Raw genomic sequence first — 133,469 nt, 5'->3', positions numbered from 1 at the left:
GTCTCCATACCCTGTGGCGTAGCAGCACCCTCGTCAGGGCTTCCCCTGCATCCCGACCGCTGGCCCTATAGCCCAGGGGTGCCACACCGCCAGGCTAGTAGTGGATGACAGCCTTCGTACTGAGTCTGCAGGGCGACTGAGGTGAGGCTGGCCAGCCTTCCGCTGCCTCAGCTTTTCCTTGGCCTGCTTGGAGCTGTGCTTTCACTTTTCTTGGTGCTTTTGCTGCGGATCAGGTGACTGTGGCTCTGCTGTTTTGCTTATCCTGGTAGGGCACAACCATAGCAGATAGCATACAGGTGCATACAGATGGCTGTAAAAACTCATTATTCAGTATAGAGAACATATTTAGGACACTACCACAAAGCTGATACCAAGAGCAAAGGACAATGCAGACCTCAGGAAAGCAGAAGCCCAAGAAGTGAGGGCAGACAGTACAGTGAAGAGAAGGCCAAGCCAGCAATAGGGTGCAGGCTGGCCCTGAAAACAAGGGCTAGAAACATCTCACTACGGATTAGTTATAGAACTGCAGGCCTGCTCTAGGCAAAATCAACTTCTGTGTGGGTGGACAAACAAACAAACAGACAGACAAATAGCATCTGACAGAAGTAAGAAGAAACCACATCCAATGTGGATATAAGGAGGAGCTGCTTTTCAAGGGAAAAGGTTGTCTCATCTCAATTTGGTGAAAATCAAGCAGAATTGTATATCGTATTCTCACCAAAAGCAGAAAATAATCTACTCCACTGTCTACTGTGAGAATGAATACAAAATGAAGGAGTGCTTCCGTCATTTGCTTTTCTGGAAGCAGTGGTTCTGTTTTTTTCAGCTGCAGATTCCAGTGTTCAGAAATAACTACCCACTGTGTATGTGGGATCCAGCCCTTTCTGCTTGCTAAGCTGTTAAGTGTGAGTGTGGCCAAGAGTCCTGTATGACACCCAGCCTCAGGTGCTGAGCTTCAGGGCACTGTGCATGCTTCTCACAGGACCTCAGCCTTAAGAGTTTGGCATTATTATCTTTCAGACTTTTTCAGTGGCAGCACAGGATAGAGTAGAAGCAACAAGAGGGAGGAGCAGCAATGCAGGACGAGCTCCCTCCCTTTATTTCTTTCCTTGTTAGCAGCCTGTGAGCAGGGAACCCCTTATCCAGGCCCTGCTCTGATGACCAAGCCCGTGTGAGGAATGAGCCCAGCAAGGAACCAGACTCTGTCGAAGAAGTGAAATAAGACACTTGCACTTTGTAGCACCAGTACCTTGCCTGGGTTTTAAAAGAGAAAGCTGGGTTGTGGTTTATCCTTAGTCCCTGGGTGCCTGGCCTACCAGGATCCCTGTGCTGAAGCTGGTCATCACGGCCCACAGCCTGACTTGGTGGCACCAGGCCTAGTCACCAGATTGCCTCTCCCCAGGCACGTGATACAAAAATCCCCCATACATACCTGTCCACCATTGCATCCCACAACCAGGATCTGAAACTGTGATTTTCAGTAAGGTTTCTAGCTCCAGGGTGTGTATTTGGTAAGAAGACACGCTCACTTCTGCCACCTGATATTCATAGAATCACAGGACCACAGAACTGCTTTGGGTTGGACGGGATCTTAAAGACCATCCAGTTCCAACCCCCCTGCCATGGGCAGGGACACCTCCCACTAGACCAGCTCAAGGCCCCATCCAGCCTGGCCTTGAACACCTCCAGAGATAAAGCATCCACAGCTTCTCTGGGCAACCTGTGCCAGTGCCTCACCACCTTCTGAGCAAAGAATTTCTTTCTAACATCTAATCTAAATCTTCCTTCTTTTAGTTTAAAAGCATTCCCCCTTAGAATCATAGAAGGGACCCACAAGGATCATCAAGTCCAACTCCCTTTGTTCAGTCATTGTCTGCCAGAGCATAAAGTTGCTCTCAATCTTTTTTACAAGCCCCCTTTAAGAACTGAAAAGCTGCAATGAGGTCACCCCTGAGACTTCTCCAGGCTGAACATCCCCAGCTCCCTCAGCCTGTCTTCACAGGAGAGGTGCTCCAGCCCTTTGATCATCTTCATGAATCTCATCTGGACACACTCTAACAGGTCCATGTACCTCTTGTGCTAGGGGCCCCAGACCTGGACACAGCACTCCAGGTGGGGCCTCACAAGGGCAGAGAAGAGGGGGACAATCTCCTCCCTCCCCTGCTGGCCACCCCTCTGTTGATACAGCCCAGGATGCAGTTGGCCTTCTGGGCTGCAAGCACACACTGCTGGCTCTTGTCGAGCTTCTCATCCACCGGAACCCCCAAGACCTTCTCTGCAGGGATGCTCTCACTGAGCTCTTCTGCCTGCCTGTCCTCATGTCTGGGATTGCTCCGACCCAGGTGCAGCACCTTGCACTTGGACTTGTTGAACCTGGGTACCCCTCGGCTGCAAACCTCTCCCTGGGAGCAGCTGCAGAGCTGCAGGCCTGCAGCTGGGCAGCACACGCTTTCAGGGGGAGCACGGCAGTGGTGCCGGGCACCTGGGGAGGGAAGCACCCAGACGAACACCCCAGCCCTCCTGGCAAAGGGCGGCCTCGCCGCGCCCCAATCCCCCCAGACCTCACTGCGGGCATGCGACGACGCGGTGGGCACAGCAGCAGGAAGAGGGGGAGACGGCAGCAGGGGTGGGGATGGCGACACCAAATAAATTGTTAGCTACACTGAGACTTTTTATATTTATAAAATGGCTTTATTTCCTACATTGTATGGATTTATTTCCTGAGGGCCTTCCGGTGCTCCTAGGTGCCGGCGTGTGCCCCGTCTGCTGGCCGGGCCCTGTTTTTGCCAGCTCCTGGGGCACTGCCCTAGCGTTGGCGGCGGGGTGGCCTCTTCTTGGATGGCGATGCAGAGGCCTGGGAGGTGGGGGCCGTCCTCTTCGGGGCTCGCCGGGGCCCCCTTTGTGGATGGTCCCTGCTCTGCTCTGCTGTGGAGGGTCCCGCCACAGCCTCCGGTGGCTCCTCGTGGGGCTCTTCTTGGTTCCTGGGGACAGGAACCGGGCTGGATGCGGGGTGGCCGGGACCCCCTTGAAGGGCAGCAGTGGAGGGGCCCGGGAGGTCCTCCGCGCTGGTTCCACTGGGGCTGCTGGAGGGCTCTGGGCTGTGGGCAGGAGTCCCTGCTGGGGAGGCCGCAGGGCCTGGGGCTGCTGCGGGGTTGCCCTCCTGTTCCCCAGCAGCACGGGAGCTCCCCAGGCCCAGCAGGCGGTGGGCCTCCCTGCTGCATCGCTGCACGGTGACGGCAATGAGACGCTGCACAAAGCTGGGTGCGTGGCTTTGCAGGGAGGTGCGCATGAGCAGGGTCAGGGCCCCCTGGTCGAGGCCAAGGAAGCACAGGCTGGAGATGACCAAGTTCAGCGCTGCAGAGGCTTCCCTGCCGTCAGCCCCCAAGAGTTGTCCCAGCTCCTGGCACACCCAGGGCAGCAGGGGCTGCAGCATCTCTGGGTGCAGGCGGAAGAGGGAGGCCCAGATGTAGGGGTGGAGGTCGCCCGCAGGAGCTGTAGACACCGGTCCTGCCGCCTGTGGTCGGGAGGCTGCTGGGCGACGGAGTCTGTGGGTGGCTGGGCGGCCGTGAACTCTCTCTGCCTGCTGGGCGATGAGCGGTGCCTCTGCAGGTGGTGGGATGACGAGCTCCTCGAAGCTGTCATCGGCCCGCACCGAGTGCACGATGGAGCTGACTCTCCTCTTGCAGAGGGGGCACTCGGGCTTGTTGTCCACCCACTGCTGGATGCATCGGAAGCAAAACTGGTGGAGACATGGCATCACATAGCTGGCGTTGTCCCAGGTGTCAAGACAAATGGTGCAGTGACTGTCCAGCGCCGTGGCCATGCTCTCCAGCTGCGGCAGCGGGCTGGGTGGAGCAGGGGATGAGGGGCTGCTCCTCCTCACTGGCGCTGCAGCAGCAGGTGTCACGCTGCAAAAGGCAGAGAAGAGGCCATGGTCATGGGCTGATGTGGGGGCTGCTGGAAGAGCTGTGCAGGTCCCTCAGGGAGGAAACCCTTGCAGCTGCCCAGGGGGAGGTGTCCCTGCAGTGCTCACCTCTGCTGCTGCGAGCGCTCCTCTTGGGTCTCCCGACGGCCCGAACGAGGCAGGGCCGCGGAAGAAGCTCTGATGGCTCTGGGAAGGGCACTGAGAGCTGCTTCAGCAACTCCCTGGGCACGACACCAGCACCAAGGCCAACCTTGCTCCTCACTCCAGACCTCACGTAAACGCTCAGCCGGAGTGCGGGCACTAGCCAGCGGGGTGGGACTCGGCGCCTGCATATAAGCAGTGAGGGCCACGCAGTCACAATCCATTGCACACAGACATCACAGTCCATCGCTCGGAGACGCCACCAGCCACCCGTAGGAGATATCATAATGGGCCATCCTCACCCCGGCAGCTCTCTGGCCCCACATTCTGAGGCCTCCTGTAATGTTCGTGTCCACTCCATGCCCCCCAGCTTTTGTCTTGTCCTTGGCATCGGTGTTCCCCAGCAGTCAGGGGGGCCTTGGCTGTGCCTTCCCAGGGCCCCATCCAGGTCACCTTGGCTACGGCATACATCTTCAAGCACATACAGCAAGAGCGTCCATTCGATAAAAGCTCGGGCCTGCCTTCGAGGCTGCACCACACGGTCCCTCCAGTCGTCCTCACGCTCCAGCACTGCTGGCCAGCCCTCTGGGCTCCCATGCTTCCTCCCACGCTGGCTGGAAGTCAGCCCTCTGCTTGCTCCCAGGGATTTTCTCTGGTCTGTCTTTACTCGCTGGGGAGAGCAGGGGTGATGCTGCCCTCTGCTCAGCACCCATCATGCCTCATCCAGGCACTGCATCCTTTGTAGGGTCCCGGGCAGGAGACACACGGGGAAGCTGGAGGGGCCCTGTGGGGAAGCTCTGTGCAGCCAGGGCTGGGTCAGCGTGGGTCAGAAGAGGTTTAGGGGCACCTAACAGCACGCTCTGGTGCCTTTGGGGAAGGGGCCTAGGAAACGGGGCCTGGCTCTTCCCAGCAGTGCCTGGTGAGAGGGGGGGGGGGCAGTGGCATCAGATGAAACTGGACAGGTTCAGGCTGGACATCAGGGAAACAAAATCGCAAGGATCATTAACCATGGAATCATTGAACGGCTTGGGTTGGAAGGGACCTTAAAGTTCACCTTGTTCCAACCCCCCTGACATAGGCAGGGATGCCACCCACTAGATCGCATTTGCCAGAGTCCCATCCAGCCTGTCGTTGAACACCTCCAGGGATGGGGCATCCACAACCTCTCTTGTCAATCTGTTCCAGTGCCTCACCACCCTCTGAGTGAAGAATATCCTCCTAACATCTAATCTAAATCTCCCCTCTTTCAGTTTAAAACCAATACCCCTTGTCCTATCATTATGTACACAAGTAAAGAGTCCCTCTCCACCCCTTTTATAAGAAAATTATAATTTATATTGTCCTTTGTGAAGCCGTGCTGGCTGTCTTAGATCACCTCTGTGTCCTGCATGTGCCTTGACATTGCTTCCAGGAGGATCTGTTCCATGATCTTGCCAGGCACAGAGCTGAGACTCACCGGTCTGTAGTTCCCCCAGGTCCTCCTTTCTACCCTTTTTAAAAATGGGAGTGGTGTTTTGCTTTTTCCAGTCACCAGGGACTTCACCTGACTGCCAGGACTTTCCAAATACGATGGAAAGAGGCTTGGCAGCTCCACCAGCCAGTTCCCTCAGGACCCTGGGATGCATGGCACCGGCCCCACAGACCTGTACCTGTCCAGTTTCATCAGGGGGTCTCCAACCTGCTCTTCACTTACAGTGGGAGGGACTTTGCTCCCCCAGCCCTCGCCTAGAGGGTCAGGGACTGGAGACGTGGGAAATGAATGGCAGTGAAGGCTGAGGCAGAGAAGTTGTTGAGTACCTCAGCCTTCTCCATGTCTGTCATTACCAGTTCTCCCTCCTCATCCATCAGAGGAGGTATGCTCTCCTTGGCCTTTCTTTTTTGAGCAATGTACCTGTGGAATCCCTCCTTGTTATTCTTTGCATCCCTTGCCAGGCTCAGTTCCATCTGTGCCTTGGCTTCCTGATCCCATCCCTGCACATCCAAACAGCATCTCTGTCCTCTTCAGCCATCCTGTTTTTCTGCCCTCCCTTCTTGCTTTCTTACACAGCGGGAGGGAGAGCTCTAGTGCTCTAAGAAAAACATCCTGAAGAGTTGCCAGCTCTGTTCAGCTCCTTTGTCCCTAAGGCAGTGGTCCAGGGAATCTCATCCACTAAGTCTTTAAATGGTTCCAAGTTTGAGTATTGTTAAATGGCGGAGCAGAAAAGCAATCCAGATATTCCCAGGGATTCACTTTTAGGCTAATTTTGTAAATTGAGGAGATGAGGAGCACAGAAAGCAGCTGGACCATAACGCCCCAGGATCCTGGCTGCCTCCGTGTGTGCCCAGCAGCACCCTGCACCCTCCCTACCCTCACCAAGCTGCCTGTCTTTGCTGCCCACCTCTCCATGCAGTCCCTGGGGCTCATCACCTCCCTGCCCACCCCAGAGACCAGAAGCCTGTATTTGCAGCTCCTCTAACACACAGAGGGTCATTCCTGCCCCCTCAGAGCCCACAAGCAGGTGACAACCCCACTCTCTCATTTTCAGGATTTTCAGGCAGCTGTGCCTGGATCACAGGGTGAAGATGTCATATGTGGTGGCTCTAAATGTGGAAGGGATGTGATGCTCCACAGCTGTGTTTTTATGTCTTCTTGTGGCTTGAGGGTACCTAGCCCAGGGTCAGGATGATGCTGAGGCTGTCCTCTTTGAGCCAGAGGGAGCTGCCTTTTCTGCTTCTGCTTTTCTTCCAAGCTCTGGGAGCCCCCAGGGACCTGAGTTAATGCAGGGCCTGCCTGCTTGCCCCCTCCAGCCACAGCATGAGACGTCTTAGGGGTCAAGTAGTACAAGTTGATTGGCAGGTAATTGCAGGTAATTAATAAAACAGTAAATGACTTTGATTCTAGTTGTTTGTAAGCCATGTGAGTTGAGCACTGTTACCGTGAGAGAGCAGAGGAATCAGAATTAGGGACCAGCCCTGGGGAGGGGTGACAGCTCAGTTAGCATCTTCTCGTGGAGCAGCATGAGAGATTAGAGTTACCCCAGGGAGAACACGTGCCCTGGTCTGTAACCATGATTCTGTGAATTTTGGCTTGGCTTAGGCGGCACTTTACCCTGTCACTACTACAGTGACAGTCCTGGTAAAGGAGGGGCTTTGAAGGGTTGTGTTTGTGACCAGGCATGTGTCAGTTTACAACATCTCCAAGTGATCAACACCCAAGGACCAGGTTGGTATCTTTATGCACAAGGCAGACCTCTCATTCCACAGTGGTTGTCCCCAAAATGTGTATTGTCTAAGGCTGCTTGTTAAATGCATGGTTTTCTGTCCTGAGATATGGAGTTACTGAAAAAGGAATATACGAGGAAGCCCAGGATGAAAACAGGTGAAATCAATCATCTAAGAGTACCTGATAGCATAGCTTTTGGCCAACTTATTGCTCAGCTTCAAGTGCTAAAATAAGCCACAGATTCATGACACCATCAGGAAACACCTCCCAGCCTCTTTGGGAGGCGATATGCTGCACATTTGCACCATTCACCCCATTCAGCAACTCAAAGGTTAGTTACAAAGTTGTGAGGAAGGAAATTTGGCTTTGTCCAAAGTACTAGTTAGAAGCCAAATATGCTTCTGGAGTCCCAGCTAGATCAACAGTGCCGGTTGTCTCTCTTTGAGTAGCAAAAATCCTTTTTCTTCCACCTGCATGAGCTGAATTGGGATTGCTCAGTGTGTTGCATTGCAAAGGAATGCCTTCCCTCTAGTTGCTGACGCAGGGAAAAATGCACTGTGATCCATTCAGCATTCAGACTTTTTTTTTTTTTTTATGTCATGGTTCAAAAAACTGTCTTGTTACTCAGCAGTCTGATGGAAATGGAATTTGGTTTTCAACTCTCTCTGGATTTGACCCCTACACATGCTGTTTTTTTCCCCTTTTGAGGGGTTGCTGTAAACAACCACACAAGAGCATTGTCCAGAGTGCATGGTTACTCCTGCTGTGGCACTATTGTGTAACTGGAAAGTCCGTTACATGCTGAAACTTGGTTTTAAATAGTCTTACGAAAAATCAAGGCTGCCCATCTGGTACATTTGCCTGCAGGCAGAGCGAATGTCCTCCTCTGTCATGACTCTCGCAATTTATAGGCATTTTGAGTTCAGCTGGTGCTGGATGTACATAAAAGTAGTGACTTAAACTAAATAGGGTCTGTCAAAGCAAGTGATTATTCTTCAAAGGAGGCAAGTAAACCACAGGAATCAGTCAAATTACAATTTTCTAATTAAGACTTCTGAGAACGTTTGTATGGAAAACTGCCTTTCAGTGGCTCCATCAGCCCTTCGTTTTTATTTGTCTTCCACCTTGCAGTTCACAGATGATCCAGATTGGTATAGCTTCTTAGAACCAAGAAGTGGGACACTCTAAAATGTCTTGCAGAGTAAAGGGGAAATGACAGGATGTCTCTGAACTAGACTCAGAGGAAGAAGAGGAAGAAGTTTCTGAAGTTTCTGGTCATAAGGTGTTTTACAACAAATAATACAATTATTTAATTACAACGATATTAATATTTATAATTAATAATTATTAATATTAATAATACAATACAATAATTATAAACAAACAATAATCCTCATTGTGTTTACAAGAAAAATCTCCATAGGAAGTAGAACGTGAATCTACAATGGGTAAAATACCTAAGGCTGAGCTAAGAAGCAATTAGTGACACCCAGTTTTACTGATGTGGCTTCTTGGGTTTGCTTTACATGGAATGTGAGAGGATCAGCAGTGACTTTAGTGTCAATGGGTATTGCCTTCACCTTTTTTATTTTCATTTTTTTCCTTTTTATGACAGCATTCTGCATGGTTTACCAAACTGCTAATATTGCAATTGGCCTACTGGATAAAACTAGATAAAGCTGTTTATCAACACAGTGCATTTAGTTTTAAAAATAGACATTATGAATATCCTTGTGGCAAGGTCTTCCTTTTCTAGGGGAGTTTACTAGTAAGTTTGGATGTGATTCCCTGCAATCTTTTGTCTCTCCTTCACACAGACTCTGCACTGACAGCCGGCCCAGTGGTGTGGCTGTGGATGGTCTCAGCATGCTTGGAGCAAACACACAGCCAGGTGCTGGGCTAGTGATGGTCCCACTGAGTGTCTATTGCCGTACAAAGCTGTGCTCAGGGCAAAGAAAACTTACAGAAATATACAAAACATATATATAATTCTTCAATGTATGCAATGTACAACACTCTTCAGTGCAGAATGTCAGGCATATCCCCTTTACAGAACGGGTCCCCCCTCTGGGGCAGCCTGCTCATCCTGAATGCCGAATGAGTTTCGGGGAGCACAGCCTGGCAGCAGAGAGCTCTGCCTGCGAGCAGTGGTAGCACTCAGGGCCTGAGCAGCGGCGGCACTCACGGCCTGCTCGCTGCTGGCACGGCTGGCCCTGCCATGGGCACTGGCACCCATGGGTGCACAGTTGCCAGTGCACCACAGAAGTCACGGCTCTGAGCAGCAGCGGGTGGTGAAACGCTGTGGTTTCTTCTTTCTCTGAGATTGTATTGCTACACAGTCTCATTTAAAGCACCTCATACGTGGGGAAAGAGGGGGTGGTTTTCCTAGGCTGAAGACATGCACAGGCCTGGGGTCTCATATGGAGCAGTAGCAGCACACCGTGAGCTCAGTTCAGCCCTGTGGCTGCTCCCGTGTGGGTCCTCTCCATGGAGTACAGTCCTTCAGGAACAGACTGCTCCAGTGTGGGACCCCACAGGCCACAGTTCCTGCCACGAGCCTGCTCCTGGCAGGGCTCTCCGTGGGCTGCGGCTTTCTTCAGACCACATCCGCCTGCACCAGTGAGGGGGTTCTTCATGGGCTGCAGCATGATCTGCTCAAAGAGTGTCCTCCGCGGCCCACAAGGGGGAGATCTGCTCAAAGACAGTCCTCCATGGCTCACAAGGGCTTAACCTGCTCAGCCATGGTCCTCTCCACAGGCTACAGGCTAATCTTTGCTCTGATGCCTGGAGCACTTCCTGCCCTCCTTCTTCACTGACCTTGGTGTCTGCAAGGTTGTTTCTCTCATATTTTTCTCACTCCTCTATCACAGAAGCTGTGCAGTGTTCTTTTCCCTTTCTTAACTCTGTTATCACATAGTTAATATAAGGGACACGATTTAGTGGGTGATGGTGGTGGTAGGGCGATGGTTGGACCAGATGATCTTGGAGTTCTTTTCAAACATTAATGATTCTATGATTCTATGGTCACAGAGGTGCCACCAGTGCCGCTGATGCACTTGACTTTGGCCAGTGGCAGGTCCATTTTGGAGCTGGGTGGAACTGGCTCTTGTCCAACACAGGGGCAGACACGTCTCTTGTCACAGAGGCCACCTCTTTAGCTCCCCATGCTATCAAAATTTTGCCACATAAACCCATTACAGCATGTTGGCTTTGCTGCACACGAAGAGCCACTTGTGCCAACTCCAAAATCTCATACTTCTAACGTAGCATCTTGTTAGAAGTCCTGATGCATCAGAGTCTCCTGCAGTCACTCGTAGTTGTCTGAAACAGGGACAACGACACATTTAAATGTAAGAATATCCATTGCCAGGACCCTGGTGTCTCTGGGCTAAGAGGGACAAACATGCATGTGGATTAAGAAAACACAGGACCTTTGAGGAAATCTTACATGTCTTCAGGTAGGGCAGAAGTTTGTGTCAGAACAGAGATGGGGACGAGAGCAGTGGAGCGATGTGATGAACTGGAACAGCTAGAACTAAAGTGTCTACCCAGCTATTCTGCTTTCTAATATATATATATATATATATATGTATACATATATATTTCCTCCTGCACAGTAGGAATCTCAAGTCATTTTAAAGTGCATAAATAAGTGCAGCCAGAGAAGAAACAGCAATGAGGTGTGTGTCCAGATAGACAACCTGAGAAAGGATCAAGATCTACCCTAACTGTGCACCCTTGAGGTGAAAAAGGAACAGAGCACATCTAAATCTGCCCTTGTCTTGCTGTCAGGGCCTGCCTGTATATTTTCCTCTCTTTTCCAAAGATGCTTGTCCTCAGGCAAGCATTCAAGGATGCTTTCATTATTACCTGAAAGACTGCAGGGTGTACTTTGCCAAACCTGTGTCTCAGCAGCACTGCCAATGTAAGCAGCCCTTTGTCTTCATCCTACAACTACTCTGTCTTCCTCCTCAGAAGAATTCTCCTGCTAATCAATTTGAATAAATAAATAAATAAATACATACATACATACATACATAAAAAGCAACTATGTGTGTTTCAGCCAGTCTCCCCACAACCATTGCTTCTCTTATGAACAGGACCAAGAAGGCAGGGGTGTTACCTAAGGTAAGGTGTAAGGGGTGTTAGGTAAGGATGAGGCAGAAAGCTTCTTTCCTCTCCTCCCCACTAACTCCTGTGCTGCGGTGTGCAGCTGAACATTCCTGGCACCACAATGACACCTCTTCTGTCCTCCTCCTTCTCTAGACCCAGAGATGTTCAAGGGACATGCAGTGAGCCATTTCTCCCCACAGGTCTGCAGAGAGAGCAAGTGCCAGTATTTGAGCTTTAGGTGCTCCCAGGCTGCTCTCCGCAGTGTGTGCCTGCCCATGCAGGTGGGAGTACACCGTGGGCTGGCTCCGCATGTCACACTCCATCTGGCAGGGAGCTTCAGGGCAGGAGCTTCAGGATGGGGAGGCTGCTTCATCAGGGTAGAGGGTGCAATCCCATAGGCTCCACTTCTGGCACTGCCAAATGACATGACTGCTTCTCTCTTTACTGCTTTCCTTCCCCGCCATCACAAAGGTTCATGCTTCTTTCCTACTTATTTTCAAGCTGACTCCTTGTTTGTGTCAAAAGTGTTTTTGTGAATCCTCTGTTACTGTTTAATCCAGCTAATGGTCACCTGCCTCTTTAGCACAGTCACTCTGGGGCCTCTCAGCACCTGGGGCTTCTCAGCACAGTTTTGTATATCCCATTCACGCACACACTGTTCAAATTACATGCCTTTCTAATCAGGTGCTATTTTCCATGCCATTTTGCAAAAATATATGCATATGCATCCTCACACCTCTCTGTTCCTCTTGCAGAGCATCTAAACCTCAATGGCACCTTCTCCAGTACTGACATATGTTTCCTCCCCACGCACTCCTCGAAGTGCATGCCATCAGCTTCCCCACTTGTAGCACTAAAAGTCTACAAGACTCACACTTCATGCTGTTTCTTTACCAGTTGTAATCTGTTAGACTTCTTTGATTTGAAGTTTATCTCCTAACAGCAGCAGCAACTTTTTTGCAGACTGCATTGCATTACTTGATACGATGCATTTGAAGACGCCTTGTTCACAACACTACGAAATTTTATTTACCTTTTCTTTACCCTATTTTAGTTCTCTAACTGGATTGCCAGTTTAATCCCTGCCTTAGAACAAAATGTGCTCTCTCATTCCCCCCTCCCCCTTTTTTTTTAAATTATTATTATTATATTATTATTATTTATTTATTTTTTAATTTTAGTACAGTTTTGAGTCTGTAAAAAAATGTCTGAGTTTTGTCTTCTCGGTCTGGGAAAAGTGTACTCTGTTCTGGGAATGTGTGCTTTGATTCATTTCAGAAGAATTTCTCAGCAAATGTTGAAGGTTATTATTAGGAACATACCAGATTATTTTGTTTAATCTATTTTATCTCCTTTTCAGAGCACAGTTCATTATCTTTGAACTATCAATTGTTTGCCCCCTCAATTTTCTGTCCATATTAAAATGTGAAGGTTGCAGTTTTTTGTAATTCTCTGCATCAAGTTTCCTCATGTGAAAGGTCTTTCCTACAACACCAGTCAGCATTATGGAATTACCGGCTCATCCATCCCCACACATGACTTTTAGCTTCAGCCTTATCTGTGGCATTACAAAAGTGATTGGAATGACCAAAAAGCAGCTGTTCTGATTCCTGAGGCCTGGCAGGAGCTGTCCTATCCCCTGCAAAATTCTGGCTTTAGCCTGGGTCTTGCCAGGTCATACATGGTGCCAGTTGCATTAGGGTTCACCAGTGGGGACATCTCAGAGGCTCAGATTTTAAGAACAGCTCAGATGATGAACTCAAATCAACCTAAATCCAATATACTTTGGATTCTCTAAAATGTGGTGGAGGCAATACCTTCCTTACCTGTGAGGCTGCTCAGAAGAAGAGGATCTCAGCACCAACTGCACTGAGAAAGAAGAACATTACATCTTCAGAATTTCCTCTCCTTTAGTTAAACAACAGCTTTGGTTCTTGTTCCGCAAGACTCTTTACAATGCCACTGCCAAAAATGCAACCTCTTTCACACTGACCCAGCATTATTGTCGGGCTGTTAGACAAGCACTGCCAAGGACCAGACATCCTGCCCAGGGCTTTCTACAGATGCTCAACAACTTTTTCTAGATATAGGAGACAATCCCACATGTTAGCTCTATCCATGCATGAAAATGGCCTGGATTTACAGACTGAGATCTTTTGCTGATTGCTAACTCCATCAACGTAAGAGTTAAGAGTGTAGCTATGACTGTACCATCAGACATTGGTCCATTTTTCCTCTTGGGTAAACGCAAAGACGACTGTCCATGGAGAGAAAGCATCCTTTCAAACACAAGGAAGCTATTTGCATCCTCAGGCTCTTCACTGTCCTTTCTCTTTCTCTTCATTTCTCATCCCTGGCTGCATGAGAGCTTTTTCCAGGGAGGACGCAGTCATACTTTTCCTTTGACATTGTAGTGTCAAAAGTTGCTGCCGGAAACATCACTGTGATGGCCTGAATGTGTTTTGAACACAATCCTTAGCCCCACCTTCAGGAGACCTCTTGCCTGGGTGTGTTGTTCTCAGGATATTTTCCTGCTACAGGTGTCTCTGTTTGCACACTTACTTGCAGGCTTAGGAAAGTCTGGGCTGGCTAGCTTTGGGCCTCGCTAGTGGACAGGCGTGATCAGACAGCCTGTTCTTCACTCTGACATTTGGCAAGCCCCAGAGCATTAGGCAATAACAGTGAGAGGAATTTTTGTAAATAAAGAGCTGAAGTCTGACTTTACGGAGAAATTACATGACCTGGAGAGCATGCTGATGACAGCCAATGATATATCTCTGTGGTTAGTGCAGGCTGCACAAAGATGTACAGGCACTGACAGAATGAGAGCAGGATGCATACATCGCCCAGGCCATAAAGTCACAGCGTCCTGCTGGCTGGTAGGGACCTCTGAAGGTCAACCAATCCAATGCTTTGCTCCGAGTGCCCACGTAACTGTTGTGTTGTGAAGAATGACCTCTTTTCAAAACTATTTCTCAGGGCAGTGAAAAGTCCTACATCATGGGAGGAAAAACCACACGAACTAGTATTTGCCAGGGCCACCAAGCTGAAAGATGTCTTTGCAGAAAAGGATGCAGATATCCTGCTGGATAAGAAGCTGTACATGAACCAGCAATGTGACCTTGCTCTAATGAAGACTAATGGTATTCTGGGCTGCACTAGTAAGCATGTTGACAGCAGGTTGAAGGAGGTGATCCTTCCCCTCTCCTCAGCACTGCTGAAGCCATACCTGGAATTCTGTGTCCAGTTCTGGGGTGCCCAGTACAAGAGAGACCTACACGTACTGGAAAGAGTCCAATGTGGGGATATCAAGATGGTCAAGGGACTGGAGCACCTCTACTGTGAGGAGAGGCTGAGGGAGTTGGGACTGTTCAGCCTGGAGAAGAGGAGGCTCCAGGGGCATCTCATCAATGGCAATAAATGCCTGAGGGGATGGTGCAAAGATAATGCAGCCAGACGCTTTTCAGTGATGCTCAGTGACAGAACAAGAGGCAATGGGCATGAACTGAAACACAGGCTGGCCACATTCCCCACAATGTCCTGTTGGGTCCCACAGAACACTTGGTAGAGAGCAGGCTACGGGTCTCTGAGGGTTTTGCAGGGACAGGAGTGTCTCTCTTAGGTTTCTGAACCAAGGCCAGGTCCTGGCCAGGTGTGCCCAGCACACATGAAAGACATGAAACCTCTCAGTGCTACCAACAGTCCTGGATGGAGAGACTGCTTCGGAGCTGTTCTGCAGAGCAGCAGCAGCAATGGAGCATGTGCAGGCCCTGAAAGCCCCTGGGGAAGCCTGGAAGAGGAGAGGTTTGGCCAGCAGCCATGGAAGGTGAGGAGGTGAAGCTGGTGCTGCTGTCCATGGAGCCAGAAGCATGGGCAGTGCTCAGCCTGGGGTCTGTATTTCTGTGGGCTAACAAACACTGTTGGAGGAATTGGGCAATAGAGTGCATCCTCTTTCCTGTCCCAAAAAGGCACTGCCTTGGTCTCCCAGACCAAACAAGTTGGATAGGGAAAAGGCGCCACCTTCTTCCTAAGTGCTGCTCTGATTGCTCAGGGCAGGCAGAGACCCTGGGGCTGAGCAGCACTGTGTGACCCCATCACCCTGCAGACACTGACCAGGGGATGCTGGGCCCCACTCAGCTCACATCTGAGCTGGGACACGAGCATTACATCCATCCCAGCCCAAGGGACAGCAGGAACTGAACACAAAATGTTCAGGAAAAGTGACCGTGTCCTGTGGTGTCTCCATGGTGGTTTCTGGGTGCAACCCCTTTCAGCAAATGGAGACCCAAAGCTTGGGTCAGGAAGCAGCCATGTGGCTTTGCCCTGTGGGTAGCACAAAACCCCTAAGAGCAAACCAAGTGTTGCTTTTGAGCTCACCTGGAGGAGAGTTCAGAGACAATACCAAATTTGGTGGAGCTGTTGACTCCACTGAGGATGGGGAGGCCCTGCAGAGAGATCTTGACAAATGGGAGAGCTGTGCTACCACCGACAATATGAAGTTTAACAAGAGTAAGTGCCAGATTCTGCACTTGGGAAGCGGCAACCCTGGCTATACGTACAGTCTGGGGGACAAGATGCTAGAGAGCAGCCCCAAAGAAAGGGATCTGGGGGTTTTGATCGACAACAAGCTGTTAACCCAGGGCAGTGGTCATGGCACCGAGCCTGACAGAGTTCAAGAAGCGTTAGGACAACACTCTCAGACACACAGTCTGATTTTATTTTATCTTTTTTTGGGGTAGTCCTTTGGGGACTAGGAGTCGCACTCAATGATCCTTGTGGGTCCCTTCCACCTCAGACATTCTATGATACAAACAGCTGGAGGCCACTCTCTTCTTTCAGACTCACTGCAGCACAATGTTTTCTTTTAGAAAGGCAACGTCAGCTAACCCCTGAATACCAATCTGCCTCTAAAACTCCTATGGAAAAGGGCCACACAATCCAATAACTAATTTATTCTTTAATCATTTAGATCACCTTCATAGAATCATAGAATCTTGGGTTGGAAGGGATATTAAAGATCATCTAATTCCCCTCCTTTGTCTTACCACAATCAGGGACACCTCCCACCAGACCAGGTTGCTCAAAGGCCCATCCAACCTGGCCTTGAACACTTCCAGAGACGGGGCATCCGCAGCTTCTTTGGGCAACTTGTGCCAGTGCCTCACCACCCTCAGACTGAAGAATGTATTCCTTACATCTATTGTAAATCTACCCTCTGTTATGAAGTCTGCCCGGAGCCTTCTCTTCTCCAGGCTGAACATCCCCAACTCCCTCAGCCTGTCTTCGTAGGAAGGGTGCTCCAGACCCTTCATCATCTCTGTGGCCTCCTCTGGACTCATTCTAATACATCCATGTCCTTCTTGTGCTGGGGGCCTCAGAGCTGAACACAGTGCTCCTGGTGGGGTCTCACGAGAGCAGAGCAGAGGGGGACAATCACCTCCCTCCAACTGCTGGCCGTGCTGCTTTTGATGCAGCCAGGATACGGTGGCTTTCTGGGCTGCAAGTGCACAGCGCTGGCTCACGTTGAGCTCCTTGCCAACCAACACCCCCAGGTCCTTCTCCTCAGGGCTGCTCACAATCCATTCTCTGCCCAAGCTCTCTTTATCCTTGGCATTGCCTTGGCTCAGATGCAGGACCTTGCACTTGGCCTTGTTGAACACAATGATGTTCACACAGGCCACCCTCTCACCACTATCCAGGTATTTCTGGATGGCATCCCTTCCATCCAGTGTGTCATCCCTTCCCACACAGCTTGTTGTCATCAGCAAACTTACTGAGGGTGCACTCAATGCCACTGTTCATGTCACCGACAAAGATGTTAAACGGCACCGGTGCCATATTTGCAAGCAGCACAAAGTGTATTTCCTCCTGGTCTGGACAGAATCACGTAAGGCCAAGAGGCCTAAGCTTTGGAGGTCTCTTCAGATCTCCTGGATCTTAGGTGGAAGTCTGAGCTGGTTGACAGATGTGCCTTTTGTACACTTGACAACCTGCCAGTGGTTGTGGTCATCAGACAACATTTCTGCTTCACTGGCAGTTTTTCCATCTCCTTGGCTGGCTCACCGGTTGCTCCAGCATGTAGCTTCTAGTCAGCAACAGGCCTCAGTTTCCCCTTGCTTTAGTCACACTCTTTTCTGCCTTTGTGTTCGTCTGTGCTTTTATTTCCCTGATCGGGCGTCCTGAGAAGCTGCACACAGGTGTGCTGTGATCTCGATGAAGTTGCAGTGTGGGCGCCACCAATACCTGCCGTCCTCATGGGGCTTTCTCTGCCAGTCCTTCCAGAGGCTTCCACACACAGCTGTTACCTTTCATGTTTCATAGCAATCACCAAAGCCCAGAACCGCTCCCACTGCAAGAGGCTTGAGGAGGTCTCTACTCCACCCCACTGGCTCGGCACATGGTCGGCACTGAAGTTAGACCTGGAGGCTCGGGCTCGTGCTCACTCCGGTCTTGAAATCCTCTGAGCCCAGGGGTCCCGCAGCCTTGCTGGACAGCCACTCCCTCCAGTGCTTAATGATCCTTGCGATTTTGTTTCCCTGATGTCCAGCCTGAACCTGTCCAGTTTCATCTGATGCCACTGCCCCCCCCTCTCTCACCAGGCACTGCTGGGAAGAGGCAGGCCCCGTTTCCTAGGCCCCTTCCCCAAAGGCACCAGAGCGTGCTGTGAGGTGCCCCTAAACCTCTTCTGACCCACGCTGAACCAGCCCTGGCTGCACAGAGCTTCCCCACAGGGCCCCTCCAGCTTCCCCGTGTGTCTCCTGCCCGGGACCCTACAAAGGATGCAGTGCCTGGATGAGGCATGACGGGTGCTGAGCAGAGGGCAGCATCACCCCTGCTCTCCCCAGCGAGTAAAGACAGACCGGAGAAAATCCCTGGGAGCAAGCAGAGGGCTGACTTCCAGCCAGCGTGGGAGGAAGCATGGGAGCCCAGAGGGCTGGCCAGCAGTGCTGGAGCGTGAGGACGACTGGAGGGACCGTGTGGTGCAGCCTCGAAGGCAGGCCCGAGCTTTTATCGAATGGACGCTCTTGCTGTATGTGCTTGAAGATGTATGCTGTAGCCAAGGTGACCTGGATGGGGCCCTGGGAAGGCACAGCCAAGGCCCCCCTGACTGCTGGGGAACACCGATGCCAAGGACAAGACAAAAGCTGGGGGGCATGGAGTGGACACGAACATTACAGGAGGCCTCAGAATGTGGGGCCAGAGAGCTGCCGGGGTGAGGATGGCCCATTATGATATCTCCTACGGGTGGCTGGTGGCGTCTCCGAGCGATGGACTGTGATGTCTGTGTGCAATGGATTGTGACTGCGTGGCCCTCACTGCTTATATGCAGGCACCGAGTCCCACCCCGCCGGCTAGTGCCCGCACTCCGGCTGAGCGTTTACGTGAGGTCTGGAGTGAGGAGCAAGGTTGGCCTTGGTGCTGGTGTCGTGCCCTGGGAGTTGCTGAAGCAGCTCTCAGTGCCCTTCCCAGAGCCATCAGAGCTTCTTCCGCGGCCCTGCCTCGTTCGGGCCGTCGGGAGACCCAAGAGGAGCGCTCGCAGCAGCAGAGGTGAGCACTGCAGGGACACCTCCCCCTGGGCAGCTGCAAGGGTTTCCTACCTGAGGGACCTGCACAGCTCTTCCAGCAGCCCCCACATCAGCCGATGACCATGGCCTCTTCTCTGCCTTTTGCAGCGTGACACCTGCTGCTGCAGCGCCAGTGAGGAGGAGCAGCCCCTCATCCCCTGCTCCACCCAGCCCGCTGCCGCAGCTGGAGAGCATGGCCACGGCACTGGACAGTCGCTGCACCATTTGTCTTGACACCTGGGACAACGCCAGCTATGTGATGCCATGTCTCCACCAGTTTTGCTTCCAATGCATCCAGCAGTGGGTGGACAACAAGCCCGAGTGCCCCCTCTGCAAGAGGAGAGTCAGCTCCATCGTGCACTCGGTGCGGGCCGATGACAGCTTCGAGGAGCTCGTCATCCCACCGCCTGCAGAGGCACCACTCATCGCCCAACAGGCAGAGACAGTTCATGGCTGCCCAGCCACCCGCAGACTCCGTCGCCCAGCAGCCTCCCGACCACAGGCTGCAGGACCGGTGTCTACAGCTCCTGCGGGCGACCTCCACCCCTACATCTGGGCCTCCCTCTTCCGCCTGCACCCAGAGATGCTGCAGCCCCTGCTGCCCTGGGTGCGCCAGGAGCTGAGACAACTCTTGGGGGCTGACGGCAGGGAAGCCTCTGCAGCGCTGAACTTGGTCATCTCCAGCCTGTGCTTCCTTGGCCTCGACCAGGGGGCCCTGACCCTGCTCATGCGCACCTCCCTGCAAAGCCACGCACCCAGCTTTGTGCAGCGTCTCATTGCCGTCACCGTGCAGCGATGCAGCAGGGAGGCCCACCGCCTGCTGGGCCTGGGGAGCTCCCGTGCTGCTGGGGAACAGGAGGGCAACCCCGCAGCAGCCCCGGGCCCTGCGGCCTCCCCAGCAGGGACTCCTGCCCACAGCCCAGAGCCCTCCAGCAGCCCCAGTGGAACCAGCGCGGAGGACCTCCCGGGCCCCTCCACTGCTGCCCTTCAAGGGGGTCCCGGCCACCCCGCATCCAGCCCGGTTCCTGTCCCCAGGAACCAAGAAGAGCCCCACGAGGAGCCACCGGAGGCTGTGGCGGGACCCTCCACAGCAGAGCAGAGCAGGGACCATCCACAAAGGGGGCCCCGGCGAGCCCCGAAGAGGACGGCCCCCACCTCCCAGGCCTCTGCATCGCCATCCAAGAAGAGGCCACCCCGCTGGCAACACTAGGGCAGTGCCCCAGGAGCTGGCAAAAGCAGGGCCCGGCCAGCAGACGGGGCACACGCCGGCACCTAGGAGCACCGGAAGGCCCTCAGGAAATAAATCCATACAATGTAGGAAATAAAGCCATTTTATAAATATAAAAAGTCTCAGTGTAGCTAACAATTTATTTGGTGTCGCCATCCCCACCCCTGCTGCCGTCTCCCCCTCTTCCTGCTGCTGTGCCCACCGTGTCGTCGCATGCCCGCAGTGAGGTCTGGGGGGATTGGGGCACGGCGAGGCCGCCCTTTGCCAGGAAGGCTGGGGTGTTCGTCTGGGTGCTTCCCTCCCCAGGTGCCCGGCACCACTGCCGTGCTCCCCCTGAAAGCGCATGCTCTGCCGCTGCTCCCAGGGAGAGGTTTGGTGCCAGGGAGTGCCCGGGGCCAGCCCGTGCCCACGCCCATCGCCCCAGGCCTGGCCTCCTGCTCAGCACCCCTGTGCCCCTGCGCCTCGGGGCTGTGCCCTCCTGCCAGCCTGCCCTGCTGGGCATGGCCTGGCCATGGTGGCGCCCAGATACCCGGTGTGCAGAGTCACGGCCTGGTGCTGCTGCGGGCTGCAGGAAGCCGGGCTGTGCCCTGCCCACACAGGAACCCCAAGCACTTCAACAGGGGGAAAGGCAAATCTCTGCACCTGGGCAGGAACAGCCCCAGGCACCAGGAGCTGCTGGGGCTGCCCAGCCAGAAAATAGCTTTGCAAAGAAGGTACTGGATTACTAGTGGACCCCACATCGAATGTGAGCCACAAATCCGCCCTTGCTACAGGGAATGCTAATGGTGTCCTGGGTTGCATTACGCCTGGGTTGCATTGCCAACAGGGAGGGTATCGTTCCCGTCTGCCCAGCACTCCACACCTGAAGTACTGTGTCCAGGACTAGTCTTCCCAGTGTGAGAGATGGGCACACTGGGGGGTGTCAACATAGGGCCACCAAGGTGATGAAGGGCCTGGAGCACCCCTCCTCTGAGGAAAGGCTGAGAGAGCTGGGACTGTTCAGCCTGCAGAAAACAAAACTCGGGGCGATCTGATCAACATCAGTAAATACCTGAAAATAATGTGCAAAATGGGTGGAGCCAGGTTCTTTTTAGTGGTGCCCAGTGCCAGGACAGGAGGCAATGGGTGAAAACAGGAACACAAGAGGTTCCTCTTGCATGTCAGCGAGAACTTGATGATCTTTAAGGTCTTTTTCCAGACTTGATTATTCTATGAACTTCTTTACTGTGCCAGTGTCCAAGCACTTGCACAGGTTGCCCAGAGAGGCTGTGGAGTCTCCCTCCTTCAAAAGTCATCTGGATATGATACTCAGCAACATGGTCTGGGTGGCCCTGATTGGGCAGGGAGTTTTTACCTGATGATCTCTAGAGATCCCTTCCAACCTCAACCATTGTTTGATCCTTTGACTCTCTGACAAATCCCATCTTATTTACAGGTGTAGCACTAAGGGGTAGGCTGTGTTTTGTGTAAGTCATTCAGTACCAGCAGAGAGCTTAGTGAATAGGTGAAGTCTTTAATTAAGGCAGGCCCTGGAGGCTCCTGTTATCTGTCTTTATGGGTAGTCCAAATCTGCCCAATGGAAATCTCTACATCTGCATATCCCTGCCATGCCTTACTCTAGGATATGACAGAGCTGTATTGCTTTGAGGTGTCAGTGTGGGATTTTCTTAGGAGGTCTGCTGGACAGAAGAAAAGGGGACAGAGTGCTAACAGACAGCAACATATGTGGGTGCAACTGCTCTTTTCGTCTAGGCAACACAGAGCATGGAAGATGTAACCCTCTTCCTTTCCATCTGCGTCCCAAACCTAATACAATTCAGAGGTGGGCAGAGACAAGCAGGGACTGGGTGTGCATTCAGGAGAGACTCGTCACCCAAGAGTAGAATTGAGGACAGGGGGAGGGGGCACAAATCTCAATCTCAGCCACAACGCCCAGCTGGTATTGGTTAAAATGGACAGAAAAGTGCAAGACAACCTTCCTACCCCCAAGCAAGCCAGGATGAAGGTAGTGACTGCTGAAATCCAGCGCAGACCACAGGCTGGCAAAATTGCCCGAGAACTACTAGATGCTTCTCTGTCCTGCCCAAGTGAAGTGGAGAAGTAGAGAAACTGTCCCAGGGGAGCCACGATATGTGCAAAACTCCCCAGTGCAGAGCCAGAAGCAGTGGGCAGCTGGGCAAGGGCACTGAGGGCAGCTGCCTGCCTTCAGTGGATGTGCTCATAGGAAAGGGGAAAATTGAAAAGGGCATGAGACAGTCCAGGGTCACTATCTCCAGCTTCTGCACCTGGACTATTTCTCCTGTGAGATAGGGCAGGTGGATTGCAGGAACACCATGCCACAGGTGCATGCTGCAAGTCACACTGGCAGCTGAGAGAGAGCAGAGAGGGACACAAACTCATTTTTCTGGGAAGCAGCTCTAGAGGCACTCGAGTGCAAGCACTGGAAGTGCTGCAGACGTGCTGTCTCGAGTTAGGTACAATCTGGGGATATGGAAAGCAACTCCCAGGCAGCACTGCTCCCCCTCCTTGCAACACACACACAGCTGTGTGCAGGGATTGCTGGCATTTGCTTCTGATCAAGGAAAGGCTCAGAGTGCCTGGGAATGTGAGTCCCAAGCAAAGTAGCCAGCTCCTTTGTGTTTGGATTTACTGACCCAGCACTGAGCTGATTTGGCTCCTGGGGACTGGAGAAGCACACAGGCAAATACTCTTCTCTCTCCTGGTAGGAAGCTGGTTTGGTGCCTTATTACTGTAATTGCCAAATCCATCAGTCATTGCAGGCTCTCGCCAAGACTTGATCCTATTTCACCTTCTGCTCAGGAGCGATAGCCAGCCAGTTTTGACAATGCTCACAGAAAAGTGCTTGGGATTTTTTTACTCTGGACTATGTCTCTGGGCATCCTTCTTCCTGTCTTTCTTTAAAGGTAAGTTCATCTGTGGTTGTTCCGTTCCACCCCCCCCCCCTTTTTTTTTCTTTTTATTTCTTTCATAAGCACCAGTCACACTCACCCCAGCTCTTTTTCAGGACTTGTATCTGCATGTAGTTTAAACTTCATCAGAATGCAGTACTGACGTTAAGAAAAGTTTTGTAATAAGTTTGATTAAGTCTGTGTATCTTATACTACTGTGCACCTTTTCTTAAGAAAGGAAAGGTATGCTTTTTTAATGAAAGCTGAGCCATTTTCACTTTCAGAAATGAATAGAAATGATTGCATTTGGAGAGGAAAATATTCTTTCTCTCCTTTATAATTTTATTCTATCAGCATTTATTTTGGGAATGAGAAATTATAACTCCAGACTGGACAGGATGGCTGTGAGAACCCTGTAGGTGTGATGCTGAAATTATGTTGTTCTACAAAGAAAATATGACCAGAAGAAAATTAGTAACTGTTTACTTTCTGTGCATTATTTGGTAAGATATGCAGGTGCATAAACATATGACTTTACTATTTGTGGTTTAAGGTTTTTCTCTTCTACCTTTGAGTTTGTTTAGAAAGAGTCCTTCCAGGCAGTGACAGGTGTAAGCTGGAAATATCTAATAAAAATATTAATGGGCTGCTGTAGTCTAAGCTGTCATATGTGACCAAGCTGTCTTCTGAAGTTTTGTCATGTTACAAACAAAACTAGTACCTGTGTGACTCTTTCGAAACATGGAGGAATGCAAGGCTAATGACAAAGATTTTTTAAATGAGAAGGGAGATTGAAATAGCCATAGTCCTGAAAGATGTCCTGGGTTTTACACAAAATACACTGTTATTGCTCCCTAACAGCTTTTTATGTGAAACTTTCCTGCCTGCAGCAAATACGAATTTTAAAATGGAGTATTGCAGGTGTGTTGGACCATGTTATGTTACCCATGGTTTCTACATAGAGAAAGGAGGATTGCCTTTTAAAACAGAGAATGTAGTCCACATACTTCAGACATGCAGGTGCACTGGAAAGTTACATATTTGTGTTGTTGCACTGGACTATACAAGTCACCCTGATAATTCCTCATTAGTTTATCTGAACCCTCAAAACAACTATGCATGCCATTATTACAGCTCCACATTTCAGTTGCCTGATGTAGCAGTGGTATTGCAGAAAATTTTGCCCCCCCCCCCCCCCCCCCCCCCCCATTTTAATTAAGAACCTTGTTATCTTTGTTGGTAAGACATTTCTGTGCTACTTCAGAGCTGAACTAACATCGAAGTGATGGCCGCTAGTTATTGATATAACTCAGCTTACGTGCAGTCCTATTTCAAACACTTAAAATATGGCCTTTTGAATACTGAGTAATCACTAATTCACCAAGGAGGATGTTCAGTTTCTCTGAGTAGCACATGAAGACTCAAACAGCTTTTATAAATAATTCAGAGGATTTTTTGTTAGGTGCTTTTACCAGAAGTTTACAAGTATATGCTTTTATAGACAACAGCTAATACAGAATAAAATGAACCTGTAATGAAGGTGCTCCATATTTACCCTCTGCTCTATGGGTATATACATATTTTTATTTCTAGAAAAGAGAAAATCCACAGAAATTGGGCAGTTGGGGCAGAACAGAAGAAAAACCAAGATGATCTTAACATGTTGTCAATAGTGGAGCCTTCTTAGTAGTAAGCTTCAAATGGACTCCCACAAGACTACTCGTGGAATTCACAGCAAGCCTGTCATAACTAACATCACTCTCAGGTGGTGCTGAGTTGTTTCAACAGAATTCATAGCAGTTTCTCAACTACTGAAAATTCCTGTAGGGCTGATTGACAGGGAAGTTGTTAAAAGGACTAGAAAAAGAAATACAAAATGCAAAACAACCAAAAAACCACAAGAAGTCTTTTTTTTTTCCCATGAATTTTCATTTCAGCAACCTCGTCCTGGCTCTGCTTGTGCTACTGCTGGGAGCTGTGCCCTTATTGTTAGGTCACTGCATCCCTCCTTCCCAAAGCACCTGGAGCTAGTGATGCTTCCTTGGGATATATGCCCTAGTGAAATTAGGCAAAATGGTCATCAGCTTCCTGAAGGAGCATCCAGAGGATGGAAGTCCCCTGTGAGTCCATCAGATTCGTAGTAATCTCAAGCAGAGTGACTAGAAAACGTTGTTCTAGAGAAGGATGGGAAGGGAGGGATCAGACCTTTCTGCTTTCCTCAGGCATGGCACAGTTTGGGAGCCAGGCTGTAAATGACTTTGTAAGGGAGTTCTCCTCCCAAGAAATGTACCTCACTGACCATACAGGCACCTAGCCTCCCCAAAGAGCATTACCTTCAGCGCAGTGCTTGGGCACCTGCTGGCTTTGAACAACCCAGGAGTTAAACACACGCTTTGCTACACATTGAGCCGAAAGTCTCCAGCTAACCCATGTATTTTAACTACTGTACTTTTATGTACATTTTTTTAAAGTGAAGGCATAAAAGTGCCACACACACCACACAGAGCAGAGTCAGACCTCTTAGTTTCTTTGCTCCGTGCAGGCTGACATCAGGGCCCTACTCTGGCTGTGTGTTTTGAAAAGCTCAGCCAAGGCAAAGGCAAAGTAAGGGTTGAGCTCATACCCTGCAATCCAGTGGGAATGGAGGGCTAAGCTGGGTTGGACAAAACCTATGGCAGAGGATGCTGCAAACAAGATTACCACCTAGAAGATGTAAATGATGAAGTAATTTAACCTGACTTGGCTTACTGAGCTGGTGCAAAAAAAAACAGCTTTTCTTTGTCTCACTTACAGTGCAGAGTTGAATTCTTACGCTGTACCCCTTTTTTGGTTTTTCATGGCTCTGCTGATTTAGATGAGCTCTGGTGATCACATCAGAAAACAGCTGGTGATCTCTAGGAGCAAATCCTCACTAGGATACTGGTTTTGGTTCACTTCCATGTAAGCAGGTGCTGTTTCTGCAGCAGCAAAATCATTGGCAAGACAGTCTCAAAAGGCCAGATTCTGCTGCCAAGCTACAATTTCGTTAATGTGAACTAGTTAAATGGAAGCGAAAGGAGTTTAGAGATCTCTGTAGCAGGAGGAATCAAGTCTGGTATTTAAATGTTTATATATGAAGTCTAAACTTTGGGCCTCAGTTGCATAGGACTGATGAAGAGTTGTCAGCTGTGAAGATCAAACTGGTTTAGCCCAAGGAGGCATTTTTGAATAGATGCTAGAAGTCCTGAGCCTTAACAGAATATGGTGTATTTTCATGGTAGTTTGGGTGGTCAGTGGAAGATCTTCAACTTTAGATCTCATAGTTTACCCAACTAGAACCAGGTATGAAAATCAGATTATTTAGAGTTTTTCATGCTCTTAATTTGAGATCTGAATGTCACATTCAGCCCAGTTCCCCAGGTCTTCTGAGCTGATCCTCTCTGAGTTGCATCATTCCAGCAGTTAGTACAGTGCACAAGAAAGTGTCTTCCAAGTGTTCTTTGGGAGAATGACCGATGGTGCCTCAAGAGCATTCAGCCTTGCTCCAGCACAGGAGGACATCTGATGACCTCAGAGCAGAAATTCCCATTTCAGGCAAAAGATTCAGGTTCTAAAGAGAGATCCAGAACCCTTTTTTTCTCCCTCTGGTTTGTTCTCCAAAGAGAGATGGAGGAGAGGATGAGTTAGTGATGGCAGTAATGTACTGGATGTTGTATGTGGTAATCAAGGAGGGAGAGAGAAAGTTTCCCCAGCTCTAGGGTGTGATTAAAGTAGATCAAAATCTTTGCATCACTCCTGGCATGGTTGTTCAAGGACACCTACTGCCTGCGTAATCTAATAAAGGAAGAGAGCAGAGCTGCCTTAGACAGGTAGAGCTAGCAGTGGCAATCAGCAGCACCCAAGGGAGTGAAACAGGTAGGCAGGAGTTTATTGCTGAGCAAATATAGCTTGAAGAAAATGTGTTGCTTATCAAGTACTTCCTGTGTTGAGCAAAGCTGCTGGTAACAAGGCAGAGACCTGAACCAGATGATGTAAGTGGAAATAACAGTCTTCCTGCCTATGGCTCACAATTAAGTCAGTGAATTGCAATAGAAAAATAACATAATGAGCATGAGTACTTATGCTTGTCAACAGCGAGATGCAGGTGGCCCTGTCCTGCCTTGCTATCTACTGGCCTTTCTCAGCTAAGAGAAACTGTGGTTACCAGAGAACTAAAATGGATGTCTGCAGTACTCACTGACTTCCAGAAATAGATGTCTACATTCCTTATTGTCTTCCAGGATGTTGCATGAGGACAGGTTAGTTAACAGAGAAAGCCAAAGTCCCTATTTATCTCTTTAACGCAGCATGGATTTGGACAAACAAAGGACTTGGAGGGAAGGTGTAGGCTTGAGATCTCATTTCACATTGAGGATAGGGAGGAGTTCATCCTTCCTCCTTCCCTCTTAGAGACACATTAAGCCTTCTGTCTTACACCACCACTTAGGACAAGAGGGACTGTGTTCCCCTCCCTTTGACCAAAGACAGGGAACCATGATATTCTTATTAGCAGGTAATTTGAAGACCATATAATGGTAGGTGGGAAGTCTGTTGTTGCTTAAACAACCTAAAGCCATAATTTGCAGGTTGGTTTGACAAAACTGTGCCCTGTGTTCCCTGAACTTCAGCTGTGACTAGGTAAAAAAGTTTCTAGGTCACTTTGATCTCCACAATGGCAAGAGAAAAAATATAATCTGTAAATTGGAAAAGATATATTTGTGGCTGTTGGGGTAAGAGGATTTGATCTATAGAGTAATAGACTTGTAGATTACAGACTTATAGAATAATTCAGCTGAAAAGGACCTCCAAAGGTTGCCCAATCCAATACCCCTTCTCAGAGGAGCTCAATTAAGTTGATCCTAGTGCAGTCAGTCTGGGAAGATTTTCAGGGATGGTGGCCTCCTTTATGGTGAGCATCTTTCAGAGAAAAAAAGCTGCACTGGTCTCCTGGAAAAGCCCCATGATGTGACTTTTGTCTGACTGATGCTGTGCCTGAGCACCTCACAGGAGAGTCTGACTCCATCATCATACAGCCCTCCCCTGCAAGAGATGGGGGCAGCCAGAAGAGCTCCCTGTTGATTTCTCATCACAAAGCCAATTTCACTCCACCTCTCACTGGATGTGCTGTGCTCCAGCAGCCCTTCCTCTCAGTGACACCCACTGGACTCACTCCATAGGGTCAGTGTCTTCAGTTGCGCTAGGGAGGCTTCGTTAGGCACAAAGCTAACTGTGTCATACAGTGGGCCTCACTGATGATGAATATAGGCTGGCTGTAGAGTAGGATGCTACTTATTGTTTTCATCTCTGAGTAGGTTTAGGGAAAGAAAAAGAAAAAGCTTTTTTTTGTTGTTGGTGTATAATGATGTGGAAAACACATTCTACAGTTCTTACCCATCCTTCGCTCTTTTTGAAGAACTTTCTTGCCCTGGGCCTGCAAAGTGGCAGAGCAGGTCATGACACAGGAAGGGGTATATCTTCTGAATATTGTTCCACTTTAGAAAAGTCATCAGCGCACTGATATCTAGCTTGAGAAGGAGCAGCTGTAAGAACAGCAAGAAGAGAGAAAAAATAAAAAAACTATTTGTTAGATGGTTTTCTGTTGTCAGTGCTTCAGCTTTCACCCAGGCAGTGACTTTGAATTGTATCCATTCTTGTTTAGGCTTCATCCCCAAATTATAGAAGGGACCAAGAATTTAGTAGGTCAGACACTCCACAGGCAACCCCATGCTGGAGAGGAAGAATCCCCTCACACAAGCATTGCTTAGACAGACATGAATGATACGGGGCAAATCACTGGATGTCTGTCTTTGTAATAATTGTAATAATAATTTGTTACAATGGCTTGTTTCCACAGCTGTCAGCTAGAAAGCTAATTAAAAAACGCTCTCCAAAGTCAACCTACTTATGGATTCCCAACAAAACAAAAGCCTGGTTTGCTCATGCATTCCAGTAAACAGGGATTGTCAAACCACAGAGCTAAAGTCATCTCTCAGAGCTACAGATTCTCTCCACCTCAGCAGGCCCTGGGTTGAAGGAACCACAGGTTATCAATGAAATTTTAACTAGCCCACCCCAAGCTAAAAGGAAAAGCATTAGCCATGCTTGAAAGCTGCAAGATCCTTGCAAACTAACTGTGAAGCAGATTTTTTCCCTCCTCTCCAGACCAGGTTACCTTCCCAGCCTTCTAACAGATGTGATATTGGTGCTTACATTCATGATTACATATTCAGTTTCCCTCTCACCTCTTGCCCATTTTAGTATATAGCACCTTCTCACCAAGTGTCTGTTCAAAGTCTACTCCAGTAGAGGTGTCTGACCTCCATGGGGACCTTCTAGCTGATATTGCAATAGGAAGTTGAAGTACTTCATATATGCTAAAAATGCCAATGAGAGATCAGGCTAATGGAAAGGATGGATTAACTGGGAACATTTTTATGGGTAAGGAGAGGAGCCATCCTTCCCCAGAGGAAGCCTCCTTCCAACTGGGAAAAGTTTTCCCTTTAGGTCAAAATGCTCTAACAGACTCAGGAAGTCTTTATGCTGGGGCATGAAAGAGGTCAGGCAAGGCAGCATACATAGGCTCACTTTCTGCTTTTCAAGTTAGTTGTGGTCTCTCAGAGATCGAGCATCCCAACATCTTCAGGTGTCTGCTACTGTATCACAAGATGACTGCCTTGCTCCACCTGGACACGCGATTGCACTGACATAACTCAGGAACAATACATTGAGGTTACCAAGCCTTTAAAATCGGCACATAAAATCATGTCAAAATCAGGCTCCCAGACCAACATTGCCTGGGAGTACCTCGTTTTCACTGTAGTTCATTCCTCTTAGTCAGAATCAGAGTTAGTCAGCTGAAGCACTTTTGATTGGCAGAAGGCAGCAATGAAAACATTTCATCTCCCTGTTGATCCCCTAAAAAACAGGACATGAGAGAAAGCCAAAAGTATTTACCATCCTGGAAATGGAGACAGATCAAAGCTAATAAACATACATGTGCCACTGAGACCTTGTGACACTCAGAGTATGGAAGAAAACAGCTGTATCCTTCGTGATACAGCCTGAGTTCAGCCACTTGATATAAGCAAAAGCAAATCTGTGCTGAAATGAGCCAAATCAAAGCACATCTTACAATTTCAAGTGTCCTAGGCCAGATCTCCACAGACCCTTTGTTTGATTGCTCACAAGTCTAATTTGCTAAGAATCAGCCACTTCCCTCACCAAGACACTCCTAGAGGCAGCTTTTGTCTTCAGCGCAAAATAGATTCAGACTCCCTGCTAGGAATATTCATGCCTGTATTTACAGCTCCATTTGCCTTTGAAGACCTGGACCACTAAAGACTTAGGCTTCTTTCCCTCAGCAAAGCTGCTTGACTGCAGCCACTGTGGCTGCCCAAACTTCCAAACTACAACCAGCTATCTAGCAATACAGCATCATTCACATAGATGGGCAGCAAGTTTAGCCTGGCCTAGTGAAACCTGAGCAGTGCAGCTTAAAACAGGGGCGATTCTCATCCACAGATGTTTTATGTGAGTTTTGGTTCCCTCACAGTAAACTATTTTGGATCTTGAAAAGATGTATATTCATATTTCCTGGTTCAGGTGTGCAGCACTGAAAAGGATGAAAAATGAGCATCTGTCCAAGGTGCTGTCAAAATTCCCAGCAGGGAAGCCCACATCCCTTTCACGGGGCCCTGGCATCATGTTTCTTGTCATCCGCCATTTGAGTTTCTGACACAGGGTCCTAACACATGCTTGCAACTTTCTCTACATTCCCACGTCCATGTTGACTTCAACTATTAGTGCCCTTGCCCATGGCAGTGCAGCCCTCCCACTGTGCTCCAAGGCCACAGCTGAGTCTTGAGCGACGCAGGAAGAAGGCAGAAGAAGCCATCACTGAATTTGCCTTTTGCATCCTCAGTACCTTTGCTGGTTAGAATTGCTATGCAAGTGCAGTTTGCAGGCTGAAAGGGCAAAAGTTCATCGTTTGTTGCTCAGATCTGGGAAAACCTCGGTGGACAGGCAGGTGTAATATGATTTCAGAAAAGGAAACAAATAAGTAAATCTGCTGAGGGCTGAGGAGATGATAGTTAGGAAGAGATTTTTTTTCTAAACCCATTGTAGATAATAACAGTGCTGGAGGCTGCAATGACATATTCAGCTTATTGTGCAAACCAGTTGTTCAGTCTCCACTTCCTACACTAAAAATATCACAATGTAAATAGAATAAGCCCAATCCAGGATCAGCAGGACCCTGGAAGAAGAAGAAGAGAAAAATGAGTTGATCTCCCAGGACGACAAAAAGTTCCCAAGATGTGAAGAAAGCAAAGATGAAAATCAGGCATCACTCTCCCAGGTGTTATTCCTTAGTCACAAACTTACCTCTACTAGGCAGAGAAAGCTGTTCCTTTTTTTTTTTTTCACAGCTCAGGGGTGACAGAGGGACCTTGCCTCAAAACCATTGCCTTGACGTGATGTTGCTGAAGCAACAGTGACAATCTAACTTCTCTGGATGATGCAGAGGACAAGTCAGAGTGAAAAATGTTGCACACAACCATCGTGTTGTGAAAATGAACCACTCTGTGTGCCCAAACATGTTGCAGTGGTTATGGTCAGTAGCAATGGTATTTTGTGGGCTTGAGTGGGCTCCTTTTTAGATACATCTGTGAATGTGGTGCAGATTGCCATGTCTACCTTATTAGCAGCACTCGATTAGTGAGGTACATAGTGCTTTCCTGAAGAGGGCTTTCCCTTCATTTACTGGCTTGGGTACTGAACTGTGTTGAGGTGAAGGGATGTGGAAGAATGCTGCTCTGCGAGCCAGTGTGAGTGGGGAATTCAGAAGCCTGCTCCAGCATGCTGATGGCTGTGTCCCCAGTGCCTCACTTTTATTGTATGATTTTATTTGTTTCCATTGGCGTCCACCACCGCTCGACCCCAGTGATCTCTGGAAGGCCATCAGGAGTCACCTTTGCACAACCACAGCTCTCTGTAATATGTCTTGGCAAGGGAGTCCCAGTCCTCACCCCTGCTCCAACTCCCTCTTCCTGTGCTCCTCCACATGTATGATTGTAATAACTACACTTATGTTGCACGGAGCTGACGTAAACTAGCATAACACTAAGAATACAGCTTTTTTTTTCCTTTCTGGCTGCAGCCAGTTATGTTTCTGATCTGGAGCAAGGAGGTAGTTTAGATAACTGCCATGAATTTGAGAGGTATCCCACTGTTAATATCCTAACGCATGTCTCTTCACCTTACACACATATCTCAGCCTTTAAAACATCTGCACCAAGCCACCAGGACCACTGAAAAAAAATAATCCCGTCCTTTCATTATATAATGGCCTATATACTCTTTTTAGCATGTTGTCATGTGCCTAAAGTCTTTGAGTTGAAACCTTTCCTCACATACCCTTTAATACCCATCTCTGCTGGGAGCTCTTTATCTGGTATAAAAGAGCAGAAATGACCAGTATCAGGAAGATTAGGTCCTTTTTTTTTTTTTTTTTTTTTTTTTTTTGCATAGGAGAACCAGGCATTTCTCACATTCCTCTGGATATCTAATGAGTTTTGAGTGTAAGATGCAAAAACAATCTGCGTAGCGAGAGCTGAAGATAAGAGTCAAACATTACCCAGAAGGGAAGCAGATTAAAAAGAGATTTTAAATGACAGACGTATTCAAATACACAGTACTCTCTCACACAAACACACAGAGGGTTGAGGCAGCTGATATGATTCCATTGTCTAGCATGTGAGTACTCTTCCCTGAAGGTGTGATGGTGTGCATTTTAAATCAAAAGACATTGAAAGAAATAATGCTTTTGCAGCCACAGACAAAAGTGAAAATGCTGCACATAAGAACAAAAGCGGATGGGACACATCTGTGTCTCTGGGGATTAAGTGACATATGGCAGTGGGATGCTTTACATTCTCAGAAATCTGCAAAATATACAAAATTAGGCAGATGCTTTTTTATAGCTACCAAAGCAGTAGAACATATCACATTTTAACAAGTGCTGTTGTCATTCTAATTATTTATATCAGTGAAGTTGCATGTTGTTTTTTCTCTGATACTACTTCTGTTACTTCCCCCATAATTCATAACTGTGTACAGTATGCATCTTCATGTGATCATTCTATTTGTGTTCACTCAGAAATAGCTAAAACCCCTGCAACCATGCCACGATAAACTAAAGAGAAAATAACTAGTAGAAGATGAGGTACTCCAGAAGAGTTTGCAGGTTGTTAGGAAAGTATGTGAAAGTTCTGGGAGTTAGGTCTGCTGCACGAATGTTTTCCTAATGTCTTTTGCTGTGTAAATGTTCCAATTACACCGACATTGTAGGCAATGAACAATGAAATATAAAAATACCTACCAGTATAATGACACTGATTTTCAAAAAAGGCCAGAACTCCACGCAATTTCTTTTGCAAAACAGTACAAATCAAACCAAACATAAACACCCAAAAACCAAACAAGGAATGTGGCAAAAAAATCAATCAATCAATCAAACGAACAACAAAAAAACACAGTATACAAAGAAACAAAGAGGAAAAAAAAATGCAAAAATTAGTGTTAAATACCTGCAGAAAGTGCAAGGATGTTGAATAAACACCACAGCCACAATATTGCTGCAGTTTTGGACCCTTTCTGAAAGTAGCAGGGGACGAAATATGTGAAAGCAATAGTGATGAATGAGGAACACGCAGTTGACTTTAACTTACTGTGCTGTTTATATGCAAATACTTCTATGAACTGTTTTTGAAAAAGGAAGAAATAAAGGCATATTTTGTAATTCAGAAACATATTAGCATGCATATGTGTCAAGAAAAGTGATGTAGGAAAAATATGACATTTGAACTGAAATTATTTAGGTACAAATAACTACTATAAACTTCTATGAATAAAGTAGTAGCTTGTGTGTAAGACTCAGGCCTGTGCCAAAAGAAATGAGCAACAACTAGAAAGCATTTAGCTAGAAGCTGGCACAATATAGACAAAAAAGTCAAGAAATTATCAAAATAAATCCAGGGAACAACATTAAAAATAGGAGGAGTGATCAATAAACACAAATAATATGTCTCAGACCAGCTTTGAAATCTCTGTTAGTCCACTTACTCTCTTGTTAATATTTACGCTTCAATATTTATTCTTTACTGTACATAGCAAGCCAACCTATCGCCCACACCAGGGATGCTTGGTCAAGAAGCTGACCCCTTTTGGAGCAAACCTGGGAAGCTGGCAAGGCTGGGCTCTTGCCTTGGAGCTCAGGGAGCTCTGCATGCAAAGCAGAGCAGTAGGATCTATGAGCCAAGATATGACAGCACTACTCTTAGGAAAGGAGGGAGCATCTGGTCTTCCTGGGGATAGCATATGGACAGTCTGGCCAGAGATAGCTGCAATTTTGACAGCCATTCTTACCAGACAACACTGAACAGCCTCCAGACCCAACAAACTCTTAACCAGATCTGAACCCAAACCCACAGAAGGTGCAAGGACACACTGGGGACTTCAGGCTGCCACTCAAACATAGAAGAGACAAGTCAAGCCCAGAGGAACCCAAGCAGACAGAAAGTGGAAGAGGTCTGTGGTCAGCCCACAGCCACATGTCAGGAGCTCTGTTTCTTCAGCAGGCCAAGCAAAATGTTAAGTGAGGAAACCAGTGCAACCCAACAAACCACATGCAGCACACAGGTCAGGGGAAATGGCTTCACTAGTTTTAGTCAGGTTTATGTCTTTTTCTTTCTTTATTTTTTAATTGTTATTTTTTAATTTATTTTTTCCTCTCTTTGCAGTGGTTTGGGGTTGTTTAAACATTTATCTTTAGTTTTGCAGCACTCACAGATATCTGAGACACAGTAAGATCAGCGTGTCTTAAGTTACCACAAAGCATGCATGCCAACTGAGGCAGCTCTCTTTGCCATCATTGGCAACAAGACATGAGGAGTTCATTCTGAACTTGAGCTTAAGCATACACAGTTGCTGACTTGGAGCTGACATCATCCAGCACCAGCTTGATCTAATTTAATTGCAACGTCTCAGAGAATTCAAAACCCTTTATAGATACCATACAGTCAGTATCAGACACCATCTGTGCTGGCCACATCAAACATGCCTCTCCCCCTGTAGCTATTAAGCCACACGTTATCCAAATACCTGGATGTTCTTGCTTCTAGATTTGCCCTGAAGAGATCTCTGCTGTTTAGCTACTAAAGCTCTGCAGATGTTTATTTGATATCCAATTATCCCATGTTTCACCCTTAGTGTCTCTGCCTAACCTATCTGGGGCATTACAACATGTCTGCACTTAACAATGATGAAATCTTACATGCAGACTCTGTGTGCAAAGAAAGACAGAGCCCAGACTGTGAAATAACACCAAGGCGTCCTGCTTTATCTCCGGCAGAAATAATTCAAGGCGAGCATGTTGTAAGGGAATGAAGGAGGAGAAAGACAGCTGTTCAGAGGCATTTCAGAAATGAGCCCATAGGGAGGCTGCCATCTTCTGTTTCCTTGGTACAGGCTCTTCCTTCACATCACAGGACTCACTGATCCAGCAGAGAGGACACCATACCTCCACAGGGGTTTTCCCCGATCTCTTGGTAATGCATTTAGAGAGACCCATATTTTCTCACACCTCCTGCGGGAGGAGATGGTAGCATGCTGCAATAGAGAAATAGTTCCTGGGCAGGTTACCTTGCAGTGCAGTTCTCAGCAACTCTGTCCTAGAAAGAAAGATGCAATCCCATTATAACATGTATTCCCAAGAGATTTGGTAGCAGTTTATAGATCGTGTTGATCAATCAGTGAACATCACAGTACGGGCTTTTTGCAGACTTCTTTCCACATGCAGCTGTATAGGAGGAGATTCAGAGAGGTACTGAAGAGATGAACATAGTCCATGAATACCCCTGCTATCCATAAAGCTTTTCACAAAACCATAAAGGGACTCTATCTCTTCCATGGATTAATTGTCTTGTGCTTTCCAAATGTCTGCAAATTGCAGGAACAGTTTAGAGAACCAATTTAAGTTACTCAGAGAGTAAAACTTAGGCAATAACCCACTTCAAAATTCTGCCTACCTCAAATATTGCATTTCACTTCATAATCCCATAACCCTTTATTCCCCTTCCCTCCCCTCCCCCTTCCCCTTTTTTCTTCCCCTTCCCCTTTTTTCTTCCCCTTCCCCTTCCCCTTCCCCTTCCCCTTCCCCTTCCCCTTCCCCTTCCCCTTCCCCTTCCCCTTCCCCTTCCCCTTCCCCTTCCCCTTCCCCTTCCCCTTCCCCTTTCCCTTCCCCTTCCCCTTCCCCTTCCCCTTCTTACCCTTACCCTTCCCCTTCCCTTTCCCCTTCCCCTTCCGCTTCCGCTTCCCCTTCCCCTTCCCCTATTCTCTTTTCTTTACTTCTGCCCATCAGGTAGCCATTGATAAGATCCTGAGTCTTCTCTTCTCTAGGCTGAACAGAAGAACACTGTCTCAGCTTTTCCTCACTGGAGAGGTGTTCCAGTCCCTTCATCACCTTTATGGCCTTTTGGTGGATTTGTTCTAGAAAGCCCACATCTCCTTTGTACCGGGGAGGCCAGAACCAGACCCACCACTCCAGGCTTATCTCACCAGTGCTGAGTAGAGAGCGAGGACAACCTCCCTTGACCTGCTGGTGAGACTTTGCTTGATACAGCTCAAGGTGCTGGTGGCCTTCTTTGTTGCAAGGGTGGATTTCTGGCTCATGGTCACCTGGTGTCCACAAAGCCCACCAAGGTTTTTCTGCCAACCTGCTTTCCAAACAATGGGCTGCCAGCCTGAGGTTGTTCATCTGCAGATGCAGAACTTTGCACCTCCTTTAACTGAACTTCATGAAGTTTCTGAAGTTTCTGTCAGCCAGTTCTCTAATCTGTCCCTGTGAAAGGCAGCACAAATATGTGGTGCATCAGCCATTCAGTTTTGTGTCACCTGGAAACTCGCTGAGTGTGCAGACATTAACATCAATGATGTTAACTAGCTAGTATCCCTAGTATCCAACCCTGGGGTACTCTGATGCTGACTGGCCTTCAGCTGGACTTCATGTTGCTGATTACAGCCCTCTGAACCTGACAGTCTACCTCACTGTTCACTTATCTAGCCTGAAAAGCATCTGCTTGTCTCTGAGGATGATCTGAGAAATAGTGTCAAAAGCCTTGCTAAGTTCAAGATAAACATCATCCGCTGGGCATGCTTCCCTCAAATTTTAGTGAAGACAGCATGTTTTGCTACTACTTCAAAGATAATTCAGCAACACGGGGGACACTGGCTGAGGCAGTGTGACACACAAAGCTCTCTTTTATTCAAAGTTGTTGCATCTAGCAAGCATCATCCTTAATGACCATTGCTTGTACTTTCCCTGTAACATACATAGCCAAGCAAGTCTGGCATTTGGGAGACTGACCTTGTAACCTGAAGTTTTGACGCTCAACTTCCAGCCTAGTTTAAAAGATGAAACTTTGTGTTAGGGACCAGTGAGCTCACAGTGACACTGCTTTTGGCGAGATTTCTGCAGCTGAGGGGTAGGCAGTGGTAAAGCTTATTCTACCATTATTCCTGAGAGATGCAGATTTCCCCATCTCCAGCAAACACTCCATTTAGCACTCAGATTTGTAGTGCCACAATGCATTAGCACAAGCATCACAGGGAAAAAAAGCAGCAATCTCTCTGGAGTAGGAAACATTTAGTATTTGAAAATTACAATTTCAAGAAAAAATATATGAAAACACAAGTCTGACTTCTCAGCCTGCTCAGTTTCTTCTCCAAAATATAGCAGAGAGAAGGTGGTTTGATTAGACTTACCAGGTCTTTGTGATACCAATAGCCGCCAAGATAACATGCTGGGAGAACCCAAAAGCTCTTCTGCTTCTGAATCTGTGTAATTTTGTAAACATAACCAGACAGCACACAAACATGAGGCTACTCTTGCTGACTCAGCAGGCTAAGTATAGATCAGCTAAGGTTATGTTAACAACTTTGGATACAAGAGGTTGCAAAGCGGTAGGACCCCATTGCAGAGGGGAGAGTTGAAGATCGGGTGAAAAACCAGGTATGAAAAGTGCACTGCCGGGTTACTTCAGCTCACAGTACAAAGACATTTTCATGGAGCAAACCGCAAAGGGTTGTGCTGAGATCTCTCCAAGTCAGACCTCCCTCGGTGAACTGTTTTAATGCACCATGACAGTGATGGTACCAGGGCACTCCTGCAGCCCAGCCAACTTCCCGAGCCTGGTTGAAGGGCACTTCTCTGCTGCAAAAAGCTGAGGTAGACAGTTTAAAAGGGATGTTAAAGGCAACCATTACATAAGCACTCAGAATGAGGGCAACAGTGCAGGCAGTCATTCCTTCCCTAAAGCACAGGAACAGGAGAGGGGAGCAGGCGGAGTGTGTTAGGTGAGTCAAAGGACAGCAGATTTGCTGAAAACACAGAGCCTCTTTGCATAGAACAATGTCTTGTGATTTTCACTGGTTTCCTTCCCACAGAAGAATCTTAAAAGGGAATTGGGGCCCGCTGAGGCACTGGAAATCAATATATTAAGAGAACTTTAATCACTGACTTGTAATGAAGCTTGCTTAAGCTGTTTAATTGAGAAACTGTGGCCAGAGCTTGTCATTGCAAATGATAAAGCATAGTGTCCAGCGTGTCAGCAAGGGCTACTGGAGCAGCCCTACAGCATCTGCTCCCCTGGACCCCCATGAACATGCTATGTTTTGTTCAAGAGAAGAGAGGGTCCATGAAGATAATGAGTCAGTGTAACTCACCAAAATAAACAAAAATACTCTTTCTCCTTGTTCACGAGGCACTGCCATACTGGTAAGCCACAAAACTCCCCTCAACATCAGGAAAATGGAAACAAACGTGAATGAAACAGATTTTTTAACTGAGCAACATTATCAGCTTTAAAAGGCATGGCTGCTGTGTTGGAGATACCTGTTCCAGGCTTGCAGGGCTTGCTGAGCACAGTAAAATGCTGGGGAAAGGAGAATTAGTTGTTAGAGTTTGCTTGGACTGTCAAAAAGGTGTTCATCACAACCACTGTGAGAGGATTCCTGGTCTCAGTGTGAAGACCTCTGCCCAAGAGTTAAAAAGAGTCACACAGAGCAGGAGCTGCAGTGGATTAAAAATGCCTCAGCCCCAAGTAATAACAATTTAGTGTGGAGATTCCCTGCCAGGCGTTGCATTTCTACAGCGTAGGGGTTGTGCACTGGTGTAGACAGGACTGGTTTGGCCTGAGGGAACCTGCAGCCCGTGGCCCACACTCTGTTTGATGCCACTCTGGGTCGAGCTCAGGCTGCCACCGGGCAGAGCACCAACACCTGTATGGTCCTAGGGGACCCAAGCTCCTGGGCAGAAAATCCCAGTGAGGTGCTGGCGTTACCATAGGAAGAAACTGGGGAAATCACTGCCACAGGGCCTCAACCATGCTTGCTGTGGCCTGGAAACACTGCAACACCAGGTACACGAACATGCTCCATGCCCATCACAAAGCCAGGGTGACAGGACACAGGAGCATGGTTCAGTTTAAGCACAGACAGAAGTCCCGCTAGTCTTTCACAAGCTTTTGTGTCTGCGTGGCAGCCACTGTGTTGGGACCATTCCCCAGGAAAACAAGTTAAGCATCTGACACCATGAGCTCAGTTTCACTGTTACACATACCTGCCAAACATTCTGGCCTTCAAACCACCACCTCATTTGGCGCCAGCAAAGCGTGCTGCCATCTGAAGGTAAAATGTCAACCCAAAGCCTGTACAGGCTTCCACACAAAACCAAAGAGGGTATTTAGAAGGCTTTTTCCTGCTTCCTGAGCACACTCAGAGAAGGGCTGATGCATCAGCCCTGAGTTATGAGGCTACCTGTTACTCATGCTGAGTAAACACTCAATGTGTCCAAGTAATACCAGCACTGGCACACAGCAGCCTGTCTCTAGGGGATAAGCACAAGCAAATGAAAGTGCTCTGACTGCCTTCCAGCAAGCTGTCTGGCACTTCTGGAGTCCTGATCATCATCAGGAGGGGGCCGAGCAGTGGGGAACTTTTACTCTGAGTCCAAAAGGCAGTTTGGTAGTTTCTGAGTGTTAGTAACCAGTTAAAGTGTTAATAGTCTTTTTTTTTTCCTTTTTTTTTTCTTTTTCTTTTCTTTTTCTTTAGGAGCTCATCAGTCACATACGTAGAAAAACTGTGTCTGTCACACCTACACGCAGAGTTTGGGGGAAGTTAGTTTTTGGAAAACTGCTTTCAAATTACCAACATATTAAGAGGGATTTTTCAGCTAAACAGACAACTGATGAGGACAATGGGACCAGCCTCAGTGACAGCTGCCTTCTTTCTTTTCCCCTAGTCTCTCTGCAGGGTGAAAGCCAGAGGCGCTTGTACAGAGAGCTGCTGAGAAACTACAATCGTCTTGAGCGACCGGTCATGAACGACTCCCAGCCCCTTGTAGTTGAGCTTCAGCTTTCTTTGCTGCAGATAATCGACGTGGTAAGTCACTGGCTGCTCTGTTCTCTATGGCACTCGTTCAGCATAACTAATCTTATCTCTCATGTAGGTACCACACATTTCCTCTTAATCAGGCTATCAGAGATGAAAGTGTACTGTCTTTGGATGAGCACCCTCAAAAAATGCTTGAGTACATGCTTTTACACTTTGAAAGAGTGAATGTCATTCTAGAATCACAGTCATCTCTGATACAATATGAGCTGCAAGATTACGTAGTTTTTCCATTTGTTTTAAACAGAGAAAATAATTCTGTTTTAAACAGAAAAAAATAATTAAGTAGTTCAGAAGCTATGTGTCACTACAAATTATTAATGATTTCTTCTTCTCAGTGTCATGCAGGATGCAATAACTGAAGAGAATGTGAAGCATTAAGAGCTAGCATCACTGCATTTACACTTTTTCTTTAGACATTATAATGGTGTTGACCTCTTCTCCAACCACGTCTTTACCAGACAGTTGAAGGAGCCTGTCTTGAGACGAGGTTAGATATACATAAAAACAAAACCTGGAAGCACGGCACTCTAATTGTCTTTACCAATCTCTCTACAACATACTTTTCCAGAACTGGAGATTTGAGCCATGGAATATTTTAATACTATAATCTAAACCTGAATCTCTTTTTCATCCTGAGGATGATTCTCTATGATAAGCTATGCTGTATGGGGAGAATTTCTTTCACGTGCATGGAAGACAAACAAACAAACAAACAAACAAAAAAACAGACTAGAAAAAATTATTGACCACCTTCACTTAGGTCAGTGCAACAAACAGCTGAATACATCAGTGCTTCTCCCTTCATCCTACTATTTCCAGTAATATGGGCTGGTTTCCAACACACTGTCATTGTGAGGAGGGAATGAAGAGGAGAGAGAGAAACTTGCAAACATTGGTGTAACTGCAGACCAATTTGATAGAGGTCTCAAATATTTAAAATTCCTATAGTACCCATAATATTTGTGGAAATGTGTGGTGCACCACGTGCTCCTTCTGGAGGGACAAGCGAGCCCCTGGAGGCCTAGCCCCCCAGCACAGTGCAGCACCAGTGGCAGGACCAGCCAGTTGTGGTTCCCCCAGGTCAGGCAGCAACCACTCAGGCAGGATAAGCAGCTTTCTCCTTTGACACATTAGTGACTGCACTGAGCTGGAAGAGAGAGGAGATCAGTACCCTTAGCTGAAGTCACTCATTCACAGCAGGAGCGCACAGTCCTCTTCATGAACGAAAGAGCAGAGAAATCCTCCAGCTACTTTCAAGTAAATTTCAGCGAGCAGTTCCAGGTTTAGCAGAGGAATCTTAGCTCCAAAGATCTTGCTTCAAACCTTCTTTTTCCGCTGGTATTTCATGCAGTAGTTTGAAGGTTGAGGGTAGAAGAGAGGACTTTTTAGCCTTCTGGCTGTGACTGTACATTTTCAAAGTCACTCAGTCAGGAGGAGGGAAGAGTTACATAAAACCTTTTTTCAGCTGGGTTTCACATTTGCAAGTGAAATATATCTTTTCAGCAGACATTTCTTTAAGTGCTCTATCTACCTTATGTATATGTCCATTGCAACACATTTAATTCCTCTGTTTCTTTTTGGTGTTCTGCAATAAGAAAGAGGTCATCTAAATGGTCATGCCTACATATAAACACAGCTTTGCTTCCCTCTGTCTCAGCACACACTACAGATGCTAGAAGCTAAGCTCAGAGAATTATTGACTTGTCCCAGGCTCATGGTCTTGCAACCTTCAGTAATGGTGTTTTCAAAAAACATCTGTACTGACCCGAAATGTGTATCTTACACAACGTAAAAAAGGTGCCTGTCTCCCTCAGGGAAGAACAGAAAATCCTTTGTAGAGGGGCTAAAATTTCTTCATTCACACCATACAGTAGCAGTCTGTATGAAGACTCCGTGCCAGGGACAGTGCCAGTGAAGTACTGTCACCACTGTCGAGGTAGTGTGCACGAGACTGGTTTCCATATGAGAGAAAGCAATGTAAAGAAGAAGAGATAAAGTTCCATGTTTTATATTTGCATGGAAGGAGTAAGGGCGTGTCACTGGTACAAAAATTCACTCTTCACCCTTGCCAAGGCCTGGCATCTTATCTACCACATGTTTACAGGGATTGCCTCCCAAAGTCTGTTCCCTACACAAACTGTACAGTAATACAATCAAATCTAAATTCATCTTTTGCCGCCAGGCTTCTAAGAACAGCATTGATGACAATTTGCTATGCAGAGAGGAAAGACAGCTCTGAGATCCCTGTAGTTTGCCAAATAGTGATGACTTAAAGTATCACCTTCTCTTCTCTCATCCATTCAGAGAATTTCATAGCATGACTCGCTTGGACTGAATTTTCTGCAGCCACCAACATTTATTTACCCTTTTTTTTTTTTTTTTTTTTTTTAACACTCAAAGCCCAAAGCCAGTTGCCATACTCAAAGCCTTGAAGAACATGTTCTTTGCTTTTCACAGTTGTACAAATAGACAACAAATAGACCAGTAGACAAATGCATGATTTGAAGAACATCCTGTCATTAGGGTTAGGATTTTTCCAAAGTGGTCTTAATTCACATCTACAGCCAAGCCAGACCTCTCACATCCAGGAAATGAATGAGTAGGAAGGGGAGCTGTTGCACACCCTGTTTAGCATCAGGACTCAGTTTAAATTGCCATGTCCTAAATGTATAAGGACAACATCCTGGGGTCACTTTTGCCTGGGGCCTGTCCCCCACTCTTTCCCAGAGGAGCTGGGCACTTCCCTGGCACAACCAGTGGGGAAATTGAGTGGTGAACTCTCCCAGGAGCACAGGCAGACCCTGACAGCCCAAGCAAGTGTATAGCACATCCAAGAGTACCTGGAATGAGATTCCTCTTCTTAATTTGCCTAAAAGCCCAGCTTGTCAGCCAGGCTAGACAAATTAAGAAATAAGGCGTTTTCACAGCAAAGGAAGTGCTGGCATTTTCCCTTTGGCTCACTGTGATAGGAGCCTGCTAAGTAGAAAATATTTGTCATCGTGAATAGTGGTTTTGATTGCTCCTGCTGGCATCTGCAGGAGACCTTACCTGAGGGGATCTACATCCTTTATGATGAAGCCCTGGTGAGACATTTTAAAAAAATGCAGTATTTTTTTTTAGCTTTCTTTCTGCTAATGATACTATTTATCGTTATCTCTGGGTCAGTGCATCAATGCCACTGCAACAATAGACACACTGCTTTTGGTTGTCCACAGGAAAACCTTGTTTGATTAGCTTTCTAGGCCACATGTTTCTCCAAACTGTGAGGTTAAATGTATAAAGAGAAAAAGAAACCAGACAGACAACCAATAGAAGTATATCATGACTAAAACTGCAGCAATTCTCACAGACTTGATAAAAAAAATGATTTAAAGAGCCACATTCTAAGAAGAGTGCTGCAAGGTGGCATAAAGCTGCAGAAGTAATAAATAACTCAAAAGTCCTTTCTAAAAGCAAACACAGCTCTGAGGTTTCCAGTAAGTGCATTGTTTCCTTTCAGAGGCTGCACACTGCTAAGCACGCTCATTAGCCTCGTGCAAGAAGGAAGGGAGGGCCCTGCCATCACTCTGTCTCTGACATTGTCGTCTTCTTCAGAGCCACCCTGAAGGTCTGGCTGCACAGCTCCCCGTGTGTGGCAAAGTCCTGTAGTGCTTTTCTCCTCTGTGTTCACTCTTCCTGCTGCTATTGATCCAGAAAACCACACCAGGAGTAGCAAGGTTGCCCAAGTTTGTAACACCACAGTCTTGTTACTGCTTTTGTGGCAATAGCCTCCTGTTTCAGAGGAAGTACAATAAGAAAAATAATAAGACAAAGGGATTGCAAGCCCCCACTAGGAAGGAACAAAAATATTAAAACAAAACCAATCTTGCCACCCAAGAGCAACTTCTGGAAGCAAAAAAATCCATCATTTTGCTGTAGCTATAAACCCCAAACAAACATTATATATGGAAAATTTACTGTAAGATGTTTTGATTTGATTGAACAGTGTGTAGAATGATTGTCTATTCTACAGATTGCAGGATCATCCCAAACCGGATCACATGCTTGCAAACAATCCCACTTAAACTGCAGATTTGGGTGCTTCTCAAAGCTCTTGATTGGTGTGTAAAGTAGCAAGACAAGTTCACAGAAGAGTTTAATGGGGCAGTAAAGAGCCAATATGCAGTTTGTATCCTGAAAACTGGAACTGTGCATATAGTGCGTTGCTGGGCAGGGAAATTATGGTGAAAATATGTGCATGTTTTCCCTGAGTACTCAGATGCATTTATTACTGCTATAAGCAGTGTGCTAGCTTGGCAACACAGCAGTTTTAGCTTTATCTATCAGAAACTTATCAGACTTCCAGATTCAAGCTTTAGTTCACGTTGTTTTCCCTCTAAATCTGATTGCAGCCCCGAAAAGTCTTTATTTTTTTATTTTTTTATTTTTTTTAAGGAAGTGCTCGGTGGGATAACAATTTTGCCTTGCAGGCAGCTTTTATAGGAAGGATGTCCTCAACTGCTGGCTCAGTTCCTTGGTGATCTGTTCTTCAGTTAGCAGGACCCTCAAATTCTGCCCCCAAGAGCTGGTATAGGATGAACTCTTTGCTGATGCTTGCTCCATTCACCTGAAAATTGCTGAAGTGCAAGGCTGCCTGTAAGTAGACTGTGCCACAAGGTGAAGGTAAAAAGGCAGGAGGAAGGTGATGAAGGCCAGCTGTGTGGCACCTGCCATCTGACGCAGACCTCCTAGTGGCAGTGTACTTGCAAACCCTCTGTCAGATCTGAACGTCTTTAGCAGTCATCCCCTTGTTTTTAAGTGCTTGTGTTTCATAAGCTGTAAACTCGGATGATTTATGAAAGAAGCTCTGCTTTCTAATCTGAAAATGTGTTTATTCCCTCCTGAAAACATTAACGCGGCGAAGGTGCTGTTTTCCCCTTTTCCAAAGTTGGCTGAGGACAAGAGCTGCTGGTGGTACTGGTGTTGCTGGTGTTGCTGGTGGTGGTGCTGGTCCTGCCAGCAGTGCTGAGCAGGGTGGCAGCCCGGCACACTGGTTCTGCAAGTGAACCAAACAATCAGAAAATTCAAATATTATCTTTCTAGCTCTAATTCTCCTCTCCATTCCTAAATTTACTTTATAGTGGCTAAGTCATTCCCTCCCACCCTACCTCCTGGCACTGCCATGTGTCCACATATCTGCACAGCAAACTCAGGTCAATTCACAAATGATTCAATGAAATAAATATAAATACGTCAAACATATAAGCACCCATTCACATATTATTCCCAATATAGCATCAGTATTCACTAGATTAAACCGTAATCCTGATAGTACATCCTGTACAAATCTTTTCAGAATAGATAACTTGAAAAGTGTAAGCTTGACTACTCAAGATTGAAACACCGAGTATATAAAAGAAAGAGATACCATAAGGAAATATTTATTAAGCAGATATTTTGTATTTTATTTATTTACAAAACATTGAAAAAAGGTAGGAAGAAAAACTCTTTCAGCCTTTCAGTTCTTCTGCATTTAAATATTTTTATTTTTATTTTTGTTATTGTTCCCTATTCAAGCCTTTGCATTTATTATTTATCTTTGGGCTTCCTACATAGTCTTTGTGAGCTATATCTGCTCCATTTCTCCTTGTACAGTCCTACTCTCCAAAAACCCATCTCCTTCTAGAAAGATTTTTCTCCACCAAAAGCTGCATTCTCATCTTGCAAGAGCAAATTCATGGAGACCAGTGCAGTAAGACTGATTCAAAACTGTGTAACTGAGAAGGAAATCAGAGTGGACATCATTATAAAAGCTGAAAATCAGTAATTAGTGATCATGAAAAGTAGTCATTAAAATTCCAAGCAGAAAATTATGGAAAGGTTGATAGACCAATAGATTCATTAAAGTTAAATCCCAACAACTCTCTCCTGGTCATAAAGCTCACTTACTGTGACCAATTTTGAACTCTGGGAAGAAAAATTAAATAAATTGGCCTCTTCATTAGCATGGTTGAAGCTTCAACAGTGGGAATGGCAGGGCTAACTGAGTCATGAATTAGTATTTTGGCTTCCTTATAAGTGTCAGGCATTATCAAAATGTCAGTCTTACTAAGCCAATTAAACACGCAACGCTTGAGTTTGCTAGCACAATGAAGTCAGGCACCATGGGAATTATGGCTTCCTGTCTGATACATCTTTGCCCACACACTTGCATTAACCATTGTCATGAAGTCTTAATTACCCGCCTCCTAACCTAAAGCTTTTCTTCATTGACTTCTGCATGGCTCAGGGTAAGGAGTGGATGGGGTTCACCTAGTAAGAAGCAATCCAACAGCTTGTTTGCTCTCTGTTATTTGGCATGGGTCTCCAAGCTGTGCTTGGTGGCTGTGGTTTTAACAAGAAATACACTGATTTTCCTTTTATTTTATTTTATTTTATTTTATTTTATTTTATTTTATTTTTATTTTTATTTTTCCTGTGATGTTGATCCAGATTGGGCATTTCACAATAACTACCCAGTCTTCTGCATGTGTAGCAAAAAGGCCTGTACTATCCCATTTGAGGACAGGGGAATTTAGATTTTGAACCCATGGATACTCCTTAATCTTATTTGAGTCATCTAGGATTTTTAGGAGTCCCTATCACTTGTTACTTCAGCTCGACAAGGTGCAAAGGAGCAAAAATTATTTAAGGTGAGATTTGCCTGATTATCACTCAGGAGCCTGGTAGCAGTGGCAGGGAAAGAAACTTGTCCTTTGGAGAAGCACTCAACTGCTTGAAATGCATGACACTTTCCTCCGGTAAAGGCAGCAGAGTCCTCACAAATCAGACTTCTGGCCATGCCTCACCATTGCCCAGGGGCTGTGGAAACTAGCACAGGACAGGGGTACTGCAAATGGTCACGTTTCTAAATCCACAAGTTGCAATAAAGCATTTAAACCAAAGCTGTCAGCGTGTCCCTGTCCATTTCTTAGTTTGTTGGTGTTTGGAAGGTTAGTATCTTAGTGCTGTATCCTTGAGTGTAACTCCTGAGAGTCACTTCAGTTCTTAAGTGAAATCCTCTTCCCCCATTTCCCATCCCTCACAAAAGGCTTTAAGTGCTTGCTTGTGTTTCAGAACAGACTTATGTCCTGTCACGACAGCATGTAGATAGAGGAGGAAATGCAAAGGCACCCTTGCAGGTGTCCTGGGAGTGAGACTTTGGTGAGTTCTCAGGGCTGGCCTGTTTGTGACCTTTCTCTGCCCCCCTCCCACCGCTTTTCCTGTGATTTCAAATTCTGACAAAGGCAATGAATAACGAATACGCTGGAATAACATTATTTTTGTCAAGTCCTGATTATCAGAACACCTGCCAACTGTGCACAAAACACACAGAGGGCTATTTCAGGATGAGGAACCCACCCTGGAGATTACACAAACCACCTACATGCTGCGTGTGGATGGCTTGGTATTTCAGCGGAGGGCTGGCTGATTTTAGGCTATGACATAACATCCTTTCCCTCAGGAACTGGGCAGGCATGTCAGTTCATCCAAGCAGTCATGAGAGAGCAGCCCTGTGCTGGAAAGCCACGTGAGGCCTGTTGTCCCAGCTCCTGGGGCTTCCCAGGGAAATGTCTGTGAAGTGGCAGGACAAAGCAGGAACCCTCACTCTTCCCAGCACCCTGCCACAGTGTGGGGATGGAGTACCTTGAATGTGCAGGTCTCTGCTGAAGGGCTTGAGGCCAAATAGCCATCAAACCAGCTCTGGAGTCTCTAATATGGGACTCTTCCCAGAAGTCCAAGTCTTCAGGCACTGGTGAGTGGCTGCATTGTAGCAAAAAATTAAAGATATTCACCAGCGAGGCACCTACAGCCACAGTCTGTCGTTGAATGCCATGCACTATGAAAGGTGTGAGACTAAGTCTGCATCCCATGGGTGTTAAAGAAAACACCTTTAACTGTACATAGGAGTAAAGGCCCAAGGTGGTAAAATGAGAAAAGCATGAGGGAGTGGATATTCAGCTATGAGCTCTTAACTATATCTTTGGCTTGACAAACTTCACCATGTCTCCATCTTGATGTGCACAGAAATGCTCAGCAGACATCAGTAGATGTTTGTTCATCTTTGTTGTTCCAGTGTATATTTGTGTCCCTCATCATCCCTTCCTCTTGACCCCAGGATATCACCCCATTCCCATTTCCTCTTGAAAGTGCCTTCTTGAAAGTACGGAGATGAAGTACTTAAACATCAGTTATCTCCTCAATTTTGATGTTACTATGGCAACGTTCATTCCAACGTTTTAAATGCTCTTTCAGAAGGCAAATTGTAGATGTACGAGTACTTATAGTTAACAAACACTGAAAAAAAGTATAAAGGCTCTCCAGCTATGCTTAATGACTGTTACCAGGGCAACCCAGGCTTTCCCCAAGCCGTCTGGTTTTGTGGGGCTTCATTCATACAATGCATTAAAGCTCTTTTACTTAATCATCCCAAGGTAGTGGGTAGTAGCGTTTTTCGGCAGTGGAAAGGACTGCCTGCTGCAGACAGAGAGAGAGCCTAAGAGCATTTGAAAGCTTTACTGTTTCCTTTTGATTCTCTTGATCAAAATCCAGTGTGGAGAATGATGCCTCTGCTAACAAAGCTGAGTCTCAAGGTCAATGGTGTTCTCTCTTGACCATTACCCTCCTACATATTCAGACACAAAAGCAGCATTAAAGAAAAAAGAAAAGAAATTAACCAAAGTAGCCCCATATGGCCTTTGGTCACTGCTAAGAGTTACCTGTGCAATTTAGGACTTTTCTGCTCAGTATCTTGTGATAATTCAATGGCAGAATTAACTCCCTCTGCAAAAGTGCAAAGATTAATGAGGTCAGTCAGTCACCTGTTAGTAAATGCCTCGTTACAGAGGTGACACATCACCATAGGATGTGGCTACTAAACCAGGAAGGCCTTTGGATTTTTCCATCCATGTGTAATGACCCATATAATTATGTAGTTGAAGGCAGGCATAGTTTGCCTGGATGTTGGCCTGGCAAGGGAGAGTCTACTGATAGGCACTGGTGCAAAAGAAAGGCAGACCTACGCATATTGTGAGCTTTGAGTTGGCAGCAGGGAAAAATAAATAAATAAAAATAAAACTCACACATGTCCTAGCACGTGAACTGGAGGAAACATCAATGGGTCAAAGGCTAAAAGAATAATCAGATGTCCAAGAGAGAGGATTAACTGGGGTGAGTCTGAAGATAGAAAGGGGAGAATGTGACCCAGATAAAGAAATAAAGGATTTAGAGGGCAACCGTTGTACTGGCTACTGACCACAGAAATAGCTTTCCCAGCATTTTTAAATAACCAGAAGCAAACTGATTTGTTTGAGCTGAACATTTGCAGCCCAGGGGAACAACCTGAGGAGTGCTGAAAAAGCATCTCTGGGTGCTTGTCTTCTCCAGTCTCACCTGGGATCTTGGCTGGGCTGCTTTGGTTGCTTTGCTATAGGGAGAGCTGAGAGTGAAAAGCAGAGGGAAGGTCATCCCCAGGGCTGACAGTGCCAAGCAAGGTATAGACCATGCACAGGCAAAGCAAAGGGCTGGGTTATTCAAGCTTTCTCCTGAAGGAAAGGCACCTTCACAACTGATCCCTCTGCACAAATTCACAACATGCAATGAGGAAACTGTTTCCAGTGCTTCCCAAGTGGGAGAATTGTCTTTCATCTAGGCAAAACAGTGCCTGCCATTGACCTCCTGGGACTAGGTAAGGCATACATACTCTTGGTTACCTGTAAGTACCTTTGTAGCAGACAAATATGGTCCCTCCCATGCCCAGGTATCTCAGCGATGACTTCAGTCCACAGTTCCTGATCCCTCCTGGGCTCTGGAAAGGCCAGGCAACCAGCCCACTCCAAAGGCCAAACTATTTCCTTACAGGTTACAAAGCTGCACAGCCCAGTAAAACAACAAACTTGCAAAGATGGAAAGCTCCATAAACATCTCAGGACTTAAAAGCCCCTTGCACTAACATGGTATGATAGATTCAGACTTCCAGACTTCCACAGCCCTCACCTCCTGGGCAGCCTCAGGATGCATTCTTGGAAGGCCTGGCTCCTCGGGGTCCTTCTGAGGAGGGGTCTTCTGAGGGATGCCATCCAAAGGGACCTGGACAGGCTGGAGAAGTGGGCCCATGTGAACCTAATGAGGTTCAACAAGTCGAAGTGCAAGGTGCTGCACCTGGGTCAGGGCAATCCCAGACATGAGGACAGGCAGGCAGAAGAGCTCAGTGAGAGCATCCCTGCAGAGAAGGACTGGGGGGGGGGGGGGGGTGCTGGTGGATGAAAATCTCAACCTGAGCCAGCAGTGTGTGCTTGCAGCCCAGAAGGCCAACTGCGTCCTGGGCTGCATCAACAGAGGGGTGGCCAGCAGGTGGAGGGAGGCGATTGTCCTCCTCTGCTCCCCCAGAACAGGCTTTTTTTTTTTCTTTTTTTTTTTGTTTCCAAACTCAGATCCTTGTTTAGAAAACTTTCTGTTCCATCCTGTGATAAGAAGGACCCATCAGGTTGCTTCTTTTGATCAGTGCTAAATACGGAAATAGCATTTGCTGTCTATAAAGCCTTTGAAAGCTTAGCAGCCTGGAGGCAAGGATGAGAATAGACAGACTCTGAATGGCCATGAAAAGAGCGCGAAGTGACATTTTTTCCCCCAAGGCTGAACGAGTCATAAGCAGCCCAAAGCTCTTAACCAGAGACTTTGTGCTCTCTCTGACTGTGGTTATCAAAAAGCAAGGCAGGAAGACCATGCAGGGCGTGCTTACGCTCCAGATGAATGTGTGACAACTCTAATAGAAAAGTTCAACTTTGACTGCAAAACAAAACTGAGAAGCAGAACAAACACATTGAACACTGTGGCCTTGTGACAAGGAGGCAAATTGTACCCACGGTAATGTGTTTAATGCTACATGAAATATCCACATGCTGTGCGGTGGCTGATGAATTGCTTGAAGACAAAGCTGATTGCCAAGGTCATTAGCACCTCACTCTGAATAAGGACCTCATAAAGGGTGAGCAGCTAAGCGCCACAGGCAGTTCTGTGAAGTACAGAGGTCTGCCCTAGGTGTTTTTCTTTGCAATCATGGAGTTTATTGAGAATAAACTTACTAGGTCAAGTGAAAGGAAGTTTGCTTGTCAAGAGTTAAAGGCTTCTGAGCAGAGACATCTCCACATGGAGAAACTTACAGGCCTTCCAGATCCACACTACCCTTTACTGCATCCCCCTGTGGCTTTCGGGTAGCCAACAAAAAGTGTAAGGTACTTTCCTCCCTTTCCCCATGAGGTAAAATGAGCAGACTGGTATTTTTTCCAAAGTGATTAAGGCAGTTCTGTTTTCACTACCTATGTTAACCAGTAAGTGTAATTATGGATCAGGGCTAACCAAAAAGCCCAGGCTACTTCAGAACAGTGGTTTACCTTGTAATTTTGGAGACCAAGCATTTTTGGATGCTGACTGCCAATGAGAAGTACAAGTGGCATGGACTTGAGGGGAGCAGGAGAGGCAGTGGTGTGACAGACAATTTTGCATGGAGAACTATGACAGACACACGCTCACTTATCTTCAACATTAAGAACATGATCAGGGAATGCTCTGTAGGGTTTTAATGCCTGCTGGAGCAGTCTGCAATTGCAGTGTGTCCCTCTCCAAACACTACAGAAGCACAGATGCTTCGTAGGGCGTGCACACACACACAGACACATGAATTGGTAGCTCAGGAGTCCAGAGCACTGGCACCACATGGTTGTCACCATGAGCCTGGGAAGTAACTTGATTAGGTGACAGCCAGGACTAATGGGTGTTTCTCCTCAGAAATTTGCTAGGACAACACATCATCTTGCATCTTGGTGAAGTTCTCTGTCTGTCTGCTCTTACTGCATACTGTCCATGAGTATTTGCTGCTCTGCTGGGCCCTGAGGTTTGATCACTGCAGTGAAGTCACAGGGTTTTCTGCAGAGTTTCACAGCAGCTTTGTCTGATGATAAAACATCTAGCTCTCCTTCAGAGATCTCCACATCTTCCTTGTAATATCGCTAATCGCTCTAGTCTCTGCATGAGTTCTGTCTGATGTTTCTCTTTGGCTATGGAAGAATAGGAGAAAACACAATCAATCATAAAAACTGTCTCTAATTAAAGAAGAGTCGTGTCTCAGGAGCCCAAGTTGTACTTTATATTAACTTACCTGTAGGAAGGGTAGGCAAGTCAATGCAGTATGGGGTGTGACAGGTTGAAAGCATTCCCACTTTGCTGCGGAAAAGTGAGTCACATTGGCCAGGCCATGGCTGTTCCTTCCAAGAGATCTGAGCTGAAGCAGAGAGGACAAGTGCTGGCTTCTGGCATGCCTTTTGGCCAAGAACGTAATTTACTTGGAAAGTGGCTATGTTGGTCAGACCTGCCCCCAGGCACAGCATCAAACCCAAGCCTAAGGATCCACCTCAGTTCAAGCTGGACAGGACTGTGCATACAGTGAGCCAGCACCACTGAGTACCCAGCCTTAGCTCCCCATAAGTGCAGGGCACACCTGTGGCAGTATCTGAAGCTATGCAAAGCATGGACGTGGATCTGGGGTTCTGCAGACTCCAAAAGAAGAGTGCTTCCAGTGCCGTTTCACTACGGTTTTGCAGTGGCAGCAGAGAAGACATAAACCTGCTCCAATTACCACATGCTTCATGGTATTAGAAATAACTTGTTCTGCCCAGCTAGCCAAAAGGAAAAGCTTGTGCATTTGGTAAGCTCTTCAATTGTCTCCAGCAAAATAACAGCTGTTGTCTATTATTTTCACTTTTGATAGTGATTTGTTATGATAAATTCAGGAGGTCTGTAGTTTTAAAGGGTAGAAAGAGCCATTATTGTCTGAGCCATGCAAAGCAGCTGGGTGGTTCTGTGCTGAGCTCACAGTCTACTCCATACCATTTGTGCTTGTTTACCCCAAGAGCATGGGTTTTCAAAGAAACAGAACAAGAACTCTTCCACTTGTAATTTATCTGTAATTTGTGGCTCATCTGTTTTTCTCCTCCCTTTCCCTTTCCCCTTTCATTCAAAGGATGAGAAGAACCAGGTGTTGATCACAAACGCTTGGCTGCAGATGGTGAGTAACCTGGGTCAATAAAGAACAACCCCCCCTTCCTAATAGCAAACTACTGGATGCATTTTCTTACCTGGAAAGCAAGATTGCTGCCTTTTAATTTGTCTGCAGTGTGAAATTAGTGCATGTTCTGAGTCCTCTGAAATTTTTCTGATGTTCCTTTTAGCATTTGAAACAAAGCGAAGGAGACTGAGTTAATCTATTGGGCAGACCTGTTGGCTTCAGGAGGTAATACCAACCTATATAGTTAGACCACTGGGCATAGGGGTCTTGCAATGGAGCGCCCAAAGCTAGACTCCCACCACAAGTGAAGGAGAGACTCTTTAAGGGGCTCAGGGCCCCTCCAAGGGCAGAGATGAGGACCTGTGGTGAAGTAAGGCACAGTAAGACCTGGGTGCCCTGCTCTCATGGCTTGTACAAGAACCCCCCAGCACGCACTCCCAAATGCAGAGGACCACGTGCAGTCCTGTGCTGCACTGCTGTCAGCAGTGCCCAGGCTCATTGGTGGGACAGCTTCCTAGGAGCACTGCCTTCCCTCCCGATTGAACAACCTCATCCCTAAATGCACCTCCTCCCTTTCCTGCAAACCTCTCCAGCTGAGCAGTGACCAGTGCTGGCCATGCAGGATAAGCAAAACTGATCTTCACTTAGGGCTGCGGTGGAGAGAGCTTCCCACCAAGTCTGCTGCTGGTGGCATATGGTGAGAGATATGATCTATTCTTATGGATCATAAACCAGTCTCCTTAATGGTTTGTGCTCGGCAAAGATGCAGCTCTGCAGAGGAAAGCCTGCGGGAGACTTGAATGATTGAGCTAATTCTGATTTGACTTAAGCAGCTGAACACTATGTCAAGTTAATGGGTGCAACTAAACAGGCTGCTTCTTCTGCAGCTACCTGCTGCTATTTGCAGAAAGAATGGGTTTAAGTCTATCGGAAAAACTAACACAAACCAACCCACGGGACTACAGGACTGTCAGGGCACAGCCTATGTGTATCCTGTCCTTTGCAGAGGGTGTGTCTTCAGCTATAGCACACGTAACACCCTTTTAGCCATATTATCATACTATCATACTACTGCTATTGCTATTGACAACATCCATTCTGTTCCCTAAATATTCCAGATACCTTAAAAGTCTTTTGACAGCTTGTATAATGTAATGTATGTATTTTCCAACAGTACTGGGTTGATATTTACTTGTCTTGGGATCAGTACGAATACCCAGGAGTGCAGAACTTACGATTTCCAGCTGACCAGATTTGGGTACCAGACATTCTTCTGTATAACAGGTAAGCAAGGTGCGCAATATCCAGTGAGAGCCTAACACTAGAGCACTAGGTGATGGAAAACAACATTGCTTCACTGATATTTCAGGGCTTTTTCCATCCAGGACTTCTCCTAGACTTTAAAAAAAAAAAAAATGAAAAAAGAAAACAAGCAACAGCTAACAGATTTTTCTAATAGCCAGTTTAAATCTTGCTGTTGTTTTGCAGGTGCCTTATTTCCCTTATCCCAGTGAATGTGCAGAGCAAACAATCCATACTCTCCTCATAATTAACACACCTGTGCTAGAAAATTACCACTGCCACAGTCTTCCTGCCTGAACTGAACAATCTGTGTTTCTTTGCACATTACCCATCACCCACATTTTCTAAATTCCTTTTTGTCACTCCTTGTCTCCTCTTAACACTCTAGATTATTTTTTTTCTTTTCCATGAGAGTCCAGTACTCTGGACAGTACTTCTGCAGTTTTGGTTGGAGTGAAAGTTCTCTAGACACTTTTCTTTAATTCTTTCCAGGATGGAGAGATTTTATTTTTGCTCTAACATCTTACTTTTGGACTAATTTTGTTCTCCAGTCTTGCTGTCTGGCTAGATTTTTACTGATCTGTCTTTTTCTGTCAGTTTTATGCATAATATTTTCTAATTATCTGGGTTGAATTTCATTCTGTTCTTTTTCACTGTCTACCAAGATCCATTTTCCATTCCAAGTCCCCACTATATCTGAAGGAGACTTGGAGTGACCTGGAAATTTTAAAAGTATAATTCTTTACTCCAGCTTTACTACTTACAGTCTCTCTACTCATTTTCAGTCACCAAAAATGAAGCATACAGTATGGTCAATATCACTCTAGTTTATTTATAAGAGCATGACATGGAAAAGGCTTTCTGAAGTTCAGATATATCTCCTACCTCCTCTTATTCATTTAGTCAGTAAGAAAATTAGATTGATTTGATCCAGTTGGCCCTTGACAAATCTGTGCCAGCTGTTTTCACCTCATTATCTTTGAAGTTAGGCTGATGTGTCTGTAATTTCACCTTTTTACAAAAAAAAAAGAAAAAAAAAAGTCAGAATTCTGTTTGATCTTCTCTAATTCACTGAGCCCTTCCCTGTTCTCCCCGAGCTCTCACAGATAATTGTTAATGCTTCAGAGGGTATTTCGGCCAGTCCCTTCAGTACTTGAGAGTAAATTTCATCAGTGCTGCCAACTGGAATCTCTCTTATCTACACTTCTTTAACCTATTCCTCCCCTCTCCTGCCCTGGACTCCTGGCACTGTGTGAGAATTAATTGGGGTGAGCCACAATTTGTGAAGAGTGAAGTGCAGAGGGTACAGGACACTGCAGCTCTCTGTACCACAGCAAGCAGTGGGTCTATCCTGTCTGACTTGTCCTGTTTGACTTTTCCTTGTTTTCTTCTATTAATGAAAGCCTTTTTTATGTCATCACTTGTCCTGCACCTTGGTCTTTTCAATTTCATCCCCATTGGTTTGTTCTGTTTCATTAATCTTATCCTGAGGCATATGATCTTGCTCCCATGTTTTCAATGCTCATGCCTTGATTTCCAAGCCCCGATGCAGAGGATCCTGAAGCAGCAGACACTGTGATTTACTTTTTCCCATCAGAGTAGGCTGTCTGTGTGTCCTGTATGTAGTCTCCTCCAGCATGTCTTGCCTGAGGACTCCTCAGACCAGAACAGAGAGCAGGTCATAAGAGGAACGGGGGATGTGAATTTTACTTGTTTGGTTGTATGACAGGGTGTGTAAGATGGTGGAGTCATGCAACAAAGACCTGCATGTAGCCATGACAGGCAAGGGTTTGTAGCACCAGCATGGGGAACCTTCTGTATTTAACCTGGAGCAGGTCCCCATGCCTGCTCCCTTGGAGAATGCTCGCCTTTGCTCAGCACGCTATCATAGAATGTGATATTCCCAATACCTTTCTTAGTGATATTCACTATTCCCTTCTTTTTCTCAGAACTTCTGGAATCTTAAATAAATTCTCTTTTCTTGGTCCCTTTTGCATGGTTTCTGCTCTTACAGTCTCAATCAGTACTGTCCTATGAACCCCAGATCTGAAACAGCTTCTCTCCAGTGTCTTCTTCTATTGCCTGAAGCAAACCTTTGGCCCCCACGTATCCTAAGAGACTGCAGAATTATAGCCTCAGGAAACCTTTTCTCTTATAACAGATATCTAGGTAAAAAATAACTTGATTTACACCATGAGCTGCCTGATTCTGACAGCAGCCCCAGAAAACAAAACAAAACAAAAACATCCTGCCTACAGTCCAGTCTTTGAAAACCACTTAGAAACGTCAAAAACTATGATACTTCTGCTCCTTTCCCTTCTGCCTTTGCCCTGTGACATCCGGTGTTGAGGCTGAAGAAGAAAAGTCTTTGGGGAGACCTCATTGCAGCTTTTCACTACTCAAAGGGGATTTATTAAAAAAGATGGAGAGCATCTTTTTGCTTGGGTAGATAATGATAGGAAAACGGGGAATGGTTTTAAACTAAAAGAGGGGAGATTTACATTAGAGGTTAGGAGGAAATTCTTTATCCAGAGGGTGGTGAGGCACTGGCACAGGTTGCCCAGAGAAGCTGTGGATGCCCCATCCCTGGAAGTGTTCAAGGCCAGGCTGGATGGGGCTTTGAGCAACCTGGTCTGGTGGGAGGTGTCCCTGCCCATGGCAGGGGGTTGGAACTGGATGATCTTTTAGGTCCCTTCCAACCCAAACCATTCTATGATATGATTCTCTGATTCTCTGAGGACTTTAAGAAAGTCACCAGCATGTCTGGGAGCAGGCCAATAATGTCTATCAGAAGGCAAGATACTAATGAAGGGTGTGCTCTTAACTTAGGTGTAAGCCAGACCTTGATTCTGTGCACTGAATTCTCACAAAAGATTATTTTTTCTGTAGGAAGTTGCTACATCTTAACTCAAACATCAGCCTACATTTTCTTTCTTTTCTTTTGTTTTCTTTATATCGTGTTATAGTGCGGATGAAAGATTTGATGCAACATTTCACACAAATGTGCTGGTGAATTACTCTGGATCCTGCCAATATATTCCTCCAGGTAGGATGCAGTGTGTTTGTTTGTTTTAAGTGAATGTGTAGCTTCGAATAACTACAAGCAGTTTTCCTTCATAAACGAATTCAAAGTGTTTAGAAGCAGTCTGCAGAAATTTTGCAAGCTGTGTAATTTAATTATTAGACAGACCCACTGAAGTAATTTAGGTCCATTATTAGTAGCATATTTCCACTTCATAAATCAGTAAGTCTCTCTCCTGAACAGTTTGATCATTCAGAGGCCCAGCTGAGGTATTGCTCAAAGCAAGGTGATACGCACCACAGGTCACATTACCACAGAGGGAAGTTTCTCATGTCAACCAACTAGCTCTTTCCTAAGAGTGAGAAGAGCTGTGACCAGAGGAGGCACCCAGAAGCAGCAGTCCTTCTGCAGCCAAGTCCATCTCGTGAGGCTGAACCTCCAGATTCAGGTGAAAAGTTGAACTGAGGCCAGTGCTGGCCAGCCAGACCCAGAACACATCCCGCTTTCTGTCTGTATTGCTGATTCTGTGCCCAGAGGGCTGAGCAGCCAGGACCTGCCAGAAGACACACAGGCTAGCTCCGCAGTCACTCCCTTTGGTGGGCAAGAAAAGTCCAAACCTTGTGCCACAGCTGCTGGCCTGTTGATGCCAGCGCATCCACAGGGGACACCAGGAAACAAATGGGTCTTCCCTGGTGGCTGATCCCCAACTGATCCCTACCTCTGAGACCTCTTTAAAAACACACAAAACAAAACAAACAAGCAAATGAAAAAACAAACAAACAAACAAAAATCTTTATGAACTTTATGTTTTTTTCTGCGGCAGACCATGGGAATGGTTGCTCTCCAGGGAGAAACAGATGATAGGAATTAAATCAGGATGCACCAGAGCAGAGCCTTCTTCATTCCTCAATGGTCTGCACAAGTAGGTGATGGAAAAGGTGTCTGTGTGGGCAGATCTGGTGCTCTGCCAGTCTCTTTTCACCTAACAGAGGAGAAGACATACCACACAAGCAGAGTACATCTATGGTGAGCTACAAACTCCGTGGTGAAGAATTGGTTACTTAAGACTCCAAGGAAATTGAAAAGAGAGAATAAGGAGTAATAGAAATGTCTCATGCAAAGCACAGGAAATAATTTCTTAAATGAATTTAACTGCTGCTAAACTGCTTTGCCCAACCCAATTTAGAAGGTAAATGTTGATAATCAGCCTACTTAATGCAACAAGTGCTCACAGAAACAGCTAGATTAATCAAGAGACTGGAAAACATGGAAAGGAGGAAAAGATGTTGTTTCCAAGGCTTCATGAAAGTTTTATTTCCCATGACTGAGAGCAGGCTGTACCCGCTACTGCTCTCCATTAGAGAAACAAGCTTTGTTACATATGGCTTGGTGGAGGAGTGGAGAGAGGGGACAAGCAGGAGCCAGCTGTCTGTTGAGAAGGAAGAGAGCAGAGCCAAGATTCGGGAGAAGCCAGGAGAAAACGCCCATGAAACCAACCCCACAATGGCTGTGGCAGTGGGAGGCAGACCTGCCAGAAGGTGACGGAGCAAAAGGAGGGAGTCTAGCCTCTGCAGAGCATCAGTGTTTGTGCAGGGAAATAAGTAATCGTGCACATACTACACAGTTATGCCATAATGCCCTCAGCCTCTGCAACAGCAGGCAGAAACAGCAACACAGTAACTCTGTTTTGGGGATTTTAATCTTGAAAAGTCACAGCCTGAGTACTTACAGCAAAGCATCAGACTGTTTAGATGAATCAGAGGTAGGATTCGTGTTAGCTGGTGTTTTAGGGAGCACACAGAAACAATTACTGCAAACAGGTCACCTCGGCACAGCATTGGAGATAACTTTCTAATGAAGCAGGAGCTGCTTCTCCATCGCACGGCACCTCTGAGATGGCTGCTGGCCCAGGGGAGGTGGGGAGGTAAGGTGAGGGCTGAAGAGCCACAGGCCTGCAGGGGTGAGGGTTTGCAGGGATGACATCTGTGCTTTGCCACCAGCTGCTGGTGGCACGGGCTGCACAGGTCATCTTCTCTGCTCTTCCTTGGTGCCCCAGGAGGGGATGATATTCCACACATGCCAACATCTTCCACCTGTGCTAGTTGTTTGGTTACCCCACGACTACATCACACAGGCTTTTGCAGAAGAAAGGTGCTCACAATCAACTGGACAGATAAGGGTGGAGGTGAACTGCACCCTGCACACGATTGATTCTGGTTGATTTCTATCCACAGGCATCTTGAAGAGCACCTGCTACATTGATGTCCGCTGGTTCCCCTTCGATGTGCAGAAGTGTGATTTGAAGTTTGGCTCCTGGACTCACAGCGGCTGGTTGATTGACCTACAGATGCTTGATGCTGATATTTCCAACTACATCTCAAATGGAGAGTGGGATTTAGTGGGTAAATTGTCTGGCCTAAAATTTTTTTTTTTCAGTAGTCTAATTTTCAAAGGCAAAACCCAAATATATAGAAATGATCAATCCTGTTGAGACATTTGAAATGCAGATATTAAAAGTTTCCATGAAAACAACAGCATTAAAAAAAAAAAAAGTTCAGAAACAACTTTTCAAATGCATTCTTTGAAATGTGTCTGAAAACACTGTGTTCTGAAGCAATTGCCTAAATCTAAGTGCATAGATAAAATCTACTGGTGCTGATGCATCTGAGCAGTGTGCCAGTACTATACTTAGATGTGCCTCATGTAGACACACTGAGCACTACTGTCACATCTACTCTAACACATCAGCCAAAAAATGATTGGTGCAAAAAACACTATTTCAGCAAAACTGAAATGAGCTTTTGCAAAGAATCCCTCTCACCCAGAAAACCATGAAAGTGTTCTCCAGTCAGTAATATCTGCAAATAACTGCAGCTCACTATGTCTCTCTCCTTTTCTGTGCTTCAGAAGGTACCTGCATTTTTAAAAGAAGAACCCATGTCCAGAATTGGTTATTCATAGCTTGATCTCACTGAGATATTTTGAACTCATTTAAGTAGGGGTAAATCAGAAGTAATGCTGTAGAAATGGACAGGTTTTAGACCACTTTAATGAGAACTTGCAAGCAGGACATTTTGTCTTCTAATCCAGATATGTAGCCAAGGAAAAACTGACCCAGAACAACTGATCACAGTATTTCTGCCAGCCAGGGCATCTGAGAAACGATAAAATAAGAAACATGAAATAAGAAACATTTTTCTGCACAGAAAGCTGGATCTGCTTGTGGCTGGGGGACAGACTAGAGGGTCTCTGGAGAACCTTTTTGTGCCAGTGAGAGGCCCTTATGAGCCACACACTGGCTCATAAGACATCTGTTCTTGGCCCCTTCCAAGGGGATGGATGCTGGGCAGTCCTGCACCTCTCCCCACTGCTCTGACCTCCCTTTCTGTAGGTGTCCCAGGAAAAAGGAATGAGATGTACTATGAGTGCTGTAAAGAACCCTACCCAGATGTGACGTACACCATCACCATGCGCCGACGCACCCTCTACTACGGCTTGAACCTACTGATTCCCTGTGTCCTCATATCTGGCTTGGCTCTGCTTGTTTTCCTCTTGCCAGCTGATTCAGGAGAGAAGATTTCTTTAGGTAAGTGCTCAAGAATTCATTTACTTCATTAGGGATTCCCATAAAATGGCAAATAATGCCTCATGGTGCTTGATAAATAAAGATTTCCCTGGAGGAACAACAGAAGCACTTGTTTGGTTGCAGAAACTTGTGTGACAGCTTTCTGTACAGCATTCACACACGCTGTGCTAAGTACTTCTACTTGCATTTACCCTGGGATGAGGCAGAACTCATCTCTGGCAGAGGCAGCAGTGATAGTACTCTGTCTTCCCTGTCGTCCTGTTCCTTAGCAAGTCTCACTGGATTTCACGGCCGATTAACTCTCTCTTTCAGATAGAACATGCTGACATACAGAGAGTGAAGAGTCATGAGCAGCAGCAGCTGGGCACTTTATTTTTGCCTTCCAAGTACAGCTCCCAAACCTCCAAACCATGAGTTCCCAAGCAATGCAAAGTAGCAACAGCCAAGGAATAGCTAAACAAGATTTACTGTCATGTGTACCAATAAAGACAGGAGGGGCGCTTCCAAGAAAAGACAGGGAAAATAAAATGTAAAATAAATAAAAGTAAAGTAAATATGTAAGAGTGACCCAACTGAGACCTTTAGAGTCAATTGTGCACAGATGCAATCAGGATAGAAACCTTTAAATTATGCAAATGCACTTGGTTGGTAGAACCATCAGGGTTCTACTGAGCAGCCAGTCTTACAAGAAGCAAAACACTGGCTGTGAGGGATATGACTGCTGCCTGTGAAAAACAGGCATGGAAAAGGATTATCTGAGCTAAAGTACAATATTGTCACAAAAATGGGATGTAATGTTCATACATTAAACATGCGAAATAAAAAGCAATTTCTCAGCTTAGGGTAGTTAGGTTTTGCAAACAGCCTTTCCAGAGAGAACAAGATAACAAAGAGCTCCTTTTGAAACAGGCATGCATTTCTGTGGAGGGTGTTATATAACATGCAATAGCCGAAACTCTTCAAGTGTCTCCTAGCCCTTAATAATTGTCTGGGTTTTGTATGAGTTCTGTTTTGCAAGAACAGTGTATTTCATGAGATCTGCAAGCTCCATTTTACTGACCTGCAAAGATTTATCCATTATTTTCAGAGGAGCAAAGGTTTGGGTGCAATTGAGAAGTGGAAAGGGAGCAGATAAAGGTGCATCCAAAGATGCTCTCACTTGGTAGAAGTTCTCACCTGCTCTGACAAGCACTAAGTCATGGTTTTGGCTTACCCATAGATCAGGACAAAGTTATATTTAACAGCAAAGACATCAGAGGAGGAGCTGCAGTGATCATGTTCCTCATCTTTCCCCTACATGTTCACTCCCTGCAGGTATCACTGTTCTGCTTTCCCTGACAGTATTCATGCTGCTCGTGGCCGAGATCATGCCTGCAACTTCTGACTCAGTCCCACTAATAGGTAGGTTGATTTTCTCTGCTCTGTGCATAAAGTACAATGCTTTCCAAGAGTTCTTCAATGCATGCTGGAGGTTTGACTCTTTGTCTTACCACACTTTTACATTTCAGCAACGTCAGAAGTAAATCCCTGTCTGGGTTTTGCTGTCTGAGTAGATGCAGAGAGAGCCTGCATGAGGGATAGAAAGGGGCTCTGGAAGTATCGTATAAGCTGGTAATTGGAATGATTCAGGGGACAAAGAATCAATACACGGTGTGGAGGTTTGGGTAGGCAGACTACAAAGGACAGCACCACCAGTACATGGATGTGGGTGGGATACAGGAATATTACTTGGCCCTGGTGCTGGGCTCATTGGGTCTGCTGGTACAGTTACTCTGACATCTCTCTGGATGAAGCTGGGCCCATTTGAAGATGTCAGTGCTGCTGTCTGAAGAAAATCCTTTCCTCTTCCACGTCACCTACTCTCCATCCTTTTATGCACTGTTGGGAATTTATTGTACTACCTGATGTAAATTAAACACATCTTTTTGCTTAAATATGAAAAAAGTTTAATGAACAATGCATTGGACAGAGGCCTTCCACCATATGCAGATCTACAGGGAGTCTGCAAAGATGTGTCATGAGCCTTTAAACCTCACTGAAGTCTCAGTTTCTCTTTGTGGTCATCCCCACCAAGCTACACACAGAACTCCCATAGGTGCAATCATGAGTTGTTCTTTTGAAATAACCAGTGTGAGTTAAATTGCCATGCTGTTGCAGGGGAGCTTGTCCTTACCGAGGAATGAAGGTAAGAACAGAGTGGTGAGGCTTGCACAAACGACTCAAGAAATTCCCACCACTGTCTGAACAGCAAGACTCAACCTACACATAGAGAAGTTAACACGGACACAAAATGGATAGGATATCACCCTCTGGGGGAAATGCTTGTGAGACTGCACAGACTGAGAGCAAAAAGCCCACAATCATAACTGGCTTAAAATCTCTAAAGCTAGATATAGCCCTCTAAAATCCAAACCAGGATCCTTCTAGGCAATTCTCTTTCTGGCATTGAACAATGTTAAATAACTCCAAAGACAATACAAGAAATAGAAACTTATACTAGATAAATATTTTTATTATGAGTTAGCAAATAGCCATGGAAACTTCTGAAAAATATCTTATGTGGATTTAACATGGTAGTCTGTTACTCACGTTGTCACTGTTGTGGTATCAGAAGTCTCCAGATCAGTAGGTTAGGCACACAAAGCACACAATGGATGGGAAGTATAAAGAAACAGCTGGAAGGAATGACATTTTCCCATTTTTGCAGACAAGGAGTGAAGACACTATGAAGGATTAAATGATTTGCCCAAGGTCATACAAGAAAGACAGAGGGCTGTAATCATTTTTTATTTATTTGTTCTTTCTGGAGTGTCAAATAACAAGTCAGGTGAGGGATTCACTTTTATTCTACGAGGTAAATTGATGTGGGAGGAGAGATGACTTGTTTGTTATGGGACTGTCATATCAAGGTGCTAGCACACAAAGACGTGGATATTATGAACCTTAACAGAAAAAGTAAGAAAGGTGGACTTGGTGGCATCTTGTTTCTGAGGCTGCATGTGACAAACTACCAGAAGGGAAAGTCACCTCTGTGTGCTGCACATTTCTCTGCCAGCTGCATCGTCACTGGCAGCACGAGAAGGAGAAGCAGCGAGAAGCTCCCTTGTGCCTTCAGAGAAGCAGAGGCAGAAGGGAATGCCTTGAAGCTGGTCAGAAGGCCAGCAGATTCAGGTGGCTCTCCACCTCTCTTGGGCTGAGGAGGCAGAAACCCAGCAGAGCTGTGATGGCTAAATTGGATGGGAGAGGCAGAAGGCTGGGTGGCAAGTTGTGATCAGTGAAGACACGTGTATTTTTGTTGTCTTTCTGTTGGATGCACATGTACCTGGGTGCAGAGCCTGAGTTACTACCAGCACCTGCTGAAGGAGAAGCTGACGACAGTCACCCTGTGGGCACAGGCAAAGCAACCAGTAGTTGTCTTTTTCACTGGGACTAAGTGACCTGTGCAGTGCAGTCCCTTGTCTCCTGGTCCTCCTTTTGCTAAATTTGGAGCTGGTTTTTAAAAGGAGAAAATGAGGCTGGGACTCTGCTGTTCTGCAAGACCCAGCTAACAACACCCACTGCATGGCTATTTGAGTCATTCCTATCCTGAAGTTGATTTGAGTGATCCAGACAGGTATTATTACTTTTATTTTCATAGGATCATCACTCTATCTTGATCTCATGAGGACTCAGTTTCTCTCCTATAAACTGGGTAAAGCATAGCGTCCTGACCTCATAACAGGGTGGCAAAAATAAAGCTGTTCTGGATTGCAAAAGAAATAAGTATGAACACCAAAGGAAAGCTCAGAAATTGTTAAATTATCCTCTCCTGTGAGCTAAGGTCAATATTTGCATATAAATCATGACTAAGGTACACATTCCAGACAGTTGAAATAAACAAAACATTCGACATTGTATCTAAGTGCTGACAGAAGGTGCACTTCATCATTGTAAAATTAAAGTCTAACATGAATTGTACCATAAAAATAACAAAAGAACATTTACTCAGACATCTCATTATCTAACTTCAAGGCGAAAAAAATCAGATCTACATGTGGAGAAGGAGGTTGACTATGCAACAGCCCGTTTCTCCAGGTAAATGTTATATTAGGACCTCTCACAACTTTTCATCCTTTTTAGATCACAAAGACAGGGAGATGATGAAGGAGTCTCTTCTCACAACTAGTACACTAAATATGCCTCATTGGCTGCACATATTGTTACAAGTTTTTCCTAATGCCTAAATAATTAGAGCATATTAAATATATTGGAATCTCAAAGTTGTCATGTAGGTCAAATGCAGTCCGTTTCTTTCATCCGTTCATTAGTCAAATTTTGCATTGTGAAACATTATAATATAATTATGCCAGCACACAAATACTTTGTAAGACACTGGAGACTGACTTTAGGTATCCAGATGAGGGTTGCCTAAAACAACCCCATGATTACTCTCATCTGATGCTCCCCTGTAACAGCCTAAAATCAAACCAACCCATCCACATGGTGGGGTCCACTCAGGCATCATTCTCTGAAAGTCTGCCATCATCCGCCCTGCCCAGGGCCCCAGAAAGGACCACCTAGATGAGGCCTGGCTGTTGCTGAAGGGAAGGATCCCCCTGGGCCTCCTGGCTCCTCACCCAATGCCCACTCTGCCCCAGCACATGGCTGGCCCCTGTGCAGCCCTGTGCCCCCTGTGCCATCTCCCAGAGCTGTCCTCTGGACCCCTGATGGGCTCTGCTTGCCTAGGGCCAGGGCTGCCTATAGCTCTGGCCTGAATTGCATGCTGCCTCAGTCAGCCCTTCCTCCAAATAGTTCAGCCTTGTGGGTGTTAACTCATCTCCCCCATCTGGGAGACCTCATCAATACCTACAACTACCCAAAAGGAGGTTGTAGCGAGGTGGGTGTTGGTCTCTTTCTCAGGTGACAAGTGATAGAAACAGCACCAAGTTGTGCCAGGGGACGTTTAGTTTGAATGTCAGGAAGAATTTCTTCATGAAGGGTTGTTGAAGCATTGGAAAAGGTTGCACAGTGAAGTGGTGGAGTCACCATCCCTGGAGACGTTTAAGAGATATGAGGACAAGGCACTTGGGGACATGGTTTAGTAGTGGACTTGGCAGTGTTAGGTTGATGATTGGACTTGATAATCTTAAGGGTCTTATCCAACCTAAATGACTCTATGAAGAGCACACCTATCCTCTTATCAAAGTCACCAACAGCTGAAAAAATCCATTGCTAGTCTGCAGAAAAGCCACTGTTGCTGTGGGAAAACATGACCCCACGTGCTTTGGAAAATCTGAATTTATTCCTAGAATTTTTTTATTTTTATTTTTCAAACAGCCATGCACCCACTGCTACCTGGACATGGCTGAACACTTCTGGCCTTTGCTAGTGTATAAACACTAAACCCAAACATGCTGTACATTTTACTTTTCTCCACCATCTGACCTCAGCTTTAACTACTTAAATAATAGTAGATAATAATGCTGGAAATTCTCATGGCTGCTGTTTGGAGTGTCTCTGTTGAGGAGACAAAGGAATGCTGCTCTAATACGACACCTGGGAATGAACTGGCTTCTCAGGTCTGGTCTGTTTGAAAGGAAATGTGGAAATTATAGTCTGGTTCTTCTTAGCTGAGGCCACTTCCATTGTGTCCTCAACTTATATTTACAGTGAATAAAGCACCACTCAGCCTAAATAGACACAAGAAAACAGGCAGGGCAAGACATTTGCTTTTTCCTACCTCTGCACGAAGCTGCTCCCTGGTTCCTTGGTGTGTGTGCCCTTTCTTTGTCTGCTTATAAAGCTGCCCAGAGCTGTTCTTCATCATGTTCAAATTCCCCTCACAATGGATGCCCATTTCTATACAGCCCTCTAAATGCTGTGTTAATACACATTAAAAACAAGCAAACATCTTTTCTGCAAAGAGCAGGCAGCAAAGCTTGGCCTAGATATAAGCAGCAGGCTGCTCAGCACTTTTCAACACCAGAATCCTGATGCTCCACTGCACTGCAGGGTTATGTTTACAGGAACTTTCTTTTCCACAATGATCAGTCTATTTCCCTGCCAAATGTTCTATCTGGGTAGTCTGGATGATGACATTTGGTCCCTGCTCTCGCCCAGCCTTCCTGGGGGCCTGCATTCATATCAGAAGCTAGTTTCTCCTTGAATAGCAGCACATCTGCTCCCATCCTTCTCCAGGAGAGCATCCATGTTTGGGGGAAAAAAATATTTCCAAAACACAATTTTCAGCAGCATGAGTACGTGCCAAGCAAGGCACAGAGACCATTCAAAAGTTGTATGCTGCCCTTCTGCAAAGTCATTTGTGATGCCAAAGAAAGAAGCCTTGGAACCAGAGCAAGGATGCCTCTGTTTCTGCTTAAAAAATTAACTACCCCTAGCAACAGAAACCAGCTCAGCCATTTGGATGAAGAGCATTTTAGTCCCATGACATCTACAAACACAATGGTTTGGCCGGAGCCCAACACAAGCCAACTCTATACACAAGGCTTGTTTCACTTCTGGGTCCTGGAGGTCCCTCCTGGCACTCAAAGCTCTGGAGTGTAGCTCCTTAAAAGACTTTCAGACCACGTCCATACAGCAGCAGCTGTGTCCTAAACTTTCCCTCCCTGGTGTAGCTTAATCATTCCTCATGGGCAATGTGTCTGGCTGCACACATGCTTTGACTTTTGATTTCTCTCTTTGAAAATATTTTATGAAGAGTCTATGTAAGTAGAGAGAGACGGATGTCATTACTTGAGGAAGGAACATGAAGAAATGCAAAGTACTCCAGATGTGTTGCGCATCTGAAATGGCTGGTCTGAGTGTGCTGATCACTGGCTAAAATCCTGAAGCCTGTGTGATTCAGCCCACGTATACATCAACTGTTCTTTCCACTCCTCAAAACCTATGCAGTTATGCATAGATTTGTCTCACACAATGAAAGCCAGTAATTTCAAAGGGATTTCATGTCCCTACCATTGCACCCAGCCTACTGCATTATATAAGAAGGTATATCTTATATATGCACATGGATGTTCATCCCACTGTGCTGATTTCCCAGTTCAGTGACCACACTGAAATTAAGCAAATGCGCTTATTTCAATTAGATCTTTTGTACAAGCTCAGCTCCTATCCACTGAAACTAAAGGCTTAGGTAATTCATCTGAGAACTACATTTGAGTCATTCAGATGTAAACTGGAAGTGTCTTTTTTTTTTTTTTAATTGCTATAAAGATAAATTTATTCAGGTAAACAGGGATGGATAATCAAGTCCATTTTTTGATAATACCTTTTTTGACCATCTCTGGAGATAGGATCAGTTCCTTCCTCTGGCAATAGACATATGCCTGAATTCTCTTTTTTAAAGAGCTCTGTGCCTCCCTACTTACAGTCTCCATATCTCTGATCTGTTTCATTAAGCTGTGTTTCCCATTTGGAAGCAACCTTGTAATTAAGGCTAGTAAACCATGCATTAAGAAGTCACTGAGGAACAAGTTCCCCTACATCAAGACAGATTCCTGACTGTAGCTCTGTCCCTTCATGACTGTCCTTTGAGTAGAGACTCCTTAAGATGTCACAGCTGTTGACCATGCCTACACACATCCAGCAGTACCTGCTAAAACAGTGACCAGAATCTAGTTAATCTTACACTGCTCTAGGCATGTCTTCAAAAATCAGTGTCTCAATTTAAGCTTCTGGTTTGGATCTATAAACCATAAAAAATGTAGCTTCTAATGTAATGTTTAGTTACTATGAATACCAACCAGTCTTTCAGAAAGACAGATCAGTCCACAACCCTTGTTAAAGTCGGACAAACCCCAAACCCATTGCACTGGAAAATTCAGAGCAACACGGCTGTGGGCATGATCAGGACCAGCTTCCTGACCTCCTTTCTCCCCACCTCGGACATCACCTCCAGAGGGGAGAAACCCTGAAGCACTGAAAAGTTTTGTAGCTGTTGCCACTCTTCCCTCTCACTCCATGATGCTGGCTGCTTCCAGCAACAGATAAAAACACCAATTTCAGAAGGTTTCTCTGCCACTTTCCTGCATCTGCCTTGAGCCCACCTTTGTTTTACTGCAGTGTTGTCCCACTACTGTGAGAACAGGGCAATGCAGTGGAGAAACAGACCCTAAAATGATCACTTTGCAATTCATCTGGCTGTTTACTCTCCTGTTGGTCCACAGCTCACAGCAGACCAGGAGCCTTTGAGGTCAGGTCCTGGGTGGCAGAGAAGTACAGTTATGCAGAGCAACAGCTGGGGGCAGTCACAGCAGGACAGCTTTAGCTTGAAACCAAATCTGCAATAAGCTGTGAGTCGGCTGCGCTCCCTCCATCTTAGCCACTGCTCTGAGGAAGTCAGATCAGATTGTCCAAAAGGGAAATCCTCAGGTGAAATGTTCTGAAACCAGTCAGAGAGCATCCTGTTGCTCAGGAGAAGTCCTCAATCATGTCAGATTTTTTCCCCACAGCCAAATATCTCCAAAATGCTGCAAATCACTATTTCTCTCTCCACAACAACACAGCCAAATCTGTATTTTCTATGAAAGGACTCTTATTGCAGAAGGTGTGAAACACCTCAAAGCTAACATGTGCAGAGAGCATTTGGAAGTGGACAGCAGGGCTTATGAAGATAAGGAACTGTCACTTCCTATGATCAACATCCACATGCTGCCTGACACCTTGGCTGGATGTGTCAAATGCTGCATAAAAACCCTCAAGTTACCCTCATCTCCAGATAACATAATTGCATTTTCCTCTGTCTTCTTCATCTGCTTGCTTATTCTGAATCCACAACAGTTGAATTTGCAGCTCAGGCCTCTGCTGTGCTAACCTGTTTTCAGCCTTCTCCCCTCCTTGCCATTCATTATCTTGCCAACGTTATCTCAATACAAATCAAGGTTGTAAGCTGTGGGTAAGTATGTTTGCAGCAGATGCTTGGGGTGAACTCTTGCAGTTAGTCATACAGCAAACGAGACTGCAAATTGCTAAGACAAGGAAGCAATGTGGTGCTTTGCCACCTCCAGCAGTTACAGATTGTTTAAGCTATGAGCATAAGATATTATTAATGGTTCTGACTAGAGAGAGAAAATGAGAGTAATCTATTGCATCTTTTGACATCTGCCTGCATGTCTTCAGCTGCTGCCATTTCATTTTTCCCTGTCTCTTTCCAGTTTTGTGGAATGATTTTCTCCTTCCCTTTTCATGGTCCTTCCTGGTGACCTGCTGATGCCAGGTCTCCTTTCATCCTCTTCCACCCAACAGAAATTCTTATTTGCAGCAGTTCTTTACAGTGATCAATGGTGCTTTGCAGAAATCCATGACTCTTGGATGCACTTTGTTTAAAAGAAAAAAAAAAAAAAGAAAAAAAAAGAAAAAAAAAAGAACAGTTTTATTCCTCACACACTTGTTTCTATCATTCAACAGCATGTGGGAGGAAAAAGAGATAGAAAATCTATGCCCTTTAGAAATACCATAATCAGTCAACATAGGGTCTAATCCTGAAGTCTCTCAGTCTTTTAAGATATTTCATGTTTGTGAGGCACCAGTAACAATTTTTTTTTTGCCTTCTACTGCCAGTGAGACCTAATAGGTTAACACAAGGTGTCCCAGATACAGTAAATCTTAATGATGGACAACTTTTTCTTGCCCTTGTCATCGTTCCTGTCTCTTTGATGTCTGAGTACAACAGTAAGTCAGCCAGCAAGGCAGTCTGTCCTCCACCTTCTGATTTCCCTGGTCTCCAAGAAACGATGCCCATGAACAGCCATCACCTGCCATAGGCTGCGACAGTGTTAGACCAGCACCAGTCCTGCTCCATGCCGTAGGAGGAAAGAAGGAGGATGGCTGGAAGTCCTTGTGCTGACATCTGAGGTTTTCTGCACCCTCCACAGGCTTCAGTTTATTAACCTGGAGCCATTCCAGAGGGAAGAGCAGTGTCTATCTCATTCTGTGCATGCTCTCTCTGGGATGTTTCTGCCATTTCATGAGAGTTCACCAGAAGTGCTCAGCACTAAATGATTGAAATGACCTGACTTACAGAAGCTCTAAACCAGTCCCGCATTTCAGTTGCACAAACTGGTGCATCCATGAAAGAAGGAATACAAACAGAAAAGGTAGTGGGAAGTATCCAACTTCATCATTGTGAATACTTGATCATGACACTCTCTTTTGTCCCCCCTCTTCCATAGTAACAGCAAGACTGGCCACAATGGAAAACGTCTGCCTTTCCTATGATTAGCTGTGTTAATAAATCTGGGTAATATACTGCTTTCTGAGTCAGTGTTCAGTGATAAAATCAACAAAGTGAAGCATCCATCTGGAATCATTTGCCCCTCAGGGTTTCTGTTTTATTTACCCCGCTCCTAATCAGCCCTTAAAGTTAATCCAGTTCCACTCAAGCAGCAGATCCAAATAATTTCTAAAATAATCCTAAGGTGCTTTCCTGACATCAGATAAGGGCACAGAAGGTCCATAAATCATGCTGGAAGCTCCTCGAGTTATGAATTGCAAGTCAGTGCCATCCTTTTGATATAGGCAATTTCAGAGGATGTCTGAAAGAACAAATAGCTGTTGTCACTGATATTTTAAAGAGCTTCTGGGCCTCTGGGCCTATATTAGATCTGTATTTGCTATGACAGCAGCACCTGATCTTCTTCTGACAGTGCTGAGACAGGGGCTGACAACACCCAGATGTTAGAACAGCTGCCCAGGTAGCGTGTTACATCATGCCTCCTTTGGCAAAGGGAATAATATCAGCTGTAGGAGAGCAAATATTTTATGCTTGAAAGAGCTCAGCCAACAATCTTAAACAGCTTTCCTTGTCACACGCAACTGCTAAAGAGAGCGGCATGCAGCTCTGAAATCAATGGAGAGCATCTAGCAGGCGTTGGAATTCCTGGGAAATGCCACGGTGTAAGGCAGGTATATCGTGGGGCTGGAGACGTGGGTATCTCCCTTCCCTGGACTGTGGCAGCTGCCCAGGGCAGAGAATGCAAACGAAGCAGTTGCCTTCCAGAATGGGTCAGTCATTTCCCAGATGTGCCCCAGAGCAGCTGACGTACAGCACTTGGTCCCATGCTCTTTCTAACACACTCTGGTCTGGGATTGCTCTTTGTTAATCCAAGGGCTGACACTACCCACTGGGAGGTGATTTGTTAAAGCCTCCAGGATGACCCATTTATATGAGGGAAGATCTCAGTAAGCAGGAGCTCTTAAGAAGGATACAGAGAGATACTTAGTGGGAGAGGTTGAGCACTTCCCTTCTGCTGTTTCAGTGAGAGGGGATGAGGTTTTGTGAAATCAGATTCACATTTATTCCTGCCAACAGGCACACACAGGCGTAGGGGCTGGTGAGAGCAGCAGCTTCAAAGCCCTAAGCCTGGGAGTGTCACTTGTTTCCTGTGCCACATTTCATAGGAGGGCATCTCTATTTCAGTGGCAGTGCTCAGCAACATGGGTGGTGCCCCAGGAATAGAGTTCACTAATTTGGGCCCGTGTGGGACAAGTGGGGGGTGACTGCAGACTGCAGTCCTCTCCTCGCAGGATGGCTGAAGAAAGGTGAGAAAGTCACAGTCATAGCAGAGGGTGTGCTAGGTGTGAAATGGCATATCAGCCCTTGTTGCTTTCACCAGGTGATGGGAGTTCATCCATCTGTTGTGAGGGCTAAAACCTGCCGGGCAGAGATGCCAAGTCAGCAGGCTGTAACGTTCTCAAACCGTTAAGCAATGCTTTTGGGGAGGTGCATGGGAGACAGCATGGGAGTCTTCCTCACCAGTTCTCCTGACTATTGCAGAAGGATCATGTTTTTCAGCAAGGAAAGAGAAGGATGCAAGATTAAACTCTGGAAGGTAATATTAGGAAATGCAGAGTGAGTACACATATTTTTTCAGAGTCAGCATCTGTTTGCCTTGCAGAATTTAACATTGCATCCTGGGGTCTTTCCTTCCCTTCCACATGAACTGTCACTGAACCCAGGCCCAGCTTGGTCTTGGCCACCTCTACCTGCGTCTCTGTCCCAGTGCAGGACTTGGATTGTAGGTAGAATCATGTTTTTGATCAAAGATAGACATGGGCAGAAGATCTAGCAATTTATTCGTGAACAATGACTCATCTAACTCGTCTTGCCACAGGAGAGCAGGCAACAGCCTTCATCATGTTGCATACTGGAGCTGTGAAAGGCTAACACGCAAAATGTGCCACCAGCTGATACTTTCTTCCACCCCTTTCAGTGCTGGTTCTTCAGGTCTGGGCTGCTCCAGGGATTTGGGGCTTTCTTCCCCTGAGATGAACTCAGCACCTGGGCTGCATGGGTTTACCCATGCCAATTTTGCCAATTTTCATCTCATAGGTACTCTTGTGACATTTCATTGCCTGACCCTGGCAACAGGGCTGAAGTACAATTCCCTATTTCCTCTATCCTTACTTTCCAACTGAAAACTTAACTGTACCTTGAACTGAAGCCTCCTGACAAATACAGATGATGCTCACTCAGCCATTTCTTCTTATCTATCTTCTTTTGTCTATCATTAGGCAAAAACAAAAAACATCTTTCTTTATGGCTCCACAGGTCCCCTACAATTCCCAGTCTGTTCCTGAGAGAACTGCTTTCCTTGTTTATTAGTAGATCTCTACAGCAATTTCCTGACCTCAATTCCTGGGTTTCCGGCACACAAAGTTAAGACTGATTTCCTATCCTAATCATCAGCTTGGACGTTGGTAGTGTCGGGTAATACCAAGTACTTTTCAAATTCAACAAGGCAGGTAATTCTGTAAGATTCTATGAAAAAATCCAAGCCAAAGCTCTTTTAAGTGGATCACTTCAGGTCAGGTAGTCTTACAGGAGGCACCAAAATGCACGGAATTTATTGTAGGATTTAGTGATTTATGACAGTAATTAAAACAGTGATATCAACACTGTTGCATTTCTCTGGCATGAGGCATGCTGGAATCAAATCAGACATCTTCTTTCAACCTCGAGTTTGTGGTTTGCTGTTCTTCTGCCTGGCTGTTGGGTCTGCTCTCTTATGAGTAGGTGCAGCAAAGACCTCTCAATTCACCTCACTCTCAGGAGCATTCAGCTGTGAAATTCGTCTTGCCTCAGAAACCCACACCTGCCTCTTGAAGCAATAGCAGCGTTGGTTTCAGAAAGGTTTCAGAACCTCATTATTACGAACAAGCTTTTTTTTTTTTTTTTTTTTTTCTGCTGAGGCAGTGGGAAGCAACATTAAGAAATTGAGATAGAAAAACTTGCCTCGGAGTCTTAATTAGATTCTCATTTTTTTCTGCAAGCTGCAGGAGGGAGGGGTGATGATGGAAGGACGCTGCAGCCTGTGGTGGTGTCACGTTCTCTCCCACAACTCTCCCTATCACCCAGCTGTAATGGTCCCTGGTGTTTTGACACAGATGCCCTCAAATGTCATTAGCCCTGTGGATAATTCTTCTGTACGCCCTGGTGCATCAACCCCACTGCTGGCATGAGGAGGCTCTACTGACACTGAGATTCGGTTTCAGGTCCTAGTTCTGGCTTTCAGGATCTTGATTTCTTTCCTGCACGGAAGGTTTAAATTTAGCACTTAGGCAAGTGTGTAGTTTGTTCTCAAAGAAACCAAGAGAGGTGGCCCTAAGGGCTGAGGAGGGTGTTGAAAAAATGCACCTAACCCCTCGTGGGCAATGATGGCATGAAGGAGGAGAAAGGGGTGACACAACCACTCTTCCTGGGGTGTCCACTGGTGCCACAAAGACAACTTTTCTCTCCAGCACCTCTGCTTGCATGGCAGGGAGGTCCAGGGCCAAGGGTGATGGTGTGCTGGTCAGCTCTGCAGGCACCTTGCTGTCCTGGCAGCAGACACGGAGTAGGTCCCTGGCATGGGGCTGTACGTTCCTCTCTGGGAATAAAAACTGATCAACATAAGCCCTTCACCAGTTCTGGCCTTTCCTTGGTGGAGACGAGGGAACTGAGCAGGTAGACTGAAAACCTAAAAGGCCTCAGATGCTCCAATGTGGAAGATCAGAGAAGAGGATATTTGGATAAGATGCAGTGCTTCTCAAATGTAGCTCTCAGGGCCTGGCCAAGGAATATTATTATTATTATTATTATTTTTTCCCTCCTAACCAAATCCTCCTTCTAATTGCAGCTCAGTATTTCGCTAGCATCATGGTCATTGTTGGGCTGTCTGTGGTTGTAACAGTGCTGGTTCTGCAGTTTCACCATCATGACCCACAAGCCGGAAAGATGCCCAGATGGGTAAGTAGCTCTGGTGGTAAATATTCAACAGCCTACTGATGGAAAAATCTAAATGTTGTGGCAAACTGATGAGGGGAAGAAGTTGTTCCCCATTAACCCCAAGTGTCAAATAGGGACACTGTTTTACACTGTTACATTTGTTGTTGGAGTGAAAGAACAAACATACTAAATTGGGGTTTCCATTAAAAACATCTGTTATTTAGGTTTTTTATTTAAACTTTAAACAGGGGTAGGTAAGAGTAATCTCTCTCAGCGTCTGCTTTGCAAGCGCTAACCCTGTGGGCAGCACCTTTGATTTCTTATCCAGCAGACACCAATAAAACGTGACATTACAAAGCACCAGCAAACATTTACTGGTCTCTGCTGGGCAGTTTGTCTGCTCTGCTCCCTCATAGATTCTCACTGAATTTAGCAGCAGAGCTGTAATCCTCCAGAACAAAGGCAGGAGGCGAAGCCAATTTGCTTATCTTGTCTTCCAACTGCCCCAGTTAGGAGCTGGCTCCCAGAGCTGCTGGAAAACCAGGAATAGCAACAACTCATAACTGAACACTGAGCACAGCTACACTTCTCACAGCTTGGATCCGGCTCCTAATGCACCATCAGCAGAAACAGAAAGGCAATACTGTTGGGCTTGCTCTGGCATCAGGTAGATCCCCGGACATCACTGGCTCAAATATCTGCCCTTTGCTGAAGGGTCCACTGCTCTGAGTGGAAAATTAATTCTGTCTGTTTCCGTCTGATCACTTCTCAGTTCAGCTAGCATGTGGACCCTCTTTTCTCTACAGCAGAAGACTGTTTTCCCACTGAGGTCTGGCATCTCTCCCAGATGTCTTTCAGGAGGAATGTGTTTATTTTAGATTTTCCAGATAAAACAAAAGTATGCTTTTTCCTCTCTCCCTTCCCTAAGAATAGGTTTTAGAATAAGAAGGTTGTGCTTTGCTATTGCAAAAAGAAAAACAATGAAAGCATAAGCAGATACAAATAGTCATCTGCCTACCTTGGTTTTGCAGATGTCTGCTCCTATAGCATCCTCTAGTACCTCATTCACCACATTTGTCATGCTAGACAATTATCCTGACACAATGTTAAATGTCCTATGCTTACCAATGTCAGCCTGAGAACAGAAATGCTTTCTAATTTGACTTCTCTAAAAATAAACTGCAGCATCAGTGCAAATTAAAAAATAAATAAATAAAAAGGAAGTCCAATAGCTAATAAGCCTTCAAATAACTATTTCTTAAAGTGCCATATCATTTAAGATCACCTTACTTTCAAGACACCAGAGCATGGGAATTGTGGATAAGCCTCCATGCAAGCAAGACTTGAGGGCACAAATTTGGGCAAACATGCTTCAGATATGTACCTGGACAGAATATGTAGCAGCATAACAGCTCCCATGAGCAATTTTATTATTCATCTTGCTTTTTGAGGAGCCTGGACAAAATAGCTAATATTAAATATGTTCACAAGAGCTGCTGAGGTCCACCCTCTCGTCTGGAAACACTGAGTATAAAGAATCATCACTCCAGATGAACATGGTTCAGTGCCCTGACTGCTGAACTGCTGAAATGGCATGCATTAAAACAAACAAACAAACAAAAAAAACAATAAAAACAAACAAACAAAAATCAATTATGAAGCAAAAACTCTTTAACGGACTGCTGGGGAGAGCAGATGATAAGACTGTGAAATCTGCAGAACACGCAAGCTGACAGGGCTGTGAGATCTCAAGAGAAAAAAAAAAAAAAGTGAATGCCAGGTATGCATGGAAGAGGCTAACTCCACAAAATTGGGCATTAGTCCTCTGCAATACATGGCCAAGGCTCAGTCACTAGGATTCATGGCACATTCTCTATTTTCATTTTTTCCTGTCCACCTATTTCAGGGCATGCTACATTTTTCTGTCGCAGACAGCCTTACAGACTTTTGCTCAATGAAAAACTGGGATATACTACATCTGTCATTGAGGTTGGACTCGATGATCTTGAGGTCTCTTCCAACCTAGAAATCTGTGTCTGTGTCTGTCTGCAGAAAGTAGGAAATACTGTTTTTTTTTTTCCTCTGCAATTCCAGTCTCATCAGATTCCCCTACCAGCTACTCTCTCCCCACACTCTCCTCCTCCTCACAAAGCCAGACATCAGTGTACTGCAGAGCTCTTGCCCTAGTTGACTGGATAACGTTACACAATTATTTTCACCTCCTGCTCCGATGCAATTAGTGCTGGGGTAAGTTCCAGGGGAAGGCACTGGGTTTGTGTGCAAGCAGCTTCAAACCTAGAGGGTATAACTGACTGCACTGCCAAAACATCTGCTTTCTAAACTTTTCACAACTGAGCAGTTTCTTTTCCCTGCCTGTCTCTCAAGGGCTTGGTGTTTGGCCTTTGGGCCAGAGGAGAGAGGAGATATGAGTGTTAGTTTTTAAGCTCTCTGCAAGTTCTTGCTTCTTCCCTTACTCCACAGATGAGAATTGTGCCTTCCTTTCTATTAATCTTTGATGATTTAGTAAAGCCTACATCTTTCCAAGAGAGAAGCTTAAATCTGAGGTGTTCAGTCATGGTATTTACTGGTTACTCAGCTCAGAAGTGGGATCTGATGGCAATGTGGCACTTTTTAAAACATCTGCTGAAATAGCATGAGGCAAAGTCCAGCTAGCTGACAATTTGGGAGTGGATGATATCAGGTGTGAGGTACAACTCCACCAACCCACCTCTGCTGACAACCAAAACGATTGGATAGGTGACAGAAATAGGAAGATCAAGCACAGAGAGCAGAAAGGCTGCGGTGGTGGCAGGGTCGCAACAGCGGCAGGCTGCTAACTTCTGAGGGTGGCATACCTGTGCCCTTCCTCCACAGAAACCCATAAATGACAGTACAGATGAGAATGTAGTTTCATACTGTCATATCTGGGCTGTTTTCTGACAGCTCCTGTGCTGTATCTGTCTCCTGAATTAATTGGCATGACAGACCATTTTGATGCCTGAGCATCTCTGTTTTCAAAGAAATATTGTATTTTAAAGTTCAAGCAAATTACAAGCTGTGTTGCTTTCTTGCACATATTTATTTTTCTATGGGAAATGGGCTTGGCTATATTTATAAATCTAATTTCCCTAGGGAGCAAACACTTTGTCTTGAGAGGAAAAGTAACATTCCTGTAGAGTAAAGCTTTTTCACCTCACGTCTCCTTCCAGAGCTAAGAGACATATTAACATTTTCTAATAGAAAATTTTGCCTGGCGCAGTATTTTGGAATTTCATGGTACTGGAGAATAAGTTTATCTTTCTCCTCTTTGCCACAAACACTGTTAAAATACTGTTAGTAATTAAGACCTTATTTTGTTCAATGTTGTTTCATTTTCTGTCTAAAGGCTGTCAGAGGACATTATAATTAAGTAAGTTCAATTAAATCGAGGATGGATTTTTTTAAGCTGCTACATTACAGTTTTCTGTTTGTCTGTGGTGACCATGGAGGAAATAATGAAACAGGGAAAAGCACAATAATTTGAAACACAGGAAATATTCTTCCAGGATGAGGAGTAAGTGATTCATTAGTAGGAGAGAAGCAGAAAAGCTCACAGAAAACAGTACGAGACTGCAAACCAGAAGAACACTTACTGTAGAATTTCAGTTGTGTAACCATCTTCCACTTGCTATTGCTTGGGGTTTTTATTAGTATTATTCCCAGCTGTGGTAATTAATGGTTTCTCCTTTCTGAAATTATGCTTGTCATTACAGCAGCAACTTGATGTGCTTGCTGTAACTTCCTCATCCCTGCATCTGCACTGTGCAAACACAGGAGACAACTCAACCTGTATCTAAAACAACCACAGAGGCAGAGGGTGGTGCTGAGCTCTGTGTGGCTGAAGTGACTGCAGCAGAAATGCAGAAAGAGTCCTGTTTTTCCTGAAACCAGTGGTCACTTCTGCTCTTTACCAAACAGCAGATTATTTGACTTGCAGCCAGAATGACAAAGTCATTACAGAGGCCCTCTCTCTCCCTGGAGTGACCCACGAGCACCTTGCAAATGTCCATTTCGTATACATACTGCTTGAAGGACTTTACAGTTACAAGATTTACTGATTTAGTTTGCAACATATCAACTCCAGGAATCATTGGAGGCTCAGATTTCAGACAGAACATCAGAAGACCAATTCACAAGGAAAAAGAGCTGGATGTACTCTCTGCATTTGGCTCAGCTGATGACCCTGACAAGAAACGTACACTCCACAGTCTGCCAGGTGCAGGATAGAGCATTCTCACAGTGCTCCAAGCAGTTGTACACCAGACCATGGGGAGCCAATGGCAGCTGACAACAACATTTGGATTTGAACTGCCCAGTCTAACTGATTTGCTGTTATTCGTTAGAAAAAGGTCTTCTGTATTATGCAGCTAAACTTCACAGGATTATTAAGATTACTCAAGTGAAAAAAAAAAAAAGGAAAAAAAAGGTTATTTAGGTTTAAACAATATGGGTGAGGATAGTGCTAAAACAGCTGTTATTTTGCTGTGTATATGTATTATTTTTTTTCAGCGTAATCTGAAGCTTTGCTCCTCAGATCCTTAACTCCATCTCCTTCCATGTTACCTGGGAAGTGGTTGTAAAACAATGCAGCCGACTTCATCCACTGCGTTCAATTACAGAGATGCAGGGTTGTTTGCAAAATACAGGAGTTCAAAAATCATTTTTTAAAATAAGATCTTACATCTCTTTTGCTTTCTACACTAGGTAGACATCTTCAAAACATATCCAAAAAAGGTATATCTTGGGAATAAGCCAGAGCCAAAACCACTACATTTGAAAGCAGATAGCTGGAGAAACAGCAGGCAGTCATTCTAGCAGAACATACAGACTGACTATAACAGTCACTGAATATTTCAAAACCTGTTAAATTGCAGTAAAGTTCCCTTTTTTTTATGTTATGATCACTTTCTTTCAGGTCCGTGTCATTCTGCTGAATTGGTGTGCTTGGTTTTTACGTATGAAAAAACCCGGGGAAAACCTAAAGCCCCTCTCTTGCAAATATAGCTACCCCAAGCACCATCCAAGCATGAAGAGCATGGAGATGAATGTCCTGCCTGGGCACCAGTCCAGCAATGGCAACATGATCTACAGCTACCATGCAATGGAGAATCCATGCTGCCCCCAGAACAATGATCTGGGTAGCAAGAGTGGAAAGATCTCTTGCCCCTTGCCAGAAGATAATGAGCTTGTTCAAAAGAAAGCTTTAATGGATACTATCCCAGTGATTGTGAAGATCCTGGAGGAAGTTCAGTTCATAGCAACGCGCTTCAGGAAGCAAGACGAGGGTGAAGAGATCTGCAGTGAGTGGAAGTTTGCAGCTGCAGTCATAGACAGATTATGCCTGGTTGCATTTACCCTTTTTGCCATCATTTGCACATTTACAATACTCATGTCTGCTCCAAACTTCATAGAAGCTGTTTCAAAGGATTTTACATAAGGATTTCAAAGATAAACACAAAGAGCAGAAAGGTAACTTAAAAGTGAATATTACCAGTAATTCTGGTAAGTAATTTAACTGAAAAGAGAGAAATGTACTTTTATGTGCTAACATACACTGATGGGGATAAAATTAATTTTAGGAGATAATTATTACTGATGTTAGTAATTGTAGTTACTGAATAGTATATATATTGAGCTCTGTTACTTATTTCCTAGACTAATTCCACACGTAATTATGTCATCATCTGTTACAAATAATAGACAAGAATTCAAGTGCACAATACATTTATTACAAGTTAACAGTAGTGTCAACGTGTTACTATGTATTCGTGAACTTTTAAATATTGTTAGTAAGTTAAATGATGCATTCATGACTATAAGATTTGCAGCATTTTATTGTTTTCAATATCTTTATGTTTTATCATTTTTGTTTAGTGTGGTTGTGAAATTTACTCCTCACATTTGACAGACATCTCTCTGCACTTTTATGATCCTGCATATTGCATATAAGAAAATAAACTATAATCTTATTAGCTCTTACCTCGACAGTGTCTGGAATGTTTTATCAGTAAATATGTTTTCAGATTTTAATTATTAATATATATATATATTTATTATTTTTATTTTTTGCCAGGATATTATCTGTTTGTTAGTTTGTTTCTAATATAGGAAATGTTGGCTGTTGAGGATGGAAAGAAAATTCATGCTGACAATCATACATATCATTAACACAACACCCCCGGTGCTCTTGCCACTTAACTGTAGCTGTCATCTTTACTTAATCTGAGATATCTCTGATTTCTTGGGTCACAGTTGCCAACGTAGAGTGATTAACTCTGTGTAATTAGGGCAAAAATATTGGCTTTGCATAATCTGTAGCAAATTTGCCAATGATTTCACTGGTGTCAGATTCCATATTTATTGTCCTTGGTCTATACCACACTTAGGCAATATTTTTTGCAAATTCTTTTAGTACTGTCCACTTGCAAGCTTGGTCAATATGACTTTGTTAAAAAGATTGTGTAAAAGGTTATTTTTATTTTGCTAAATTTTTATGCAGCAATGTTTCAATTAAAGTATCAAAGTATCAATTAATAAAAAAATATTTCTATCATGACATTTGGCTGGAAGATATTGGCAATAAAACCCTCTTCTCAATAGCACCTTTCCATTCACTGGTATAGTGGCAATGCACCTTTCTTGGTATGACTTTTTTTGCCAACTGATCACCACAGACCTGCAAAAGGATATGATCTGATTGAGGCATCTTCCCTCTGTGGGGTAACATAGCATTTTTCTGAGTGTTCACTAAAAGAAAACAACAACTTACTGTTTTCTATGGTTAGCCTACACCTTCCTTTTCTTCCAAGTGTTAGTGCACCAGAATTAACATATCCCATATCTGCTTGATGGATCCTTCTCACTATCAGTATTGAAGAAAAAAAGGAAATTAGCAAGAGAGCTATTATTCAAGAGAAAGCATTTAATTTAAAGGTGACGGTGAAGCTGATAGCTATACAGACTGAAGGAACATGCAACTATTTCCTTTGGGATATGGTTCTTGAGCTTCTCCTCTATTGCTCTTTATTACAGGTGTGATGGCTCCCTTCAGATAGAGACTTCACTGTTATGAATGCTACCTCAGTAGCTTTGAAATTAGATCATTACATTAATGGAGCTATCACACCACTTGGAGTTATGTTCAAAAAAGCACCCTGACGGTTTTGACCACAGCTGCCTGTTCAGTATTTCATGTAGCTTTTTTGCTCTGTACTTACAGAATTTTCTTCAGTTCTGGGTGCAGCTCAGAGGGGTAACAATGACTTATGGTAAAAACCTCCACTGAGAATTTAATCCATATTTCTGAGATCTTGTTCTCCTCCTCCACAGGAGCTCTAGTGCTCTAAGTAATTCTTTCTGGGTCAGCAAGACAAAACTGCCATAACCTCTGATTCTTTCTCCTGCCCATTTTGTTGCTTCTACTTATGAAATTGACCTTGCAAAATGCAATTCAAGAGCAGTTTGCCTAATAGAAATATCTTAACTGAACTGCTGTACTGGTCTGGGGCTTTGGGTTAGTCATATCAGGCTCTGCTCCTGGACTACAGCTGAAGTGCTCACTGTAGATTACTGCTTTAGTTACAGGGACAACAGACAAATAAAAAGCCTAAATATCATTTACTTCTGCCGCTGATGATGCAGGATGCTAAATGACCTTTGGAACACTTGCTCAAGGACCACTAATATTTTTGCTTGATGATCTCCATTTTGAAAGTAATCTCCAGTGACAGGATAAAAAGATAAAAGCTAAAGTTAAAGCACACAGAATAGCTTAGCGTTCCAATGCAAAGCATGTTTTTTTACAAGTAATGTAGATTTGTTGTATAAGAGTATTTTTAACTGGATGTGTATATGTTAGGATCAGAGAAAGGACAGAAACTGTCTGAAAACAGCAACAGGAAATTAATTTCAATCATTTTTGTTTTATTAAGTCAGTGCAAATAAAAACTCCAATTTACAGTTTACTATCTAATACTGTTACATAGCAGGGCTGGACTGTCTCTTACAGAAGTGTTCTAAAACTCAAATTATATTAGCTCTATGCAGTTTACAAATCTTTATACTAGACTGAAACTGCATTCTGCTTACTTGTTAAGATGACAAAGTAGAGCAGATCCTTTTGATATTCAGTAGTCACTTAACCTTTTGGAAGGTAATAGCACCATCAGCACAGAATTTGTAGAATGACCTAGTTTAAAATGGCCCAGAAAATAGTTACTATACACGCAAGGCAATGCAGAATAAAGTGCCAATACATTTAAGATTTTTCTGAGAACCACAGCACCCTTGGAAAGGCTGATGCATTATCTGTATATACTGATTCACAGCCCTTCGTGACATGGCTAGATAGTGTCACAGAGTATCTGCCGAAGTACTACATAATTCTAAGAGATGGAAAAAATCCCAAAATGACTACGAAGGGTAAATGGCAACAAGGAACTAGCCCACAATGTCCCTTACAATGTCAAGGCACTTACACAAGTGATACATGAAGAGCATTGATCCTCTTACCGTTCCTAGGTAACACAGAAACATGACAGTAAAGGCCCTTATGCATTGTCTCTTGCTAAAGAGAGAGCCTTATTTCTTAGAAGGCATGGTAGGTTTCTGGTATGGTGGTATTCAGCATAAGAAGATGAGAGTCTGCCCTGATTTGTTCATGAAGCATAAAAAACAATAGATACCATCAATGCCTAGTTTTCACTTTGACTCATGGGTTACAGTGCTTTCTGAAGTGTCTTAACTATCTTGACTCAAATACCTAGTATACCTGGAACAATGTGTTTTTCAGTCTTCTTAGAACACTGGCAGCCACCCTTGAAAGTCTGCTATTTTGCCTACCACCATGGGAAGTGTGGCTGTATAACTTCTACCAGTGAATACCAAGAATGTATTTACTACAGTAAAAACATATAGTTCTTTAGAACTAACATTAACTTTTTAGTATTGATAATAATAAAGAAGTAGAGGATTTTGAGCTAAAAACATTTTCTTATACTAAGTTACCACACTCCCTGAGTAAGACAGTTGTTTAAATCAGCAGAATATTGTTGAAGAACATGGCTAATTGGGGGGTTTATACTGTAAGAGTGTCAAATATTGTGAAACCACCACAAAAATAAATAGAGATGAATCCAGCTGACTAGGAAAGGTGCCCTCCTATGCCTGTTGCTTGTGAACAGGGAGTGTCTTGTGGGTGAAGTGGCATTGGTAGCTGCCTTGGCCATAGCGACCACAAGGTAGTTGAATTCATAATATTTGGTGATAGAAGGAAAACTGCTGCCAAAACTTCAACCCTGGATTTGGGGAGAGCAGACTTCAGACTGCTCAGGGAACTAGTTAGAACCACTGCTCTAGTGGTTGGCAACCCTGCCCAGAGCCGGGGGGGTGAAACTAGATGATCTTTAAGGTCGTTTTCAACCCAGGCCATTAGATGATTCTTGTGGGTCCCTTCCATCTCAGATATTCTATGATTCAATTAAAATCTCTTCTGTCAATCTCCCCTTGCTGGAATTTGGAAGAATATTTTGAACCTCTGTAAAATTTTTATTGAGAATATGTCTGTGTTAAGGGCTCAGCAAAGAAAATTTTCCTGGAAGACCTCCCCTTACCAGAATTACACATCCAGTTTGGAATTATTAGCAAAACAAGGGTTTCTTGTAATTTTTCCTCTTGATTGCATGCAGAGTAAGGGAGAAAGTACCGAAAACATACAAAATTCCCCATTTCAATTTAGTAAAAATGCATATGCTCAGAAAACTGGCTCCCTTTCCCTCATGTTGAACAGGCTGGAGGCCGCTATGTGTCTACTGTGCTTTTGCGCAGGTTTTGCGCAGGAAAGAGTAGAAATGTCTCTTGGATTTATATTTGACACAGTAGCTTTTAAAGCTAGACTCCATCACAACTGCTTTCGATCACCATTTAAGATGCTCTTTGGATCTCTAGTTCTGACTCCTTATCAAATATCACACAAATCATTCACACAATCTTTCTCCTGACCAACATGGGATCAACAGCAGCTATGTTTCAACTGCTTCCAACATAACTAATCTTAAAACTCAAATAACAGAGAATTTACAGTTTCCCAAATGCATCACTGACATATTTTACCACTGTTTGGGAATCACTAGCACATAGTAAAATCAACTAGATTCAAATACTTTAAAATACACCTTCCATATGAGATCAGACAGAACAAGGTAATGACCTGAGATTGATGCTGTGCAATAGCTGGGAAGGCTCAAGCTGTGGAGATGTTGGATACACCATTTCAACTGTGCCAGAAGGGCCTTTCTGCTGCACATTCTTCCTACTGCTCTGAATTTTCAAATGCCTCGAAGAATAGCAGCAGACTGAAACCCCAGTGTCCAGAAATGGACTCAGCTACCATAATGGTAATGATGAACAGCAGATTTCTCAGCAGCTGCGCTGTGTGAATTTTGTGTTTTAATTCCAAATGGCTTTTGGAGAAAAGCTACACAGCAGACTTGGGTCAGCATCTTCTTTCATATCTCTGAGCAGCTCCCATAGTTAAACCTGAAAAAGATAAAGTTCAGCATGAAATTCCCAAATCCTTAACTTATAAAGTGAGATACTTGCATCTACTGCTGTCCTGAGATAAAATTTTGTACTCAGCTTCCTAAGGGCTTCAGGGATTGGCCCACAGAGCAGGATTTTTTATTTTATTTTATTTTTTTAAATAAAACTACTACAGATTTTTTTCCACCTCTTCTATCATCACCACAAAAACAGCAATATTTTTTGAGTGTTTCCAGAGAGCCTTCAAATCATAATTTTAAAATTGTATTACAGAAACAGAAGTGAACCACGTACCTCTTATTTAAAGCTGTGAGTTTTGTTGTTTTTTTTTATTTATTTGTTTGCTTGGTTTTTGTTGTTGTTGTTGTTGTTTTTAATTGTTGCTTCTGCAGAGTAAGAATAACATTATATATATATATATATATGTCTCAACTTTTTGATTTGGGATTTATGAGAGGATGAGGTGACAGAGCAAGAAACAGCCAGGTTCTCACCACTGTCAACAAAGATTGCCAAGTGAAAATCTGAGCTTTTGAAAATTAGTTTTGATGGTAAGCATCTGCATAGCATGGAAGATTCTTGTAAACTTGATAGAGTTTGTTAGTAAGAGAGCAGAAAACCTATTTGTAAGGAGGACTGTCTGTTACACAATTCCAGGGGATGCATGTCAGGGTCTGGACATGAGGAGTCACCTCCAAAACTTGTATGAAACAAAACGTCAACCACATTTCTGTCCATTTATTTCCTCCAGGGCTGCTATAAAATGGAAGCTGTGGGTACTGTGTACATCTAAACAGCAACAACCTGATTTGTCATTTTAATGGACTTTAATGCAGAAATAGTATAAAGTGACTTTTGTCATCACTTTTGTTATTAATATTGGACATGACCAGTTCCAGGAACACATTAAAAGAGCCTGCCTTTTATCTCATTGACTGATGATCACAAACTAGTTCCATGTTGTTGTAATTCAGTGACCATATATTTTCTACTACAAACTAGTAAAGTGTTCTTGGCAAGATAACAAAGTGTTTTGCTTGCAGACAGTCCCTACAGCTCCCTTCAGTTGAGGTATTTTTTTCTGGATGGCACTGATGAAGTATGTCTAATGGAATTCCTGAACAGATAAATGTATCACAGAATCATAGAATATCCCAAGTTGGAAGGGACCCATAAGGATCATCAAGTCCAACTCCTAAAAAAAAAATTAAAAAGTGAAAATGTTTTTTTGGCAAGAGGCAAAGCCAACTGTCTGGGGTTCAGTGTTCATCACGTGCAGAATCTTGTGATATTATTCACCAGTTTAAATGGGCAGAGGACACATAACTAATTTCATCTTTTCAGGAGTGCAGTATGTTAACTGCCTTTCAGGTTGCAACTCACTGGCGTACTTCTAAGATCTTCCTTGTGTCAGGAGAAAATCTCACTCAGAGCTCTGTATTATCTTGAGCTCAGAGATAACATTGTGGCAGGTGTCTGTCATGGGAGTCTTAATTTGCTGCACAGAGGACATCTTAAGGACAGGGCATATATACTGAACATTTACCAGTAAATGTTGGGTTGAGCATTTCACTTTGCTCACAAAACACTGCACCTGTCAAGGGAGAGACAAGTTCCCTTGGCTGATAATCAGCTGTTTCACAACCAGGCTCAACATCAGTATCATCGTGTATCTGTAAACCTTTTAAGAAGTAAAGGTGAACACTTCCTGACAAGAGACTCCTTTAAGAAATTACACATCTTTGAAAATGATGAGCTGTGATTAAATCCATTTTACCTTTCAGTCTTTGTTCCTAAACCTTCTCTGAGTTTATGGAATAGTCTCAGGAGTGAGTCTAACAAAGTCTTGGTATGGACTGTATGAGCAAAAAAACCTACAACCTTTCTATACTGTTATAGACATTAGTAGAGAACTGTAAGCTAAGAAATTTGCAAGACCCAATATATACTGGATGGTCAAAAATCAGTCAGATATTTTAGATCCAAACAATCCTTTTCCAAGCTGAAGTAACTGACACTGAAGGAAGGACCATGTGTGGGTTCTCTTGAATGTATTGCCCCAAAGAAGAGGGGGCATGGATGAAGTTCAGGCTCCAGATCATATGTAGTCACTGCAGGCCTGAAAGGCAGATATGGAACCTGACAAAGCAAGCATGTGTCACCAGGGGGGCTTCAAGGCACACAAAAATGTCTCCTGGCACTGGTTTCTATTCACATCGAGCACAAAAGCAAAAATCCTCGTGGAACAAGTAAGGTAATTTCAAGCTGCTCAGCTTTCTGAATAAGATCTTCTCTGACTGCTGGGTGAGACAGGAACTGTACCTAAACCTGTCTTCTTCACCTCTGTCTCTCTTGACAAAGTGAGCCAAAGATTTCAGTGCTATATTTGCTGACATTCAGAAAGTGCAGTCGACAGCTGCACCTCATCCAGTGGTTTTACATCAAAGACGGCCACTACGTGTACAGAGTATATGTATTGTTTTTGGCTGACCCTGTCCTTGTGGAGAATGTAAATTCCAGCTAAAACCGGGCAGATATGAGAGAATGTGCTGTGTATATTTAAGGTAGAATTAGACCTTGCTTCACTAAAAATGCTCTGCAGGAGGATCTGGATAGGCTGGAGCGATGGGCTGAGGTCAACTGTATGAAGTTCAACAAGGCCAAGTGCCGGGTCCTGCACCTGGGGCGCAACAACCCCAAGCAGCGCTACAGGCTGGGAGATGAGTGGCTGGAAAGCTGCCTGGCCGAGAAGGACCTGGGAGTATTGGTTGATAGTCGGCTGAATATGAGCCAGCAGTGTGCTCAGGTGGCCAAGAAGGCCAACAGCATCATGGCCTGTATAAGAAGCAGTGTGGCCAGCAGGTCTAGGGAAGTGATTGTGCCCCTGTACTCAGCTCTGGTGAGGCCACACCTTGAGTACTGTGTTCAGTTTTGGGCCCCTCGCTACAGGAAGGACATGGACGTGCTCGAGCGAGTCCAGAGAAGGGTGACCAAGCTGGTGAGGGGTCTGGAGAACAAGTCTTACGAGGAGCGGCTGAGGGAGCTGGGGTTGTTCAGCCTGGAGAAGAGGAGGCTCAGGGGCGACCTTATCGCTCTCTACAGTTACCTTAAAGGAGGCTGTAGAGAGGTGGGGGTTGGTCTGTTCTCCCACGTGCCTGGTGACAGGATGAGGGGGAATGGGCGAAAGTTTGCACCAGGGGAGTTTTAGGTTGGATGTTAGGAAGTACTTCTTTACCGAAAGGGTTATTAAGCATTGGAACGGGCTGCCCAGGGAGGTGGTGGAGTCACCATCCCTGGAGGTCTTTAAAAGACGTTTAGATGTAGAGCTTAGCGATATGGTTTAGTGGAGTACTTAGTGTTAGGTCGGAGGTTGGACTCGATGATCTTGAGGTCTCTTCCAACCTAGAAATCTGTGTCTGTGTGTCTGTGTCTTTTCTACCTGCTCCCCCAAGCGGCGTAGGGGAATGGGGATTGGGGGCTGCGGTCAGTCTATAGTGCTTCGTCTCCCTCTTGGTCCCTCTCTGCCCCTGCTCCATGTGGGGTCCCTCCCATGGGATGCCGTCCTTCCCGAACTGAGCCTGCGGGGGCTGCCCACAGGCAGCAGCTCCTCAAGACCTGCTCCCACACGGCTCCGTACCGCGGGGTCCATCCATCCCCCAGGAGCAAACTGCTCCAGCACGGGTCCCCCACGGGTGGGCGGCAGCTCCCCCCAGACCCCCTGCTCCTGCTGCGGGGGCTCCTGTCCATGGGCTGCAGCTCCAGCCCGGGTCCTGCTCCTGTGGGGGCTCTCCATGGGCCGCAGCCTCCTCCAGGCCACATCCACCTGCTCCAGCGGGGGCTCCTCCACGGGGGGGCTGCAGCGTGGAGATCTGCTCCGTGTGGGACCCGTGGGCTGCAGGGGGACAGCCTGCTCCACCAGGGGCCTCTCCCTGCACAGGCTGCAGGGGAACTGCTGCTGCCTGCCTGGAGCACCTCCTGCCCTCCTGCTGCACTCACCTGGGGGCTGCAGGGCTGCTTCTCACTCCTCTCTATCCCAGCAGCTGTTGTGCATTTTTTCCCCTTTTCTTAAATCTGCTCTCCAGAGGTCCACCCAGCATCACTCCCTGGCTTGACTCTGGCCAGCAGCAGGTCCCTTTTGGAGCCATCTGGAGCTGGCTCTGGTCTGACATGGGGCAGCTGCTGGGCTTTGCTCACAGAGGTCACTCCTGCAGCCCCCTGCTACCCAAACCTTGCCACATAAACCCAATACATCCTGGAAGAAGGATTCCCAGGTGTGCTGGTGGAAGCCACCCACTGAAGCCATGGGCACCAGCTCCACAGCCCATGGCCAGGCTGTCTAAAGGAGAGGGGACCGTGGGTGGCTGGGTGTCCCTGAGCTGTCTCTGCCTGGCATCACGACTTGTGTTCTCACCTGCAGCACGTGCTCCAGCCGCACTCCAGCCCCAGCACACACATGTGGGGTTTCTGCAGTGCCACTCTCTGCTGCAGCTCCCAGATCTTGTGTGCTGGGCATTGGTGTTTCACACTAGTCATCAAGGCCTTGGCTATGTCTTCCTGTGACATGGCTCCATCAGGTCATTCAGGCCATGGCACACATCCCCAGGGATGTAGAGCAAGAGGAAGTGTTTGACAACACCTCATGCTTCCCTTTGAGGCTGCAGGACCAAGTCCTACAGGCTCTTCCCACACTTTAGGGCTGCTGACCAGCCCTCTGGGCTCCCCTGGTTCCTCCCAGGTGAGCTCAAAAGCAACACTTGGCTTGCTTTTAAGGATTTTGTCCCACCCATTGTGCAAAACAACGTCTGCTTCCTACCCCAAGCTTTGGGTCTCCATTTGCTGAAAGGGGTTGCACCCAGATACCACCACGGAGACACCACAGGACACAGTCACTTTTCCTAGCAGCTTTTTGCGTTCAATTCCTGCTGTCCCTTGGGCTGGGATGAACGTAGTGCTTGGGTCCCAGCTCAGATGTGGGGCTGAGTGGGGCCCAGCATCCCCTGGTCAGTGTCTGCAGGGTGATGGGGTCACACAGTGCTGCTCAGCCCCAGGGTCTCTGCCTGCCCTGAGCAATCAGAGCAGCACTTAGGAAGAAGGTGGCACATTTTCCCTGTCCAGCTTGTTTGGTCTGAGATACCATGGCAGTGCCTTTTTGGGACAGGAAAGAGGATGCACTCTATTGCCCAATTCCTCCAACAGTGTTTGTTAGCCCACAAAAATACAGAACTCAGGCTGAGCACTGCCCATGCTTCAGGTTCCCTGGACAGCAGCACCAGCTTCACCTCCTCATTTTCCATGGCTGGTGGCCAGACCTCTCCTCTTCCAGGCTTCCCCAGGGGCTTTCAGGGCCTGCACATGCTCCATTGCTGCTGCTGCTCTGCAGCACAGCTCCAAAGCAGTCTCTCCATCCAGGACTGTTGGTAGCACTGAAAGGTTTCATGTCTCTCATCAGTTGCCCATGCCTGGCCAGGACCTGGCCCTGGGTCAGTGCCCTAAAGAGGGCATTGTTGCCCATTTCCTCCTGTTCTGTCACTGAGCATCACTGAAAAGACCCTAGCTCCATCATCTTTGCACCCTCCCCTCAGACATTTATTGCCATTGATAAGACCTTCCCTGAGCTTCCTCTTCTCCAGGCTGAACAGTCTCAACTCTCTCAGCCTCTCCTCGTAGGAGAGGTGTTCCTGTCACTTGACCATCTTGATGGCCCTACATTGGACTCTTTCCAGTATGTGTAGGTCTCTCTTACACTGGGTGCCTCAGAACTGGACACAGTACTCCAGGTACGGCTTCAACAATGCTGAGGAGAGGGGAAGGATCACCTCACTTGACCTGCTGGCCATACCTAGCTAATGCAGCCACATTGTATACAGTTAGACAAAAAAACACCCAAACCAGATATCTCGGGCTGTGTCATCCATGGCAAATTTCACACCTCTTCAGTATATCAGTGTAAATCAAAGCAGGGAAAGCATTTCAGCACCACAGTTGTGACTGCTTAATAACCACATAAACTGCTGTGAGATTTATGCATTTCAGGTGATGTGAGTGTTATAATTTTCTTTTAGCAAACAAATGAAATTAAGAGCTAAGGGAATGTGTAATAGAAACTGTTTGTTGGAAAAGGATGTTATTTTCTCTAATGGAAAAAAAGATCTATTTTTGCTATGACATATCATCATGAACATCTATTTGAATAGATGATTTTTCTAATAGCCTAAGACTTCCAGATCCATTTAGAAATCCTTCCTTCTTTTCCACTTCTGTGCAGTCAATACACAAACAGGTCAGACACAGTCAGTCTTATACCATGTTTTTCTCATGGACACCTGTGCCTGTTGCAGATAGGAATACAATTACTGACTTCACCATAACTTTGAAGTTGTTTAATTAGTTTCTGTTTTGTGACAGGTTTGAAAGAGTTTAATCTTAATTGAACTATTATTCAATGTTTTCTACTTAAAACATGATGAAAAGCATTGATTTAAAAGCACCTGCAGGAAATTTTACTCCCACATGGTTATCTTCTATTTTGAGAGAAACAGTTTTATGCCAGGTATCTAATCACTGTGTAACATGCAATCTAAGAGTAGCCAAATCCTCAGTTGACATAACTAGGTATGATCCCATGAACTGCTGTGTAGTTGGATCCCATCCACCTATTTTGTTCATTCCATCTAGCCAGATAACATTTACATCACTGGCCAGTGGGGGGTACTCTGAAAGAGGCTGTCAACACCATAATTTGTCCTAGCAACACACTTATACTCTGCTTTGTAAACACCAATTGCCATTCAGAGATCTTCTTGAAGTGTTTGGATTGTTACTCCTAAGTGCTTATGCTGTGTTGCAGTTGTTAACATTTAGCAGATAAATATATTTCATATTAAAAAAAAAATCTGTTTTGATTAATCTTACATGTTTTATATTCACTAGTCATCATATCTTTTTGAAGATATTCACAAGCATAAGTGAGAATTTACTGCTTAATGATGCTTTATGCAGCAACTTCAATGCACTAACCATGGATTATGATCAGGTGTTTTTTCCCCTTTTTATCATTCAAAGTACAGCAATTTTTCATGGGTATTAGAAGTTTGGCTTTTAGTATGTTATACACATATTTACTATTTCATTATGTAAAACTGGCATCATGACAAGTACACTTTTATTAGAACCATAGAATCATTCAGGTTGGAAAAGACCTCAAAGATCATCTAGTCCAACCTTTAACCTAGTACTTAAGTCCACCACTAAACCATTCTACTAAGTTCTAAATCTACATGTTTCTTGAAGAACTCCAGGGATGGTGACTCAACCACTTCCCTGGGCAGCCTATTCCAATGCTGCACAACCCTTTCACTAAAGAAATTCCTCCCAATATCTAAACTAAACCTCCCCCGGTGCAACTTGAGGCTATTTTCCCTCATCACTTGGTGCTTGGGAGAAAAGTCCAATCCCCATCTCGCTACAACCTCCTTTAAGGTAATCATAAAGTATAATAAGGTCACCTCTGAGTCTTCTTTTCTCCAAGCCAAACAATCCCAGCTCCCTCAGCTGTGCCTCATAACACGTGTTCTCTAGACCCTTCACCAGCTTCTTTGCCCTTCTTTTGACACTCTCCAGCACCTTGATGTCCTTCTTGTAGTGAGGGGATCAAAACTGAACACAGTATTCAAGGTGGGCCAAGGTGCACCAGAGCTGGGTACAGAGGGACAATCACTTCTGTAATCCTGCTGGCCACACCATTTTTTAGACAAGCCAGGAGGTTGTTGGCCTCGTGGCTACCTCAGCACACTGCTTGCTCATATTCAGCCAGCTATCAGCCAATACCCCCAGGTCTCTTTCCACCAGGCAGCTTTCCAGACACTCTTCTCCCAGCCTGTAGCATTTCATGGGGTTGTTGTGCCCCAAGTGCAAGACTCTCATACAGTTGGCCTTGGCCCATCGGTCCAGCCTATCCAGAGCCCTCTGCAGAGCCCTCCTACCCTTGAGCAAATCAACACTCATGCCTAACTTGGTGACATTTGTAAACTTAACTGAGGGTGCACTTGATCCCCTTGTCCAGATCACTTGTAAAAATATTGAAGAAGAGGAATAGAAGAGGAGTAGCAGGCTGCTAACCATTTCCTCATGGGTTATGAGGGCTTTGTTCTGCTCCCTGTCCCTATCTACCCACTCAGGGGGCTGAGTACCCAGAGAACTACTGGTCTTGTTGAGGCAAAGAAGGCATTAAGTACCTCAGCTTTTTTCTCATCTCTTGTCACTATGTTTCCCCCCACATCCAATAAAGGATGGAGATTCTCCATAGTTCTCCTTTTCTTGTTTATGTTTTTATATAAAACTTTTTCTTTTCCTTTTTTTTTTAATTGTCTTTAACAGGAATAGCCAGATTGAGCTCCAACTGGGCTTCAGTCCTCCATTTGTTTCTCTGCACAGCCTCACGATACCTTTGTAGTCCTTCTGAGTGGCCGCCCCTTCTTCCATAGGTCATACACCCTCTTCTTCTTCCTGAGATCTAGCCCCAGCTCTCTGTTCAGCCAGGCCAGTCTTCTTCCGCACCAGCTCACCTTTTGGCATGTGTGGATGGCCTCCTCTTGTGCCTTTAGGATTTCTTTCTTGAAGAGTGCCCAGCCTTCCTGGACTCCTTTGCCCTTCAGAACTGCCTCCCAAGTGATTCTGCCAACCAGCCTTCTTGACTGGTCAAAGGCTGCCCTCTGGAAGTCCAGGGTGGCAGTTCTGCTAAAACCCCTCCTAACTTTTCCAAGAATCGAAAACTGTATTAACTCACTTGCCCAAGGCAGACTCCAACCTTCACATTACCCACTATTCTTTCTCTACATTTTGCCCTGCAAAAGGCCCAGCAGGGCACCGTCTCTAGTTGTCTTAGACTGTTTCCTCTCAACTATGTTGTATGTCCAGCAGATACCTGTTATATTGAAGTCCCCCATGAGAGCAAGGTTTAGCAATTTTAAGACTTCTCCTAGCTGCTTGTGGAATATTTCATCTGCCTCTTTAGCCTGGTTAGGTGGTCTATAACAAATGCCCACCAGGACATCTGCCTCATTGGCCTTCCCCCTGATTCTTACCCATAAACATTCAACCCTGTCATCAGCATTATTGTTATCAAGACAATCTAAACACTCCCTAAAGTACAGGGCTACCTATCCCTTCTGTAGAGTTTGTAGCCATCCATTGTAGTGCTTCCAGTGAGAAATGAGTTTATTAAACAGTGGACCAATTTTCATTGGTTTTAACAACCAGACTTTATTATATAGAATAGCAGCACTGAGAAAGATATGTGACACTGATATACCATGGAGTTTGGACAAGATATTGTTAATGAGCCCTAGAATAATTTCCTCACTGCTTTTTCCTCATCCTTGTGCTGTTGACCATGGCTGCAACTCAGATATTATTGTAATTAAAATATTGGTCTCTTTATATAGGACAGAGGGTAGATAATAGAAAAATAAGAATCCTTCAGAACACTTTCCAACAGAAGTCTCATGTTTTCTATTCTTTCCTTCCTGTTTATTTATATATTTATATATATTTTCCATGGGAAATGCTTCCATGCAGTATTTGGAATGTTGGTCTTATTTAAGTTGCTCAGTTCAAAATTTAAAATTGCTGTTCTACACCAAATGTCTACTTGTTCTCAGCTATTTATTAAAAGAACAACTGCACAGGAAAAAAAAGATTCCAAGGAATTAGGAAAAAATATATATTTTTAATTTTACACAGCATCTATTCCTTTGCACTGAATTGTAGACCATGAATACTACTTAAATCAAAGATAAATGTTCAAAGTTGGATTAAAGTGTTTATTAATATTTTATGCTGATCATTCTAAGGACAATTTTCACTGTTTCCTTCATAAAGAGGTTTATTCTCCTCAGCATGTTCCTAATTTTGCCATTAAAATCCTTAGGTGTATTACTGAATGAGGTTTTAAACATAAGAAAACATATTAAAATTTTAATACTTTGACTTAATTATCTTAGGACTAGATGTTAAAATCTCATTTCAAGCCTGGAGGAACAAAGTTTATTAAATATCATGTCCTTCATCTTCCTTATTTTCTAGGAGGTGCAACCTCCATCTTTATTGTACTAGGATTCCACTTTATTGCTATAGAAGTCTAGTTTTTATAATTAATATTGCACTGTAGACATAAATTGACACTTCTTCTCCCTAACAGAGGGCTATGATGTAAGTAAACTGATTCTGTTCAAAATTGCATCTAAAATCTCAAGTTGATATCTTTGCAAAGGGACTGATATGTGTATTAATGCTTGATAGATTTAGAATAGAAATGTAAAGAATTAGAAATCTTGTAGAAACTGGCGGCTAAGTGGTAAAAGACTGATGTGCATATCAGGTTATTAAAAATGATACAGGGAATATTAACATATATATATTTCTAAAGTCATGGGATGTCATTATTGTGTACTCAGAAGCACTCAGAAAACTACCAAAATTAGTTTCATATGTGGTTGGCTGTGTACAGCCAATCCAAAGTGTTTTCAGATTAGATAAACAAGGTATAGGAAGATAAACAAGAAATATTTCATTTATTTTCTGCTGACAGGAAGCAAAAATAAACGAGATCAAATCACTTACCCTAGCCTACCCTGGGTATTTGTGGTGCAGTCAGGAACTGTACAAAATCACTGCAGTTCTACCCCAAAACCTTAAGCATAAACAAATACATTCTTTTCCTTCACGTTTATACTTCGGCTTGTATTGAAAGTCTTAAACTTCCTTATATTGAGTGGTTGTAAACATATCACATTATCAGTTGTTATAAATGTCCCGCTTAAGCAGATTTTAGAGGATTACTAGAGTCCCTCTAGGAAAAATGAAAAAGATTTAACTAATTTAATATTGAGAACCTGGATATGAACAGCTTCTTAGTATTCCTTTGGTGTGTTTCTGGGTGAAATTGAACAGGATAAAACCACTAGCACGTGAAAACTGATTAATTTGTGCAAAACCATGGATAACATATAACATAGGATATAGTATATAATGTACAAATAATAATAAGTAATTTGATAAGAAATGGGTTGAAGAAAACATCCAAGAATCCTCTGTTCCATACCTATGTGGAAAAAGCCAAGTCTAATGAGCAGTGCAGCCACTCCTTGTTATTTCTGCTTAACAAACTGTGATTGTTAAATTAAATTTGCCCTTTAAGCTACAAAGTATAGTTCATTTAACATATTTGTTTAGAAATGTTTTTAAGAAAAACCTACAAACCTGAAACACTAAATTGGCATCTTCATGCATTCTAAATATTTCTGGATCATCAGTCAGAGCAAGTTTTTCAATATATTCTTAAAATCTTGGAAAGTTCATCCAAATGAACAAAGCATACACCAGTTACACATATATATATATATAATGTATGTCATATGACATACATATTAAAATGTTTTTGTGTGAATAATCAATAGGTGTCAGGCTATATATACTACATATTACCAATATAAAACAAGGATTGTCTTTAAGGCATTTGAAGATGTATGTAACTCAACATAAGAAAACATCTGCAGGAAGATGCACATGGATAGCAAAGTCTTTCAAGAGTAGTGGCAGATTCCTGTCAGCTTTTGATATCTTCATGTTACTATAAGCAACATTTAAAAATATTTAACATTTTCACCTTCATGTGCTCTATATTACTATGTATTAGCCTTTCGAAAAAAAAAAAAAAAAAGAAAAAAGAAAAAAAAAAAAAAGAGAGAATATTTTCTCCCTCTTCTTACACTTTGGAACAGAAAAAAATAAAAATTAAAAAAACTTGTTGCCTCGGGTAACAATGTGTAAAAATAATAGTTGGATGCAAGACACCATTTAGACGAAACATATCATATAAAGAGAAAAAAGAAAAGCACAGTTTTCCAAAGCCTGAATGATAAAGCTAAAAGCCTGATGAGAATCAGCTTAGATCTTGATCATTCACCCCCAGTTAGCAGTAAACTGTAAGTGACCTACTACATCATTAAAGCATTCAAAAGTCTATGACACCAGACGGGATTCATCCAAGGGTACTGAAGGAGCTGATGGAAGTGCTTGCCAAGCCACTCTCAGTAATCTACCACCAGTTCAGGTTAACCAGGGAGGTCCCAGTTGACTGGAGGTTAATGAATGTGACTCCAATCTGCAAAAAGGGCAGGATGGAGGATCTGGGGAATTATAGGCCTGTCGGTCTGACATTGGAACTGGGTGAGGTTATGGGGCGGATCATCTTGAATGTCACCACATGGTACATATGGGACTTCTGAGTGATCAGACCCAGTCAGCATGGGTTTATGAAAGACAGGTCCTGCCTGGCTAACCTGATCTCCTCCTATGTCAAGGTGACCCACTTCACAGATGAGGGAAAGGCTGTGGATGTTGTCTGCCTGGATTTTAGTAATGCATTTGACAGTTTCCCACATAATTCTTCTGGAGAAACTGGCTGGTCATAGCTTGAACAGGTCACAGTTTACTGACTGAAGAAATGGCTTGATGGCTAATCAGAGTCACAGTAAATGGAGTTAAATCCAGTTGGTGGCTGGTCACTGGTAGTGCTCCCCGGGACTGTCCTGGGTACAGATTTGTTTAATGTTGTTATCAATGATCTGGATGAAAGGATTGAGTGCACCCTCAGTATGTTTGCAGACAATATTATGTATTGGGTTTATGAGGCAAGGGTTTTGATATGAGGGGATCTGCAGGGGTGGCCTCTGTGAGCAGAGCCCAGCAGCTGCCCCATGTCAGACCAGAGCCAGCTCCAGATGGCTCCAAAGGGACCTGCTGCTGGCCAGAGTCAAGCCAGGGAGCGACACTGGGTGGGCCTCTGGGAGAGCAGATTTAAGAAAAGGAAAAAAATGCACAGCAGCAGCTGGGAGAGCGAGGATTGGGAAAGTGTGAGAGAAGCAGCCCTGCAGCCCCCAGGTGAGTGCAGCAGGAGGGCAGGAGGTGCTCCAGGCAGGCAGCAGCAGTTCCCCTGCGGCCTGTGCAGGGAGAGGCCCCTGGTGGAGCAGGCTGTCCTCCTGCAGCCCATGGGTCCCACGGCAGAGCTGTGGATTAGCATTTCCGTACATCACACAAAATAAACATGAAAATAAATGATAATTCACATTCATAGAAGACAAGTACAACACCAGACGTTGAATTCATACTTCTACTCAGATTTTCAACCAACTGAAACATTTCATCCTTTTCTTGAAATATATTTACATAACTCTGCACGTATTCTTAGTAGTCATCTTTGAATGTGTCAGAAAAAAAAAATCTCTTTACGGCTGTACAAAGACATCTGTGATCCTGGATACCAGTAACTTGCCTTCCACAGGTAATTCAGTTACAATATTGACAGATTCCTACTGAACATTAAAATGTACAAAGAAATAGTATTTTATATTTCCAAACCTGTTTTCCAGAATGTAGGAGCAATTGCCCTTTGTTGTCATGTGCACATTAGTTGGAGTGCTAATATATAATAATTAGTTCCTTTCAGTTGCTAAATTAAAAATAAAAATAAAATAAATAAAAATAAAAATAAAAATAAAAATAAAAATAAAAATAAAAATAAAAATAAAAATAAAAGTGGCACCAGAAAATATCTATCTCAAACTGTAAAAATCATGAAAATATTGAGTTTTTAACATCGTACATAAAAAGCTGCATACTGATTTCACTACAGTCATTGCTGCAGCTGCCTATGTATACTTTTTATCCTTTCGTTGCTTAATTAGCCATCTGAATGGACAGCTAATTTTGCCCCATCTATACACACAACTGCTCTGTTTCCTATATAAACAGAATCACTGCAGAAGCAAAACAAACACTTGTCCTTGCATTTTTCACTTGTAACCTAAAACTTTTGTCTTCAGTGTGATCACCAGAATTGTTGAATTAATTTTGTCTTAACTTCAGAAAATGACTGTATAAAAAATGATTTCAAATTCTATGCATAAAAAAAAAGAGTTTTTTACTAGGAAATTAATAAAATTTAGTAGACAGAAAGATTCTAAAACTAATGTTATATACATCGTTGTAAATTAAAGGTGTGTTTGCAAAAGGATACTATCAAAGAAATAAAAACTAAAAATAAAAATAAAATTGGCTTAACGAATTAGAGGAAGAGATGTTTTAAAGGGAAAGGCTAAAACAAAGACAAATAGTATTCTGTGCTCTGGCCTTTGCTTCAGTTTTCACTGAATTTGTACATGTCACATGCATATATAAATGTATGTAACACAATAAACAAGAAAGAACAGTTAATAAAGAAGTGATTATAAAAAGACTAAAGGAATGTTACAGCTCCTAAATTTGATGGAATTAATCAGTTTTCATTCCGCTAGAAGCTGAATGAAAACAAGCCAACAAACCTTTGTATGGCTTATGGTCAATGAATATACAGTTGTTTTGTAGAGTATATCTCCAGGGTCTAATGCATATGCTTTGTAGGAGATAATTCTGTGTTACCTTGTGGGTTTGCTTTACCATACAACCATTGATTTTTCTGGTATTAGTAACTTTTACTTTTTTCATGGCCTGGCATTCACCATAAAAGCAAGTTAACAGAATTGATATTCTCATAGATGGAGCATCTCTTTGACATCCTTTTGTAATAGATAAGAACTAATGCTCTCCTTTTTCTCTAGTAGAGTCTAGGAGATAGGACTTCAAAACCCCAAAGCAAATATGACTGGCTAGTCATATTTCAAAAGGAAAAGGAAACAAACAAACAAACAAACAAAAAACACCAAAAGAGCTAAATTTTAAGATTTGAACTAAGGCAGCAATTCATTCTCCATAGAAAATATAAGAAGAATCAAATATTCATACATATAACCTCTCTAACATAGTAATAAAGATTGTCAAAGGAATTGTAATGTTGATACCAAAATTAAATTAATTATCTGTAAACAAGAACTTTCTCAGTGATGCAGAATGAACAAATCTTTATAACTCATATTGGGCTATGTTTTGCAAAATAAGAAGGATTTCACTTAGGAGGAATGCTAGAAAGCGCTTGTCTTCATTTAAAAACAGGTTAAATATTAGGAGATATTACTTCTCAGAAAGAGCAGTCAGGCACTGGGATGGGTTGCCCAGGGAAGTGGTGGAGTCACCGTCCCTGGGGTGTTTAAGGAAAGGTTGGACGTGGTGCTTAGGGACATGGTTTAGTGGGTGACATTGTGGTAGGGGGATGGTTGGACCGGGTGATCTTGGAGGGCTTTTCCAACCTTAATGATTCTACGATTCTGTGATTCTATCTTTTAAAATATTTGCTCTACAAAAAAAACGTTAAGTATAATGGAATATTACAGACAAGTTACAGGGCTTCTAATAAAGAGATCATATAAAAAGATATAAAACATAACAAAGTGTGTTTGGAAACTATATTTTCATATTTCAAGAAATCCAGGAGATGTGTTTGAATAGAATCAGGCAATTCCAAAATATTGGAAGTCAGGCAGGCAGGGCAGAAGGCTGGCCTGGTTGACCAGGGATCTTCTACTGGAGCTTAGGTGAAAAAAGAAAGTGTACGGCTGCTGGAAGGAGGGTCAGGCGACAAGGAAGGAATACAGGGATGCTGTTTGTGTTTGTAGGGAAAAAATTCGTGTGGCTAAAGCCCAACTAGAGTTGAAGCTGGCCATGTCTGTGGGAGACAATAAAAAAGTTTTTTTTAGATATGTGAACAGAAAAAGGAGAACCAAAGGAAACATAGGTCTGCTACTTGATGGGGAGGTCTCCTCACAGACAATGACATAGGCAAAGCAGAGATGTTTAATGCCTTCTTTGCCTCTGTCTTCAACACTGATGATAGTCTTCGGGACCCAGGGTGCCCTGAGCTGGAGGACCATGATGGTGGGAATGACAAACTCCCAACCAACCCTGAACATGTGTGGGATTTGCTGCTCCACCTGGATCCATACCAGTCCATGGGTCTGGATGGGATTCATCCCAGGGTGCTTAAAGAGCTGGCTGACATCATCGCGGGACCTCTCTCAATTATTTTCCAATGATCTTGGGAATCTGGAGAGGTCCCAGTAGACTGGAAGCTGGTAAATGTTGTGCCAATTATCAAGAAGGGTAAGAAAGAAGACCCTAGCAATTACAGGCCTGTCAGTCTCACGTCAGTGCCTGGTAAAATTATGGAGAAGATGATCCTTGAAGTTATTGAAGCGCACCTGGGGGACAATGCAGTCATGGGTTCATGAGGGGTAGGTCCTGCCTAACAAATTTGATTTCCTTTTATGATAAGATCACCCATCTAGTCGATGAAGGGAAACCAGCTGATGTGATCTTTTTGGACTTCAGCAAAGCTTTTGACACAGTTTCCCATAGGATCCTACTGGACAAAATGTCCAGCATACAACTTAACAAAAACATCATGCGATGGGTGATCAGTTGGCTGACGGGCAGGGCTCAAAGGGTTGTGGTAAATGGGGCCACATCTGGCTGGCGGATGGTCACTACTGGGGTCCCTCAAGGCTCCATTTTAGGGCCAGTCCTCTTCAATGTTTTTATAAATGATTTGGATGTAGGACTAAAAGGTGTTTTGAGCAAATTTGCTGACGACACCAGCCTTAGAGGAGTTGTAGACTCGGATGAGGGTGGAAAGGCCTTGCAGAGAGATCTGGACAGTTTGGAGAGCTGGGTGATCACCAACCACATGAAGTTTAACAAAAGCAAGTGCCGGGTCCTGCACCTGGGATGGGGCAACCCTGGCTATATGTACAGACTGGGTGACGAGACGCTGGAGAGCAGCCCTGCAGAGAGGGATCTGGGGATTGTGGTTGACAGCAAGCTGAATATGAGCCAGCAGGGTGCCCTGGCAGCCAGGAGGGCCAGCCGTACCCTGGGATGCATCAAGCACGGCATTGCTAGTCAGTCGAGGGAAGTGATTGTCCCGCTTTGCTCTGTGCTGGTGCGGCCTCACCTCGAGTACTGTGTGCAGTTCTGGGCACCACAGTACAAAAAGGACATGAAACTGTTGGAGAGTGTCCAGAGGAGGGCGACGAAGATGGTGAAGGACCTAGAGGGGAAGACGTATGAGGAGCGGCTGAGGTCACTGGGCCTGTTCAGCCTGGAGAAGGGGAGGCTGAGGAGGGACCTCATTGCAGTCTGCAACTTCCTCACGAGGGGGAGTGGAGAGGCAGGTGACCTATTCTCCGTTACCACCAGTGACAGGACCCGCGGGAATGGTGTTAAGCTGAGGCAGGGGAAGTTTAGACTGGACATCAGGAAGAGGTTCTTCACTGAGAGGGCGGTTGCACACTGGAACAGGCTCCCCAGTGAAGTAGTCACTGCACCAAGCCTGTCTGAATTTAAGAAGCGTTTGGACTGTGCACTTAGTCACATGGTCTAAACTTTTGGGTAGACCTGTGCGGTGCCAGGAGTTGGACTTGATGATCCTTATGGGTCCCTTCCAACTCGGGATATTCTCTGATTCTATGATTCTATGATATTTTTCATATTTCAAGAAATCCAGGAGATGTGTTTGAATAGAATATCTGCCTCAACAGATAAATGTGCGTTGTCCTAAATCATTGCAGCTGTTTTTGTCAACTCTAGTACATTCCTTTATAACACGTGCCACTTTCCTTTTATTATCACAAGTTTCCATATTTGCTTCCTGTGAATATAACAATGCAAAGCAAGATGCATTTATTAATCACAATTAATCAGGATGGTAAAACCTTTTTAACTTTCAAAACTAAAAAAAAAAAAAAAAAAAGATAATCAACTAAAAACATAATTAATCTAAAATCTAGGAAAAAATGGATGGTTTATCCATAACTGTGATTCCTCAGTTTCAGTCTGTAATGACTACAAGATTGGCATAGTTATTCAGAGGCAATTTAGAATTCTATGAATTACTAAAAACTTTTCATAACTAGAAAGAATACCCCTGCAGAGCTGATTTAGTGGTGTACTTGATATTTTGTAAGTTAACAGTTAGTAGTGATTTGAAAAGATTGACTTTTTTCACCATTGTTAACGAAAAGCTTGAAAACCTTTATTACGATATACAAACCTTTATCTCAATATACATCAGTTTATGCCAAAGGAAATACAGCAGTTACTAACAATGCACTCTGCAGTGAATTTTATAATGACATGAATGTAATGAATTTTAATGACAAAGCAGATAAGATACTTTTACATGCTCTTTAAGGCTTCACAGGAAAAAGAAAGTGCAAAACATTATTTCTGCAAGGAAAAAAAAAGCCACATTACTCAATCTAATGATTAATCGATAAATAATATTAAGAGGGATCAGTCTGAATGAATGTTAAATAATGACAGCTAGGAGAGAAAATCAGAACAAAATGTGCTGAAAAGAGGAATAATATATTCCTGAAAAAAATAAAAAAATAAAAAAATAAAAAATTGAAGGAACACTTATGAAAACTAAAAAAAAAAAAAAAGAAGAAGCAGAACAGGCTTTGGCAATGTAACATGTCAAGAGATGTGCAGAAGATTGTGGAAGAAAGAGTGTCAAGTGTCTTACAAATTTTACAACATTTTTCAGATGGGAAAATTGAAGAATGACCTGGGTGAGGGCCTTGAAATGTTTGTTTTTAAACATATGTAAAATATCATAATGAACACTACTTATCATTCAGGGAAAGAATCATCTTAGACTATCCAGAAATTAATAAAAATATTCTCAGTAGAATTAATGTAAATTGAAATGGACAAAGTTTCACTCTGGGCAATCAGCACCTTATATAAACTATGCAATCCTGTTGAGAACATTCACAGACAGGTTGCAACTGGTTAATGCTGTGGGAGAACCTGTTAAGGGCATACAGATTTGAACTTCAACAGCTAGAGAAATATAATGGAAGTATAAATCCACCTTAGCTAATCATAAGTAAGAAAAAAATAAGTAATGACCAAATCAAAAGTAAATGGGGCTAGAGTAGAAAACATTGAGTAAATGATACATACTTGAAGTCAACGCTGAGTCCTTTTAGAGCTATGGTGACTGTATTAAGAGAGAAAACACAGTTACCTTTGACTATGTGGTTCAGTTTTCATTACTCCTGTAGGCAGAGGCCATGACTCCAGCGGAATTTTGGACAGTAACAATGCAGCCTTGAGTAGCCTGAATTTGGCATGAATGTTGGCAGGTAGGTTGGCTATGATAACTGAGGTGAATACTGTGCACTAATTCTAAAGCAGAAAGTAGGAAAGGTGACTAGAAGAGTGAAGAACTGTTAACAACCTTACAGAAAATGACTGCTGTACTGTGAGTGCCTTCTGCAGTAACTTGTGGTACTCCATCACTGTGTGGGTGCAGAGGTGGAACATAGATTATGGCTCCAGAGTGAAAACATTATGATATAAATTGTGCAAATCTGTGCGTTGACTACCTCAATATGTGGAACAGATGCCTAGTCAGCCATGAGGGAAAAAACTTCAGGCACACAGATAAGCAGACGGTATTTTATTGCCAGCAAATGCAGTGAAGGTATAAAGTTGAGTAATTGTGGGTTGCTCCTGCCACAGAGGGTGAGAGCATACTGCTATTTGTTCTGCAAAGACATTAATGTTCTCAAGTATGATGGCTCTTTCAGTGACAGCAAAAAAAGGGATAATTACCTGGAAGGTGGCTAACAGGGTTCATGGACAAAATAATAGGGGAGTTCAAGAAGGGCAGCAGCTTAGACTATGACTGAAAGATGTGGGCTATGAAAGCTACAGGCTATGAAAGCTACTAACTGTAAGAAAGAAAAGACTTCACATTTTTTTATTAGAAGGCAAAAATTAGAAATTTGCTTTTTTATCTTGGAAAAGAGATGCACATTGTAGAATCTGAAGAAACATTATTAATGTGCAAAATTAATCATTTTTTGTATACTTGTTTTTGGATAGGAGACTTTGAGTACCTATGAGTTTGCAGGCAGCAAGTAAGAACCTTGAACTATTGTACTATGTGTAAGAGGACTATATGTCTACTTTGACTGTAGTCTTTGGATTAGAAAATTCTTCATCTTTATGAGGATGCAAGGTTAAAGCAAACAAACAAAACAACAAAACAAAAACCAACAACAGGAAAACATTGCATCGTATTAAGAATATATAAAAAACACATAATATTTGCTCATTAATCTATGACTGAGAATAAAAGTGATCACAGTCCCTAGTCTTCACATATTACATCCATCATTTCAGTAGTTGCTTCAGTTTTAGAGAGTAGGTGAAATTCACCTCACCTAATTTTAGCACACAAGTTAGGTGCGTTCTATTAGTCTGTTACCTTGAGTCCTCCCCAGTCAATGGAATGAGAAGGACACCTCACTAATATCATCATCTGATGATAAAACAAGTATCTAAGACAGATGGAATAATATCATGCCTACAGAGTACTGTCTTTTCCTCATTACCAGTCTCTCCCTCCTCTTACAATGGTTGCTAGACACAGAGCTCACAGACTGGATCTCAGAGGGCATCCCATGGCACCTTGCCTCCTTGAAAATAACGGTTTAAATTCAGTGATGTATCCTCTCTATCACTGTCATTAAATTCACAGCAGATGTTCCAAGCAAGAGATGCAGATGTCCTTCTCTTCATCACCAGCTGGTGTAAAAGCAGTAAGTTGTTCTGTGGATTTGTTTTCATGAAGTTCTAAAGAACATATAGTGGTGGAAGGCTAGATCATGCCTTGTCCCCTAAAGCAGAAAGTGGTATATCTGATGATCTCTTTATGTGCATAGTCTGAAAACACTATTGCTCAGAAAAATTCCTGAGTTGCAGTTCTACATTTGCTCTTGAGAAAGTTGAAACTAATGGATCAGCACTAGCAAAATTGCTTGAAAGGGACAATGAAATCTAGCAAATGCAAGTGATCATGCAAACATTCATGAATAATCTGAAAGCAGTAACTTTCTGAAGAAAACACTAGAAAAATTCAGAAAGAAAACAGGTTTTTGCTTCAAGCTTCAAAAGCCTTCAGTGTGCAGTGAGATAAACAACAGGAAATCTTTTGAAAGAAGGATTAAAGCCAAAACAAATATTTATTTTTAGTATCCATTTCCTGTCTTAGAACACATGTTTTAGTTTAACAAACTTTGTTACGTTTACAAGAAATATATTGACTACGAGAACTAATAAGAGAGCTATTCCTGCCAGTATGGAATGAAGCCTTGTATAATTACACGATTCTTTTATAGGTAAACTCTTTCTGGTTTTAGTGGAAATTGGTCTAAGTTGTGAACTATGGATAAATCAGTAAAACAACATTAATGATATTGCTATTTGAACGCTTTCAACAATCTGGTTGAAAATAGATTAATTATAGAAGCATATAAAATCATGTGTCTATTCACAATCTGTAAGTTTTAAACTTCAAATATGTGGTTATTCATCATCATTCTTTTTCTTTCTTACATGGTTACTTCAATTGTACTGCGTATAGAAAAGTCAGCTTTAAGTTGGAAGAAGGTTTGCACAGACCTCTCTGCTAAATCTTATTTAATCCAAATGATGAAAGGCTTTGCAGAAACAAATAAATACTGTACTCATTCATTTAAGCTAATAGCTGACTTTGCAGAAATAAATGTTATTTTGATTGTGAAATACCCATTAAACTTATATCCTAAGTATATAAGAGAGGTAGAACAACTACTTTTTATAATTGCATAGTCCCATGTGCTCCAATGCCATCAGACATGTTTATATAACAGCATGAAAAAAACATCAAAAATGGTTTTTCTCTGTTTTTTTTGCCAAGGATACTTTCTTCAAAAGATGTAGCTATCATTGCTGCTCACCTGCTATTTGCATGAAGTCCTTTTAGATGTTCGTTGGTATCTGAATTAAAAGAAAAAAATGCTGATTATATACTTAATTTTGCTTTCTGTTTTTTATTGCAGGGTTGTGAAGTTAACAGATGGGCTCTAGCAGCATGGAAACTATATTTTCTACATGAAGGAGATTAATCTACAATAGGTTTTAGTGTTTAGTCAGATGAACATGCTGATTATATAACAAGTAAATGTAACGAAATGGAAAATTTGTGAAACTTGAATATTAAAAAGAAGATGTTGGGAGCAAGAAAAAGCATAAAGGAAATGGACTTGCAGAATGGGTCTAACAGTGCAACAAAATTAGCTGAAATTTGACTTGAGTACACCCTATTGAAATTTAACTATTCTGTTTAGCTATTATAATATACAATTTTTGTGTGATGATTTATCAGATCTCTGCTATTTTTCAGAAAGAATGGCCATCTATGAGAAAACAGTGTCTTGACTGAAATGATAAGGGTTACAAAGAGGAGGAAATCCAGTAAGTATGAAAAAAGAGTATATATTTATAAATATATAACTTACTAGCTGCTAGCTTAATTTTGATGCCCATACTCCATTTTTCTGGGGAAAAGTATTATTCATTTCAACTACTCCTCTATTTCTCCAGTAATTCTCAAGGTTTTCTCATCAATAGAATCATAGAATGGTTTGGATTGGAATGGACTTTAAGGATCATCTAATTCCCACCCCCTTTCATGGGCAGGGACACCTCCCACCAGTCCAGGTTGTTCAAAGCCCCATCCAGCCTGGGCTTGAACATTTCCAGGGATGGGGCATCCACAGCTTCACAGGGCAATCTGTTCCAGTGCCTCACCATCCTCATATTAAAGAATTTCTTCCTGAAATCTAATCTAAATATACCCTCTGCTAGTTTAAAACCAGTTTTTAACCCAGCAGAGTGTACCTGTCCAAGCCATGGGCTGCCATCTTCTCCAGGAGGATACTGTGGGAGACAGTGTCAAAGGCCTTGCTGAAGTCTAGGTAGACTGTGTCAACAGCCTTTCCCTCATCCACCAGGCGGGTCACCCAGTCATAGAAGGAGATGAGGTTGGTCAGACAGGACTTGCCTTTCATGAACCCAAGCTGACTGGGCCTAATCTCCTGGTTGTCCCGCGTATATATATTTGAGTGTGACCATCCAGCCAATTCCTTACCTACCAAGTGGTTCATCCATCAAATCCATGTCTCTCCAATCTAGAGGCAAAGGTATCATGCAGGACATTGTCAAAAACTTTGCACAATCTAAGTAGATGAGGTCAGTTTCTCTTCCCATATCCACCAATGCTGTAACCCCATCGTAGAAGACCACCAGATTTGGCAGGCACGATTTGCCCTTACTGAAACTATATTGGCTGTCACCAACAAAGACCTCTGTTATTTGTCTTCCATCTATCCCTTTTTCAGGATGAAGGTTCCCTCACCTCCTCACTTGCTTAAACAAAGCAAAACAAAACAACAACAACAACAACAACAACAAAGCAAACAAAACCCACAAAATCCTATTTTTGACCTTTTTTTTTTGTTTTTCAAAAATGGTAGTTTGCTATATGCTATGTAAGGTTTGCTGTATTTCAGTTTCTGGGCTTTAAAATGGGATAAGAGTTCTCAGTTTTTCATTGGATTGTCATTCATTATTCAAAAAAAAAAAAAAAGGAAAAAGTAACATGGTATATACATAAAAACAACATAAAAAATGGCTAAGAGCTAAAGGTCACTACAGTGTGGGGTTACATTTTGTACAATAGGATAGAAAACAATAGCAACTTTTTAGTCCTAAAATATCTTTCCATTGACCCCATGGTATAAGTAGCAACAACAAAAGCTCAATTCTGATCTGCCGAGAACTTCATACAACCATTTTGTACTGCAGCATGAAAATTGCATACTGTTGTGTATTTTAAAAGCTCTTACAGAGCTCTTACAGAGCTAACATCCGTGCAACTGCTAGTTGACAATTCCAGAAATGCTCAATTTCATAGTTTTATTGCATCCTTTATCTTTTGTTTTTGCAATAGATACTTGACCTTGCCCCAGTGAAATTGGCCCCAGTCTGAAATAGAGAGTAAATTTTATGTGTTCATTCTAAGTACACTTTTGCAATAGTAGAAGCTTTGGGATTTGCTATTTTAAAAAACCTTGGCCACATTTTTGTGCTTGAGTGTTGAACTCAGGGTTCTCAGTCTCATACTTAGACCCAAAATGAAAGGGATTGATTCAATTTTCTGAAGAGCTACGTACAACCAAAATTATGATCCCATCGTTTTGCTGGTAGTGGTTTAATGGCCAGAAACCATGTCATCATTAGGCACTGTATAGTTTTATGTGAATTGTAGCATATTCTTAGAAAACTCTTACTGTTCTTAGAAATATGAAGTACACAGCACACATAAACAGGAGTAGAAAGGATTACCTACAGTTTCATTATGCAGATGAAATCCCAGCTTCATCAAAGTCAACTGTAAAATCTCATCAACTGTTATGGGACTAGGACTTTGTGTACAGGCAATGTAGAATTATATGCTTTAAGAAAATAAACAAGAGACTGGTATTTCAATGGGGCCTGCAGGAATTGTTTTTCAAATAAACTTAAGGAATTAATTTCCCAAATATTACTAAAACAATTAGATATTTGATACTTAATATTGATATCTGAAAATACCAGCCAGATAGCATATACAATAAGTGTAAACATTACCATTCTGAATATTTTCACCCTTCTGCAAACTCCTGAAAAGCCTCTGTTGTGTCAGAGTCCAAGCTTATGACAAACAGTCATGAAGTTAAGGCAGACAAGTCTTGATATAAGGGTTCAAGATCAATGTGGATAGTGTTTTCCAAGATTCTCTATTACAAACCCACCAGAAGAAATAATGATACACCAATGTATAAATGTAGAAAAGCACAAAGCACCATACTTTACTAGCAATTCCACTGCTGCTTGTACAATACCTGACATGGACAGATGCCTCTTATTCTTTCCTAATGATACAAATATTTATTTTAAAAAAAATCAATAATGAAAAGAAAATTCAACCATTCAAGGTACTAATTTGAAAAACTATGATATCTAGAAACAACTGCCCCAGTGTACCCACAAGCAGAATGTACTCACAGATCTTTGCAAACTATTAACTCAAACAACATTAACTCTACACTAGAAATGTTTCAAGAAATTGTGGCCAGATACTAGAAGCTGGAACTGTTCCTTAACACAGGGTCAAACTACAACAGAGCAGTCTTTCCAGGCAGTTTCACTGAAGCCACAATTCCCACCGCATTCATAGGAAAAAACTTTAAATGGCCTTCTAGTATTTCAGTCTGCAAAAAGCTTGATTATTCCTCTGTGCAGGAAGTGCAGGCAAGATCTTGCAGATGCACATTGCTCCTCAACAGCTCTGAAGTCACCAGCTAGTGTGGCTCTGCCCTACACCAAGCTTGACATGACTTGTAGGGATTCCATGTCAGTTCAGATCTCTTATGTCATGATTCCCCTCATAGACAGCTATTGGCATTCTGGAGAAGGTAGAATTCTGCAAGAACTGTAACTTTTCTTCCATAAAGCACTTCACCACAATTAATTTCTGAAGCATGATCAGTATCATGTCTTTCTCTTATTTTCAGATTTTCTTCCTCATGTTGCCTTGTATGAAATGGTTCAGAACTGTAGTCTCACCAGTTTTCTGGGTTAGTGCATATGAAACTATCTTTATTTGTATTAATTTGTTGTGTCAATAATCCAGCAGACATATGACACAAATATGAGAAACACATTTTTTGTCTTTAAGTCAAAAGCCCTTTGAACTTTCTCAAAGCAATTATACCCTTTTACTACATTCACTTGGGAGCACAGTAGAATAGACAAAGTGTTAAAATGATGTCAGAAGCCATTTTTTGCATAAATATCAGTAAATAAGTGTCTTGAGCAACGGAGTTGGACTGAGTAACCTCTAGAGGCCTCTTCCAACCTCATCAATTCTGTAATAACATATAGATACTTCTCCCTGCAGTTATGAAGGAGTGAGCTGAGTATAAATGCTGTAAACAATATTATTGATACGATAATCTGCCCCACAGGTCTAAGGAAGACATGAATTGCCATCTGATTGATGGACCTACCCAGGCCCCTGTTAGCAGAAATTTTGAGTGAGGGCAGAATGCTACAACTACAAGGCATAATCACTGATATAGACTGAGATCAGGAGAAGGAACGGGAAGGTGTGGGAATGAGGTAGCAGGGTGGAAGTGCTCCCACTGCTCTTCTATATTGCTTCCAGGGAGGCAGATGAGGAGTCTCAGACTACCCTGTGCAGGGGTGTGACAAGAGCCTTTCATCTAGGCAGAGGAAATAGGAAATGGCCTTTGAGAAGTCACCTACAGGCAGAGCTGAGTCACTGTTGTTGAAACTGTTCATAATAGTTCTATGAAACAAAGCAGTGTCAGTCTAAAAAAAATACCTTGAAACAACGGATTGGTAATCATGAAATAATCTTTCCAATCTAATTTCTCTTGTAACTTAGTTAAATGAAGATAGGTGTACAAATGATGTCCTTTTGAATTCCACTGAAAGCTGGGAGTGCTTTGTTGTAACACATCAATCACATGGTATCTTCAGGCTGTGTAATACGAAGATTAACTGCACATAGCTGGCGAGTTGAGACAAGAATCAGTGAAAATAAAATTATGAGAAGGTAAAGAAAAATTCAAGAAGCATACAATGTTCAATGTACAAAATATAAATGTTATAAAACACCACTACCTACAGCATCTTATTTGAAAAGCCATTTAAATATATTATTGAATTATCAGATAAACTGAAGATAGCATTTAAATATATCTATAAACATGTTCTTAAATTCCACTATTTTCCAGTTTAAACTAAAGATCTCATAGGTCCTCACAACTTCCCACTAACTTCCTCTACTTTCTCCGCAAAATAGGCAGCTTATAAGATGCCAAACGCATGTACCAAGATCTTCAGGGAGGCAAAAAAACAAGAAAATTGACTTGTTTTAAGATGGGAAAGTTGCAAAATTACATATCCTTATTTTTATTTTGATGGGGGTGACTGCCTACCACACCACAAAGAAACACCATGAAATATCAGGTAAAATAAGAGCAGAAGGATTGGGTCCCTTTTGCAGAGTTTTGTATGACCTTGGAGAAAACTGATTTAGCCAAACACTATTTGATACTTAGTTGCTTAAAGTCAGTCACCTCACAGTGTAAGTGACCTGATTTTAAAAGGTGATGAATATTAATCAGGATGGCAATAGTTGGTGTAAGGAACTTGTAGAATTTCTGTCACTGAAGATAACTAATAACAGCTTAAGCAAATGCATGCAGGGAGAGACCCAGGCATCACCAGCCATGCTTTGGAACAGGGGAGTTGCTCTCAATGTCCAAGAGTATTTTGTAAGATTTATTTAAGTATCATGACCTTAAAAAGAAAATTTACATATATATGTGTATTGTATATATATATATACACACAGTCACTTTGGAAATTACAGATTTTTTCTCTGTCTTAATAATAAGACTTAAAATAAGACTTAATCTGCTGTTGTAATAAAGCATGATTTTTGTTTAACTTTACTAATTTTTATGAAATTCTTACAATATATTTACAAATAGAATGAGCACTCTCATGAGATATAAAGCAATGAAATATGGTCTGCAAAGAAATTTCAGGGTAAATTCAAAAGATCCGTAACAATGCCATCTTTTGAGAAATACTATTAATGTATTTTCTAGAAGTGCTGAATTTTAAATGCAAAGTTAATAAGATACTATTTTAGGACATTTTAGGTATGGATAATGTGAAATGGTATTTTCTTAACAGATATATTGAACTAACCTGCTTAAAATACTTCAAAGAAAACTGACACACAGGATCTGTCTCTGACAGACTTGCAATTACAAAGTATATGACAGATCCTTGAGTAGCAACAGGCCAGTTTTTCTCATGAGCAGCAAATTTTCTGTTCCAGTGCTTCCACTTCTTGCAGTAATGGCAGCTGGTATAAACTAAAAGAAATACATTTTGAGCAGTGTTTCTGCACCTAGGAACTGAATACTAGGGACAACGAAGAAAACCTGCTCTTATAAAGGCTCCAGTGGCTACAAGAAGACCTCCTCTGGTGATATGTCAATATATCTCATGCTGAAGGAGACCTGGGTCCACTTCTAATGCTGTATAGCTCTCCTGTTTGCTGCAGACAGGATGATCAAGACCAGGGGATACTTCTTTCACAGATACTATGCACTTTTAGTAGAGAATAACAATGCAAGCTTAAAAACAATGGAACTATATAGCATTTTGTGACTTCAGAGCCACATAGTTAATCCCAAGAAAAGGGAGGAGCATTTACTCTACAGATACTGTCATGAATACTGAGACTTGACTTTTTATTTTTATTTTTTACAGTCACCTAGACCCTCTATAGATTGGGTCAAATTGTTATCAATCAGCACGTGATACAATCATAACCTAGACCAAGGCTTTACCTGTAAGATTATGAGACACTCAGTCTTCACAGGACAAAAGCTGGAGGCGTCCCGTATCACCAGGGGACAGGTTTTGCCATCCAGCAGCAGTTCCCATCTCAGTCCCACTTAAAGCTTGCTGCTGCTGGATTTTTTACAGTGCTCCCTGTGCTGTTAGGCTTCCCTGTTCCAGGATGTGTGTTACCATATCCTGGCAACCCAGCACCTGGCTATTGATAAAGCTGGTGGGTTTAACCACCCTGTCAATGGATGTCCCAGCACTTGGGTCTTGATAACACTAATGCTTTTATCATTCTGTCAGTGGGTGTCCCCACACCCTGGGGTCAGAGAAGGCAGGAGAAGGCATATCCATTTTGTGGATAGTCACCTCATTGTTGGTTATGCTAAACATATTGCAGGAGCAGGGGGTAGCGGTCACACTAACATAGTCCAACAATTTTTTTCTTTGATTGTGTATCTTCATCTCCTCCCCTGTCATTTCCACTGCAAAGCTCTCCTCACCGGGTTGGCCAGGCTGTTGACCAAGGTACTTTTAGCTCACTTGATCAAGTGAATCTCTTTTCTTTCAAAAAATCCTAGATCATGATTCCTTGTTCTTTGATCAGGAACACCCATTATACCTCCCCATTGTACACCCCATGACCATTCTTCCCAGATCATCGTAGTCATATTTGATACTTGCCTGGTGATGTCTGGCAGTATAATTGGTTCCAATGTGTAGAAGCAGCAGGAGCTAATAGCCTTAGTGCCACAGCAGCCTCAGCAGTCTTTCCTCCATGTCCTTAATCTGAGCTTCTGGCAAGCAGCAAAGCTCCTCATGCAACAGGTGAGGTTGGCAGATGGGGGCCTCTGCACCCCACAGCAGGGAGTCATTCACCACCATCACTTGCCACTTCCACCTCATGTCGTTGCAGGGCTCCAGCTCAGCCAGACTGCAAGTTTCATTTGACAGAGCTCTCAGCACTTTGCTGCAAAAACATTGAATATATTCGATACTAGCAAATCTATAGATGGAGTGGGCACTGTCTTCCTGATGCCAGAAGTCATAAACTTCCACCCTTTGCCATAATGAAAGTATCTATTTCTCAGCCCAATAAGCACACACTTTACCTGTGCCTAATTCAGAACACTTTAGGTTCAGACTTTTGAAGCAGCAGCAGAAGACCTGCCTGATCGCTTTCATTATCTCTGATTGCTGCAGTTTGCTAACCTGTTCCCACAGCTCCTTTACTTGGTAAAGCAGTTTCTCAACAAGGGCACATCTCCTGAAGTGCAGAAAGCCATCTCCCACTGCCCTAGCCCCAGCAAGAGGCCCCAGGCACTCCCTGAAGACCTGCATCCTCCATTCAGAGCTCTGACTGGATCAGTGGCTCTGATGCTCCAGGAACAGTTGCTCCATCAGCTGTTGGGACCATGCCCTGTGGCACACCATCACCATCACTGTGGACGTGTCTGCTGTTCTAAGCAGTCACTGACACCCCTTCACAGCAATCTGCTGTGCAGACTGCTGCATTTCTTGGCTACCTCAGCTGTGCCTCTGTTAACTGGCCTCCTTCATGCGTCACTTGTAAAAATGTACGTCTGTTAAGCTATAGCCTGGCAAGCAGCAACTAACTCTGTGAACTTCATATGTATATGAAAGATGTCAGTCATGCTAAAAATGACACGACATTAACAATAAAATAATGCCAACTAAAAATCCTTTAAAAATTAAAAATACGCAACATTAACCATCATCCTTAGCAATGACATAGAAACAATCAATATGCAACTTTTCTTATAACTACAAATTAAGAAACTGTAAGCAGTATTTAGACATAAATGAGCTGTATCTTCTGCCTGTAAAACTGGCTTCAAAGACTAAATCTCATGATGAAAACCTTTCTCCAGAAGGTCTTCATTTTCTGAGTAAAATATATTTGATGTTGTAAATAGGGAATGAGAAAATGTCACTGTCTGTTACTCATTTTTTAAAGCCAGCTAATCAAACATAAATAAGATTCTTGAATTAAAACTTTTTGCATATTTACAAAAAAGCAGAAATTATGATTTTGAAATTTTATTATATTTCATCAAGTTTATTTTCATTTATTTTGCCAAACAGACTCTTCCCCTATGACATCAGATATGTAGATAACTTAAAGTAGTTGGCTCTTCCCAGGCTATGACATCACTCCATTCTTGTTACTAATTTTGTAAATACAGACTTTGTTACAAATTGCATGTCTCAATTAAAAAGTTAGCAATTACCAAGATAAATTCTTGAGTACACAAATTATTTCTTTCTGATTCAAAGTTCTCAGCCCACGAGACAGTATCCACATATGACTACTGCCAGAGAAGGACAAAAGCTGTGGCAAATTATGATTCTTTTGGAGTCTCTGGAGAATATATTTTTGATTCCAACAGTGATTTGGTAGGAAGTGATTTTCTGCTATACCTTCATTGCTACAAAAGCTGCTAGGTAGGTAAGCACTGGGATCCTAATTTATACAACTTCAATCATCACAAGTTTAATGACTTCATTTTTCTAGGACTTCCAATATGCCGTGGCTGACTTATCAGCACAGAGACATAAATTTAGTCTGGGAAGGGTGTTATGTGATATTCATGTTTCACTCTGCCTTTTCAGACTGAAGACTGCATGTGGAGGTTTCCTTTCTACACGGACTTTCAGAACTTTCAAAAGAAAATATATTCCTTGCTGTGCTGTCACTGAGATAACTCACTTTCCCCTAAGGAGCAGAAGGAGAAATAGAGTTATATACTTCTCTCTGTGGAGTTTTGTTTTGTCAGGGCAGGGGGAGTGTTTGCCTCACATTCTGTCTCTGCCAACATAGAAGATCTTTTTAGTCCAGAGAAAAAGATACATTAAAAAATATATATATTATTTGAAATTGTTGTGGTACAATGCAAAGTCATGTAGTATACAGTCAAATGTTCAGTCACAAAATTGGTGCTATCTCTCCGCAAGGAAAAAGGTGAAGACAAAGTGTTGGAGAGTACAGTTTCTTAGCTGGGATTAGAAAAATGAAACAAGGAATTAGATGTGATTCGTGTCCTCCTGGTGCCACCTGCTGGGTAGGTAGTGAAGCAATTAACTGCAGTCCTACAGACACCACCGCCGTAGGAACTGTACATCTCCTCATACGTCAGTTCTACTCACTGCTTATTCAAAGATTGTATTTCTTTGGTTTTCATAAACCTGGCTTCTGTTATTTTTCTTCCTTAGCCTCTTTCTCCACCTTAGAAGGTTTCAAGAGGCTTCGAGAACATCTTCATTCCCTCTAGTCTTCTCTGTGGATTGCCATCAGCAGTATAATGTCAAACAGCTCTGCTGGGCTATCGTAAAATTCATCTCCATTCTCCAGGCCAGTTTTCTTTGGTCCGAATCATAGTCTTAAGCTCTGGCATTTCCTCATGTTTGCCTCATCACCTCTTTGATAAAGTAGCAGTCTACCCCTTCCCTTCCCTGCCTCCCTCCTCCTATCTCCACCCTACTACTTCCTTTGCTGCTTCATGTGAGTAATAATTTGCCATTAATCAGGACCCTAATCTGTATTTTCTCTTCAGCACTGGATTTTTATTTTTTGTTTTTTAGATGCATATCTTATAAGGTATGTTTAAGTCTTTCTGATTCTTTTTCCTTAGCATCTCTGAAATGAAGCAATTTCTTTCTACCTACACATTGAGTTTCATATCCTCTGGTACCTCAGCATTCTTCCTTTTCATGGGCTTGATGAATATTATCTCTGAGGACAGCAAAGAAAATTATTGTGACATTCCCATGCAAGACAAGGTATAATTATGAAGAAAAGGTGATAATATAATTTTTAAAAGAAATAATCTGTTTTCTGAATTTTTCAAAGCCAGCTTGTCCTACTAACTAAATTTCTTGTGCTTATTTCCCACACATATCATATTTCAAATGGAATACAATTTCCTGAAGGGAAAACAAAACAGAACAAAAAGATATTACTGAGTCATGGTTCTATACATATTTAAAATATCTGTCTATCTGTTAAGCCTCCTCAGATGATAATGTCTGCTCCTGCCTCTGTAAAATGTATACCTTTTATCCAGTGATTTGGGATTTTCAGCTTTATGTTGCCTACACTTTCCTATTGCAGATCATCCAAACCAAACCACAAATCTAATATGAAAAGAGAAATGGTTTGAGGGAAGTTCCAGTGGACCATGGTCTCCAAAGCTAACATGTTCTGGTAGCAGTCACACTACATGATGCAGTTCATTCTTCAAATAGACAGAGAAGAAATGGGAGTCTGAACGCTCCTTCTGGAATGATTTGTGCATTTGCACATACCAGCCTTAGCAAAATCTTGTGCTCTTCTGTGCATCTGCAAGTCCTCTAGCTTAATCTATTCTTACCTTCATTTTAGAGGCCCTATAGACAGAACCTTGAAGAGGTGCTGTAAAGCTATTTGGTGAAAAAGACGTAATATTCCTCTTCTAGGGCAGAAAATTTGATCCTAAGGCATTTACATTAGCTGCAATTTGGAATGATTGAAATGTAAAAATTACATAATAGAATGGTGTGTTTCTTGAGACACTTTTATCACTCACCTAATTTTAAAAAATATGGACCAGAAAGTTCCACTGATATTAAGCTCCGTCGTCGAATTTGCTTCACTGTGATCTATTGCCATCAGAAGGCCATAAAGTAGATTAGCAAATGAAATGCTGGTGGCTTCACCACATTTCAGAGAAGATAGCTGTCTGAGACTGTATTAATAAGAACTGAGGGTCCTTAGTCGGTAATGTTGAAGATCACACGTACAAACAATATAAGCAATTCAGAGCCTTCTGCTAAGTAAAGAAACCTGTCCAGTCAAATGGCTTTTATAATGAAAGTTTCTCTCCTGTCTTTAAAACCTACTGATAGCCATCAGTCTTATACTGATAGCCATCTTCTTATGTATTTATATTTGTCAAACTTCTTTATTTTTCAAAAGCTTATTGAAATTTGACATGGAGGCATCCAGTCTCTTCTGGATCACAATGCTGAAAAAATTCATCTTGACATCACTCTGTCCCCTCACCCTTGGAATAAAAAAGCTGACAGTATCACTGCAAACACGTGGGTGGATCATAGTGGTGATCCTGCCCCAATAAAAAAGGTCCTCTATGGCTCTTCACGCAGTTTCTTGTGTGGTACAAATGGGATGCACAGCGTTTGCTCATGTAGGCTGGAGTAAATACTGTCAAATATAAACTTGCCAATAAATTCCATAACTGAGTGCAATAACTCAGCTTTTCATGACTAAAATAAATTATGGAAGAAATAAATCATGTAAGATAAAGTGAGTACCTGTGCAGCACTAATTTTTTATCTTGTTGGTTCAACCTGTTTGATCATGTTACAGTACAAATCCACAGCTCTTGCCGACACACACATAGGCCTGCATGTTCTTGAAAGCATTTCCACTTTTTCAGGGACAGAACATGGCTTATTCATGCATCTCTGCAACTTACGACCATATTTGAGGCTTTTATTTATTTTTCTATTCTATTACAAAAGCTTTCTAACAAAACTGGCATCTCCAAGAGGCTGTTTTGCTGTTGCCTAGTTAGGCTTAAGAGTTGGAATAAAAAAAAAAAGAAAAAAAGTGACTGAACATTAGAAAACAGTGTCTTAACTGACACAAACTTCCATATTTTGAGTGATTTCATGTAAAGTGATTTATCACAAATGCTTGCTGAAGATAGAAATCCATTTTTATTTATTTCACATATAATCTAAATTTATTTATATATATACACACATATATAATATATATACATATATATATACACTATATATGCATATATTATATACAATATATACATTATATGTATGTGTGTATATATACACACATATATGTATATATGCTTTTAGGATATTTGGAAGCCAAGGAATAGCTCTCTTCCTGAGGAAAATGAAGGATACTATATACAGCAAGATAGCAGATGTGCAAACAGGGAAAAAGTTCAGGCTCTACTGCTTCATAAAAGCATGAATGGAATTACAGTCATCAATCATCTCTACAGGTTTTAATTAATCTATGCAGACATTTCAAAGGCAAACTACTGAAACTGTTTTTTCACTAGCAGAATAGGCATTATGGTTTTCTAATACTGAAATTTCAGGCAAGTCACAATAGTTTTGAATAAGTAGTTTAATTTCTTGAGACAATCTGTTAAACAAAGTTTTCATAAACGGCTTATTGTGCTTGACACAAAGGAGAAAATAAATAAGCCATTTTCCATATGGAAAATTATGAAGTTAGTCTTTTATACAAGTTCTTTAAGATATTTTAAAAACTAAGTAGGTTTATGTGAAAAATAAAGGTCATCCTAATAACACTGGTAAAATTGTGAGAAATCAATAATGCAATAAGCAGGGCAAACAATAACGCCATCTTAAATTAAGTTTCACAGTTGGTGTATTTAAAAATAATAGCAGTATGTACTTTATGAACTGGAAAAATATGCATATATATATATATATATATATAAGAAGCCTTAAAAAAATAAATGCACAGCTATATATATTTTCAAAGGATCTTTTACAGTCTCTGATATCTATTGTGCTCAGTTTTAGAAAATGAGTATTGTTAACCATATTACCAATGAAAAGTTATGCGTGCCCTTTGGTTTTTAATGACATTTTCTGACTGAAAAGGTTTGCTTACTTTTCAGGTGCTGGTTGTAATTTTTCCTTAAGACATTATGTCAGTACATTCCCAAATGACTGCTGATTTGGAACACAAAATTGGGACTGAGTGCACATCAATCAAAGTGTAAGACAGTTTGAAAATGTTATGTATGTAAATGAATCAAAACGTGACAAACCAAAATATAACAAATATCATTGCATGTTATATGCATTTAATTTTTTTAGGTTACATTTTTTTGTTCCTTCTTAATGCTAGAAATGAGACAGGGAAGTAAACCAAAAGGTTACAGCTTGTTCTGAATGTCTGTGAAGTTCTGGAAGACTGCATATCTGAGTGAGGCCAGGCAGACATGCTAAATGTCAATACTCAATTTCTTTTAAGTTCAAAGGTGTTCTTCATGGGGATTCTGATCTACGAACATCCATTTCATAAATAAATATAGTGTGGTGAGAAGAACATCTGTCATTTTAAATGGTTAGCAGTTATTTTGCTTGAGGAAAAAAGAAATATGAGTTTTGCAGTGAAAGGTGTTGGTAGACACAAACAGCACACTAAATGTAAAGATGCTTGACCAGTAAGAAATAGAGGAAAGTAAGGAGCAATACTGAACAGCTTATTCAGCATGTAAAACACTGCAAGTATCTTCCATTCCAGTCAAGGTAAGAATTGGTGGTTTAGAAAAACTTCTATATTCCAGAAATACATGCATTCTCTAAGGAGTCAAAAGTTTTAGTTCCAGCCTACAGAGCTTCCATAGCTTCATCCAGATCTTTCTGAGCATCATCAGCTATTGCTTGAGTCTCTTCTGCTTTCACTTTAGCAGTAGCTTCATCTTCCTGAACAACAGCACGAATGTTAAAATAAATGTGCTGTCAAATGTTTTCATATAGCAGTATATTTCGAAACATTTGATTCTTCGCTGTTAACATTCATCACTACACTTAGAGTGTACAGAGAGAGATCGGAAACCATAGTTTTCTTTCCTCCACATGCACAGCAGCAGCCACTGGAGAATTAGGATACAACGCTGTTATTTTGCAGCATTAGCAGCTCTCATCTGGTTAGCTGGTGGAGAATTTTGTTGTACTCTTTATGTGAGCGGGTCTGCAAATATAAGACGAGAGAAATATAAGAGAACATTATTACATGAAAAAAAGACAATGCAGGCTACTCATTTGAGGATGGTATTAATGCATGGAAGGCTACGCGAACTGTTCTGGAAAGCAGCATGCCGATTCTGTTGTCCTTTCAGAGCAACAGTTGAGTGGATAGAAATGGCAGCACAGAAAGCGGTGATCTGGTTGCCTTTCCCTGCCAGACTCCCATTCCAATGTTTTTCCTGTTGACTTTCTCTTCTACCACGTTGCATAAAGAAAAACATATTGACTAAAATTAGTGTTCCTTAAATATAAAGTTTCAACTGTTAGATATTGAGCAATAACGTGTTATCTCATAAATAGTACAAGTTCTTTGTACCTGATCAACATTTTCTTGATTCTCTTTCAGATTTTTCATCAAGGCTTCAACATCTGCTGATTACTCTTTGAGGACTGGATTCTGAAGATGTAATATCTAATTTCATTTTATCTACGAACTGGTTGTTTACAAAAATTTGAATAAATTACTGTCCACAATTCCGTTCCTGAAATTTAATGAAAAGTACATCAGTAAATTATGAGTGAAAATACTTCAAAACCTTTAGATTTTTCTCACTCGTTGGTACCAAATATGTTGAAATTTAGTTTTGTAACTTTAAAAGCTCCATCAGTATGCATGGTATGTAGTAATTTCTAATTTGTATAATAACCTGCTATTATAAAACTTTAGCAGATGTATTCAGTATTGGACACTGTGGTGCATTTACTTTAGTACTCATTCTATTAAATGTTTTATAATGACTGTTACTAGGGATTCATTTACTTTAGTATTCATTCTGTTAAATGTTTTATAATGACTAATACTGGAGAGAGCTTTGTGTTAAGTTCAAAAAGTCAAAACTGGGTTTTGCTTCTTTATCTCATTTAGAATTAGAACTTCTGTTCTAGGGCTGTACTTTAAAGTTTTAGACCATAGGACAAACATAACAGACATTAAAATGAACTGTATTTTTCTACTATTAGTTGCTGACACAGAAAAATAAATAAATAAATAAAAAGATAGGATGTTACATAACTACTTTACAAAACTGTAGTCATTGTTGATATTTCATTTATGGGTACATCTTTTCAAATTGCAGCAATGCAATTGAACAATAGTACAAAAACTATACAGAAACAGAACAGAGAATTATATTCAGTAAAGTTACAGTTACCAAAAACAATTGCTTCCTTTCTTCCTTCAACATTGTCTAGTAGAGATTGATTAATTTTAAATATGAAGTAGGTGCCATATAATGTTGTTATCAGATTTCTGTATAATATCAATCTACCATTTCAGTTACATTCATATGGATATCCACAAATATTACAAAAAGTTTCATATTATTATATCCAAGATCAGAATTTATCTAAAATGTTGTTGATACAGAAAAAAAAAAAAAAAGTGTTTTTCTTGACCACTAAAGGGAGGAAAATATCTCAAGAACAGCTCATGTCATGTGCATAAGCTCAGAGAATACTTGGTTTTCATGACATTTCTTAGAGAAAGCAAGATTCATAAATTAAAAATCAACTGTCAGAGAAATAAAATACAGTTTCTTAAGACGTTCTTATTAATCAGCTTGCAAGAAATGAGTAGCTGAAAAATACAACATATTATGTAATCCTGGCTTATATCTTGGGTCCAAATATTTATTTATTCTGCTATAAACACAAATGTATATATAATTAAAATGTTAGCTGTTTGGACAACTCAAACATTGTTGGATCACAGTAACCACATATCTGCATGAACCCATCTATTACACTGCCTGGTCCCAAGGGGTAGAAACATTTGACATCGTGCAAGGACAGTGCCTCCTATTGGCCTAATACACATGAACCATGTTACACTTCTGACAATTTATACTAATAACAAATTGAAATACATGTTCAAAAGCAAGCAGAAATGTTCACAGACAAAACAGGATGGTAATAATTGTATGATCTGCTCAGATGAAATCCTGTTCAGCCATACACTGCAAGGAGCAGTAGAACGCTGACTCATGTCTAATGAGCTGCTTTTTATTGTCAACATTTAGAGATGGACTTAGATCCCACCAGTGAACTGCTACTCACCACTTAATTCATATAAGGTATGATGAATAAATTCTGAACAGACAATGTTTAATCATGATTTTTCCTGTCCAGAAGAAAATTGTTGACATTTGGTGACAGACAGGAATGACATTTAAAGAAGTTTTATAGCTCTATTAAAATTTATGTATTAAAAAATAATACATAAAAAGAAAACATCAGCTGCATTTTTCCCATCATGACTGAGACAGCCATGAAAAGTTTTGTTTTAACATTTTATGCCTGGTAGAATGAAAAACAGAATAGACCACCTCTGAGAGAATATTCAACTCCTTCCAAGCTTCAGTGTACACAGACTTTAATAACCCACTTTTCTCTTCTGTGAGTGATTGTTTAGACATGGCAAAACAATTTATATGATTTCCATGCAGGACAAAATCTTTGATCTTCACAAATGAGCTCTGTCAAAAATGAGTTTGGTTTTCAATTTGTATCAATAATTCATTCAATGAAAAAAAAAATAAATGAATTCTGTCTCCTCAAGTACTTTTAAAGGAAGGTATGCAAAATAATTCTTTAATGAACTACTCTTGTGGTGTGGTGTGCCTTGTAATAATAATGTGCATTTATATGATATGATCATATTTGGAGTACTGTCATGGAGAAGCTGACATCGCAAGTAGAAATTCAACATTTTGCATGAACTTAGGAACCAGTCTAACAATTCTTTTCATAAGACATTCTCCTATGCTTTCTTCTATGCTTCTATGCTTTTCTTTTCTTATGGTATTCTTATATGCTTTCATGATCCAACAGCATTTATAGTAACACTGATGATAATTCTGATTTTTTTATATACGTTTATTGGTATATTTGCCAACAGATATTAAGCCAAATCAGAATCTGGTTGATGGTGTAAGCCCCAGTCCCATCTATTAAATTCCAAGTTCTCTGAATCCTGGATTTAAAGACTTCAGATTTCACAGTGTGCCACAACAACAACAGCCTTCTATATTTTCCTAGCTGGCTTATATCAGACATTTCTCATGGCACAAGGTGGATTTTACTCCAGAATATATTTTTTCTCTTGACTGACTATCAGATGGTAATGCAAAAGAGAGGCAGATAAAATCTGGACACCTAATTTTAGAGATTCTAATTTCACCAAAATGTCTTAAATGTAGCCTGGCTCTCACCCACAGTAAGCCTGCAGTCAGCAATTTTTACCAAGGACAAATAATTATTGATCATTGGCATTGATAGGGAAAAATAATAAAAATCAGGTTATATTTCCAAAAACATTACAATAAGAACAGGCAAGAGAATAAAAAGAAGTATGTGGTTCTATTTTCATTAGTTGAACCATCCAAAGTTTATACGCAATGGTTCTCAGCCTCACTGCACAAAACAAATTTATTTAAACATTTTGAAATGTTTAAATTTTTGAAGAGGCAGAGGCAATTTATAACATTTTGCTGCATTTCAGTGCATGGCAGTGGTATTTTTGATTTTGTACTATAAGTTACACAGTTCCCACTGTGAACAGAAACCTCACATAATAGGAAAAGTAAGGATTTTGACACTGAGGATTTCAAGCAATCTAGTCTCTTGAATATTAAATGAGAGAACGGATCATGGCATACTTACATGATACTTCTGTCCCTATGCCGAGGTTTTGACTAGTTTTTTAGTTTCAGCATAGAAAACAAGGTTTAAAAATGAAGACCAATAAACTGAGAAATGAGATCCTTGTTCTTCCTCCAAAGGTATTCCTAACATTTCAACCATCAGAAGAGGAAGCAAACAGATATGTTCCTAGGGAGGATGCATACTTTGGTTTATCAAAGTAAAAGACATTTCTTTGATGAATAATAATTTGGAAGCTTAACTCCACAGAAAAAGGTGGCACAAATTGAACTTGTCTAATCATTTTAGTGTTGTTCAATATGACATTTACTAATAAATCTGCTTGTATAGTTTTAACATCTTCCCTATCTTTCTTCTCAGTGTTTCCTTTGCAAAAGTTGGCTTGAACAAAATTAGCAAAGGTCCATGCCTCAGTAGGTTCAGATTTCTACACCTACTTTTCTCACAAAGGTTCCCCTTCCTGATCTCTGCATACCTCTTCCCAAGGATGCTGCATATCCTTGAATCCCTGTGCAGGGGCTAAACTGGCTAGATCTCACTGATCCAGATTAATGGAGATGACTCAGCAACATGTACTTTTGCATCCAGAGAATCAAGAAATATATTAAAGATTCACAGTGACCCTTTACTTAATATCTGTTAGGCAGAGATAATTATCTTGAGTTCCTGAGAAGGATCATTAGAAAAGTAAAACAATGCCCAAAGCACACATTTGGGATGAAGAACATTTCTTTCCAGCTCCTAACTTATTTCTTCTAATCCTGTTTTGAATTACTTGCTGCTCATTTAGATGGTAACTTGTTTTATCTGCACATTCTTACACCACACATCTCACACGTGCACAGGTACACACATGAATTTATATAAAGTTGCATTTGATTTTTAAAGTACTCCTGTGACTTTTCTTCTCTCTCTTTTTTTTTTTTTTTAACATGTTGAATTGCTGTGTAAAGAGATGGATATATGTATCCTCCAATTCCTTTTTTCTTCCTTAGTTAAGAGCACTGGTTCTGACAAGGTAAAGTGAGTTTGAGGTTATTTGACTCTACCATTAATTTTCAGAAGTCCATCCTTTCCAAATGATTAGTAATCATTCCTCTGATGAAAACAGCAAGTAATTCAGTTTTGATCACACACCTGGTTGACCTATCTGAAATACTTACATAGCCATTGAACTCCTCTCATTAAAATCTCTTTATGAATACTCTGTCCACATTTCCGAGAACAGTGTATTCATCAGAAAACCTGGAAAGTGGTCTTTTCAGCTCTAAATCAAATGTAACATCAGCTTCTTTTCAAATGAATTAAATAAAACATGAATGTAAGACACAATTTGACTTTTAATTTCTTTCAAAATGAGTATCTTGACTCCCATGGGAAATCCTATCTAGTATAATCCACTATTTGCATTGCAGCTCTTAGGTGATCTCTGCACGCTTCTGGTACTTCTGTTTCTCTGCCTTTAGGCTTGTTAGCTGCTGGTGTTTGATCTAATACATGATCCTTTTAAAACAAATTAGGGAATTCCCCAGAACTGAGAATAATGTTTATGCCTTCCAAGGACTCCTCTATAACAATCTCCATGCAAGACTGTACATACATCAAATTAACACTTAAAACTCTGTTTACAATGGAAACAGGGAAAGCTATCTCAAAAATAAGAGCCAAATTATTTAAACACCATAATCATCACTTTATAAACAAATTGAAGAGCCATTAAAAAAGCAGCTGTTAAATATTAGAAAAGCATTTCAAAATATTAAAAAGAAAAAAACAAACAAACACATTCTCAGTTTCCTTTTCATGTTTGCATTTTCCTCTTCTCTGCACAGGAAAAGAATTTATTTTGCTTGACTGACATGTGCAAGTGACAACTCTTTAGAAATTCTTTTCTACCTAGTTCCAGGAGATGCCTCATTATGGAGGTAGCTAGTTAAGAAGAATTAATTTGCCATGCAAGTGAAAATTGAGTAAGAAAGGCAACATAAGTGAGAGGTACAACAGCTGAGTTATTTGAGCTGCATTGTAAGAGTGATTTGGCAGAAAATGAGGCATGAAACACAGCTTAATTGTAACTGCTTATTTTGGTCTTATGTTGAAAAAATGTGGAGGTGGAGGAGGATATATGTTAAATGAGTTGAAAAGCTAAACTGAAAGGGAGATAAAGGTGTAAACCCAGTGGAAAAATAAAACACATATTAGACATGCATTTTTGGCACATAAAAATAAATATAATTGTAAGCCTGTCATTAAATTTAAAATCTGAAAATATGAACTAGTAGATTGTAGGAAATTGTAGGACTGTGCTGAATTATATATATATTTTTTCCAAAGTTTTATTTTCTTCATATGACTTCCTCTCAGTTTGGAACAGAAAAAGATGATAGACTATCTGAAGATCTGACTTACATGGACTTTATGTGATGGATAGTTGGCTAACAGTCATATTTGTCCTCTCACATAACTACATCTTGCTCTCTGATCAATTTAAATACCAATGGCATAGCTGAAATTCCTTTTCAGTGTAATTGTTTGGCTAAAATCCTTTGCTTTCAAAACCAAATCAAACCAAAACCAAAAAACTAAACAAAGTAAACAACAACAACAACAACAAACAGGCTAGAGTTGTCTCTAGTGTGAAGCATGCAGTGTCAATGACCACTTTATTTCATTCTGGTTTTCTTGGAGCAGAATGATCAACATGTTTCATGCAATTTACCTTCCCACAGGACCAGCGAAAGGGCAGAGTATAATTAGCTCTCCCTGCTGTTGGTGTGGTTCATATTTATCTGCTAAATTACCTACTCTTGAACTACCAGTGGACCTCACCTCCCTGTCCAGGAAACCTTTAGGAAGAGGAAATAAACTCATTTAATCAAGATGTAAATTGCGCCCTTCTCAGCATCTCAGTACTTCCCTAGTTTCCTGTAAAATACCATGAGGAAAGGCAATGTCTTTTATTAAATCAGTCGGCACTGCTGAAAGATAAGTAAACCTTCAGGGGCAGAATACCGATTTTGGGCTCTCCCTGCATGCCTGGAAACATAACTGAGTTTTAACTAAAACATAAATTGGTATAATAAAATGACACCCATCTTTTCTGACAAATTCTGCCCCGTTTATATCCTTAGGCCTTGGGTAGGCAGGCAGGAGTGTTTAATCTGGATGTTATTTCAGCTTATGGCATTCCCCACACTTGCTCTGCTTCCTTCCTGTGAAGACAGTGTGTTATGCTACAGACGATATCAGGAAACAAGCATGCTTTAACAAAACAAACAATCAAGCAAACAAGTAAACCAGTAGCAACAACAACAACACATGGCAGAATGGGTTAGAGCTGGCAGGGAGATGGGATGTGTCAGGTCAGCATGGAGAGAATGCAGCATCAAACCCTTGCCATTACTGCTACAAGTGCATTAAAACTACTAGCACCTCAAAAGCATTAGCAGCTTCCTCTATGAACAGATCAGATCCTGCTCTGACAAACAGACTTTCAAACAGGAGATAAGCTTCTGCTTCCCTCTTCATTTCCAGGATTTTTGAGAGATAAAAGCGGGTCTTCTTTTAAGTCTTTAGATCCCTACAGCTACAATTAGTACAGTTTTATATGTAATTCAGTTTATTTACAAGGAACTTACTCTTTCACAGTCTGTGACCACACTTGGGCAAACCACACTTTTGCTGGTGCAGGCATTTCATGAATGTGCTAAAGAATAATTTCCCTTCTAAATGTGATGCACAGGGCTACGTACCATTGGTTCGTGAGCAAATGTGGCTTCACTCACTTCCATTTTCCGTTATTTCAATTTAATCAGACATTTTAAAAGAACTGTTTTTATGATATGTTTACCATAAGAAAGCCGCCAAATACAATTGGCTCAAACATAAAATATTCTGCTTTGACAGGGACTCCAAAACACTTAGCTACAAATTGACATGCAAAGTTCAACAGGTGGGCCCAGGACATACTTGCATATAGGGTGTAATACAAATAAAATGAGCTGATTTCCTTACTGGTCATTTCAGACAGCATAGGATGGGAATGCTGCTGGTCTCCACTATTGATGAAGTGGTTCTGGAAAACTCTTTGGCTTTCATTGCAACACAGCCTACATTTGGGATCTACTGCGGGATCATGCTGGAGAACACTTATGTGAAAAAAAAATGATTTTTTTTGTTGTTGTTAAAATCAGAATATTTCATTCTACATTGAAATAGCCTCTAAAAATCTTTAAAAGTGGGAAAAGAATTTGTCAGGTCCATTTAGCAGTCTTTACTGGCAGCAAAGAGTGTTCAATAATCCAACAGAATCAAAGATCAGAATAAAAAAGAAACAGAATAAAATGAAAAGTGAGACCTTATACAAAATGACAGTGCCTGCAAATGCCTATGGCAGAAAACACACGGAGGATAATACTAACGGAGGAAGAAAAGCAAGAGTGTGAAATGTTAATATATTAAGTATATGAAAAAATCAAAATCAGACATGAAATACTTACCCCTTGTTTACTCCTGAATTGGAGTAAAGAACTGAAATGGGCTGGCAGAGAAATTGTAACTGCACAAAGTGAACAGTTATAAGTGAAAACAAAGAAAAAGGAACAGCAATGTTGATGCACTATTGACATTATTAACATTTCAATATTACAGTGTGTGTTTTGTTATTGACAAATATGTTCAGCTTACCTAACAAGAAATGTTATTTAAAATGTTTATAATGCTTATAAAAATACATGTAGTGCACAAACATAAACAGGAAGGAAAAATCTATAATAATAACTTTGGTCATGTAGATTGGGTGTTTACTAAAAGTTATTATTTTTTTATAATTCTGGCCAGGGACAGAATGAAAGGAGCAGTAAGCTCCAACAAAGTGTATTTATACCATACTTTAAAAATATATCCTTCTTAATTTCAATAACCACTCTTTGAATGGCAAGAAGTAGAACTGGATTATTTTAATTAGTTTAGCTTAGAGAACTACCCATGTTACTTGCAGTAATAAAACTGGTTTGTCACGATAGTGTATGATGGCTGGCTCCGCTGTGAATACCACAGGTAGGTCATAGTCTGAATGAAATATTATTAGTTACAAAATATTTCCCATTTTGTTCTTTTATGACCACTCCTAGTGATGAGAAAAGGAGAAAACGAAGAAATGATCATTTTTCAGTGTGACATTCAGAATTATGGGAAACTCAGCTAATTTACACTGACTGTTCTCGTTTATCAACTAAATAATCCTTGTCCCTGCAAGCCAATATGCTATATGTAAATATAATCACATCACTTTCACAATTTATTGCCTTTCTCTGGCATTTACCAGTCTGTACCACATAACGATATTTTGAATTATATTATCCTTTTGAATAAGGAGCAAACTGCAGAGGCAGAATTAACTACAAAGGCAAAAAGGAGACAGATTCAGAAAAGGAAGTCTATGACTTCTGTTTAAAGGCATGTTTTTTGATTCTATTCACTGTATGTGTACTCTGAGTGAATTTCTATTCACTCTGTGTGTACTCTGTGGGGATTAACCTGGCAAGCAGCTAAGTGCCTCCCAGCGGGATGCTGAAGAGCATAAGAAAAAAATATATATATATATATGTGAAAAAAAAGTAAACCTTGTGATTTGAGATAAAGACAGTTTAATTGAATCATGGAATGGCTTGGGTTGGAAGGGACCTTAAAGACCATCCAGTTCCAACCCCCTGCCATAGGCAGGGACACCTCCCACCAGACCAGGTTGCTCAAAGACTCATCCAACCTGGCCTTGAACACCTCCAGAGACGGGGCATCCACAGCTTCTCTGGGCAACCTGTGTCAGTGCCTCACCACCCTCAGACTGAAGAATGTATTCCTTATACCTAATCTAAATCTACCCTCTTTTAGATTAAAGCCATTATGCCTTGTCCTGTCACTACACCCCCCTGACAAAGAGTCCCTCCCCGGCTTTCCCGTAGGCAGGCCCTCTTTAGGTACTGGGAGGCCGCTGTAAGGTCTGCCCGGAGCCTTCTCTTCTCCTGCCTGAACAACCCCAGCTCCCTCAGCCTGCCTTCAGAGAGCTGCTCCAGACCCTTCAACATCTTTGTGGCCCTTCACTGGATTCTCTCCAGTGTGTCCATGTTTCTCTCGTACCAGAGGCCAGAAAACTGGACACAGCACTCCAGGTGTGCCCTCACCTCTCAAAGATCATAGAAGCAGTTCCATCCTGGAAAAGTCCTAAAATACAAGTACTTTTATGTATGTATGCATAAGACAGTATGACTTATGCTTATTTATAGATTCCTGAAGGAGTACAAAACTACAAATGCCAGGAAATCTTTTTTGGCCCTTTGATAGACTCACATAAATAAATAAATAAATACATACATACATAAACTAGGAATATTTCATGAAACATTTCATATAAAAAATAAAAAATAAATAAAAAAGACACCAAGCAAGTGGAGAAATGCAGTTAGAGAGCCATTATCCAAATTCCACAATTATGAAAAGAAAGATTTCCATGAACATCACAGGGTGGTCCCTTTACCTATCTATATATTTAGTTATATTGCAATATAACATAACATTTTTAAGATCATTTTCTCCACCTTCAGGTAAAATGTAAGTTGCTACCAAACTGAAAAACTTGTTTCACGTTATGCTCTGAAAGTGTTAAAAAACACAGCACAGCAAAGTGCTGTAATAAAATATGGAGTTATAGAATTACAGCCACCACCTGGAGGGACAGAAGGTGGTGCCATTCTTACATAGAAGAGGAAGAAAAATCAGTTACAGTGTTAGTCAGGAAGCACTCTTCAATATTTACGTGCAAACTGCTACTGTCACTGCAAGAATGATTCAAGAGAAGGCAGGTGGGAATTAAACATCACAAGAATCTTAAGCAAAAATCACTATGGTTGAGTGTGCTTGTATGGTGTTTCTTAAAGATAGTTAAAATAGCATAAGGACCCTGCTAATTTTTCAGATCAATCTTTTGTTTGCTGCCAATGGTCTTGCAATATGCTAAGCTCATAACTTAATGAGTTAATGCTCAGAGTGAATGGCTGCACAAAGAGAAAGGTAATTGTCCATTCATTTACATTAAGAACAAGGCAGAAATCAGAGAGAAAAAATCAACACCCTCATTGATTATCCACTTCAGCTCTAAGTTTGGCAACCAGGTTACTCCATCTCAAAATGAATTTCAAGCATTCCTCCACACCAGAAAGATGTAAAGCTCTCTTGTTATAGGAAAATTCTGAAAAACAGCTCCTG

The 133,469-nt window shown here is 42.9% G+C and overlaps 1 protein-coding gene across 1 annotated transcript; it reads left to right on the top strand.

The window, feature by feature from the left end:
* Positions 1-23,017: 23,017 nt before the first annotated feature.
* Positions 23,018-81,820, top strand: LOC118256868 (neuronal acetylcholine receptor subunit alpha-7-like). The gene is made up of 10 exons (XM_035564221.2): positions 23,018-23,098; positions 40,458-40,597; positions 53,646-53,690; positions 54,865-54,974; positions 57,959-58,038; positions 60,249-60,416; positions 61,406-61,600; positions 62,915-63,001; positions 75,715-75,824; positions 80,758-81,820. The coding sequence occupies exons 1-10, from the start codon at positions 23,020-23,022 to the stop codon at positions 81,277-81,279; spliced, it is 1,536 nt and encodes a 511-aa protein (XP_035420114.1). The 5' UTR covers positions 23,018-23,019; the 3' UTR covers positions 81,280-81,820.
* Positions 81,821-133,469: the final 51,649 nt, after the last annotated feature.

Source organism: Cygnus atratus, chromosome Z (genome assembly GCF_013377495.2).
Source record: "Cygnus atratus isolate AKBS03 ecotype Queensland, Australia chromosome Z, CAtr_DNAZoo_HiC_assembly, whole genome shotgun sequence".
NCBI lineage: Eukaryota > Metazoa > Chordata > Aves > Anseriformes > Anatidae > Cygnus > Cygnus atratus.
Note: the sequence above shows the minus strand (reverse complement) of the source record. Positions and strands in the feature narration are given on the sequence as shown.

Coding starts and splice junctions, on each gene's coding strand:
- LOC118256868 (XM_035564221.2), top strand. CDS start 23,020: ATGCTCACAGAAAAGTGCTTGGGATTTTTTTACTCTGGACTATGTCTC. Junction 61,601..62,914: donor AGGAGAGAAGATTTCTTTAG/GTAAGTGCTCAA, acceptor CACTCCCTGCAG/GTATCACTGTTCTGCTTTCC. Junction 75,825..80,757: donor CCGGAAAGATGCCCAGATGG/GTAAGTAGCTCT, acceptor ACTTTCTTTCAG/GTCCGTGTCATTCTGCTGAA.